At 35.9% G+C, this 144179-nt stretch overlaps 1 protein-coding gene across 1 annotated transcript; it reads left to right on the plus strand.

The window, feature by feature from the left end:
• The first annotated feature begins 20088 nt into the window (after window positions 1-20088).
• On the plus strand, window positions 20089-105051 carry LOC129246170 (putative uncharacterized protein DDB_G0282129). The gene is made up of 7 exons (XM_054884747.1): window positions 20089-20607; window positions 40207-40523; window positions 43567-43639; window positions 51478-52730; window positions 71730-72348; window positions 98420-98825; window positions 104253-105051. The coding sequence occupies exons 1-6, from the start codon at window positions 20520-20522 to the stop codon at window positions 98584-98586; spliced, it is 2517 nt and encodes an 838-aa protein (XP_054740722.1). The 5' UTR covers window positions 20089-20519; the 3' UTR covers window positions 98587-98825; window positions 104253-105051.
• The last annotated feature ends 39128 nt before the right edge of the window (window positions 105052-144179 follow it).

Genomic DNA, 144179 nt, shown 5'->3' on the forward strand with positions numbered 1-144179 from the left:
ACAACTCAACTAATAATCTTCTAACGTGTGACTTTCGCGGTAATCCTGTACAAACAAAGTGTCACAAAACTTGACTTTTCTTAGATTTCTCTACCTCTGAAAACGAAATTCTCGTCTCTAGAATAGAAGAAAGCATATAATACCGCTTTCCGCCGCACTTTTTGCTTCCCCTTTGTATTTAAAAATATCAATATACATATTTACACTACATAAGTACAAACAAAATATACAACAGTAAAAAATGAACTTAACGAAGTGGTTTCAACACACTTAATGTACAATAAAGAAAATTGTACTATAAATACATCAAACGCTACAATGGCAATACACTTACATATATTAGCAGAACCGCCGACATAGAGAGTCGGAAAGACAGCTCAATAAGGACCACTGTTACACATGCAAACAGGCAAGCAATGACTTGCTTTTTTGGTACAGCCGCTGATGCTGGCAAAGCGATGAATTGCGAAAAGCCACATCGACAATGTCAAAACCGTTGTCGTTGGCATGCAGCGATAAGGGAGAAAGTGTTGGAAAGTGAAATATTAATGGTGAAAATCATGATGGCTTTAATAGCCCCGGACGGTGGATAGGCCGAGTCTATGGTTCGTCGTCAGAAGTTGTGAGAATAGGGCGATAGTGTGGTCCAATGAGCAGTATTAAGTCAAAACTACATTAGGTTTTAGGTCAAGAGTGCCCCTTAGTCCAAACATCATCCTACAATAGTATTTGGTTTTCTTTGATTGCACATTTCACCAAGTAAATGTGGCAGCAGCAAAAACAAAGGCATACCCAAATTTCGCTGGCCTAAGTTCTTTGAGTTGTCAGCTCATAATGATGATTCAATACATTTTTTTCATAAATGAAACTAATTTTTATAATTCGACACAGTTTGACATGAAATGCCAACAAGTTATAAATATATCATTTTGCTGTATGCCAGACGCGGAATGCTGTAAATGATGCAACCGATATTAGCGACTCTCAGCGCGAAACTGTTTTATTAATCATATAATCGTGATGTGGCAATATGTAAAATTAAGGCTTCTTCAAATACAATGTAATATAGCCTTTTGAACCACCGTAATCACAGCAAGCCTTGACTAACATTATCGTTCTACTTTCAACACCCACCACCCAGTTTGTTATGGCATGACTTCCCTTGACATAGCTTAGTTTTGCCGCCGTTATTCCTTGCTGGCTGCTTTTGCGGCTTCATGTAAGTAAACACCCTAAAACCACGTCAAAGTGCTCCTATCTATGTATGTGTGCGAACATACTTATTAGGGCAGATTGTGGCAGACTGCTCTCAGTATGCGACAGTATAAGCTCGGGTGAGCCTGTCAAACTCAAATAAATATCATACAAATTTAAGAGCCTCATCGGTTAAAAAAATAAACCATAGCGGCTGTTATTTTACGCCTTCACTGTTCATTCTCTGTAACCGACTCCAACCCTCCATAAGTTAGCAGCGGGTAAAGAAAGACATTTACATCCATATGGGGCTAACTTTAAATGATAAAAAAAAATACTGAAGCAATTCGTCCTCGGCAGACAATAGGGAACCTTCAAGAGAATTTCTATTATGAAAAAAATAAAACCATACCATTCGGAGAAAAAGCTCAGGCCAAACACCTGTTACACCATATACGAGTAAGCCGCATTATATTGTATATATAGGTATATATAATTGGCGCGTATACCCTTTTTGGGTGGTTGGCCGGGCTCCTCCTCCTTATTGGGGGTGTGCGTGTTGATGTTGTTCCACAAAGTGGAGGGACCTACAGTTTTAAGCCGACTCCGAACGGTAGATATTTTTATGAGGCCCTTTTACATGGCAGAAATACACTCGGAGGTTTGTCATTGCCTGCCGAGGGGCGACCGCTATTAGAAAAATGTTTTTCTTTTGAAGTGAAAACTTCTTTAGAATCGTTGGGAGTGATTTGAGACTCGATGAAACGAAAAAGCGACACTCTTGGCTACGAAGCATTATATGTTGATATACGTATGTATGTGTGGCTGCGTACTGCTGAGCGACGCTAGTATAGTGAGTATTGTAGTATGTATACTACACTGCCTATTACTTGCTTTGGTGTTTAGTTCAAACGTCACACGTATGTATGTTTGTATGTATGCTGGTACGTATGGGCATGCGAAACCAGATTGAGCAATGGAAACACAGTCTTAATTGTGGCAATTTATATTTCACCGAATCAATTAATAAATAGCATCACGGAATTCATTCATGAAAATTTAATAAAGTATACACCAGAAGTATCGCGGATACTTAGAAAAGATTACGATAAAGTTCCAATGATTTTAAGTGGCGTTTTTAACCTAAATTTTGCATTGGACACAGCGGTTCCTTTAATTGACTTTCTCAATACAACATTCAATTTAAAAATGTGTAACAATCGCACTGAATCGACAACACGATCAAAAACAACAATTGACGCCGTATTTCAAAGATATGTTGACAACATCGAAACCAAAGCATTTGTATCATATTTTATCTATCATAAGCCACTCGTATCATTTGTTGAAATTGAAAACATTGAGGATGAACAATAATAAAATGAAGAAAATAAAATATGAACTTTATAGCAATATTATAATGAACCTATAATTATCCCGCTCCTTATGCTGCTTTCGTCTCATTCTCTCTCAGTTTGTTTTACGGAAGGTTTCACTTCTATCGCGTCTAACCGTTAGACTGGTATTTTTTTTTTTTTAATTTTGGTGTTTTCACCGAGATTTGAACCTACTTTCTCTCAGTGAATTTCGAATTTAACAGGGTTGCCCATATTCGACGGACCCATGTGTTTTTTTTAAGTCAAATAAAAACAAAATTTTTTTGATGTTGACGATAATATTCATTTTATCTGGTTCAAGTAGATTTATTGACATTACTTTTTGAATATGATATCTCTCAAATGGCCGCCTTGAGCCTGTACGGCGTACTGTGTCCGTTTTGCAGCAATTTCCATAGTTTTATCTAACATTTCGGCTGAAATAGCGGCTATTTCCTCACGGATGTTGTTCTTGAGCTCTTCTATGATCTTTGGCTTATTAATATAAACCTTTGATTTTAAATATCCCCATAAGAAGTAGTCAGGTGGCGTTGAATCGGGCAATAAGAAATGAGCCTCATCGGACATGATGATTTTGTTCCAAAATTGCTCGTCATCTTCAGCCATTTCGATGACTCTGTGGGCCCATTCCAATCGACGAGGTTTGTCCGCAGGCAACAATCTTTGCGTCAATTGAATCTTATATGGGGAATAAATGCAAATCAATGCGGATAATTCGTTGTAAAGTGGTCCGAGCAATGCCCAACTGCTGAGAACGGCGATTTTGGGATGTCCTTGGCGACGTGTCAACACTGGCCCGTACAAGAGCAATATTCTCATCCGATCGCCTTGGTCGGTTTTGATTTGGCCTCTTTGGATTAGAAAGAGCATCACCGGTGGAAAACCTTTCATTCAAACGTTTAATGGTGTTCTTAGAAGGCGCACTTTTCACATTATTTAATTTTTTATACGCACGTTGAGTTTTCACAATTGACTTCTTTTGTTGAATGTAAATTTCAACAATTTGGGAGCGCTTGCGTGGCGTGTACTGTTCCATGGTAAAAATCTGCTTGGACTGCTGCTTCCCACATCCTTCATTCGCACCAAAATTTTATCTCGTGCGCTTGTTTTTGAAAGGTTTAAGCTTTTCCAAGTTGATCAAGAAAACATTGAAGATGGTAAACTCCTGAGTAAAACTACCACGTCAAAAGCGCATGGAAATGACGGACATGACATGAAGAACGCATGGCATTAAGAACAAATATTATTTTAACTGTGATACTTTCTTGAGTTGAGTTTGTCTGCTAAGGCAATAGTGCGCCGTGCGACTTCTATTTGCTTTAAGAGGAACAAAAAGGTCGGGGAAACGGCTTCCAAGTTGCCAACATATGTACCAGTGAAAGTAAATACACGTTTTCACATAATGAGATTCTGTTACTTTATAGACCCATGCGTTTCTATGACTGTCTTACAGCAAATATTAAATTAAAGGGTTAAGGGTAGTTAGAAACATCCACAATAACTTATTTTATGAAGCTAATAAAAAATTGTCTTTACATAGCATTTAAATCGACTTCACTAAAATTAAAAAATAAATACATAAATTTTGTATGACATTATGGCCGTCTTTGCTAAGCCCCTTCTCACAAGTAGTATTTAGCGATTGTTGTCATTTCCACTGGTTAGAAGTTAATCGAAGAAAAATTATTTAGTTTTATATGAAAAGTAGTATCCAATCGAATATTAGTAATAATAAATAAATTAAATAAATAATAATAAAATAAAAACCTCGATCATTGCTTTAAAAAAATTGACGCCTTCAACAAATGCAAAATTTCTTCGATCAAGGATAAGTTTTCACGCATTCAATCTGATTAAATGGTTTTTGAATACAATAGTTAAAAACTTCGAAAACCTCAGCATTGCAGAAAAAAAGTGTTCGTCGTGGCCATCGAAAGTCCCATAAGCCTTCACTAAATTTTGAATATCTTGGGTACATTGTATGACAAGAAAATGCAAAAAAACTGCATTGAATTTTTAAATTATTCTCAAAAACCCCGCTTTACTATAAATAAAATTGTACATTATCAGTATCGTTATTCGGATTTGGGTTCTTAATTTCTTCTTAGTCATAGGAAGGTCTAGAGACCTTTTTCTTGAATGATTATTATTAATCTTCTTCTTCTTCTTAATTAGCGCGATAACCGCTTACGCGATTGTGGCCGAGCTTAACAAAGCGTGACAGTCGTTTCTTTCTCGTGCTAACCGGCGCCAATTGGACACACCAAGTGAAGCCAAGTCCTTCTCCACCTGATCTTTCCAACGCAGAGGAGGCCGCCCTCTTCCTCCGCATCGAACACTTTCAAAGCCGGAGCGTTTGTATCCATTCGGACGACATGACCCAGCCAACGTAGCCGCTGGATCTTTATTCGCTGCGCTATGGCTATGTCGTCGGCTATGGCTCATCGTTTCATCGTCTGCCATATTCGCCGTTGCCAACGTGCAAAGGTCCAAAAATCTTACGCAGAATCTTTCTCTCAAACACTCCAAGCGTCGCTTCATCGGATGTTGTCATTGTCCTATTACTATTAATACACGACTTAAATTTCAGCTCTGAAAAATGTTATTCATGACTAACTCGTAGATTTCACTGAGATTTCGAGATGGTTGCACATGATTATGGTGCAAAATCGACAATTTAATAAAATTGTTAACTCAAAAATAATTACTTTTCGTTTATAGTGCTTTTTGAAGTTGATACTTTCAAGATGAAATATTGGTAGAATTATAGTTATAGTTGAAACTTTAGTAGAATCCAAACTTTTTTCATTAGACGTGGTCTACTACTGTGGGCAAAAAGTAAGATGAATTTATTTGTCAAACTTCGCGGGATTAAACTTTCGCTCTAGTTATTTTTTCATGAGTTGGCAGCACTGTTAATAACATCTGGGCCAACTTTCATGTGAATGTCATTATCAGTAATATATTTACGCTTGTGTTTACCAAACGACCAAGAGTGCATTTTTCGATTTTTACAATGTCTGATTTGATTGAGCAGAGAAGTGCCATCAAATTTTGTTTGCGGAATGAAATTTCGGCCGCGGAAACGTTTGGCGTGTTGCAGAAGGCATTTGGTAACTCGACCATGTCGCAGAAAAATGCTTATAAGTGGTACAAAGACTTCAAAGGGGGTCGAGAACGTGTTGATGACTTGGAGAGGTCCGGACGACCATCGACGTCAACAGATGACCAACACGTCAATAAAGTGAAGGAGTTAGTGCTCAAAAATCGTCGGTTGACTGTTAAAGACCTTACTGATATGATCGGAATATCAGAAGGATCTGTGAAAACCATTTTGAAAGACCATTTGGGCCTATGAAAAGTAAAATCTCGTTTGGTACCGAAAACTCTCAATTTCTTGGAAAAAAGTCGTCGCGTTGACGTGTGTGAAACAATGCTTTCAGACTATCAGGACAAGCTCAAATGCATCATAATGGGAGATGAGACTTGGATTTATGCTTACGACCCTAAAACAACCGACCAATCAAGCGAATATCGTGCTAAAGGCGAGGCCAGACCGAAAAGCGCACGTCAAAGTCGTTCAAAAATAAAGGTCATGATGACAGTTTTTTTCGATTTTTGTGGTGTGGTGCACTATGAATTCCTTCCACCTGCCAAACTGTTAATAAGGAATATTATTTGAGCATTATGCGTCGTTTACGTGAAGCAATTCGTCTGAAAAGACCAGAATTATGGGCCAACAACTCTTGGTTTTTGCATCACGATAATGCACCGTCTCACACTGCACTCGTTCTTCGTGATCACTTCGCCAAAAATTCCACGCATATTGTTCCGCAACCACCGTATTCGCCTGATTTGGCTCCGTGTGACGTCTGGCTATTCCCAAAGCTCAAGAGACCACTCCGGGGAACGCGTTTCGAGTCGATTGAGGAGATAAAAGCTGAATCGAAGAAGGTGCTGATGGCTATACCGGAAATGGACTATTTGGCATGTTTCGGGGATTGGAAAAATAGTCGGCATAAGTGTATTTCATCGAGAGGGGATTATTTTGAAGGGGATGAAATTGATTTACAAGAACAAATAAAGATTTTTCATTTTACAACCAAATTCACCTTACTTTTTGCCCACAGTAGTATTTTACACTTAATGATATACGAACATATGTTGTACCAATCGAGCTTAGGTGGCTAAAAATTACCTTAAAATCACTTTTCCGTCAAGGTTCATTCATCGTGAAACTGTTGGTATTAATGATTTAAACACGGAACTAGGGTAACTCAATTTACTATGTCACTCCAATATTTCAGGTTAAAAAACACACCCGACCCATCTTAATGAGCCTTTAAGCATTTGTTGCTATAGTTCGTAAGTGTGTTGGTTTGCCTGTGGTGACTAGCGATTGCACAATGCCAAAGGAATATATCAAACAAAACAAAAAGCAGAAGCCAAAAGTAGCTCTACTACACACGTTTGTGACAGGCTGGTTAATTGTTAGCACAGACTCATATACATTTGTACGAGTATATATATATATATGTAACTTGCATTATCCTTTTAAGATTAATAAGTGCAGATGTGTACTTTTGGGCGTCCTCTTTGCGCATATCTGAAAGCAAAGTAATGTGTAAGCTCTCGAAAGACTTAAGTATGCAGTTAGATAAGTGAGCAGTTGTCCATTACACAATCATTAATGTCAGCTTGTTCCAGCCGTGCCTACCTTTATAGTATCTTTGTTATCGCTACTTGCAATCAAAAATCATCACTATACGAGTTTCCATTTTAATTTTTGTTCCTCCCTCTACAGAGCAAACAAGTCGCATACGTCTATTATGTCTGAGTATAGCTATGTACGGCTAAGTCATTACTGTTTACTATTTTCATTCTGCTCCTTAGGAATTTCTCATTGCATCAACAATTCAATTTCTTCTTTTCTCTTATTTTTCTACTCGTACATTCCTGTCATTCATCCCCTCTCTAAGCGTTTGTTCTTGTTTCAAGAAAATAATTTCAGCGGCAAAGCAGTGCAATTTAACTCTTCAGTTGCGATGCACTTTCAATGCGTTTTTGTTACTGTTATGCTCTTTTTTTGTACGAGCATCATCATCGCCTAGGTATAGCCTTCTATACTTTAAATCTCCTATATTTTATCGTTTCGACGGATACCTTTTTCGCTGCGACCACTTAATGACAAAAGTCGCATTGCCTTTGAAAGAAATGAGGAAGTAACACAAGGACACGAAACAAGTACCGCCACGCAGCAGTCAAGCTACTAGTACTGATCTATCTTACTCTATTTACTGCAGTCAATGAACTAGTTCATAATAGATGAGAAAATTGCTGTCCAATATATGTTAAATCGAAAAAGGTTGGCGCTGGTGGACCTTATGCGGCTCGTTATAATCGTAATAATAATCTGCTACTACATCTACGGATGTAGCCAACTTGTTTCCCGATTTCTTCAAACCTAATTTCACTCGTGTCCTTTACCTTCTGGAATTTTTTTCGATGAACTGAAAATCACAACTAACATAAAGGGTGATTTTTTAAAAGCTATAGAAAAGTTATTCAAAAAAACACACGTAAAATTCAGAAAAATGCATGAAATTTTTATTTAAATCGATAGTAGAGTCCATATAATTTAATGTTTGATGATTATTTCATGCAAATGTTGGCCGCGACTGCGCTTCAAATGGTCCATCCGCTTAATCCAATTTTGGCATACTCTTTCCAATGTTTCGGCCGGTATCTCACATATAAATGCTTTAATGTTGTATTCCAATGCGTTAATTGAAGCAGGCTTGTCTGAATAGACATGAGCTTTAACATAGCCCCACAAAAAATAATCTAAAGGCGTTATATCGCACGATCTGGGTGGCCAATTGATAGGTCCCGAACGTGTAACCTGTATTGAGATCAAGGAACATGTATTGTTACGACAAACTGTGAGCTCAAACTCATAAAGCCAATTAAATTTTAATTCCCACGAATATGGTTTAGAGCGCCGTTGGAAGCTTCAACTAAGGCAGTGAGCTCGAAAAATTCTTAGATATACGAGTATATATACGAATATCAACGTAAATGCGGTAAAGGTTGGTCTATTAGGTGCTTAACAACACTCTATGTTTTTCCAATAGATATCTTTGGTGAACCATATCTGACGATGTAAGTATGTATATGCTCGATGCCTCTCGAGGCTCAACAGCTTCTATTAGTAGTATACAAAGTCTGTGTAGCATTATAAAACGTGCAAACACAGAGGTAGCAATACAGCTGAAAATCGCAGCAGGACTTACTCGGACAAACAGTCGTCGAAAAAAAGTAGACATCGCAATGCTTTCGGAGCCCTTTCAAATGATGAACTCTCACAGCTGGATAGCAGACACCGAAGAACAAGCAGTAATCTGGGCGGTAAACGACAAAGTTCCTCAGAGCAGGATGTCCACACCTTGTAAGGGATTCACGTGGAAGAAGTTGGACGACATTCTCTTTGGGAGCTGTTATGCACCTCCACGATGGTCAATTGAAAACTTTACTTCGATGATGGCGGCACTAGGGCTAGAACTTAGGGGTAAGCGACCTATTCTAATTGCAAGTGACTTCAACGCATGGTCCAGAGGTTAGGGCAGCACGTATACAAACGCAAGAGGGGACATTGTAGAAGAAAGCAGCAATGGACCTTGTATTGCTCAACACTCCGGGGCTATATACGTTTGATTGCACTAGAGGGCGCTCTATAATTGACCTAGCATTTGCTGATCGTACCACAGCGAATCGCATAAAATGGAAATTGGACAAGTCAATTTATACTCATACCGACCACCTGGCCAGTGCAATGGACGTGCGCACTATAATGCCGAGGACTGCATCTAAGACAGTCAAGAAAAGATAGAAACAAAAAGATTTTAACGCAGTGGCTTTTGGACAAGTATGGGCAGACACTTACATCTTCCGCAAACCAGCAGAGGAGATGACAGAAGAAATAGCCGTGCGATTGGAAAGAACTTGCGACGCAACGATGCCAAGATCCAGATACCGGGGAAACCGAAAGCCAGCATATTGGTGGACAGATGAAATAGCTGAACTACGTAAGGATAGTAATTCTGCTCGAAAAAAAGCTCAAAGAGCGCCAGGTCGTACAAACTACGATGAACTTCAGGATGATTAGAAGCCGGCAATGATCCTAGGGGATTAGCTTAAACGATAGTTATGAGCAAAATTAAAGGACCAAGAGCGCCACAGCCGACCTGTCCGGTGCCAATGGAAAAAATGGTTTCAGTACCCTTTCACCTACAGGAAGCAAGGGACTCACAAAACGAGGATAAAGGATAGCAAAGCCCCCGGGCCTGACGGGATTCCCAATATAGCGTTAAAAGAAGCACTACGGTCAGCTCCGGAAATTTTTTCAGACCTATACACGGCATGCCTTACCGAAGGAAAGTTCCCAGCGAGATGGAAAATACAACTTCTGGTTCTCCTGCTTAAACCGGGTAAACAATCCGATCTACCTCTGTCATACAGACCCCTATGTCTGCTGGACACAGTGGGAAAGGTATTGGAACGCATTATCTGCGAACGACTTCAGGAGCATCTGGAATGCTCGACAGGTCTCTCAGACAACCGATTCGGCTTCCGGAAAGCTAGATTTAATGTGGAAGCAATAAGAACGGTGGTGGAAATAGCACACAGGGCTATAAGTGTGGGAAGTAAGAAAGTTCTGCGTTGGGATCACCCTAGACGTTATAAATGTTTTTAACTTGGCAAACTGGCCTAGCATCAGCACGGCCCTCAAAGGTTTAAATGTACCAGCCTACCTTATCCGCATTATCAGCAGTTGTCTAAGTGACCGCATTTTGAAACTGAAAATGGCCAAAATCCGGTGGTGTACCACAAGGATCAGTGGAGGGACCAACTTTGTGGAACATCATGTACAATGCAGTCCTGAAGGTGAAGCTCCCGCCAAACGCCGAAATTGTGGGATACGCCGACGATATTGCCCTGATGGTAGTTGATAGGAAACTTGACCACTTAAAGGAAAAGTGCAACGATGCTGCAGCGAGAGTGCAACGATGGCTTAACGAGGCTAAGTTAGATTTAGCCGGTAACAAAACCGAGGCAGTTCTAATAAGTGCTGAAGGGCGAAAGTCCTTTGAGCTGAACATAGGTACACACCGTATAGTCGCGAAAAAGGCGATCAAATATCTTGGGGTCTGGACCGACACAAGACTTTGTTTCAGGCAGCATTTAATAAATGTAAGTTCCAAGGCGGCTTCTATCAATGGTGCCCTAACGCGACTTCTCCCCAATATAGGAAGGCCCCAGGGAAATTGCAGACGGCTAACAGTAGCCATTGGTTGCTGACTCTATAATTCTGTATGCAGCACCTATCTGGGCGGGGACCAAAAAGTCTAATCTACGGGAAGTCACCCAGACATACAAACAAGGCGCCCTGCGTGTAGCTTGCGCGTATAGAACGGTGTCTGATGATGCAATCTGCGTAATAGCGAGAAAGATACCCCTACCCACACCTGGGGAAAAAGCAATGGAGCGACTGCTGAAAATAGGCCGGTAGCAGCAGCGGTGGGTTGAGTCACAAAGGGGACGTTGGACCTCCAAACTCATACCACGTGTTGATGAGTGGTTAATGAGAAAACATGGAGACACCGACTATCACCTTTCACAGTTGCTCAGCGGACATGGCTGATTTCAGGAATACCTGCATCGTTTTAAGCTGGCAGACAGCCCTTTCTGTCCAAACTGCCCGTAAATTCAGACGAAATTCGAAGATCCGCTCGGAAATTCTGATAGTTTTACACATTTCTTAAATATTCAATAAATTGATTCTAAATCATTCACACTTCGGCTCGATGGTCCAGATGTTTTCTTTCCTTAAACCGTTTAACATAAAAGTCACCTTGTGTATATTCAGTTATGGTTCTTTATATTATTAATAAACTTTTGGCTCCTTCGGCTCTTCAACCGCTATTGATTCACCTGCCTCCAATTGTAGTAAGAATTTACCCTTTATTTAGATTAATACTCGTATATGCTCGTCAGCATATGTAGTTGACCTTTGCCTTAGTTTATTTAAATACTGTTGACCTAAACTTTGGAAAATGTATGCTCGTCATTTGTAGAGAGTTGAGTCGTGTTATGCTTTAATGGAGCAACACATTAAAACTTCTGCACTTGCATAGTGCACTTAAGAACACCTCATCGACTATGCACCGCTATTCAAAGAACGCGAAAAATAATTAAAGTGTAAAATGTGCTTAAAAGGGTCATAAAAAAACTAAGAAAAGGTAAAAGGACAAGGGTAAATTAAAAATGAAAAGAAAATTAAATGTGCTAGTCAAGTATTTGAAAGGATTTTTTCACTTTTCTTCCAGTAAATTAGATATGCAAACTTTGCACAAATGTCCGTAGGGAACAAGCATGGACCGACCGAGTAAGGAAGTGAATTAGTGAATGAATGAAATTAAAAAAAAAAAGAAAAAAAAATCAAAAACTAAACTTTGGACTCGAAAGTAAGCCGCATAACCACACAACCACATAAACCAGCAGCTGGGCGCCTGTATGTGTATGTCTTTTGTGCAATAGAACTTGCTGCTATGGCACCCTTTATTCCTTTTCTGCGTCCCAGCTGTGGGCTATGAATATTGAATGAATGAAGCTGCAATTGTACTGTCACTACGCCTGGCAGTACATCAAATTCAAATGCAGCGTCATGGCAACGAATACGGCGCATACATAGAAATATTCGCAAAGTGGCAGCAAAGTTGCAAAAATCACTGCCGCTATACTCTGCATGTACATCAATCAACAATACAACAGAATCGCAAGTAAAGGCGCAATTTCAATCGAGCAATTTTTCCTGCCTTGCAAGCGTATATGTATATGTGTATGCTTATAAGTATTTGCATATGCGAGTGTGCGTGCATATTCGCGCTTATCTCTTGGCAGTTTGGGCAGTTTAAACTTTACTCATAACTCATCGAGAACATTTTGTAACAGTGAGCGCGCGTGGGTATACGAAAGAGTGCATCATGAGTGCATAGCTGAGCATTTGCAAAGGTATGCGTGCGCAATTTTACATAGTATCTGGCGAACTCATTCTATTGCTTGAAATTGCTTCGAACTCGAAAAGTTTCTTTTTCATTTAACTATCTCCGTTGGTTACAAAAAATTTGCTCTGCCACCTCACTTGCTGACAATTACCGACATAATACCCTAAGAAGTTTGAAACTTTCTCTATGCATTAGTACGTTTGAACAAAGTTTTAGTAATACTCGTACATACATAAATACGTGAAAAGAAGTGCGCAGAATAGTAGGGAAAGTAGGGGCATTGACAAAAGATCGCTATGGGTACTATGTGCATACAGACATCCATATGTAGCTTTATAATACATCAAACTGCTGGCTATAAATAGAACAGGAAACAGTAATACGAAAATACTCAAAATTACACGCATATAAAACTTGATAACAACAGTAATACTATTTGTTGGGGCTCATAGAATTTGAGAGACTTAGACCGAGCTTACTTTTTTTATTGATACATCTTGACTTTATTTCTACAAATGCAGTGCTTCTATGTTTTCCTGTGCAACCTACCGAGAAAGAGCGAATTAGCTAACCCTCTGTTTTAATACCTTCTGCTCAAATATGAACGAGACTTTATCAATAAAACATGGCAAATTTCAGCGTGATATGTCACATAGTTTGTTTTCTGTGCTACTGTAAACAAGTCAAGCTCGAGTGTGTTTTTCGAATTTAACAATGGAAATTCAAGTTGAACAAAGAATTTGTTTGAAATTTTGTTATTCCAACAAAATTTCGGCTCAGACGCGCAGGGAAGCATAAAACGATTGAATGCACAAAGCTTGAACAACAACAACCAAAATGCTGCAATTGTGGTGAGTCCCATCTTGCGAACTACAGGGGATGTGTTGTTGCCAAAGAACTACAAAAGATACGCGATCAACGAACTGGCTCAAAAATAAAAAATAATATAAATAGTACTCAAGGCAAAAATTTAAATAAAAATATTATAGGTAGCTACCCAAATAACCTTACCAGCAAACCAATTTTGCAAAACAATACTACACCACTTAAAAGACCCACATTCTCACAGGAAGTAAAAGGAAACAATCACTCGGAAAACGCTAACATACTACAACAAATATTGGAAAAAATAACGACACAAAACGAGTATATGACTGCACTAGAAAAGAGATTGCAGAAGATCGAAAAAACACTACACCTAGTTGAATAAAAATGACTAAATTTTTAAAAATAATGCTATGGAATGCAAACGGCTTGTTTAAACATCAAAGCGAGCTGGAAATGATTTTAGAAACCGAAAAAATTGACATCTGCCTAATATCTGAGACGCACTTTACCAAGCAGTCATATATCAAATTCAAAAACTACAATACATACCATTCAATTCACCCAAACAACGCCGCACGAGGAGGCGCTGCTATTATTATAAGAAATAATATAAAGCATTACGAAGAAGGCAGCATCTCTATACCTGAATTTCAAGCAATAACCGTAACAGTGGAGAGTGATAGGAATTTATCAGTCACTGCAGTCTATAGTCCCCCAAAACATCAGATCAAATGCGACCAATACATAGAGCTAATTAATAGTCACGACAACCGATTTTTAATGGGCGGTGACTTCAATGCGAAGCACACACACTGGGGCTCGAGATTAACCACCACAAAAGGTAGAGAATTATGCAAAGCTCTTCAACAGACTGGATGTATAACATTTTCTACTGGGACTCCAACATACTGGCCAACGGATTCACAAAAAATACCCGACCTAATCGATTTTTTCATTGCCAAAAAAATATCAGCTAATTATATCAGCATAGAAAGCGGGTTGGATATGAACTCGGATCATTCTCCAATTTTATTAACATTATATGAAAATGCGCTTATCAAGAAATTTCCATTTACGCTAACAAATAAATATACGGATTGGGAATATTTTAGGAACGTTTTAACCGCGGATAATCCCAATGCAGAAATTACCAACACTTCCGATTTAGATGATGAAATATTAAGATTATCTAACCTTATACAACTGGCAGCCTGGAGTAGCACTTCGGAAAAAAAGTTTGTCACATCAGGTCATAAATATACCAAAGATATTAAAGATATGGTCGCAGAAAAACGCAAAATACGAAGACGATGGCAGCAAACAAGATCTCCCTCCGACAAAAAACGACTAAATAAAATTACGAAAGAAATTTCCAGGAAAATAAAAGATTTTAAAAACAGATCTCTGAGTACGTATCTAAAGAGCTTATCGAACGAACGCAGCACTGATTACTCGCTCTGGAAATGTACAAAAAACTTTTCACAGCCAGTAACACAGTACCCACCAATCAAAAAAGAAGACAGTTCTTGGGCCAAAAGCAGTAAAGAAAAAGCTAATGTTTTTGCTGAGTACCTCGAGGGCATCTTTAAGCCATATGACACGTCGAGGATAGCCGGAATGCAGCCACTTACCTATGAAACTGATGCCGAAATTCCCCTTGTTACGGATTCCGAATTGCTTGGTGAAATAAATAAACTAAAATCAAAAAAAGCGCCTGGGTATGATCTTATAACTGCTGAAATTTTAAAACAACTTCCTCAATGCACGGTATCTAGGTTTACTGAAATAATGAACGCCACATTCAAATTGCACCATATCTCAATATATTGGAAAACTGCTGAAATAATTATGTTTAATAAACCAGGGAAGCCAGCGCATGATGTCACATCTTATCGGCCTATCTCGCTCCTACCAATTATATCAAAACTGATGGAAAAGCTTTTAGCCAAACGTCTCAACATAATTATTAAGCAAAGAAATATAATACCAGTGCATCAATTTGGTTTTCGCACAAAACATTCTACCATCGATCAAGTGCACAGAATTACTCGCATCATTGAAAACGCCTTTGAGGAAAAAAAGGTGTGCTCTGCTGTCTTTCTCGACGTGTCTAAAGCCTTTGACAAAGTTTGCCACATTGGGCTCCTCAACAAAATAAATGCGCTTCTACCAATACAATATTTTAATGTTCTAAAATCGTACTTATCCGATCGTTTTTTCCGAATAAAATACGAAGACACATATTCCGAACTTAAGGAAATTAAAGCTGGCGTCCCACAGGGCAGCGTGCTGGGGCCCATTCTTTATATTCTTTTTACGTGTGATCTACCTATTGACATAAACTGCTCCACAGCAACTTTTGCTGACGACACAGCCATCTTATCGGTAGGAGAAACTCAGATTGACTCAATCAAAAACCTTCAAATTTATTTAAATAAAATCTCCGAGTGGACCATTAAATGGCGCATAAAACTAAACGAAACAAAATCGGTTCATTTAGACTTCACACAGAAGAAAATCAAATATCTGCCACTACATATAAACGGCGTACAAATCCCGCATCACAACACCGCCAAATACTTAGGTATGACACTAGATACCAAGCTTAGATGGAATGCTCACGTTAAAAAGAAAAGAGAAGAGTTAGATATCAGATTTAGAAATATGTACTGGCTTATGGGCAACCAATCAGCCTTATCCATATACAATAAAATTCTTTTATATAAGCAGGTGCTTAAACCAATTTGGACATATGGGATCCAGTTATGGGGCTGCTCAAGCTCAACCAACATAAAATCCATACAAAGATTCCAAAATAAGGTACTACGATGCGTTGTTAATGCACCTTGGTACGTCCGTAACACCGATATCGAACGCGACCTTGGCATCGAATCAGTTGCCACTTCGATCAACATCAACGCTAAGTCTCATATGGAAAGACTACGCCACCATGTAAATAGCGAAGCCTCAGCCCTAATTGACCCCGTTAAATGGAAAGAAAGGCTGAAACGAAAAAAACCGCACCAACTCACGCAGTAGCCCATTTCCCTGCAAGCCTGATGCAGAGTATCTTTAAATTTAGTTGTATTGTACAAAATTAAATCCAAATTGTTCGTTAGTTTATAATTTATTAACTAGTTACAATGTAAATAATAATAAAAAAAAAAAAAAAAAAAAGACGCCTTAAAAATGTTGCAGACAACCTATGGGAACTCTGTTCTATCGCGTGCATGTGTTTTCCAGTGGTACAAATCGTTCAAAGAGGGCCGTACATCAACCCAAAAAACCACGCCAAAGTCGCTCAAAAATTAAGGTTATGCTGACTGTTTTTTTTCGAATTCGAAGGTGTGGTGCACTCGGAGTTCCTTCCCCAAGGCCGATCGGTTAACGCTGAATATTGTTTAGACGTTTTAAAGCGTTTGCGCCAGAACATTCGTCTTAAAAGGAAGGAATTGTGGGACAACAAGTCATGGTTCTTGCATCACGATAATGCACCAGCTCACACAAGGTTTTCACTCCTCCGCTGCGTGGAGATACATTTCAAGCTATTGTTTCTGCACAGATTTGCACATGGTATGGAGATTTATAAGATTTGCAATATTTCAACACAGAAAAGATCAAACCAAAACAAACTATGAAGTACAATATGTTCTGGTCTAAAAAATGTGTATATTAATTAACGAAAAACACTTATGAAAACATCCTGTGCAGCTTTGGTATGAGCCATTTGAAAGGAAATATAACACTAAAATAAACTAAAACGACAGATATATTTAAAGGTGTGTATCTTTCTGTGTATGAATATATAACTAACCCAAAGTTCAAACGGATTCCTAGATTTTCGATTGTACTTATGAATGCCCTTTTTGTAGCAAAAATGGGTCATCCGTATTTTGTAAAGTGGCCACAATTTGCCGTAGCAAATTTCCAAAGCAAATTTCATTTTATTCGTATTCATTGCATTGTATTCAAGAAAACATTGCTTTTTTTAACTCAAATATAGGGTGGGCCATGTAAAATTTGATTTTTGAATCGGCTATATAGAAAAAACTAATCAATATTTTTTCAAACTTTTTTTTTATTTTGAAGATTGAACATTGTCATTTATGAATGAAAAATAATATCGTTCAAATGACTGCCACAACTGACTTTACAGTAGACCATTCCAACAACCAAAATTTTAAGCACATTTTCGTTTGTTTGGGCTCCAATTTCATGAATGGCAACTTCGATTTCGTGTTTTACAGCATCAATCGTCTCTGGATGGTTTGCACAGCATTTGCCCTTAACGGCTCCCCACAAAAAATAGTCCAACGGGCTTAAATCACAGCTCCGAGGCGGCCAATTGATATCGGAATTTCGGCTGATTATTCGGTTTTCAAAAACGGTAGCCAAAAGTTCGATTGCAACTTTGGCAGTGTGACAAGTTGCACCGTCCTGTTGAAACCAAATGTCGTCCATGTCATCCTCTTCAATTTTTGGAAACAAAAACTCGTTGAGTATGTCACGATAATGCTCGCCACTTACACTGTACCCGCGGCTCCTCGCTCATTTTCGAAAAAAAATGGCCCGATGATGCCGCCAGACCAAAAACCGCACCAAACATTGACTCGTTGTGGATGCATTTGTTTCTCTACAGTAACGTGTGGATTTTCTGAGAACCAAATCCGACAATTTTTCTTATTGAAGTAACCACCGATGTGAAAATCATAAAAGAAGAAGAAGACTCACCACTTTGGAAATAGGTTTTCAATATTTCCCAATTTTGTTCAAGCGTATTGCGACCCATTTCGTAAATGTCAAACCTTTAAGTAAATTATGAACACATATGACATGTCATTTGTGTTACTTTTCTCAAAAAAATAGGTGGTTCAAAAAGCAAACGCTATATGGCTCACCCTGTAAAATAGAACAAAAGAACAGCTTTTTGCAATTTTATAAAAGGTCGCTGACGAAATATAAACTGTAAGACTAAAGACTAAAAAATTAGATTTTACCGCTGAAAGTCTCTATTTAGGACCAGAGACTATATTTATATTTATATTTATATTTATATTTATATTTATATTTATATTTATATTTATATTTATATTTATATTTATATTTATATTTATATTTATATTTATATTTATATTTATATTTATATTTATATTTATATTTATATTTATATTTATATTTATATTTATATTTATATTTATATTTATATTTATATTTATATTTATATTTATATTTATATTTTTATTTTTATTATTAATATCGGCTCTAATCACATGTTCGAAGTGAACAGCACAGTAATAATAATAATAATAATAATAAGCGATGCGATAGCATAAGTACTTGTCTATTACGTCCATTTGCAAATGGATCGAAGCGACGTTGTGCGACGAATACGTTCGCCCACGGTATTTTTCACTGATTTGCTGTACTCGTACGTATTTGAGTATAACTCATAAAATTATATATAATATACATATTAAAATTTGAATATACATATTAAAATTACCTTCAATTAGGTATTAAAAATATTATACTAATCTACGCTTTTATTAAAAAAATTATAAAAAATACGGAAAATATAAGAGAAGGCTGTTTTTAGGGAATGCGCAAAAATATTTTTTTCTAACACTGTTCCTCATAAAATATATATTATTTTTCCTCAATTTTTTCTTTATAAAAAAAGGAAAATTGTTAGCCGTGTATTTCTCAGCATGAAAATATAATATAACTAATTTTCAAATATCAAACGCAATGTAATACTCTTCTGTGATATACAAAGCGCTACGTAGTCGCTTCTTACACTGCAGTTCACCGTTTCAAGCCTTCGCGACTACGCTATACGCTTAGTTATACGTTTTCTGGATATCTGTCAGGCACAGGTAAAGACTGCGAACCCAGACGCTTGAATCTTAATTCACAGAAGCATAGCCACTGTGAAATAAATGTCAAGGTGATTCCAGCTCTGTCGTTGCTTGCTTTCAGCAAATACGTAAGCTAATAAAAAATATATAATAATGTTGTCATCTTATGTGTAATGGATAAGAAAAAACGAAACTAATGTGTAAAAAAAGTTTCACCACTCCCCTGAATGAAGTTTGTTTTGCAGGCTGTGGTTTGGCAGTGAAATTTCGCGTAAAAAACATACACCTGATGAGCAAAGAAATGTCAGCGAACTTCAAAAAACCCCATTCACACATGCTTATTTTATTTAGTAAAATATGTATATGTACGAGCCTTTGAATAAGCAAACAGGCGATATAAGAAATGTTTGCTTATGTGGATTTGTATTATTTTCCGCATGTCTAGGTGAAGTACAAAGCACAGCATGAAAATAAGTCACTAAAGTATAAAACAGAAAACAGCGAGAGCCTAAGCCAAAAAAAAATATACAACTTTAACAAAACGTGCCGGCAAAAAAGTGAATACGAAAAGCAAAAGTAAAGAAAATAAACAGTGGCCAAAACGACAGCACCGGCAGTGCAAGCGGAAAAAGATACTAACAAGAAAATAACAAAAGGTCTTTGTTAGCATAAAAAAAAACTAAATGTATGGAATTGAAAAAAGTATGAAGTGGAAGCAGACATTGCAAATGCGAAAAAGTGTGAAAATTTATTTTAAATACATGTAAAACCGTCAGGCACCACCTACTTTGACGTCTTACCAAAGTGGCAACAGAAACAAGCAACAATAACAACAAAACAATAACTATACAAATACTAAGCAACGCACATTTACACACTCACAGGAAAATTCAAATGGGCTTTCATTATAAAACCAAAATATATGTGTAACTACAATAAAAAATGGCAGCTAAGTAAACAACACCGTCAAGAAGAGCAGACACATCGCAACATCGCGAAACACATAGACAGCAACTGAAGCTGGGCGTCAAAAGAAGGTGGCTCGCAGAAATCAAAACCAGGAAATACAACAGTGCAACGCATACCAAAAAACTTAAAAAGGCTCAGCTTTTTTTGTTGTGTTTTTGTAACTAGTCTAGTCTTCCAGTGCAGTGAAGTGAGCCCCGAACATTAGCAACATGTTGAAATTCCTGCGAATTATTTGCATTTGGATTTGCTGCGCCTTCTGCTTGTTGGAGCGCATACAGTTGCCAGCCGCCACAGCTGGTGAGTAGAAATTTTTGCTTATATAAAGTTTTAAATGTAGAATAATAAGAACTGCACTCCATAGATAAATATATACGCACACATCTAAACCCTATAGTACAAATGCATATTCCGCAGCATAAGTGCGGTTCAAATCTGAGCAAAATATTTCAAAACGTTGTAGTTTGAGTGCTTTTGGCAAATCATGTGAGTTTCGTTGAAGATTCCATTCTATTTTATAAAAAGTAAATTTTTTGTGGTTCGAATTTAAAATCCTTTGAATATTTTTTTATTATCGTTAAGATGCAATGAAACTAAATGAAATTATTTGATAGAAAATATAAAAAAATAATAATTAAACTCTGGCTAATGGATTTCATACACAACAAATTACGCAATTAAATAATATATAATATTATGTGAAGTATGTGCCATTGGAAGCTACAACTTTACTCCGTTTTTCAGGAAGCTTACGGATTCCTTTAATGAAAAATTCCAGTTCTTCTGACTTAATCCATTTATTGAGCCAATTTGTGATGCTCTCGTAAGAAGTGAACCGCTCTCCAATAAGGGTGCAATGTCTGGGAAATACGACGGGTGGAGAAAGGTTTCCCAATTCAGTCACTCTAAATATTTCTGGACCAATTTAGCAACGTGTGGCCTAGCGTTGTCATGCAGCAAAATCAGTTTGTCATGCCCACCGTCCAATTGCGGCCGCTTTTCTTTGAGAGCTCGATTCAAACGCATTAGCTGAAACTGTAACTATCATCAGTGATGGCTTCAGATGGTTTAGGAGTTCATAATAGATGACACCCTACTGATCCCACTAGATACACAACATAATCTTCGAAGCATGAATATTTTTTTCGCTGTCAATGGAAGCCCAGGTGAACCCAGGCTCCAACATTTTCTACGCTTAGGGTTATCATAATAGATCGATTTTTCATCGCCAGTGATGATGCGATGCAGAAAACGTTTTCTTTTCTGCTGTTCACGAAGCATCTCACACGTCACACAACGTCTCTCGATCAATTGATGTGACGCCGAGTTACCGACGCCCAATATATAATTGATCAAATTTGTTTGTTTACAAGCAACCCCTGCAACCTGCAATTTCAGTGCTATTTCAGATTTTTAGAATTTTCCCCTTAAAACTCAATAAATTTGTTGGAAAGATATTTTAACAAATAATTGCTATTCTCTAACAGTGAATTGTCCTTCTATAAAAACAGGAGAAGCAGCTCGGCCGAAAACCCAAGAAAGGGTTTTGACCCGGAAGGGCATCTCTCTCAAGGAGGTGACGGGTACTACGACCTCGCGGTCAAGATGTCCCTTCTTTCAGCGACATTGTAAGAGTTAGCTAGAAAGTTAGGTGACAAAATCCAGCACATGTCTGTTTCCATATTGGGCGGTGTATTGGTCAGTGTCTGTTCACCATGTTAGGTGCGACTGTTTATGTAACGTGGCGCTCTGGGAGACCCTGGATAAGCCACTATAGCCTTCCACCTGCGACCTCCAACGGGTGATGTGAGTTCGCTCTGCCGATGTGTTAGCTCCGGTGTATGTCAGTAACCAGCCGCCTTTGACCCTGGTCAGGAAGGGTTCATTGGGCGAAAGAGTAGTAACTTTCGTTGCTCCGAGCAAGCGCCGTAAGAGTAACGTCAAAAGAGGCTAAAAATACTGAAAATGCGCCCAATGCGCCGTCACAAGCCCTGTAACTGCAATGGACACAATGACAGAAAGGGAAAAAACTGCATCTGCGCGACAAGAGCTTATTCTCAAAATGTGAGCTGAAGAAGAGGAAGCCGTAGTTTGAGAATGCTTAGGAAGATGAAAGCAGTTATATTGAAGAGTAGGAATACATCCACGGAAATAAATACCGGAGTCTCAGACCTCGATGAACTATTCGACGTCATGAAAAACTGCAGAAGAGGTTGGATTGGTAAAGGTCGTCTCTTGCCGGACACACCAACGAAAGAAATCAGAGGTAACACCCCCGCAACAGCTCGAAGAACAGGTGTTGTTCAGGAGGTGTTGCTCTTTTAACCGCAAAACGAAATGCACCAAGTCCTGCCGCACCCGACTCTTCGAAGAAACTAAGAGTTCGAGAGCCTGAGAAATGCCAAGTGGTAAGCCGGCAAAAATCTAGGCCCAATACCGTGCCAATAGGTTTCTTAAAACAGGCGAGCCTGGACGCAGGGTGAATGTGTAAGTGTCCTTCTTAGAACGCCGTCTTGGCCCTCTGCCTCGAATCAATGCGGAAGCAGCTCCGGGGTGGAGGGGAAAATCTAAGAGAAGAGAAGGGATATTTTTAGTGGAATCACCACACTCGTAGTAGCGACGGTTACTACATATATGGTGGGAAGGCATTTTTAACCCAACCTCATCGCCAAAAAAAAATAATAATAATAAAATTGAATTAGATATATATAATCTATAAGTATACATAATTCGAGTGAAATTCCCTTTAAACAAATAGTTTCGTCACATAGTAAAAATCTGAAACACTTACGGTAATATCTTATCAGACCAACTTATATTTACATCCCTAAGTACACTGTTGCTGTTTCGGAAGAGACAGGCAGGTTTCGATTTGATTTGTTGAAAAGTGATTGTAATTGTGATGTTAAATAATTAATTAATTCCATTAAATCACCCGCTGAAAAGTTAAATCCCTAAATATCTGTTCATCCAAATATTTCATTAACCTTGTCCTTATCACGTTTTTTTACTGGCGGCTTAAATAAATATTTTGCAAGATAATCATAAATTATGCAGGTGAACCTAATAGCAACAACAAAAATAACAACAACTAAAATGCCTCCCGTTTTGACGAGCCAAATGCGACTCATGATTTATGATGATATCCTTTTCCTTCTTCCTTCCAGTTCTCTATCGTTGGCTTTTTATTATTTCCACTCCTTGCGCCACAGTTCTGATCTGTGCGGTTGCATAAAAATTTATTTGCGTTGAACAAATTATAACAATGATAAATTATTGTAACAGTAGCCTTGTGAAACTATAACAATGAACTTCATATTTTACTTGGATGATAACACAGAAAAGCGAACTGGTAATTTTTCATAACACGTGACTTATTTAATGATTTTGTGACTTCTAAGCAAATTTCGAAATACTGTATGAGTAACTACACAATATTTAAAATATTTTATGTTTAAACAAAAATAAAATGAAAAAAGTATGAGGAGTGAGGAGTGCAAAAACGCTACGGTCAATGGAGAGTGCTGCAGAGCGCACATTGGAAATTTAGATGTGAGCGAGTCTTGATTTGTGTAAGACATGGTGTTAAGTGCCACACAGTGGCAATTGATTTTTTCCACATTAAGTTTGATAATAGTGTTTTTACCGGTTTTGTCGATATTCTCAAAAGCGCTCTAATTTAACCTCGTTAAACATTTTGTAGGTACGGTTAACCTTCCCATACACAACGGTTGGCACGAGAGGCCAAAGAAATCGTACGATGTTGTTTCTTTGAGAATGCCTCTGATAAATGACAATTAGGTAGACTAAAACTAAATATTTTCTCTAAAACTTTGATAAACGTTATAAAACTTTGATAAAACTTGATATCATTAGTTCCAACGAACAAATATTAGGTGCACAAGTAAGTTCTCGCTGATTTTTTGACGAAAATACAACTTTATTCTGAAAAAATGGTTACAAGTGAATCACTGAAAGTATTGCCCATCGCTGGTTACTACTTTTTCCCATCTTTCTGGTAGATCTCGTAAACTGTTCATCTTTTGAGGCTATCCACGGATCAAACCATTTTTTGATGTCATTCATATGAATGGAACTGTTGGTCAGCTAGATCATGTGCCATCGATCGGAACAAGCGATAATCGGACGGCGCAATATCTGGAGAGTATGACGGGTGGGGTGGGATTTCCCATTTTGGTGTTTCCAGGTAGGTTTTAACGGGTTTGGCAACGTGAGGCCGAGCGTTGTCATGCTGTAGAATCACTTTTTCATGCCTCTCCGCGTATTGCGGCCGCTGCTCGCGCAGTGCTCGACTCAATCCCATCAATTGAAGTCGATATCGATCACCAGAGATGGTTTCGCTTGACCATAACGTTCTTCTCTTTGGATTGCTGCAATGAATCCATTTTTCATCACCCGTCACGATGCGATGAAGAAACCCTTTCCTTCTTTGCCGCTGGAGCAGTTGTTCACAGGCGAAAAAGCAACGTTCACATCCCTTGGTTTTAACTCATAAGGAACTCAAGTCCCCTGTTTCTGAATCATTCCCAAAGCATGCAATCGCTTGGAAATGGATTGACGGGTAACTCCTAATACTGAAGCAAGCTCTTCTTGTGTTTGACACGGATCCGCATTGAGCACTGCCTCCAATTTAGCGTCTTCGAAGGTTTTTTGCCTTTTTTCACGCGGACGGTCGTCCACATTGAAATCACCGCCATTGAAGCGGCGGAACCAATCTCGGCAAGTTGTTTCGCTTAAAGCAGCATCTCCATAAACTTTTTGTAGCTCTCGATGCGCTTCAGCCGCCGTTTTTTTTTTCGAATGAAAGAGGAAAATCAACACTTCCCGCAAATGACGATTATTCGGCACAAAATCAGACATTTTCACAGAACCACAAGTATATGATACGAAAACAAAATCACTAATGTGTCGAAGCAGTTTGTTTACCATACGTGTAAGCTTGGTTTATGACGCTTAGGTTATGTTACAATTGACTAGCACTCACTGCTGGCGGCATCTATTGACAAACAGCGGGAACTTAGTTGCGCACCTAATATGATTTTAATGATATGTTTTTAAAAATATTGTTTAGTGAGGCCTTACAATCTACAGGTAGCCACATACTGCGGAGTTTACGTACTCATACTGTGCTTGGCGTAGGTAAATGTAATATAGTATATCGATGGTTTTCGAGAAAAGTGACATAATTCAAAAATATGTACAAAATACTGAGTTGGATCAGTTTTCTAGATAAGTTACGCGCCAATTCGATCACCTGACAAAACGACACTAACGCCATCTCTCAGAATTGCTTCAAGATTCGCTTATGACGCTTTTCCTGATAAAAATATTTAAACTCTGTAGTTGATTTTTGCCTTTAACGGCAAAACTCCGAATTTGAGTTAATTTTGAGTTGTGTCGCTTTTCTCGAAAACCATCGATATATACATTTATATAATTGGCGCCTATACCCTTTATTTGGTATTTCGCTAAGCTATTTGTATTCCTGATATTTTTCCACAAATAGAGAAACCTATAATTTAGTCTCACATGAACCTATTCGGCTACAGCGAAATAGGAAATTTAAAAATAGATGTTAGCGGACCTTTTAAAACCGATTCATGCACTTAAACACAATATTGATCGGTTTATAATTGAAATCGTGGTCGATGCGCATTGCATTATTGCGCATCTTATCCCTCTCCACGGCATTTTTTTATCGTCATAGAAAGAATTATAAAAAATTTGAGACACATCAAACTTGCACTTTATTAGACTAAAGTTTATTGGGCTATAAAATTACTTAACTAATTTGGTTCTCAAATTCTGATAAAAAAGTGTAAATTGTCAATGAAAATTTTTCGAATTTATTAAATCTTGTACAAAGTTTGAAATTACTCCAGTCTGATATTTATGATATTTCCAGTAATAATACTTATTAAAGAAAGAATTAAGGTTTTATCAAAAAAAAGTATAAACTAAAAATAGTAAATAAGTAGTACAAGGTGGTGCAAAAGTAACCTTGCGATGTTTTTTGGCTGTAATTTAACAAAAAATTAAAAACTTTGATTCTTCTTGTGGATTTTAATTTTTTTTACATCAAGTCGAGAATATGATGGCATGTAAATGGCCGCCGCCACAGTTGATTGCCATTTGAGCCCTTTTTATGGCATTTTCCATCACTTTGGCCAAAACTTCCGGCGATAGGTCCTCAAATTCTTTACGGATATTGTCTTTAAGAGCTGCAAGAGTCTGAGGCTTGCTGACATAAGCCCGCGACTTCAAAAAGCCCCACAAAAAGAAGTCTGGATCGCTCAAATCAGGCGATCTTGCTGGCCAGCGCAAATCGCCAAAACGGGAGATTAGGCGCCCGGGAAATGCATCCTTCAGCATATCGGTTGTGGCACGTGCAGTGTGTGCCGTTGCACCGTCCTGTTAGAACCACATGTTTTTCAATCCCAATTCATCAAGTTGCGGCAAAAAGAACTCGTTGGTCATTGCTCTGTAGCGCTCACCATTCACAGTAACCGTTTGGCCCGCGACGTCTTCGAAGAAAAAAGGCCCGATGACTCCTCCAGCGAAAACAGCACACCATACAGTGACTTTGAGCGGGTGTAATGGCTCTTCGTGAAAAATCATCTTCCTCTTGGTGGTGATTAAGGATGGCTTGAGCGTATGTTAGACGCGATTGGCGGTCAGCAGCTAACAGCTTGTACCAAAATTCGCTGTAAAGACCGTCGACTGATACCCATTTGCGTTGCACGTCGTCTGGTCGATGTCGACGACGCTTCCATGACATCCTCGGCTACAGCAGCAATCCTGGCAGCATCTCGTGTTGTGCCAGTCTCTTCGAGGCGAGCGGCTAAACGTCGCAGTGTTTCACCAGTAGGCGTTGGACGGCGGGGAAATCTGCGACGAAATTCACGTTGTGCCAAAGTCACCGACCGATTATTGGTCAAATAAATAGTCAGTAATATTCCGCATTCTGGAGCAGTGTAGCGTAACATTGTTTATTAACGTGTATTTCGCATGTGTTTACTACACAAATGTCAAAACAGGACTGACATTAGGGGCCAATCGCAAAATTTATAGCATTTTCTGATAGAAGGATTACTTTAGCGTCACCTGTTATAAGCCTGTCAGTATGTGGTGCTTTCATAAGTTTATGTTTATCTTTATTTCAAAACTGATGGTGCTTATACTCTTTTATAAAAACTGTATAGTGTTTATTAATACCTGTTAGAAATAATGTGAATGCTGAAGCATACACAAGTTTTATAGAAGTAGTCGTTTTTTTAACAGTAAATTTTTTAAAATACCGCAAAACAGGAGGTGAACACTATTTAACTTTAATAATGTCTAGTAACGTCACCTTTGGTAATTATCAATGCCTTCCTTCAGTTTCTCATTTACCATCAGATTCGCATGCATTTTTATTTCTTTTTGATTTTTATAGTATTTTTGATTATATCTTTGGAACTACAAGCCGATTCGTCAAAATACGTAAAATTTAATAATTGAAAAATTAAATTCGCGTGAAACGATCCCAAAATTTATTCTGGATGCACACCCAAATAAGAACGTAAATATGTATATTTATTTTTGACTTTAATGGCATAAATATAAACGGTTGAATAAAATATACAACTTCAATTTACCGCTCATTCCCTTCGCAGCAGAAAGCTATGCAGCTCTTCAAAACAACTCATACTTTAGCCCATAAACGAGCAATACTCGTATTGTATATGCTCGTAAGTATATACATACAAACATGCATGGGTATGTGCTCCACTCCACTTTACAATGGGAAATTTCTTGTAAGAAAAATGTAACATTTGAAGCATTCCTTTATGTGAATAAATCATTTCTCTAATACATACTCGTAGTAAGTTGAGCATCATATGCAAAGATGAATATGTACAGACATACACACACATTTTTCACTTCATATTTACGAGCACTATTTTACAGTATGGAAAGAAGAGAATTTATTTTAAGGGTCTGCGCTTAGTAGAGCAAGATGAAAAAAAAAACTTTAACAGCATTTTCATTTCGCTTTAGCTATTGTTGAATTTTACAACCCGATACAGCGAATTTCAAACGGTGTTATTCATACGCAATACATACATTAGAATCAAATACAATTCAAGGCATATTTCAATGAAAAATGCTCAGTATAATAACAATAACAATGCACTTACAATGCGAATAACATAGCAACTGAGTTTCAATTGAGTAAAACACATGGTGTGTTTTCAAATAGATATATGTATGTGGGCGGGAATATGTGTGTTTGTAAATAGGAGTCATGGCCACATAACATTGCCCCAACATCTTGTTTTCTTTCCTTTTATTATTATTATGTAGTATTTTTTTCATTTAATTTTTGTTTGCGCGTGTAAAAGCTTTATGATTTATATGTCTCCACACTTTGGAGGCATAACAAAAAGGATAACATTTGCATATGAACACTTCTACATACGAGTATAAATAGTACATATACTTGATATGTTTATATGTAACTCCACTCTGTTGACTTTATAAGTAGTTTTGAATATTGATCTTCAAATCATAAGTGGAAAATTCAAAAAAGTAATCCAACCATAACCATATTCAAAATAATTTCTAAAAGTTGCTGAAGTTTTGTTAAGGGGGCAGCCTGCTTTAGAGGCTTCAAAAAATCAATTTTTTTTTTTTTTGCATAAATCTCTTCCCAAACTATCCAAAAATGTGTCCTCAAAATTTCAGAAGCAAATTCAAAATATTTTCGCAGTTACAGAAGAAATTGTGAGCAAGCGTCGAGCAGGTATACGAGCGGATTTTTTATATACAAAAGCTTTGACGCGCGATTTCTCGGTTTTTTATTTTTACGATTTTTCCTAATTGGCAGGAAAGATAGGCAAAAAGTTAAACGTCCTATCGAAACGGTATAACATTGATTGTATTCGGAATTAAATGCTCTTCTAGTTGAACCTAAAAAACCTTAAGAAATTATGATTAACTCACTTTTTAAACAATCTAAAGTGAATTAGTTTTTCCAAAAAAATGATTTTTTTTATTAGCGAAAAATTGTTGAATTTCTAACTTTTTGTTTAATTTTCTTAGTTTAACTAGAAGCTATACTATACTAAAATAAAAAATTTGTTGGGTTTTTGGTTTCTGATGAAAATTGCGACCTGCATCTTTCCCGCTGCACGACACATGCACACTCGAGGCGCCTCGGCAAAATGCTTGTACCAGGCATAATATGACATATATATTAATGAAAAAATTTGAGAAGACTGCTAAAATATATAACAATAACACCTGAAAGTTTCGTTTTAATCAAGTATTTCTTTCCTTCCCAAAAAAATCCACGAAAAAATCGATTTTTTGAAGCCTCTAAAGCAAAGATATTAAGTATTTTGTAGATCTTATACCATAATAGTTTAGTTTTGCTAACATTAAGTTTTAAGTCTTCATTTTTAAATACTTATCTATGTTTCTTAAGCAATAAAAAAGTTATTAAGATTTAAGTTTAATGTAAATTCTTTTATTATTTATATTTATTATATGAGTATTGTATATCTTCCTTCTGGTAGTCATAACTACAACAAATTTGTTTATGAGGCCCTCTCACGTCATTTGATTTCTGTGTGGTTGGTAGAACATTGCGGTAGTTTGTTATATAAAATGCTTTTCGATGAACAAATTTCTAGCTTTTTGCAAGTCGATCGATAGGAAAGTCCAAGGGAAGGGTATTCTGATTCCAAGAATAAGACTAATTCCAACCGACCTTGTCAGAATTTGCATAAGTAATAAATATCCTTGCAAAAATATTTGCCCATGAAAAAATAGCATATTAATGAAGTAACTTATTTGTGTATGATTGTTTAAAAGCTTTAATTTTGTTTAAATAGCTTTCATTCTGAAGAAGTAGTTAAATCCCTATGAAAGAAGAAATACAAAGTGTTGCATATCTTAAGGCGCAATGGATACTAATTGCTATTTTTATTTCTGTAGAATATTATGCTCTTTTACTGAGATTTAGTCTAAAAAAGCCTTAGCGAAAATTTCCGAGGAAGAAATGTCACGAATATTTTAACTATCTTGAGATCTTATAAATGCACTGATATTTAAACTTGTAGCTTATTAGCTAATTTTTTGGAAATCATAGGTAAAAATATTCCTCGTAAAATGATATTACATAAGTAGGCCCATAGTAGATATTTCGTTCAGATAAGTTATTTTCTACTTTTCCTTTGCTCTGATAAATAATTTAAAAATTAAGTAATTCGATTAGCGTATGAGCGGGGAGGCGAGCGGGTTAGCTTCGTTATTCGTATGAGTTAATTGGCGGCCGCCGTAGCCGAATGGGTTGCTGCGTGACTACATTCGGAAGACTAATTTTTGAATTTCTGTGAAACACCAAAATGATGATAAAGTTTTTTCTAATAGCGGTCGCTACGCGGCAGGCAATGGCGAACCTCCGAGTGTATTTCTGCCGTGAAAAATCTCCTCATAAGAAAAATCCACCTTTCGGAGACGGCTTAAAATTGTATAATATAATAAATATATTGTACAAAATTATAATATTCAACGCTTACGTGATCCGGAAGTGAAGACTTCATTCGTTCAATCATGCGAAGGTTCCGGGAAATGAATTCGGTGGCAAAGAGACCACGGCCGAGGTCCTGCCGGTCATCGAGAACAAATAAAAATATTAAACTCGTTGCTACAAGTTTACACGATAATCCGTTCGCAAGGGAGCAACTGACCTGGGACTTCTAAAAACTATTGTGGATAAAATATTGAGGAAGGATCTTGGAATCACCCCTTCAAAATTCAAATCGTGCAAGCGCTTAAACCTAACGATTACAATTTGCGTACAATTTTCTGTTGCAGATAATGTTGCAGCGATTTCTACGCTAAACACTACGTTTCGGAGTGATGAAGTCCATTTTCATTTAAATAAATAAAGATAACAAAAAATAAGCAAAAGTAACGAACATCTTTCTTTCAGTAAACAAAAGTTTTGAGCAATGAATTTTTTTATGTGGTGAAATATCAAAACTAAAGTATCAGGTGGGGCTAAAGTAATCCTCCTATCAGAAAATGCTATAGATTTTGCGATTGCCCCCTAATGTCAGTTCTGTTTTGACATTTGTGTAGTAAACACATGCGAAATACACGTTAATAAACAATGTTACGCTACACTGCTCCAGAACGCGGAATATTGCTGACTATTTATTTGACCAATAATCGGTCGGTGACTTTGGCACAACGTAAATTTCATCGCAGATTTCCTCGCCGTCCAACGCCTACTGGTGAAACACTGCGACGTTTAGCCGCTCGCCTCGAAGAGACTGGCCCCGGAGTAGCCGTTCTGCAGAGAATATTGCTGCTGTAGCCGAGGATGTCATGGAAGCGTCGTCGACATCGACCAGGCGACGTGCCACGCAAATGGGTATCAGTCGACGGTCTTTACAGCGAATTTTGGTACAAGGTGTTAGCTGCTGACCGCCAATCGCGTCTAACATACGCTCAAGCCATCCTTAATCACCACCAAGAGGAAGATGCTTTTTCATCAAAACTAATCATGAGTGATGAGGCCCATTTCTATTTTAGCGGGTACGTAAATAAGCAAAATTTACGCTTCTGGGGCACTGAAAATCCGCGTGTAACCCACGAAGAGCCATTACTCCCGCTCAAAGTCACTGTATGGTGTGCTGTTTTCGCTGGAGGAGTCATCGGACCTTTTTTCTTCGAAGACGTCGCGGGCCAAACGGTTACTGTGAATGGCGAGCGCTACAGAGCAATGATCAACGAGTTCTTTTTGCTGCAACTTGATGAATTGGGATTGAAAAACATGTGGTTCCAACGGGACGGTGCAACGGCACACACTGCACGTGCCACAACCGATATGCTGAAGGATGCATTTCCCGGGCGCCTAATCTCCCGTTTTGGCGATTTGTACTGGCCAGCAAGATCGCCTGATTTGACCGCTCCAGACTTCTTTTTGTGGGGCTTTTTGAAGTCGCGGGTTTATGTCAACAAGCCTCAGACTCTTACAGCGCTTAAAGACAATATCCGTCAAGAATGTGAGGACCTATCGCCGGAAGTTTTGGCCAAAGTGATGGAAAATGCCATAAAAAGGGCTCAAATGGCAATCAACTGTGGCGGCGACCATTTACATGACATCATATTCTCGACTTGATGTAAAAAAATTAAAGGACCAAATAAAAATAATCCACAAGAAGAATCAAAGTTTTTCATTTATTTTTTAAATTACAGCCAAAAAACATCGCAAGGTTACTTTTGCGCCACCTTGTATATGAAACAAATCCAGCAATCATCTCAGCACTAAAAGACAATATCGTTCGAGAGGCACTCCGACATGACTTCTCTACCGAGTGGCACGGACTATGGAGTTCAGAAACCAAGAGTGACTTTTACGTATAGGTCAACATTTAGAGCAAATCATTAATCGTACTGGTCTTATTTGTAATAGTTATGTAAATAAACTTTTCTCATTTTTAATTTAGCTTTTAATTCTTAATTCTGCCACCGGGGGTCCGAAGTAACTTACAATGCTTCTAGTTCTGTGCATAAATCCTTAAGCGTTAAATTCCATAAAACAGTTGGATTTAGAATATTTTACTCTTGGAATACCTATACACAGCGGCTTGTTGCAGCGCCCTCTGTTGTCCGAAAATATTGGCCAATAAGCTACTTCGTCTTTTCGCACGTTTTTTACTTGAAGTATTGCATTCGGTTTCCTTTTTATCTTCTAATTGCCTATTTATCTAAGTTGAAACAGGATATCATACGTATGAACAGAACGTTTGCATCACCCAATCGAAAAAGGTTCGGCACTTCTAATGGAAAGAGACTCCATTACTTGAGAGAGTGTGTTTGGCGGCTGCGAATGGCAAACTGTGTTAACATTTCTGTTCTGTAAGGTTCGCAAGTCATCATGAATTGTTTAACACCAGAACGATGCTGGTGAAATGTGGAGATTTATAGTATTTTGAAACAAAGTTCATAGGGGTCATCGGTCGTTATTTCTTTTGAGAAGAGGAAGGAGTTGCTGTTATGGTAAATGGCGAGCGCTATCGAGCCTTGGTGACTAAATTTTTGTTTCCAAAAATTAATTAGCTAAACATCGAAGACATTTGGTTCCAACAAGATGGCACAACTTGCCAAACAGCGTGCTTAGCAAACGATTTATTGCAATATTCAAGCCACCACTGACACCATACGACCATATTTATTGAGAAAGGTAGTTAAAAATTGCACTGAATGAATGGACCATCCAACTCGTAGCCACAGCAGACATATACTGGATATCATATTCAAGAAATAAATTTCATATATATATATAATTGGCGCGTACCCCCTTTTGGGTGTTTGGCCGAGCTCCTCCTCCTATTTGTGGTGTGCGTCTTGATGTTGTTCCAAAATTTCAAGCCGAATCCGAACGGCAGATATTTTTATGAGGAGCTTTTTCATGGCAGAAATACCCTCGGAAGTTTGCCATTTCCTGCCGAGGGGCGACCACTATTAGAAAAATGTTTTTATTAATTTGGTTTCACCGATATTGGAACCAACGTTCTATCTGTGAATTCCGAATGGTAATCACGCACCAACCCATTCGGCTACAGCGGCCGCCAAATCAAATGACCTACCAGATTATAATAAAAAAAATCATTCCAACAATATTTCTGTTTTGTATTATGATTTTAAGTTCCCAACCTCTTAAAAAACACTCGATATATGGCTAGCACGTACCTCCTAAGTTAGTTATTTCGCAGAGCTCTAATTTGTGGCTTTCGTCTTGATGTTGTTCCGTTAAAGCTTTATGTCGCGTTCGAACGACAGATGGTTTTTATGAGGAGCTTTTTCAAAGCAGAAACACAGTCGGACGCTTATCATTTTCTATATCTTTAAGTAAAATTCAGCACCTTGAGAATTGGGATATTTCCAATTCCAGTTAACGGCATGAAGTCGCCTAATTTTTCTCAGTTTAAAATGACGCACACACAACTGAAATATTTCCGGTACTTCGATCGAAGCGCCATCTAACCTAACTGACTTATGTAAAAATAATTGCTAGCGAGTATGTACTCGAATTTGTTCACTATATCACTCAAAGTATTCCTAAAGAGCCGATTATTTCGACAAAAAATTGTAGTAAAAGCGCTTAAAGTTTCTGATCCCTGAATTAAAATTGTGACACAAATTTTTATTTATTTAAATTAAATTTCATCTTAACAAAAATGCAAAAGCCTGAGTGGTATTTTGCCAATACCAAATCATATAAGCAAAACACAAAATATATTAATAATGTTTTCATATACAAAATTATTATATCACTACTGAAAACCCGCATTACAACACAATCACGTTTCCCCATTTAGTCATCCCACTTCGAGTATGCCCATTAGAATGATTTACTTCGAAATCATCGCCATTACCCTTACTTCCACCATTGCTTTGACTATTTTATTTTTTTAACCCTTTATGCTTTGTGTGCGTTTTGCATTTCTCACATTTTCTAGCAACCTACAATGATGACAATTCCTAAAGTGCCGTTCCTTCGAGTGACATTTGTTGCCTACGAAATAAATGAGAAGCTAAACAAAATAAAACAACTTAAAAGCAAATAAAAACAAAAGCAATAATGGGAAGGGATTCGATAGGGAATGTTGGAAAAGAAAAAAACGACGCATGGAAAAAATTCGCTCGATATGCCCACGTGCTGAAAGTCTGCCAGCCAACGAAGCAGTTAAGCCATTCAAAAAGTTAAAAGACAAAAAACCAACTCAAAAATTTTGAACAAAAACGTTGACGAAAAGTTGGCAAAGCACTAAAATAGATGGGAAGAATATGCAAAAAACAAAAAAAAAAACTGAGTTGGGTTCAGCAGAATGCCAGTAAATTGTATAAAAATAAAATAAAATGAAATATTATGGACAATAGCATTTAAAAAAAATATTTACGCAAATATTTTTCAGATGCTTTGCTACGTGACTTTCATGCGTTTTATGTTCTTTGAATGTATAAGTATATATATATATGTTATATGTACATATATTCCTATGTATATTTAGATGACACCAAATGGCGTATTGATGTGGTTAGCTGACGACGCGCGTTTGCATGGAAATCAGGCAAAAAATTTCATGGCTTTTTTTCATTTTACTTTTATTATTTTATTATGTTGGCAAATCGGTTTAAATGCATTTAAGGGGATCTTTTATTTTATTTCTTTATCAGGAGCCAAACGTCGCACGTAATTCAATTGCAGCTACATTTTTCAGATTTGCTGGGAGCACGGAGACTAATTTATGGGTAAACTTAAGTAGTATAAATGGTCCCTCAGGCAAAAGAAATTACTTGGTAGAACGATTGGAAGAAGATTATTTTCTTAACAAATAAAAGATAGCACGCCTCGTAAATAATTTAATTCCACATACTCCCCGACGTTTAAGGTACATAATTTATATCGTATTAATTTTTCTTAACCACTTTTTGCCTATGTTATTTTCCTAGGGAAAATTCTATTGGGCGTAAAAACAGTCTTAAGTAGTAAAAATTTCTTCGGATAAGATAAAGTTGGGTTGTGATGCGCGCCACTCAACGCGATATGTAGTTGTATTGGGGAATATTTGCTTAACAACTTAGCTGTCCCATTCAAAGTATTTTGTGAAGGCCCACATCTTAGAAGAAAATCGACAACCATAACAACTTCTATTATTATTTTACAAAAATAAAAAGGACGAATGCACACGAAATAATAACTTGCATCAAAAAAGGAATAAAATATTATATAAAAAAGTACCGGTATGACGTGATAACGGGAAAAGCATTAGCGGAGTTATCAACCAAGGCTTAACTATTTTGCGAAATGTTTTCAATGCAATGTTTCACTTACAATATTTACCGAAACTCTGGAAAATTGATAAGATTATTGCATTGCCAAAACTGGGTCAAGATCCAACTACCGTATCATCATATAGACCAATAAGCTTACCACCAACAATATCAAAAATAACCACTAAGCCAAATGATGGACAAAAAAAGAGGTTGTCTGTAAAGTCGGTTTACTGACGATAGTTTAACGTGACAACGTCATAAGAAAATATTGATGGAATGGTTGCAATTTTCAAAACAAAATTTTAATTTTATTTGTTTGATAGATATTTTGTATGGATATAGAGGAGGAGGTAAATGGAATTGCAATGGAATAGGTCAAGTTACATTTACACAAACGTGAAAAATGACGAAACATTTATCAAATTCATGAAAGATATCTTCAATTTCGATTGTGCATCAGACGTTAATAAGTCAACAACACTAAGAGGCACCATCATCGATTTGCCTTTTTCAAGACTCTTTACACTCGAAACACTCCCTTTCATTTCCTACTTTTTCTATCATCGTCCTATTCTCAACAGAGAAATGGTTCATTACCATGCACACAGGAAGAAGGCATATGCAAATACAAGTATGTGAATTTATATACAAATGCGCATATACATACATATACATACATATATATGCTCACTCAAGTAGGACAGAGCCAGATGTCGAACGTTGCCGAACGCGGGGGCCGATTGTGCTCTTTGTCGTTCGTTCCGCGCTCTCGCTTGCAGTTCAAGCACATTAGCTTACATTTGCTTGCATACGGAATAGATTCGTATATTTGATATATCCATATGACTTGTATGCATCTTTACATATAGATTTGTTCTTTTTGAAAATTGCGCGAAATTGTATATGTATATGCATGTTTATATACATATATTAGTATACAACATATCTTATAAGTATATGGTAAATATTACCATACATTTTTTCCTTCATATATAATAAAAAAATTAATAATAATAACATTAAAACAACAGGTATTATTAACAAACTTGGTTTTATTTTAAATCCTTCAAGTAAATCAAATTAATAAAAATCAATAAGAAGGGATATGCAAATACAAATACGCGAATTTATGTATGTACATATGCGCATATACATACATATATACGCTCACTTAAGTAGGAGAGAGCAAGATGTCGAACGTTGCCGTTCGTTTGCTTTGTTCGTTCCGCGCTTTCGCTTGCAGTTCATTCAAGGTAACGACAAATGAGCAAGGTAACACTAATGAGCAAGGTAACGACACATTTTTTCGTGCGTGCAGCCGGCTAAATCGAATTATAAGACGTTATCACGTCAAAAACGTATAATACCGAAAAATCAATTTGGATTTAGGTAAAATATTCGACGATCCAACAGATCCATAGTTACACATAAAATCCAACCAGACCTTGCAAGCAATTGTTACGATGTAGAAGTATTTTTGGAAGTTGTTAAAGCGTTTGACAAAGTGTAACACAAAGCTGGTTTACTTCACAAAATGACAACAATACTACCTTCTGACGATAAATATAAAAGAGAAAGATAGAGCTAAAAACCAACCTAACCGACCGAAATTTCTATATTAAATACCTCAATAATTGTTCAAGCGCTCCAGAAACCCTACCGGGGGTTCACCGTAGATATACCACCTCCTGACGAAACCAATTCATCAATTGCCACGTGCGCAGACGATACCAAACTACTGTCATCAGATAAAATCTTAACCACCGCTACTAAGCAGCTAAAATAGCAGCGATACACAAACGCAGTTAAGGAATGGTTTAATAACTGGTGCCTAAAAATAAATGAGAACAAACCCGTACAGTTCATATTTACTACCAAAACAAAATCTACCGCAGTTCCAATTAAATAAATGGCAAAGCACTTACAATAGAAACCAACCTAAATGCCTGGGAATTCACTTGGACTCGAAAATAATATAAATTAGAATCACCACACAAAGCAAAAGGTCAAAGAAATAAAAGAAAAACTCCGACAACTTCATTGATTAGTCTGCCCAAAATCTAAACTTAATATACAGAGCAAGCTGTTGCTTAATAATGGTTAAGACAATCTGGTTACAGGGGCTACAGGTGTGGGGGACGGCTAAAAATACTCATATACAAAAATCCAACGGCAACCATCGAAGATTCTTTGAGTTTTTACCAAGTCTGACAAACATACGATAAATGATGACAACCATGGAACTTTTAATATGGCAACAGTAGATGAAGAAATTAAAAAGATTACAACACTTTGACAAAGTACACACACACAAAAAGTCAAAACTTAACAAACTGATAGTGAAAGAAAAACTTAAAGACGCCTAAAGAGAGCTCGACCAAGTGACCTATTAAATGCTATAAAAGAATAAATATACACTATGAATAGTTGAACTGTTATTAAATTGTTGTTAAAATGTAGTTATGCAAGTAGATTATTGTTTTGTACAGTATATTATTTAAATAATTTTTGTTTATTTTACTTTATCAATTTTAGCACTGCCCATTAAGCGATCTATATAAATTCCTTGACAAATTCTTAAATAGCATACTTAATGTCAAAAAAAATAAAAAGATTTAGCTTTGAATTCCTTATTCTGCCAGTAGACAAACCTTGGAAAAAGCAAAGTTCTATTCAATGTTGAAATTTTTTTTTAAATTTTTAGGATACAATTTTAGGAAAAAAATTTTTCTTGATAATTATATGAAGCCCCTGCTTAAGATTTTTTTCAGTAATAACTTAGACTATGCTCAGTAATACGTTCATATTACTTACGAGGGCTGTTAGAAAAGTATCCGACTTTGTTTTTTATTTCTAGCACCTGACTAATTTAAATTACGCGCGCTTGCATAATCAGACCTGTAACCTTCCTGCACATGTGTGAATTTTTTCCCCGCCTGTCGCTAGCGTCACTTGCTGTCAAGCAGTGTGAACGTAATATGGTATTTAGTGCTCTCGTCGGTTTTTGAATACAAGCAAAATGACGGAACGATTGGAGCAGCGTTACTGCATCAAATTTTGCCAGAAACTGGGCCATAGCCAGTTCGAATCGAAAGATTCGGACGGCTTTCGGTGACGATGCTATGGGCATCACACATATTAAGGAGTGGTTCAATCGGTTTAAAAACGGTCGCACATCGGCGGAGCCACGCTCTGGTCAGTAACCAACAAACCAAAATGAGCATGTCATTGCCAAAGTGAACGCTGTGGTAATGCGGGACCGTCGTGTGACTATACGAGAAACTGCAGAAGAGGTAGATATCAGCACTTTTTCGGTTCACTCCACTGTGACGTGGCGGCTAAATTTGTGCCGAAGCTGCTGGCGGCGGAGCAAAAGGAACTTCGTGTTAAAGTCTCACAGGACATGCTGAACTCCATAAACAGTGATCCTGACTTCATGAACACGATTATCACTGGTGATGAGTCCTGGGTGTACGGGTATGACCCGGAAACCAAAATGAAGTCGTCACAGCGGAAGCATTCCACGTCACCAAGACGTATTCAAAAACCGATGAGTGCACTAAATACCATGTTACGTTCACATTGCTTGACAGAAACTGATGCTAGCGACAGGCGGGAAAAAATTCACACATGTGGAGGAAGGTTACAGGTCTGCTTATGCAAGCGCGCGTAATTCAAATTTGTCAGGTGTTAGAAATAAAAAGCAAAGTCGAATACTTTTCTACTTTTCTTTCTACCTCGTACATTAAGTAACTACTAATTACACCTGTTTGCATATCGATCGAATATTCGGTACGTATAATAGTAAGTAGATACATAATACTCAAAAGTGGCATTGCCTGATATACTCGCATACCTAATATGATGGCTAATCACCCCTTCTGATTGCGCATCCCTCCTCCTCACAACTTTCATACTCGTAATCGTAAGAATGCGACCTTTGTTACACTTTACTTGTTCCTTAACTCACAAACATTTATTTTCCCCCTTTATTATTTTTTCTAATACTTCTCACACTACCCATTTTCTTTTATCTTCCAGCTATTGCAGCACCTTTTGAGTATTTCGAGGATCATGACCAACTCTCCTACGACTTGGATACTGAGCAGTCGAAAGCTAAATATGATACACGTCTGCTGTCGGAACAAATGTTGAAGACGGAAAAATCCACTGAACGTTATGAAAGTGCTGACAATCATGCGGGAGTTAGTAGTGGTATTGGAGGGAGCAGCGCAACCAATTCAGAACTGGACGACGACATCGAATCGGAAGCAGATGCGGACGTGGATGATTTGCAACCGCATGAACGTGCGGCATCATGTCACAACAATGGCCACAAATACACACACGGTCAAAAGGTAAGCTACACCAAAGCTCACAAATCTAAACTAAAACACACAATCACGTCAATTACGCTAAAAGCTTAGGGCACCCAGCAGGGAAAAACTGAAGTGAGATAAATTTTAGATAAAAAAGTGGTTAATTTTGTTTGTGTTGCACAATTTTATAGATTTTTAGTTTTTTAACAGCCCCGCATAAACACCTATAAGTTTTTGTTTGACATTTAAAAAATTATACTATCTAACCACATCGCTAATAAGATGTTAATTGGTTTCCTTAGATTTTCATACGCTAAATTCAAAGTGTGTCTCCGAAATTTTCTACCATATTATAAATTTCAAAAATAATAAAATTGGCCGCAGTTCGATTTATTTCGATCTCGTCATAAAAATTGCCATACAGTTGTTCTCAAATGGTTTATGACCCCAATACATGCAATGTTTTTGAAAAATAAGGTGAGGAAAAATCTAAATTCAATATAAAACAAAACATGACAAACTTTACTCGTTTCGAAATCTTTCTTTGTGTTCGTTTAAGTTAGGGCACTTTAGCGGCGAAAAGAATCAACATTTATTGAGCGGAAAAATCAAATAATTTGAAATTCTGAAAAAGGCATTTATTACGGGTGTCGTAAGGTGTACAAATTATTTTTTAAAAAGCAATGTTGGAAAAAAATATGGTAGAACAGGTTCTCTTTGACGAAGCTTTGTCAAAAAAAAACTGTATAAAAATTTTTGAAAACAAAAATTCACAATTATCATACAAAATTATTAATATATAATATAAAAAAATAATGACGGAAACATTTGTCCATGTAGAATATATTATAACTGTATAAATGCAAGTAAACGCTTAAAACTTGAGTCTGGCCCACTGAAGAAATGTTGGCATCTTTTTAGTATAAAAACAATTGATTTTCTGAAATTTCAACAGTCGCCTAAACTTTGAAATATTGAAGCAAATTTAAACAATTATCATTATTCAGCTCCTGCAGCTCCGACAGACTTAAATTCTATCTACAAGGATGTGTAAGTCTGCAGCTACGGTATCAATTTTTTTATCGAAAACCAAACCGGCGCCGTGAGCCGTTCTTCCAGTTCTCAGTTGTTATCAATACAACAATTAATGCCGCTGTATCCCATCTGTATTTATTTTTATAATGGCTGAAGAAAACCTGGCACTTAATTTTCTATGGACATATCGCCATTTTCACTCCTCCTACAACCTCATACCCGAGGGTCATATGTATTTTGTGTTTGCTCATATTTTATAATTTGCTCTTTAAGTAATCAAAATTTTAATGTCTAGATATACCTGGACTGACAGTGAGAAACCATTGAAAACAGAAAACAGCGACAACTTATAAATTTTCCAAATGAAGCTCATCAAAAGCTTCTTTATACAAAAGAAGTCAAACAAACTTGTCTTACTCGTAGTTCCATGCTCATGAAAATTTCAGCAGTTGTGAATCACTAATTTTTCCTGCAGGGTACAAGTATAACGCGAGCATGTGTTGACGCCAGCGTATACCTACACCCATAAAACGAAATAAAAAGTCAGAGCACACGTGCAGTGCACCTCTTCACTTTTGACATGCTTTTGTGGCATACGTTAGCTTGCGAATAGTGGCCCCATAATTCATCATCTCGACTTCTCTTGTCCCACACTCTCAGTTGCGTACAGAGGCACTCAGCTTTGTTGGTGTGTGAGTTACTCTGATGCATAGTTATGGTCAGGACTTTTTAAGGGTATTTCGAAAGTGATGCATAGATGCCAGAAGTGAATAAGTGAAGTAGAAGAATAGATATTTCACGCGATAGAATAAAGTCGTTAAAATGATTGAAACTAATTATGAAAATGGTCGATCTCCAAGAACCAGATATGGTAAAATTCGTGATTTTTTTGGTGGAAATAATCGTCGGAATGTGTCGAGAATTCATAGATTGAGAACACAAACTGGACTTTCACACAGCACACAGTGTTGCTGAACAACCTTCAACAACGATATCTCGACATTCTCAACAATTAGGCATTCATGAATCGACTGTTTGGCCGATTTTACCTCTAGTTAGTCGTGGTCATGGTGTAATTTTTTCATAGAACTGTTAAGAGCCATATAATTGAATAAAAATAGTTAAAATTTCAAAGAATCTAAATTTTTACATGTTTTATTTTAACAACATCTAAGCGCGTCTTTTGACTAACCCTTTACTGTCACTACCAACGCTTTCGGTGCTTAACTTATGGCGGCATTTGCTTTCCTGGTTCTGTGATTCACTGGCAGGTTTAGTGCCTGTGTTCTATATGTGGAATTCTAATATTAGTTATACCGTTTCGAATGAGAAAGTGGTCAAGTGTCTTTGGAAGTTGGCACGTTTCAGTGTCATATACACATTTCTTGCAGAAATATTTGCGGTCGGCATTTTATCGTTCGTTGAATTAATTAAGCTCAGACTAAGCTAATATATTTCTTGCTATTTTCGATTCCTGAAATACTTAGCTGATGACTTATATGTATAGGTAGTTGTATAATAATAACTTTTGACAGTAATTCACGTAGTTTTCATATATTGCTAGAGTTTTCATATATTGTACACATAAAGGAGACGTAATATAGTTAATACGTAGTGTAGTGCATAGCAATACTTAATTTCCATTACATGCGGAACTGTTTCAGTTACTCGCATTTATGATACTATTTAGCAATCTCTCCAAAGATGCACAAATTTTGCATGCCGAAGTAGCTTATAAGCATTTTTTTTCTTATTATTTTGGTAGTGGATAGATAAATTTCAGTCGGCTGTCGTTCAGTCGCCTTATTATCGCAAAGTAGTGTGCTTTAGTGTAAAAGTCTTACGACGCAAAGTGGTCGATTTGCCTCATCAAAGGGAGGTCTAGACAGAGGTTTGCATAAGAATCAACGGAAATACAGTCAGAGAGCCCAACAAACTATTATTGCAGACCTTTGTTATCAGACTTAGAAAACAATAAAATATCATTAAAACTATTCTAACCTTTTAAAATAATTAGCTACTAAATTGTTCTAAACTCTTTTTACAGGTACCGAGATTAGACCCATGTGAAGTATGTCTGTGTATGGATGGTGAAATATTTTGCTGGTGGGAGCTATGTGGTAAGTGTACACAAAGTATTATACATACGTATGCAAGTAAATTTACTACACAAATAACATAAAGACAGTAGATAGTGCCAGGAACTTCAAGGTAGCGAAACTAGCTTTTGAAATAAGCTTTTAGGTACGTTTCATTCCAGAAGAGAATGATAGAGATATACATTTTTTTTAGTTTTTTTCTTTTTCAAATTAAAAATTAAAAATATATTACTATATAGCTTCTACTCAAATATGAACGAGACGTTATCAATAAAACGGTCCGCGGATGACATATGGCAAAAATAATTTTTTTTGTTTTTTGGTAGGACTGTTATAAGCTTACATGGCAAATTTCAGCTTGATATGTCACATAGTTTGTTTTCTGTGCTACTGTAAACCAGTCAAGCTCGAGTGTGTTCTTCAAATTTAACGATGGAAATTCAAGTTGAACAAAGAATTTGTTTGAAATTTTGTTATTCCAACAAAATTTCGGCTTCAGACGCCTTAAAAATGTTGCAGACAACCTATGCGGACTCCGTTCTATCGCGTGCACGTGTTTTCCAGTGGTATAAATCGTTCAAAGAGGGCCCTCCCCGGAGGAGCCGAAACCCAAAAAACCACGCCAAAGTCGCTCAAAAATTAAGGTTATGCTGACTGTTTTTTTTTCGATTACGAAGATGTGGTGCACTCAGAGTTCCTTCCGCAAGACCGATCGGTTAACGCTGAATATTATTTAGACGTTTTAAAGCGTTTGCGCGAGAACATTCGTCTTAAAAGGAAGGAATTGTGGGACAACAAGTCATGGTTCTTGCATCACGATAATGCACTAGCTCATACATCACGTCTTGTTCGCGATTATTTGAACAAAAATAATGTTAATATCGTTCCGCAAGCACCGTATTCGCCTGATATGGCTCCATGTGACTTTTTCCTGTTCCCCAAGCTCAAGTTGCCGCTCCGTGGAAAACATTTTGAGACAATTGAAGTCATAAAAGAGAATTCGAAGAACACACTCGAGCTTGACTTGTTTACAGTAGCACAGAAAACAAACTATGTGACATATCACGCTGAAATTTGCCATGGAAGCTTATAACAGTCTTACCAAAAAAAAAAAAAATTTATTTCTGCCATATGTCATCCGCGGACCGTTTTATTGATAACGTCTCGTTCATATTTGAGCAGAAGTTATGTGCATGCTGTGGGGTGTGTAATGATAACAGAAAATTATGATTTAAGGCTAAAAATTAAAAAAATTAGGAAATAAGGAAATAAGGAAACTATCGTCCTCTATTCCGAAGGGGTAGGAATTAGGATTATGTTATGATAGTCAAGCAATCACCGTACGTCATAGTCCGAGTACGAAATCGACTGAAGGCAAGTGGTAAAAATGTTAGAAAAAGTATTTTCTCACAATTTGAGAACAGCCTCTACAAAATTATAATGAAGGTCTATTAATAACCAAATTCAAGCTACACAGCAAATAATTGCAATAAGGAATTATACTGAGAATCTCAGCTAGTTATCATTTCTCCTCAAGAGAGCGGACGGATTGGCCAGAAATCTACCTGGATAAAACCGTAGCAGTGACACTGGAAAGAGCTTTCAATTTAATTAGAAGGACATTTCAGACCTATAATTTCTTGAACTGACAAGAAGAATAAAAATAAAATAGATAAATATTTATCTATACGTATTTAGGGTTGTCACATTTATTACACTGATTTTATAAGAGCTATAGGAAAGTTTTTCAAAAAACACACGTAAAATTCAGAAAAATGTATGAAATTTTTATTTAGATCGATAGTACAGTCCATATAATTTAATGTTTGAAGATTATTTCATGCAAATGTTGACCGCGACTGCACTTCAAATGGTCCATCCGCTTAGTCCAATTTTGGCATACTCTTTCCAATGTTTCGGCCGGTATCTCACATATAAATGCTTTACTGTTGTCTTCCAATGCCTTTATTGAAGCAGGCTTGTCTGAATAGACATGAGCTTTCACATAGCCCATCAAAAAATAATCTAAAGGCGTTATATCGCACGATCTGGGTGGTCAATTCACATGTCCCGAACATGAAATAAAATGTTTACCGAACTCGCCTGACAACAAGTCCATTGTTACCCGTACTGTGTGGCATGTGGCAACATCTTGCTGAAACCACATGTCATGCAAGTCAAGCTCTTGCATTTTGGGCAAAACAACGCTGAATATCATTTCACGGTAGCGCTCACCATTCACAGTTACGTTACGATTAGCAGCATCTTTGAAGAAGTACGGTCCAATGATATCTCCAGCCCATAAACCGCACCAAACTGTGACCTTTTCTGGATACATTGGTAGCTCTTGCAATTCTTCTGGCTGATCTTCACTCCAAAATCGGTAATTCTGCTTATTTACGTGCCCATTGATCCAAAAATGAGCTTCGTCGCTCAACACAATTTTTCGATAAAAAACTGGATCTTCGGCAAACTTTCCAAGAGTCCATTCACCAAAAATTCTGCGTTGCGGTAAGTCATTTGGCTTCAATTCTTGCACCAGCCGTATTTTGAAAGGCTTCACACCTAAATCCTTTCGCAAAATTTTCCACGTTGTTGAGTAACAGAGGCCCAATTGCTGCGAACGGCGAGGAATCGATAATTGATGGTCATCATTAACACTGGCCGATACAGCTGCGATATTTTCTTCAGTTCGCACTCTACGCAAGCGTGTTGGTGGTTTGATGTCCAATAATGTAAATTTTATTCTAAATTTAGTCACAAAAGCTCGAATAGCCGCTTCAGTGGGTCGATTAAACTGACCATAAAATGGAAGCGCGCGATAAACTTTCTTAACACAACACCCATTTTTATAATAAAATTCAATGATTTTTAAGTGTTGTTCGTTTGTAAGACGATTCACGGTTAAATTATAGACTAAACTGAAGATGTTTGACGGTGAAACAAAGCACGAAATGTGCGTCAGCTGTTTAAACCAACTGTTTAAAAGGATAATAGCTAAAAAATCACACGTTGGTTCCTTGGAAGAGCGAACCTGTTGCAGGAATATTGCTCCCTCATACTTGTAATAGAACTATAGAAGTCGTAAGGTCGATAGCGAGAAAAACGGCGTTATTTGCATATGAGTTTACCCGGGTGGTATGAAGGAGGATAAAACAATCAAAAGACTTATAGAGCTTCGCAATAGGTGATCTGAGTAAATTTAATAGGAAGCCAAAATAATTTGACCAAGGGGCGGCGGTATAGTTGGAATATTATCGTAGAGAAATGCACCAAAATGCCACTTTCACGCTTTAAGTGACACCGCTTAGCTGTTTAGGAAGCACTGCAACCATCTTCAACCTTTTAAAACTATTTTTTCTAAAAAACTACCTTAGATGCTTAGAAGGTATCCATTAATATGTTTAAAAATTTCAAAACGGAATAAAATAATCAGATTTTTTTAGAAATATTTTGGCGTAAGTCTGAAAATAAAATATACCATATTCCACACTTCCGAAGAAAAGGCAACAACGCGTTTTTTGTATAAAGCGTAATGCGTCCCACTGAACTCAATATAAAACAAAAATAATCAACTGCGAAAAAGAAATTTAATTATTCATGGAAAGGCATAATTAAAAAATAATATACACACATAGCTTCCCATACATAAGAAAATAAAATATTCCAATAAAGCAGAAAAGTTCTTCGAGCGCTTTTTAGTCGTCAAGTCAGCGGCAGAGTCAACTACAGACAAACTCAACAAGTAAGCATGAATGTTGTGACATGTGTGCGTGCAGCATAAAACTTTATATGTTTTTTTCATTTTCTATATTTATAAAAGCATATTTTCCCATTGTTAATTTTACGTGTGATAATCAATGGTGGAATCAAAACGAGTGCAAGTTTTACTTCACGCCGCACTTAAGTGATTGACTGAACCAGTGCACTACGAGTTGAAAACTCGAATGGTTGATTGGAATTATAGGAATATAATAAAAAGCTAGTCCTACAATCATAACGCAAACATTTCGTAAGTGATGTCTCCAATTCAGTGAGTTTTACTTCTTCGATATTTCCTTTTAAAAATTTTACTTACATTTAAGTTTCCATGCGTAAGCGATGAAGCGATTAAATAGATTATATACGCTTCATTGAATAAAGCCACATTTGAAAGCAGCCTCTTTTTGAAAATCTGCAGATTCGGCAACATGTGTTGCTGAATTTTCCAAAAAGCATTTTTAATGCACTGGAAAAAGTGTGAGTGTCGATAAGTCGAAACAGAAAAGGGTGACTGACTTGATGAGAAAATTAGGGTTGAAAATTTCTCTGGACAGCTTTAAGTCTAAAGTTGTGTGCGTAAAAATTTAATGGCCTATATGAAATGCTTACCAAACCTTCTCTAAAAATATGTACAGTTATGTATGTACAGAAAAATGTATGTTATTTATTGTGTATTGGGTTAATTAAGTTTGGTTTGGTTAAAAAAATACATAAAAATGTAAAAAAAGAACTTACTACTGTGGGCAAAAAGTAAGGAGAATTTATTTGTCAAACTTCGCGGGATTAAAATTTCGCTCTAGTTATTTTTCTCATCAGTTGGGAGCACTGTTAATAACATCTGGGCCAACTTTCAAGTGAATGTCATTATCAGTAATATATTTACGCTTGTGTTTACCAAACGACCAAAGGTGCATTTTTCGATTTTTACAATGTCTGATTTGGAAACGTTTAGCATGTTGCAGAAGGCATTTGGTGATTCGACCATGTCGCAGAAAAATGTTTATAAGTGGTACAAAGACTTCAAAGAGGGTCGAGAACGTGTTGATGACTTGGAGCGCTCCGGACGACCATCGACGTCAACAGATGACCAACACGTCAATAAAGTGAAGGAGTTAGTGCTCAGAAATCGTTGGTTGACCTTAAAGACCTTACTGATATGATCGGAATATCAGAAGAATCTGTGAAAACCATCGAAAAGTCAAATTTCGTTTGGTACCGAAAACTCTCAATTTCTTGGAGAGAAAAAAGTCGTCGCGTTGATGTGTGTGAAACAATGCTTTCAGACTATCAGGACAAGCTCAAATGCATCATTACGGGAGATGAGACTTGAATTTATGCTTACGACCCTGAAACAACCGACCAATCAAGCGAATATCGTGCTAAAGGCGAGGCCAGACCGAAAAGAGCACGTCAAAGTCGTTCAAAAATAAAGGTCATGATGACAGTTTTTTTCGATTTTCGTGGTGTGGTGCACTATGAATTCCTTCCACCTGGCCAAACTGTTAACAAGGAATATTATTTGAGCGTTATGCGTCGTTTACGTGAAGCAATTCGTCTAAAAAGACTAGAATTATGGGCCAACAACTCATGGTTTTTGCATCACGATAATGCACCGTCTCACACTGCACTCGTTCTTCGTGACCATTTCGCCAAAAATTCCACGCATATCGTTCCGTATTCACCGTATTCGCCTGATTTGGCTCCGTGTGACTTCTGGCTATTCCCAAAACTCAAGAGACCACTCCGGGGAACGAGATAAAAGCTGAATCGAAGAAGATGCTGATGGCTATACCGGAAATGGACTATTTGGCATGTTTCGGGGATTGGAAAAATCGTTGGCAAAAGTGTATTTCATCGAGAGAGGATTATTTTAAAGGGGATGGAATTGATTTAGAAGAATAAATAAAGATTTTTCATTTTACAACACCTTACTTTTACAAATTCACCTTATTTCTTGCCCACAGTAGTATATAAGCAGTGCACTGAGTAAACGTAAGCATTTGCTAATTTACTCACAGCTTTTTTTCGATCTGCACTTAGCTTCGTTGGCTGAAGTTATTTATCTATAATATAATGCAACCACTCGTTCTTTGATTCGTTCTGTATTAATTTTTTAATTAAGATAATTTTACTACACTTCGCACTGTTAATAAATAACTTTCTATATTCTATAGTTAATTTATTTAAAGTTAGTGGGCACTAAATATATGCACGTGGCAACATGCAATGCGCCTTTCTATACTAAAACGGTGTATGATAATATTTTATTTATTAATTTTACGGCTTAAAGGTTTTATAAATACTTACTTCATATGAACTTATACATACATACCTATGTATATAGATGTGCTCCTTGCCTTTATGAAAATTTTGTGATTACAATCAGTAATTTTAAAAACACACTTATTTATTAATTTGAGTATAATTTGAAAAATCCTATTCTTGTTTATATGTATAGGGTCCGCCATATAACTTTACGGAATTAAAAATGCTATAAAAAAGAAACTACTCAATATTTTTCCAAACTGTTTTTTTTTTATTTTGAAGCACAATCCTTCCGGTTAATGATGGAACACAACGTCATTCATATGGCTGCCTCGGCTAGCCATGCACCATCCCATACGATCGGTCCAATTTTTCAACACATTTTCGATTGTATGCGGCTGTATTTCAGCTATGACATCGCGTATGTTGGTCTTCAGTGCATCAATTGTTGCTAGTTTGTTGGCATAACACTGGTCTTTGACGGCACCCCGGAAATCGCAGCTCCGAGGCAAAGTAACGCACATAGGCTTCATTCAGTGCTTTTCTTTTTCCCATTGCCGTACTTAATTTTCGTACACATTCTGCAACATTACCATGATTTTCAAAGAAATGTCGCAATATTTCCCAGCGTTCTTTGAGCGTATACACAACCATTTTCGATCAGCGGAAGAATTCAACTAATTTTCTGTCAAATCAGATGACAGCCAAGTGTTACCATTCTTCAAATAAGTTCAAATCCGTAACGATAGATGGCAGGCCCTGTATAAGTAAATGTGTAAATAGATGTACACTGTACACACTTATGACCATGAAATTAAAATATTTCGGAATCAGAATTTCCAACAAATAATACGTTTCGAGAGAAGAAATTTTGCAAATAATTTATCTAATTTATCAATCTATCAGTTGTCCTTTTAGTTCAAAACTCAATATAAATACGAGGAAGCGCCTATTTGTTAGAAGAAAATTTCTAGGCCGAATAAAAAAATGAATGCTAGCATCTTCATATTGAAAAGAAATCAAGTATTAGTTCCCAAAAATGAAAAAATAGTAAAGTTGGAACTAACATCATTGGAAGCTTCAACTATATAAGTATACTTGTATGATGGAAGATGCTTTTAAATTCATAAAAATGATAGTTTCTGATACAACAAGCGTTGACACTAGAAAACGAAATGGCGGTGTTAGTCCACTTCAAAATTATTTTAACAATACTTCGTTATCCCAGCCACAGTATGTTGGATATCAGGCCACATTCGTTGCCTAATTTAAGATATGCTATGGACAATTTACTGCATGTTTCAAATGATTTAGAATGGTATTTTCATTTTAGTTTTTATTCTTTTGCTCAAGTTTAAAGCTCAATTCCTTTCAGTTTGCCAATTTATATGTGATCCAAAGCATTCATGAAGACCATTTTGCGTCCTTGAAATAATATGTTCTTGAGTTTAAAAGCTGCACAACTTGTTAAAGCACTGGATAAAAATGGAATACCCTGTTGTTACCTAGCGAAGAATACTCGTAGTATACGCACACATGTCCAGAACGAGCGGCAGAGTGCGGCGGTTGTGGTGGCATTTTATATGTATGTACGTATAAAACACCACGTACTTTGATTTAAGAGTTTAGAAAGTTTTCATTGCAACTTAATGAAAGTGTTCCTGGGCCGATCGCACAAAGTTGAGTAGTACGGCCACATTTGCTGCAAACAAGACAATACCTCTTTTAGTAAGAAAAAAAGGGTCTAGCAATATTTTTTAAGGCTCACATAAATCCTTTCATCATTAATAAATTATATTTACAATTTTTTCATCTTCTCTCCCTGCCTAAAGCCAAAACATCTACGAACCAAATCAAAAGCGGCTATCATTCAATCTTACAGTTAGACACTTCAACAGCCAGATTTAATGAAATGAGCAGCACTTCGGGCACGACAGTATACCCCACCGTTGGCACAGTGAAACTGCAACAACAATACCAAGAATCACGACCCTATGGCATCAGCTTAGATTTGAGTTCATCGAAACATGAACACCTCAGTGACAATAACAAAAATTATCAACAAAAGGTTCAGGAAACCTCCACTGGTGGCGCAAAATTGCTGCTGCATACGCGTACAACCAAGTCGTGGCAGAAGAAGAAAACTTACCTACAACAACAAAGGCAAAAACATGATCAGGTGAATCAACATCAACATAAGCACACACACGACCACACACTTGCTGAAGTGGCAACTGGCAATGTGCCATACTACGCCTACCACCCTCCATCGCCAATGTCAGCTAGCAAAATTCTCAGCTTCCCAGAGAATTTGCCGTCGGTGTTGTATCACGACTATCGCACCGAGGAGCATCAACATCACCAGCATCAACATCGTCAGCAGCATTTGAAGCATCAGCAAAAGAAGCTACAATTGCAAAAGCAACGTCAGCAGCAACAGCAACTACAACGCAAACAACAAATGCAACAACATACACACAGTGTATGGAAAAGCGGCGAGCACCAACCAACTCAACATCAACACGACACTTCGGTGGCAAAATCGGTACCAAAGAGGGGATATGATTCAGCCTCGCCATTGTATACCGGCAGGGACAGCAGCAATATGGGCTTGAACACCAACTGGGGGCTGGTTGACGGTAATGAAAATGTCTACGATGATACCGACTCTGACAGCGACATTCTGCCAGAGCCACCAACAAAGAAACCGAAAATGACAGCGACTACAAGCACAGCCATGGCTACAATGACAGCTACAACAACAACACCAGATAACATAGCTATAGGAAATACAGATTTAGGTGCTGGGTCACTAGCAGCAGCAGCAGTAGACGCTAGTGCAGATGTTGATGCAACTGGAGGCGTTGGTGTTGGCACACAAGCGTCTGGACACGTGCAACTACAGGAACGACAGCAAAGTGACAACATCGTTGCCGACAACGAGAAGTCATTAAAAATGAATGCAGCTGATGAGTCGTCGCTCTCCTCTTCTTCTTCCACTTTATTCTCATCAACACTACCACCATCATCATCTGCTGTGGTTAATGTGGCTGCACCAGTGAATCCAACGTCCACCGAAATAACGGTAAGTGTTTCTGTTGTACTTCGCTGATAGCTTAAATGTACTGAGGGAAAAGCTGGCTGAAATGTTCAGTACTCATGTGGAGAAATGCATTTCACGTTCATGCACATCAAATAGGGCTATGCTGGAGCTAGTGGCGAGTGCTTATAAATTTTTAGCATTAACAGAGAAGTGGCTAAAGTTTGTGGCAATTGTGCTCGCCGAAGTCGTTAGCCAAGTTGGGCCAAGTTAATGGATAATGTCATTTGCCTTACTGTTAAGTGACTTGGTAATACTTACTCTGGGTATCGCAAAAGCTTAGAGCTGGTTACTTTTTAATGCATTCACCGAAACATTGAAGAATGAAATCAAAAAGCGTTAAGTAGGGGAAGAGAAAAATCGGTGTTTGTGATGGTTATCTGTAAAAGTTGTTAAAACTGTAAATGGTGCTATTTAGTACAAGAATAATTATAAATTAAATTAGGTAGACAAATGTACATTTCGGGGTAAAATATCGATACTTTACTTTCGTTGCCAATACAAATATAATATTAGTATCAACATTCACCTTCTGATACATCTTCGACACCATGTCGATACTTCTCTGGTATCGAAACATCCCTTGTTCTTTTTTTAAATTACATATATAATATTTATACATATACATATAAATTATACACAACATATTTTTGTGCTTCTGAAAAGTAGTGGGTAAATTTTTCTGAATTCTACCCATAATATTTAAACCATTGTCCATGTATAAACCATTAGCAACAACCATTAATAAGAGGCAGATCCAAACGCTTTCTAAATATGCCAATTAAATCTTGTTTCGAGTAATCTGTCATAGTTATATTATATTATATTATGTATGCATCTGAGTTGGAACTCTTTTCTTTCTTCCTTCTTGCGTGCTTCTTCGAGAATGCGAAATATTTGTTGAATACTCGTATTCTTAAGGTGGCTTTCTTCAATGTCACCGGAAACTCTTATGTCGTCAGTGTAGAAATATTTATTATAGAGGACAACTCTTTAAGGTTATTGTTAGGGAGGATCTATTAAAAGAAAGCATTTTAGTGTTGAATTATTTTTCCCGATAAGTTTTATCAAGTGAAAGATGTCTAAATTCTACTAATGGTTTTACAGCTACTGGGCAATCAAGCATAAAGGCATTTTGAAACGCTTGAGAAAAGTGTGGTCGACCTGCAAATTGAGTGAAGACTGGCTTGTTGAGCTCTTTGTTGGTACAAGGACATATTCCTGGGTGCTAGTTATGGAGCAGTTTGTTTTGAATAATGAGCTTTTGAAGATTTGAAGAAAGTTCGCGTATTCGATGACACGTTTCTGTATGCGTTTTGCTTTTAGGGAAATGATGTTGCTAGCTTCTACTGTGGAACGAGATTCGCTTAATTCTCAAGGATCTCACACAGATGAAGTGAAAGAGGAAGATTTCTTGGTTCCTTCACACCCAATAGTCTTAAAAAATCACTGCTTAGCCCGTTAATAAAAACTTCTCTAGCCTTTTCTCTAGCCTTCTCTCTATGCTCTCCTGCGTGCAAGATATTTTATTAAGGATAAGGGAAAGGGGATAGTAACCTTATTGGTAGAAATCACAAGTCGGTAAGTGACCCTGGACTAAACTGCACAACTGGCATTCGAGATTTTTCAGATATTTCGTGTCCACATAGTGCGAGGCTAGTAAATATGGTATGGCAGACCACTTCAAAAGAATGTTATAGGAATATATCAGAGAACCTAATCTGCATGTCGTACAATTGTGTTACATATATATGTGGTGGTTCCCACATTAAACAATTTGTATAATATATTGATTTATATAATAATAATTTATACAATAATTTTATATTATATATCAAACAGTTCACATAAAGGTTAATATTAAGTTCACTTGTATGTATTCAACTAAGGGTTAAGTTATCCTTCATTCTACTTTACATTATTATTCTAACATTACTATACGATACTATGCTATCTCTCTCACTCCTACTATTTTAACAATGTACTTTACATATTGCGGAGATCCTGACGATCTCCTCAAACCTATGATATAAAAGTATGTTCTGCGATGTAATAGAATCAGGACCGTGGAGAGAGTATTCGGGCCCCGGGGGAAACTTGAGATGCGGGCCCCTTCAAATGTTTTTTTATTTATCAAAATGCGTATTATGTTATAGTGATATAACATTTAAACATTGAAAAACTCATTCATAAAATTTTTGATAGAATTTATTATGAAATATTGATTAAAATGAATTTTAGAAAGCTCTTCAGCAGATGAAAAAAGTTAAAATTTTTTATTCATTTTGTGAGCCTTACAAATATTTGAAAATGACTGCCACGATGCTTAGAATTTTGCTTTTCTTGCTTTAGCTGAGGCAAAAGCTCTTATAATATCATCGAAGTCGAGTTTCCTTGCTAACTCAGATTCCAAATACAAAGTTGCCAATCCTGTTACTCGACTCTGAGTTGAACAAGAACGATGGTAGTCTTTGATCCTTGATAAAGCGCTGAACGATCTTTCGGCGCCGGCAACCGATACTGGCAGGGTGCAGAATATTCGCAAAGCAATGCAGATGTTCGGGAACAGAGTATCCAAGTTTTTAGCTGTGATGGCATTCAACAAGTCGAACGGAGGCATAGGTACAGCATTCCGAATTTCCAGTAAAATTCGCCTTGTACACACTCTTTAAGTGACACATCTCAATTGAGATTTCTTCCGACACATCAGAAGGGTATTTTTTAGCAAAATTAAGAGCTGCTGTCTGAAGTTCGGCTTTTTCAATTTTAGGAAATAGCCACAGGAATGAGAAAATGTTGTTTATGTTTTTAATTGCTGTAAACCGATTTTCAATACTAGTGATAACTGAGTCCATGATAACGAGAAGTGTGTTCCCCTTGAAATCAATTTCTTCGGCGGTCATATTTTCCGCTGAATTCTCAGGTTCTTCATCATTACGTTTCCTTTTTCGGCTTGCTGGCAATTTTTGACGAAGTGTTTGGCAAACCTTTTGCAACAGTTTGACACTGGATTGTCATAAATATTCAAAATAACTTGTTTTATGTAGTATCTAAAATGCGAAAAGTGTTCACTTGTTCAGAACGTATATGTTTTAAACTCAAAATAATTGAGAAGATTACCAGAATGTAACGTTATTTCACACAGCAAACTTTTCTTGAAAGGGGCCACGCAGTAGTTGCCGAAACATAAAAAAATAAAATAAAAGTGTGAAATTGACTGGGGAAACGAATTTAAAAAATTATTTATATAATAACATACCCAGTGAAAAATCAAAAAATTCTAGTCTATAAAAAGTATTATTGCGATCTCTACATTTACTTCTTTATCAACGTAAGGACAAATTGCTTTAAAGAATAACTACGTTTCAAAATTGGTCTTTATTTAAAATACAACTTTCTAAATTTAATCTAATCATCTCTATAATTATTAATTACCTTATAAATCAGTAGCATAAAATGTTCCATTTTAATAAGAGCTCAATAATATACACTTTTGTATCACCATATTATATTTATTCTTCGTAATCGTGATCATAACATTCGAAATGGTGACACCAAAAAAAGTCTGTGACGGAACTCTGGTAGAAGTATTATTTACTATATTTTTTCAAGCAGGAAATTTCTTGGAATTACCCTCGAGTCCGGGCCCCTCTGAAAACTCCGGGCCCAGGGGAAAAAGTACCCGATCCCCCCCCCCCTCTCGTCGGGCCTGAATAGAATTAAGGGGGGGGGGGGGGGGGGGGGGGGGGGGGGTAACGTTAATTCATGGAAAAAAGGCACATTTTTATGATTTTTTTTGATGACACGGTTAAAATTTATTCGTCAAATCTTTTACTACATAAAACTATAGCGTTTGAAGTATATTTTGTGAAATTTTCATCCAAAAATATTTAAAAATACGGCAATGGCAGAAATTATTCGGACGCATCTAAAAAAAAAGTAGTTTTGCGGTGCCCCTCATAACTCGGTGTTAAATCATCTGAAATCAAAAAACCAAAGTTATTTCGTTAGATAATCGTTTTCTCCGGGTAACGCCGAGAGGGTTTTTTGAAATTAAAAATTTTTCGATTTTTGGGAACACGTTAAAGTCAAAAACACGATTTTCGCGTAAAAAATCGGTGAATTAGTTACCGTAAAAACAAAAGTATCAACAAATTCGAAAAAAACTCTTCGGCGTTACCTTGTAAAACATCTACAGAAAAAGTGTTCAAAATTTCAAAAGGATCGGTGCAGTAGTCTCAAAGTTATGAGGGGCACCGACTTTGAAAACGTAAGTTGTGGGAAAAACGCTTTAAAGTACAAATGGCGCGCGGTTGAGCCAGTTAGGTAGCAACACTTACATGGCTGTATCTTTGTAAGTTTTGCTCCGATTCATCTAAAATTTTCACAGAATATTCTTGAAAGGTTCTTCATTTAAAAAACCAAATAAAAAAAAATGCAAAAAAAAAATTTAAAAACGTTACCCCCCCCCTTAATTGGATTTTTGTTGTAGTCACGTCGTGCAGACGTATTAAGTAAAGCACCGCAAGTTCCACATATATATATATATATATGTATAGTTGGCTCTCATACTTTTTATTGGATGTTTGGCTGTGCTCCTCCTTCCATTTGTATTGTGCCACTTGATGTTGTTCTAGAAAGGGATAGCATATATATACGATTTTGTAGCGCATTCGAACAGCAGATCTTGTTTATCAGGAGCTTTTTCATGGCAATTACACTCGTAAATTTGTTGTTGCCTACCAAGGAGCGACCGCTATTAGATAAAACCTTTTCTGTCATTTGGTTTTTTATGCCAGGAGTCTCGAACACGGGTACTACCGAACGGTGGTAATGCACCAACCCTAAAAATTAAGACACTAATAGTAATGTACGCTTCATTTGGCCGCCGCATTTTTAAAGGTTTGTAATATCAAAAACTTACATTGGAAGTGAATTCTACGTTTAGTGCGAATCTTAGAAAAGAATTTCCTTTGAGATGAAATACCAACTGCGCTTTAGAAATCTGCATTAAGCCTAAGATTCTCTTATGAGGTTCATTTAACTAAGAAATTTAAGATAAATCACCAACCGCTTCGATATCGTTCCTCTGTACTAACATTTAAGCAAATGGAAAAGTTTAGCAATTTTGAGGCATCTAAGTTAAGTAAACAAAAGTTCAATATTTCCAAAAATGCACGCATAGTAATACAGGAGCCATAAAGAACATCTTACTTTTTGGTGCACCGAAATTATTGGTGCATTTTGGCTTGGCTTCCTATTCCTATTATGGCTCCTATAGAAGAAAATTGGTTATATAGTTCTGAGGCGTCTTTAACACGTATGTGTTACTCCCGTTATGAATATAGCATCTTCCATAAAAAATGTACCACTTAAAGAATTTCAACATGTTTTTATGTCAACAATGAACGCAAACATCAATTTTTGAGTGTGCCATATAACATTATCAAGTAATTTAGCATGAAAATTTCATTTCATTGACAATAACGATTAAAATTTGAAGGGATTTTTTTCTGATTGAAGCTATAAAAGCTACACACAAATATCTGCCCTCCAAATGATCAAGCTGCCAACCTTCATCAATTTCATTTACGCTAGATTGACAATAATGATAACGGCAAGCCATAATACGGTACACGTCTGGTGAAAAGAAGCTGGAATAACATCAGCTTGCCGATTTTTGGCTCATTCCGCCTTTGCACACTCAACTCGTACTCATTTGGCTTAACTTCATAGATGTACACACATACACATAGTAAATAGCTACACATGTACATTATCATATAAAAATCAGCAGCGCAGAGAACACGACCGGCAACAGTGCCAGTATTTCGGCGGTAAATGGCGGAAAGGTAAAGAGCAAATGAGGCTTGAACTTTGCCAGCACATCGACGTGATGGCACGGAGATCACAATCTGTGATGGTACTTAAAATAAGCATTACACTTGGTTTCTGATTAATTGAATGAATACGACTAGGAAGCAGCACCAGAAAGGAACTTATGAGGCGAAAATATTAGTAGTTAGGTAGTGGGTGTGTTGTTGTAGAAGAAACCTAATTTGAAATGGTAGAATGGTGTTAATACTACTTTATATATCCAGACGTAGTTCTTAGAAATAAATATACAAAATTTCGTTTAGCAAATATTATTGACTAGTGACTATTTTTCAGTAAACATAGGAAGACGATGTACGTCTTCTACGTATATCTATATTACATTTCTTCTTATTCTCGATGGCCTCTTTCAGTGTTCACCAGGGTAGCATTTTGGGCCCTTTATTCTTCATAAGTTTTATTAATTATAGGTATATCTGAATGATTTCGCTGTTCTGAAAGTATTTGATAATAATTGGCAATTTTCAACATCAATATGCTCCAGTCAGACCCCAAAAATTTTTTGGGGTGGTGTCAGAAAAATCAGCCTCATTTATGTACTAATAATTTCTTTGCGATTTCATATTTTATTAATCCTAACACTGAACGAAATGGTGTAATTTTTGCCTCGAAATTCCTATTTCTCAATCGCTCATATTATATACAGCGTTGCCTAGCCTTATTCTACATATGTACACTTTAAAGCTAGTATTTGTTGAACATCGCTCGTAAGGTATAAGTTAGAATAAGTCGCCCTCATATGAAGACCCCTTGAAATCTATGTACCATTAATGGACTTGAACGCATTCCAAAGAACTTTCTGCAATTTATTAAATTTCGCTGACCCTATTACTTCGTACAATTTAAAATAATCATGGTCTCAGAAAGGGCAATTTTGTTTAATTGATATCTCAGCGTGCAGTGGCCTGTAAAGTAACAAGTACGCTGTACAACTATGTCTACTCTGATGAGTGGAGGTAGCTTATCAGAAATGTCTTTGTGTGGGGTTAGGAATTGTTTCGCTTGTTGCTGACCGTTGGTAGATGTGTTAAGAAAATTCAGTCAGTCATTTATCATTTTTGAGGTGATTATAGTTGATAGAAAGGCTTCAAGGCCTCGTAACTATCTGGAAGTATGAAAATTTGGGTTCTTCTCATTTTCCTACGTATATATTCCCTCACACATATCTCAAAAGCGTGTATTTCTGATTGGAAGATTATTGGATAAAAACCCATAGAAATCGATTTTTTTTAACTTAGGCCAATTAATTTCCGCCCCTGATCTACAATCTTGTAATTTCGACCCATAAATGAACCTTATCTGGGAACCAGCCTGAAGGGGAAAGAATTATTTCTCCAGGCCGTACTTTCGTTTATATTAACTTGAAAGTTCCTGAAGAGAATGGGTTTGGGTGATAATGTGTCGTCCCTAAAAGAAAATAATCTAATTAGAGGTTTATTAGAGAGCCCTTCTGAGAAAGGGCATTGTTGATAGCATTATAAAACGTTATGTCAATAAAAGCTCAAAGTGCGATTTTTTTTTTGGCTCAATAGTTTTTTCAATAATGGTAACAAAACTGTGTATTGCAGTCTTAGTAGATTTGTCTTTTTTGTAGGCAAATTGAAGTTGATGCAGTGGAAAACTAACTAAGTTGTTTCAATTGTGCTGATGTGCAGTTGACATTTTGTTCTAAATTGAGTGAAAGACATTCCAATTCGGATTTCTTGGATTTCTGTAAACTGTTATATGAGGTATGGTAAAACCTATATCAACCCAAATAAGACTATGGTCCGAAATTGATGCTTCCCCCGACACGTGCCAATTTGAGACTTCGGATAATACATTTGTACTTTCTTATTGCATTTCTAAATGCCGGTTCGCTGCCTCGGTTAACTATTCATAGTTGGTAAACCAATTAATAAAAATTGTTCATATGAAGCAATCGAGAAATCTGAATCACTCTGTTCAAAATATGGCTAAAAAGATGTACAACAAATTTTAGTTCAAAACCGCCGAAATCTATTTGAGTAGTTACGCAAACTGTTTGAAAGGTAGTTACGAAAAAAGAGAAAACAAGACAACAACAACACAGATTTTCAGTAATCATAAATTCGTTAATTATTTAAGGGGTTAGGGGTAGTCAGAGGCCCGAAAAATGATGATTTTCACGAATTTTTTTTTGCTACTTAATTAATTTATTTAACAAAAATAAAAACATAGCATAAAAACATCATGTTTTAACTTGACTTCACCAAAATTTCAAAAAAAAAAAAAAATTAATAATTGCAAAAGTTATCGCTGTTTGTGTGAAGCCCGTTTCTCCAGAAGTCCCTTGCGGTGAACATCACAAGTCCTTGCAGATTCATCTAAAACCAATCGGACAAGAAAAATTAGTTTTATTAATAGATAATCTTGTGCCTGATCGAAGCTTTTTTTTTTTCAAAATGAACAAAATGGCGGCCTCAGAAAATTTTTTCCAGATTTTAGAAAAAAAAAACCAACAGTTAATTGTTAAAAAAAAATCGAAATTTTTGAAAAAAAAAAATCCTTCGATCAGGCACAAGTTTTTTATGTTTTTCAAAAGCTGTATAAATTTTATTGAAATCTACGTAGCGGTTTTTAAGTTACAGTGTTCACCAGTTTGAAAAACATAGTTTTGAGAAAAACGCATTTAAAGTTTTGCTATCGGCTCCGGAGCGGCCGAGCGCCCTTTGTTAATTGTTGAATAACTTGAAAAGTATTTGTCGGATTCACTTCAAATTTTTACACAATATTTTTAAAACATTATACTTTAAGAAAATGCAAAAAAAATCGATTTTTTGAAAATTCTGACTACCCCTAACCCCTTAAATACTTTTGCCTATGCGAGGCAGTTCCAGGGTGTGTTAAAGAAGTGTTGAATAAAATATCTACAATTCCCTAAACTGAGCATGAATTCGCTCAAAAATAGTATAATTGTGTAAAAATTAAAATTCACTACGAACATGGTGGATCTATTGAAATTTTATTTTGCAAAATTGGGCATAATTTCAGTAGTTATAAGCATCCAAAAATAATGATAGTGAAAAAAAATACAATAGTTTGGACTCAACTTCATCACTCGAAAATCACTATAACCAGCATTCTTGCCCTTAAAGAATCCAAGAGCATCCAAAAATTAGTTTAATAAAAAAAAATGTTATTTCTTTCTTACAAACAAAAAAGCAGGCAAACCAGAATTCAGAAAACAAAAACTTCAAATCACAAAACACTGATTTATACAATTTTGTAGACTTTTATACCTCTCTGTACTCAGAAGGCTTTGCTCTAGATATTGTTTTAATCCTTTTTTTTAATATTTTATTAGAACTAATTCTTTGCCGTATTATACTGATAATTTTTTGTTGGATTATAAATTTTGCAATTATCAGTTGATGCTATTTTCGCGTACTTTGAATTACTCACTACTTTTACATGAAACCTATTTCAGTAATTTGTTTTTACTAAATTCTTCTCTGAACATATTTTTCAGAATCAAATATTCGTTAAAAGTAAATAAAAAATAAATAAAATGCAGCAGATGGAAAATTTAGCTCAGTAAAATGGGAACACTACAACTCTTCACTTAAAGGCTCGGTCAAAATGTTGTACACAATTAGTATGCCATCAACACATATATATATTACTACATACCATATATTACTAACTGCTTCATAACTTCTTCAAATGTTAGCCAATGCATGCAAACAAAGGAGACGCTTCATTAAATTTAAATATTTACTTAACTGCTTATATTATTGCTTCATTAACGCGTATACACCACACACGCTCTACCTACTCATTACCACTTACTACTGTTAATGTATTATAATACCACCCTAACACATACATACGTAATTATATATGCGTAAGTAGGATACTCCATTGCCTTGTGTTGCTTTGGTCGGCACTCGTTGCTCCTTAGCAAAATATTTTCAATAACAATTTGACCTTAATAAAGGAGAAATGGGTATCGGCCGCAAATATGTGCGAATAGCCCAAGCTTTTGGTCTACTTGTTTACAGTTAAGACGCTCAAATCTAGCAATTACTCGCTATGGTTGAGTTCAGCTCCCTGATAGCCTGTTTGCTTCTTGAGCGTAAATTATTTTAATTTTATTTGCTGTTTTTGCAGTTGTAAGAAAATTATTAACGGTTATTGTGACACTTTCACAGGACATTGAGTAGATTAATGGGTGTGATGTGTATTTTAAATTAACTGGGTTGTTTGATTCGTTGATGACTTGGAAACTGAGTGATTATTTTAATGAGGCGATGCGGATACATAAGTTATTTAAATGGAAAAATAGAAATGTGGAATAGGCTTACAACAAATATTGTGCGCCAAAACTATTTGGATATGAAACTGAATAAAATAAGTAGAATTTTACTTTACAACCTAAAAGATTTTCGGATTTTGACTGAATATAGTAAAAAAAAGCAAAAAGGCTCAGACTATCCGTTAGCTGAAAAATGCAAAGTATCAGGTCAGTCCATAAGTTCGTGCGTTTTTAAATTAATTAATTAAATTTAAAATTAATAAAAAATATGTTTAAAGTATTTATTAATCAATAATATTACTTCCTTCATTATTCACAATGTCTTCCCAACTTTTAGGCAAATTTTAAATTTCCTGCTCAAAAAATTGTTTGTCCTTGGAGCCAAAATACGCTTCGACATCCCTTTTTATACAATAGCTTCTTTTGAGGAGTAGTTTTTATTACTCACATGGGATTGAAGTCCACGGAAAAGGTGATAATCACAAGGTGCAATATCCGGAGAGTGTGGTGGATGCGGCATTAGCTCCCATCCGAGCTCGTTTAGCATGCCTAATGTTTGCCTTGCGGTATGAGGTCTTGCGTTGTCGTGGTGAAACAAAACTTTGCGTCTATTCACTAAAGACGGTCGATTTTTCTTAAGTACCTCACTCAGGTTTGATAGCTGATGGGAATAATAATCAGCAGTTATCGTCTGGTTTGATTCCAGAAGTTCATAATAAACAATACCGGCCATATCCCACCAAATAGACAAGAGAATCTTCTTGGGGTGAAGGCCATCTCTAGGGGTCGCTTCTGGTGTTTCATCTTTATCTAACCATTGGCGTTTGCGTATAGGATTATTGTAAAGGACCCATTTTTCATCACCAGTAACGATGCGGTTTAAAAAAACTTTCATTTTCAAGTCGTTGCAGCAGCTGAGAACACACATTCACTCTCTGCTGAAGGTTAGCGGCGGAAAGTCTATGCGGAACCCATTTTCCCAGCTTTGAAACCTTTCCCAACTGAACCAGGGGCCTGTGAACTGTTCCACAAGTTCGAGCAAGGCGTCGGAGTTAAAGACTTCAAGACGAACAGCGCGCGGGGCATCCTCCATGTCGCAGTTACCATTTCGGAATTTTGAAAACCACTTTTGCGCCGTCCTTACACTCACGGTATCCTCTCTGTGAACAATGTTTATTTTTTCAGCAGCAGTTGTTGCATTTTTACCACTTTTATAAAAGAAATACAAAATATTCCTCTTATACGTGTTGGAAGATTCCATTTTATTTTTTAACAACACGTGCTTCTATCCGCGATTAAAATCACTTGTTGAATGCACAATATATTGAAGAAAATATAAATAGTTCCGCTAATGCAAACTAAATGTGACTGTAGAAATTTTAGCTCTTTGCTTTGCAGGTTTACAACAAAAAATATAGTATGTTTTTTAACAAAACTGGATTACAACTAACTTCTACAAAGTATTAAGGCTCGATATTAATAAATTAATTAAGAAGCAAAATGATAACCCTTAGCATACATTTTACTGAAAGGAAGGCAAACAAACAAATATTCTTTAAATTTTAATTTTAGTAAAAAAATGCCGTCTTAGATGGAAAGCTCATTTCAAACAGGATGAATTATCTCAAAACATTATCTTTCGTTGCCCAACATAATATAATTATATTTTAGTTGGTGGTTCATTTAGCGAAAGGAACTTAATTCGGTTATCAATAAAAGACGTTTGCATATTTTTCAGTGCATTTTATTTTTATTGAAATATAGAATATAATTTCATTCAAATCATTTCCACAGCTGACTTTAGAATAGTTCAATTTTTCAGCAGATTGTCACAAGTTTCGAGACTTGTCCCATCAATTCCCCGTGGTCCAGTTTCAAGGGAAGCCGTTCATAGAGGTTTTGTGAGCGATGAGTCCACAGCTGTGTATCCCATTGGGTTGGAAAAAATTTCCTTTGATTAAATAATGCGTAAAAACATTAGTTAACATTTTTTTTATTTATGTAAAACCAAACTACTGCTAGATAATATAAACTGTGGATACAGAAGTAACATAGACGCATGCCCAAAAAGGGGTTAGCGCCAATTATATTTATATATACAAGGTGGCGCAAAAGTAACCTTGCGATGTTTTTTTGGCTGTAATTTAAAAAAAAATGAAAAACGTTGATTCTTCTTGTGGATTATTTTTATTTGGTCTTTTAATTTTTTTACATCAAGTCGAGAATATGATGTAATGTAAATGGCCGCCGCCACAGTTGATTGCCATTTGAGCCCTTTTTATGGCATTTTCCATCACTTTGGCCAAAACTTCCGGCGATAGGTCGTCACATTCTTGACGGATATTGTCTTTAAGAGCTGCAAGAGTCTCAGGCTTGTTGACATAAACCCGCGACTTCAAAAATCCCCACAAAAAGAAGTCTGGAGCGGTCAAATCAGGCGATCTTGCTGGCCAGTGCAAATCGCCAAAACGGGAGATTAGGCGCCCGGGAAATGCATCCTTCAGCATATCGGTTGTGGCACGTGCAGAGTGTGCCGTTGCACCGTCCTGTTGGAACCACATGTTTTCCAATCCCAATTCATCAGCGCTCACCATTCACAGTAACCGTTTGGCCCGCGACGTCTTCGAAGAAAAAAGGTCCGATGACTCCTCCAGCGAAAACGGCACACCATACAGTGACTTTGAGCGGGTGTAATGGCTCTCCGTAGGTTACACGCGGATTTTCAGTGCCCCAGAAGCGTAAATTTTGCTTATTTACGTACCCGCTAAGATGGAAATGAGCCTCATCACTCATGATTATTTTTGAAAAATCATCTTCCTCTTGGTGGTGATTAAAGGTGGCTTGAGCGTATGTTAGACGCGATTGGCGGTCAGCAGCTAACAGCTGATGCACCGTCTGGACTTTGTGCGGAAACATCTTCAAATCTTGTACAAAAATTCGCTGTAAAGACCGTCGACTGATACCCATTTGCGTGGCACGTCGTCTGGTCGGTCGATGTCGCTGGCGCTTCCATGACATCCTCGGCTACAGCAGCAATATTCTCTGCAGAACGGCTACTCCGGGGTCTACCACGCCTGGCAGCATCTCGTGTTGTGCCAGTCTCTTCGAGGCGAGCGGCTAAACGTCGCAGTGTTTCACCAGTAGGCGTTGGATGGCGAGGAAATCTGCGACGAAATTCACGTTGTGCCAAAGTCCTCGACCGATTATTGGTCAAATAAATAGTCAGCAATATTCCGCGTTCTGGAGCAGTGTAGCGTAACATTGTGTATTAACGTGTATTTGGCATGTGTTTACTACACAAATGTCAAAACAGAACTGACATTAGGGGCCAATCGCAAAATTTATAGCATTTTCTGATAGGAGGATTACTTTAGCGCCACCTGTTATATAGGTGAGCTTGTAGCTCGTTCCATAAAAATTAAAAGAAAAACCATAAACGTGAGGACCCGCTTTGAAATTGGCATGTGTCATAAAAACTTTCTGCGATACCCAGACGCAATTAAACACAGTAAGATTGCGTTGGGCTTGGAACTAGAGATATCTGCAAATATAATAACTTGGTACGAAATTATTTAATTAATTAATAGCTTTTTGTTAAATACGAAAAAGTTATTTTGATTTTAGACCTTGTGCCCTTTAGTTCAAATTTATTTTTAACTACTTTTATGACACTTTGAAAAGAAAAAAATCAAACGCTTTAAATATCGTACATACATTTTCAGCTCCAACCACTTTTTTGGAGTTTTTGCTTAAAGCCCTCTCCGCGTTTCGTTTAAATTAATGTGCACTTCTAGGAATAATATGACCTTATAGAAAGTGTTAGTTTCGAGGGATGAAACGAAAGTTTCCAATACAAATTAAATTATTTGTATAGTTAGAATGTGTACTTATTAGTAGAGATCGGATTTTTATGCAAATTGAATATTTTATTATGATGAGTTTCAACCTAGGTGCGAACTTCATGTGATGTTAAACAAAATATGCACTTGCATAAGAATCCGATCTCTACTTATTAGTAATGAGACGAGATATGGTGTACAATTGAGTCATTAATTTGCTCGAATCGGTGTTCGCCGTCGTGGGAAAACTTAGCTCAAACGAAGCCAAAAATATGAATATCAGTATGTATTCATATTTTTTCTTAATTACACTAGTCTACAAGGAAAAGTATCCGAAATAATTTAAACTAATATCTGCTTCTCTGTCCATGCAAAATTCGGATTGATAACTAAAATTAATTTATTAGTTTGAGTTTTTACGATAATCGTATCTTTCGTGTTTAATGGAACTAGGCCGACAAAATTTAACCAACATTCAGACCCAGAAACCAGACTATATATTTCCAAAGGTTTATGATGCGCTGAATCCAAATCTGGCCTCAGAATTGCTCTATCAGCTGGTTTTCGAGATATCCTAACCTAAAAGTGCAAAAAACACCATTTTTGCCCATATTTGAGGTTATGCGATATCTCTGCGAAAAAAAATGATATTTGAGCAAACAAAACGCCATTTGAAAAAAGAAGGATTGTATTTAAAGATGCCATCCTTTAATTTTGGTGAAAGAAAACATCTGCAAGGCTACATAACCTCAAATATGGGCAAAAATGGGGTTTTTTGCACTTTTAGGTTAGGATATCTCGAAAACCAGCTGATAGAGCAATTCTGAGGCCAGATTTGGATTCAGCGCATCATAAACCTTTGGAAATATATAGTCTGGTTTCTGGGTCTGAATGTTGGTTAAATTTTGTCGGCCTGTGTTATTTAATGAATAATGAAAATCCAGATAACCTAAAAATATTTTATATGCAATTCTTGAAATGGCTGGTGCTGCTTTCCGCGGTGTTCTAATAGCTACCTAAAAGGTTCAAAGTTATTAAGTATAGCTGATTAATTGACAATTTTGATAAGATTCAAAATTGCAGCTAGGAGAAAGCTGAGAGACTATTCTAATCGCTTGGAGCTACCTGGACCTGAGTAAGCTTTGACCAATTCATTGTGCGGTACAAGTTGAATATTTTCAGTTTTCTGCAATATTATAAGATAAGCAAAGAAGTTTTTAAATGTTCTTTAGAAGTTTTAACCAATTCATTACCACAGTCAAGACAAAAATTTGATTCCACCTATCTTTAAACTCAGCTATTCTTTGGACACCAAAAGGAGGTTGGTAAAACCTTTTTCATACGGAACATGGCTACTTGAAATATATATTTACATAATAACTAGTGAATACCCATGTTCTTCCATTCGGACTCACTGGCTATTTCTCCTAAAAAGTTAGTTTAATTACAAAGTTTTGACAAATTCTCCTTATTACGCCTCTGGCAATGTTCGACTGCATACCCAGTCATAACAGTAAATGGAATAAAATGTGTTTTTTATTAAGAAATTTTAATATACAAAATATACATAATATACATATACTGAAAACAAATATGAATATAATGAAATATGAGTCAATAAATGTGGTAGGATTCTTCGAAATATCTCACCTGCAACTACATCTATATAAATATGTATGTATATAGTTTACGCTTACATCCTTTTTTCGGTGTTTGGCCGAGCTCCTTCTCCTCCTCTTTGTACGCGTGTTGATGTTGTTCCACAAATGAAGGGATCTAACGTTTTAAGCCCAATCCGAACGGCAGATATTTTTTGTAAGAATCTCATTCATGAAGAAATACAATCGGAAGTGTGTCATTACATTGAAATTTGAAATTTGAAAAGGTCGAGCCAAGGAGCACCAGGAGATTTGGTGGCTCCTAAACCACTCAGGCTATGTTTTCAACTACAAAACTTTATTAAAAAGTAGATAGCGATATAGAGCTTTCCATTAAAAAAAAAACTATAAAATATTTTCTATTCAGTTCCATTTGCGGTGATCAGTACAGTAAAACAGCTCTACAATTCAATCAACTCGCAATCCAATAAATTCGCTTGGTCACACCACTTCTAATAAAAATTGCTTGCAACGAACACAATCTAAAATGCTTTGTAAATGTATGTACATATTTACTCATGTGTGGCTTATGCATGCATGCATACAAGTGCATATACGCATGTGTATATACATTTACAAAGCAAAAGGTACGTATGATTGTTCGCTCACCTCAAATCGATTTGTTGCCGCTTTATTCAGTTCACGAACCATTTTATTGGCCAATTCGCATATCTTCTTGAATTTAACTAGTTCGCTTTTATTGTTGTTGCCGCTTCGGTAGCATGTTATTTCTATTTATCTATTCATCACTTTACCTGCAACTATTCAAACAATTTTCTGCTGATAACACAATTTGTGTGAAAGGATATTGCATTCACTTATTTTGCTTCTGAAATGACTTTTTGTTGCATTCGAGGTAATGAAAATTTATTTGCTTGGTGTTTGACATTAAAAATATAAATGTGTAAATATTTAAACTTAGTAGACTTATTTAAGAATGCATTGGACGGTGCTATCAGGAAACGTTTGTCGCCTAACTTATTTCATTTCTCTTATAAATTATTTATTATTTCTTACTAAATATTAAGTGTAGCCTAAAATATAATATTTCAATCCACTTCCATTTTTCCTGATTTGTTATTTAAAAGATAACTTGGCTTATCAGGTACCACACTCATGAGCGCCGTACTAATCATACGATTTAATGATTTAAAATATAATAATTAGCTACCATATAAAAAATATTGTAAAAAATCGCTTGGAGGCTTTACATTGTCTGACATAATACGACTGCTATTAGAGAACCCTTTTTTACCAGTTGATGTATCAGCTCTGCAGGGGTCTAGGAATCAGAGGCCAAACACACAAATCTACTCAGTTATGGCTTTCGCAGGGTGATACTCGTAAGACTTGGAAGACCGAAACTTTAACTCGCCGCTAGGAGTATCAATCCATGTACTCAAAAGTCCACCGTATTCCATCAATAACACATTAGAATCATCTCAGTTAATTTAACTACATTTCATTAAGAAAAAATTAGGTATAAGAAATAAAGCAATAATTCCAAATAATTGCGGAAACTAGTGTACAAACTAAGAAAATTTCTTGGATGTACATTGATGCTTTTCCCAAAAAACAAAACAAAAACAAAAACGGTTTTTTATATATTTATAATATTGGCTCCAAGCAACATGTTTGTTTTTTTATAGAAGGAATAATTTAAATATAGTGGCTGGCCTTCGGAAAAACTATGGGCACTACTAAAATTTGTAGCCAGTTTGACTACGTTTTGTTTTAAATTTCCTAATTTTTTTTTTAAGTATATTCATTTGGCGGCCGCCGTTGCCGAATGGGTTGGTGCGTGATTACCATTCGGAATTCACAGAGGGAACGTTGGTTCGAATCTCGGTGAAACACCAAAATTGAGAAAATCATTTTTCTAATAGCGATCGCCCCTCGGCAGGCAATGGCAAACCTCCGAGTGTATTTCTGCCATGAAAAAGCTCCTCATAAAATATCTGTCGTTCAGAGTCGGCTTGAAACTGTAGGTCCCTCTATTTGTGGAACAACATCAAGACGCACACCACAAATAGGAGGAGGAGGTCGACCCAAAAAAGGGTGTACGCGCCAATTATATATATACATATATATATTTCATTTTATAATAAACTTCATATAAATCACGGTTTCACACTTCGCACAATATTTATAACAATTCGACATGGCGTGCAATTCGTTGTATGGAAAAAACGCGCAACCCCGTCGGCAAAAAACCTATCAAAAATCAACGAAAATTTTAAACCAGTTCAAACTTGCACTTTATTAAAACAAAATTCAATGGGTTATAAAGCTGTGTACCCAATTTTTTTAAGCCGATTAAACAGTTTAAAATCTTGATACATTTATTTTTTTTTAACCCTTTGCCTTACGATTTAATTTCGAAGGAACATGCATGCTCAGACTATTTAATTTTAATGCAACTCTGAGCGGATGTTATCAGAAAATAAAACTAAAATATTATAACGGTTGTTTTTAAGTTTACTAAATTTACTACTACTGCTTTTGAAACATTTAAATATGCGGCGGGCATAGCTCGTCAATGTCGATTGGCACAGAAAATGTTTGCGGGCGACACTCGTCATTTCCACTTAAGGGGTTAATAATATTATTGTACTTAGAGTTTCTGCGTATATTACTTTTAGTTCAAATGGCGCACTGGCAAAGAAAAATCGAAAAATGCAAATCCAAAAGAAAAAGTCCTGAAAATTTCAAATAACGAATAAACTGTGAGATGTGTATTTTAAAAAACTGGACAAACTGCATTAGTAGATGTATTTTAAAAGATACATATATTAGTTAGAACTTCAAAATAAACGCGATTAAAGGCAGACCTTTTCCCGAAAAGAAGAGCATAAAGCAATAATTCCAAACAATTGCAGAAACTAGTGAACAAACTAAGAAAAATTCCTTTCCTTTTACATTTAACCTTTGGTCATTATCTAAAACTTTTTTTTTTACTCAACACTCACCTCGAAACAATTACTTTGAATACCATGAATTTCGCAAAGCCTTTAGTACAAGCAAAGCATTCAGTTCAAATTTATTTCCATATAAATCCATTATAAATTAATTCCAATAAGTTACAATTAAATTCAACAACCTATACAACTTACAATCCCCATAAAAAGCAATCTCACTGACAATTATGTTTAATTCTTCTTTCATTTGGCTTGAGGGTCAAAAAGCACTTACAACCTACATGCGACGCTCGACTTCCCGCTGCTCAAAAGTTTCAATAAAACTTTCCTTCTGATTTAGCAGAAATACAAAAATCTGTTACATCAACTGAACACATTCTATGCATTTTCCATTGCAGGGCAAAACTGCGGAACACCAGGAAGAGGCAGAGTTTAATCGTGAGAGCAGCGAAGAAGATCAGGATGATGCTTTCCATCGTTGGCTCACATCCACCGAAATGAACAGCAGCAACAAGAATAACAACAGCAATTCCTTGGAAGGCAGTGTTACACCAGCACGTCCCACAAATTTGTCTGGTCTCACTGGGGCGAAAAATATTAATGAAACATCAGCAACAAAATCATTAAATGGCACTAAGTCACATAAGGGAGGCAACAATAGAAATAGCAACAGAAACAGATACAACAACAATAACAACAGCAAAATTGGCAATGTTTATTTTCGCAGTTCCTACAATGACTACAGCAGCGAATACAATGGCAGTGTGGTGAATATCGATATATTGCTCACCACGGCGGATGAGCAACAGCAAACGCAGCAACAACAGAAGCAGCAGGCGGATTTAATTACGCAACCAAGCAGTAATTCACAACAGACGACAGGGGTAACAGCAACAGTAACAGCAGAAGCAGACGCAGCTATCAACATCTCCAGCTCAGCGGTGGCCACAAATACAACAACGCTGCCAATTGTTAGCGTACAAACGAACAGTCCGGAACGACAATGCAATGTTATGGGTGAGTCCAGTTATACATGCCTGCGTACGCTTGAATGTGTATGTGTGCAATCTTGTACCATGGCGTTTATCAAGGGCTCCTGTCAAAGGGTTAATTTATGTTGCCTCTGTTGCTGGACTAATCGCCAATTGGTTTCCAGCTAAGAAAATCATGTTTGAATTTTAATTATAGTTATAGACAGTGGAAGACTAGACAACTGATTTCAACTGAGCATTGAAATTCAGTACAGAGAATCATAAAAAGCTTTAATCAACAATTTCATGAAATCGTAGAAAACGTTATTTATATTACCCTGCTTCACCAAAATACTGTTCATATACTGATTTTGCAATGACCAAGAACTCTTTTTATCAATTCCCCATTTATTGCGTCTGAAAACGCTCCAGCGAAGTCATGACTTGATTTGTGTGAAAAGAAAAAAGTCTTGGAGGATCGTAGCGGATGCATACTACCATTGAAATGGTACTAACATGGGTTTTGATCAAATAACCGCGTATAATATTACCCATGAAAAAAACGGCCATGTTTACATACTTATTTTAGATATCTGATTTACAAACGCGAGAGTGCGTATTGCAGTTGGAAGCGACTTAAATGCTTAGACAACTATAATATCTTGCAAACAATATGCCAACAAAGCAATCCAATTCAGACATCTGCATTATTATGAGCAACAGTTCAGTATGTCAGTTGGTTTGAAGCAGACGTGGAAAAGAGTTTTTGAAATCTGTCTCTGATTCATTTAGTGTAAATGTGTCAAATGAGCAATTTGGACTCTTGTCTGATTCTGTGTTAATAAATTATATGACAGTTACAGTTGTATATAAATGTTGAGATATCCAGTTTTGGTTTCAAATGTGTCTATGATTGTGAAGCTCAATCCATACTTAGTGCCAATTCGAATGCAATTGGTTTTGATGGTATTTATCCCAGTTTTCTCAAATTTTTGTTACCAAAACTCTTGCCAGATTTTACTTACGCTCTAAATACAATCCTACCTACATCCATACTTCCTAAATCTTGGAAGAGAGTCAAAATTATTACCATAATGGCGTCTATCGACCGATTGATCCAATACGAGCTGTAATATGGGGTTCTTAAGAGTTTCGGATGATACTATACTCAACATAAACTGCGCTTAATCATTTCTCTGCGGACCACAAACTTTTAATGTTAAATTTAAAACTTGTGGTTTAGTTTTACAACAAAGGCATCAACTCTTGCCAAAGCACACCTTGTTTGAAACTGGTGTCTATTTGGAGCCAAAAGATAAATCGTCCTACAAAAGTGGCATTAAAATTTTAGAGCAGCGCTGGAATCATAGAGTTGTTTTTGATGGAAATTACCTTCATGAATAAACCCAATTTTGAACAAAAAAAACGGGTTTCTTCGGTAGACCCGGAAATTTTTAACTCATGTGTTTCGGTGTCCAAAGGCACCGTACACACCTTTCCGAAAGGCACTGTTTTGCTAAAAAACTCTTACGAGCTTACATCGAACAATAAAATATAGGGAATCACATAGCACTCGTGTAATAATTTTTAGAAGGGAGTTTCACTTCAAAATTTTTTACAAAATCCAAGTCTCTAGGCAAACACGCCGTGCCGCCATTATTACAATATTGAACATGGGGATTTTTTCTTCTTATTTTATGTAACTGGCCATGTAAATTTTCAAATGTCTTATCCCTTCGTTTTTAATATATATTTAATAAATATTTAGTACTGCTACTCATATCAGTAAAAATTGTACAGATGGAAATGCAGAGCGCAATGTTTCTTGTTTTGTGAAATTTGTTCATGAATATACAAATCCACATTATTTCTGTAAAGCCAAGAGATAGCACAAAGACACAAACAATTAAACCAAAAAGTTTAAATAATTTAAAAATTAATTATACTTATCACACTTTTCTTGTTACACCACCTAAAAACCGTTGGTCTGGCATGTAGTCTTAAAATCCGATCTTGACTTTTGGAAATACCAAAGTACCTGTGAAATAGGTACCTCTAAGCAGGCGCTGTGGAACTGATAGAACAGTACTTTCTTCGAATTGAGGTTCAGAGGGTGGTCTGTTCATAATCTTTACCTAGGGGCAGGAATTTAAATTTTTTTTATAGCTGTATCTTTACAACCATTGGTGTGTTGTCATCATCCAACAAAGCAGCAGCTCATTTGACCTTTGATTTTTTTAAGATGAAAATTACAAAAACTTTTAAAAAAAATTGTACTATAAGTGATATATTTCACTTTGCTTGGTTCAATATACGCAAAGAGCTTAAATGATAGAAGTATCTATATACTAAATGCGTCGGTGTCGTCCTGCGTTAAAACTCCAAGCGCTAGCGTTGTTACTTAAGTTGTTTCTCAGTAGCTTACACCTTAAGATTAAATAAAATTTAATGCGAAAACTTTCGAACACACTAAACTTGTGTAATTTCTTTCAACTTCGCTAATAACATTTAATTTTCCCCTATTGAATTGAAGGCTGCGATGAAGCGATGTCTTTGTGTGGGAGAAGATATGTATAGATGCCTATGAAGTTTGGCTGCATACGCGAACTCATTTTAACATAGCTCACCTTGAACAAAATAAATAGGCTTTTCATACAAACTTTTATCATTAACTTCTGCATTTAATTATTAAAATTAAGCTGACAAAAATAGAACAGCCGAGAGTAGGTATGTATAGAAAAGAAGACATTTTCATACATTTGCTTCCAAGTTGGTGTGGAGAGGGTGCTTAGCTGTGAATCACATCTTTAAATCGAATTTTGTTACCTTTTAGTTATTTGCTTTAAAAATGTTCAGCAGTTGAAGTGTTTCAAATAACACTGGTGGAACAAGTGTCATCTACACTAGTAAAAACAACAACAACAACAAGCATATTAAACAGCACAAAACATCTCTGTTTTAAGCTAACGTACGCCCTCCGTTCATTTTAGCATTCAAACACATACATACATACGTACTCATACAAATGCATATTTCATGTTTCCAAGTTTTTGCCTTAATTTGTCTCCAACAATCCCAAAAAAAGTTTCTGCTCCATCTCGCAGCTATGCAAAGTTAGTTTGGGCGAAAAATGGTAGTATTTCAGTTCTTATATATCTTCATAAACTTTAGTGATATGTAAGTATGTGCTTCACATATCTCCAACAAAATTATGTATGTATGTGTTAATGTCCAAGTATTCTACACTTGGCAGTTGGCATTTGTTTACGAAAATTTACAACTTTGCTAAACTCTCAAACACGTACCGAGTTGGTGAAATTTGTTTTCGAACTGTGAATGAAATAAAGCTAAATGTTTGAAAATTTTATGTTTTCTTCGTGTTATCGTTTTTTACTTTTATTCCCCGTTTACCAGTCCACAACCATATACTTACACAGTAAAGTTGTAGCGTATTTGAAATTTTAATTACGAAAGCTTACAAAAACTTTAGGGATGTCCCAATAAAATAAATTTCTCTACATTGCTGTTTTTGTAGAACTTAATTTGTTGAAGAGAATCGCGCTTTGTCCTAGTATTTATAAGTATTATGGATAGCTCAGGAGTTGCCGATCTGTGTTTTCTACGACACTTTTTACGGAATTAGTTTTCTTGCGGCGACACCTTCGCGTTCCTAAAGTAAACATTAAAATTACTTTTTTTACCACAGCTCTACAAACTATAGAATTTTTATTGTTGTACTTTCTAACAGCATTATTGAGACAGAAAATTTACCCTGTATACCTGAAAGTAAATCGTGAAGCAAAGTTATAGCCCATTAGGAATTTTATATATTGAAAGAGATTCGCAGTAGTGCTGCAAATTGTAATTGTATTGTCATTGGTTTAGCATCAAAAATCCAGTGCTGAAATAAATATGCTTATACATATATTTAAAGGCAGGCGAGTGTTTCTGTAATAATAAATTTATACTTAAATGGTTGTTTTTTTCTACAATATCTTCCATAACTCGCACTGCAATTTTGTGACAAATATTTTATTTGAGCATTTTTTTCCTCATACCTGAAAGGACTTTTATGAATATAATAAAAAAGGCAAGGTGTCACAATCTCAGTCGGGGCTTACCTTGCTACTGCTCAGTATTCACAGCGGAAGCAGCTGCATTGCTTGAAGCGGTAATTTATACCTCCAACAAAGACGGAAAATTCATTATTTGCAGCGATAGTAAATCCGTAATGGACGCTATATTGAACCATTCTAACGAAACTCCAATAATCACTGAAATCCGAAATAATATCGCATCAAATAAAAATTCCATAAGGATCATGTGGGTTCTGGGTCATGCCGGAATACAAAGCAACGAATGCGCTGATACTAGAGCCAAAGAAGCTGCCCAAGAACCCCTTCACTTCAGTGCACATTTTACTACCAAAGATATTCGAAAAATTACACTAAAATCACTTCAGGATGCATACAATAGCCAATGGTTTAATTATAAACACCACTACAAAAAGTACAACCCTACTGGCATTAAGCCGATATATCCTACACACATGCCTTCCAAGAACCTCAAGATATTTACACGCCTTCGAATCGGTCACACTATAGCCACCCATGTTCACATACTAAACAGCACAGTCAAACCAGCCTGCCCTTTTTGCAACTCAGACGACTACACAACTTCACACCTCCTCGATACCTGCCCAGGATTGAAATGCACTAGAAATGCAATCCATCCTAACCTTGAACTTTCGAAGCTACTCCACAACACAGATGACAATAGCATTAATTTAATTTGTAAATTTATTAAACTAACTAAATTAAAACTTTAACTCTTTGCGAAAACTAGATATACATATATAAAATTATACTCCGGTCAAACTCACACTACCCACTAATCTTTTAAAACTCCCTCAACTCCTCTCTCCCATCCTCTTGTATAGTTACTTACCTATATTATTACTCTAATTAAGATACCATAAGCCGAAGGCCCTGGCAGCCAGTGCTTATTTCGTAAGTGGAATAGTTATTAATAACTGTTACTCTTTTAAATAAATAAATAAAATAAATAAATAAATAAGGCATCAAATTCACCCATGAAAATAATTCCCATGAAATTGCATTACTAATGAAGTTTCTATCAGACACCGAAATTGATCGGCTGTAAAAAAATTAGATATCCAGCACATAACACTACTTTGCAAAGATAGCCTATTCATGACCTACTTTCATGACTATATGGCCTATTTTCATGACTAAATTTGTTGTGCTGTCTTATTACATATTGTGTGTTGAGGCTTTGCTTCAGACCAAGGCACATAGCTCTAAAGTTGAAAAATCTGTATTTTTCGAATTGCAGTTTTAGGTTAGTATGACTTTACCGGCTGTTAAAAGGTGAGCATGAGGTTGGTTGGAATATCCCTCCAATATAGTGATACATATTAATCAAGTTCCTATGAAAAAAAAAATGTATCGAAGGGGTTGGAAATTTACCCCAGATAATAGATTCTTCTTGCAAGCAGACTTTCTGAACTGGAAAACAGTGAAGATTCCTCACTCCTTTTATATGTATAAGTAATTAATTTCTCAAAACAGTAAAATATTTTCTTTTGCATGCTAATAATTTTATACAGCACTGCGTTTCTTTCCCTCAGAGCAGATTAAAAATAATATTTCTTTTGTGCGGCTGCAATTGCAATTATAATCATTCACATAGTATTAAGCTATTACGGGTATTTGAAAAATATTAAGCGCTGCCTGAACAAAAATTTTCTTAATTTTACACTACGTTGTCGCGACGCACGGTACGGAAGCCCATGCAATTATCAAATGCAATTACTTTTATTCAAATGTTGTGTGCTTGTAACCTATAAAAGCACTTTAACTAAGAGCTTTGCGAATATTTGGAGCCTCAGAGCTCAATAATCTCAAAATCACAAGGGCGCGTAAAAGCATCAACTATAGCTCAATACGATTGGTGCGAGCATACGTACCGGAAGCAGTCTAATCGCACTTCACGCGGTGCTATAAATAAATTTGCGCAGGACTAGGATATTAATGCCGCTGCCATAGGAAATCATGCTCTTGTTTGAGGAATATAAGTTGTAAAAGGAACTAGCCATGGTATAACTAGGCAATTCACGATTCACTCATACCTTATGCACTCCGCATTACGATTTCATGAGACAACAAAACTGTAAAAAGTTAAATGTCTAATTGCCTAAAAATGTCAGTTGCTCAAAAACGAGACTTAATAACATACAGTGTGAAATAACTTCCGATCTTCGATCTCAATTTTACTAAGGGCTACAAACAAAGTACGTCACATTATAACTTATGAGTTCAAATATAAGGAACAGTGAGCCGGTTAAATACACTTTACATGCTCTGATTAATTTCATAATTTTTCGCATTCGCAATCATAAACTGTGAAAATTACCATGTTATTTGCCTGCATTTTATATAATTTATAACTGATTTCAATTTCTTTGAGTGGTAAAATTTGTTCCGACTACCGCAACAAGCCAATTCTTTTGAATCGTAAAATAATTAATTAAAATCTAAATGATGCAGCTCCCTCCAGTTATTTCTGAATTGGTTTTAAAATACTTTTTTGTTTCTAATTAACTGGCTGCCAAATAAATAAATAGGTCATATTCGTAATACTTGCATCAAGAAAATAAAATAAGTTACACCCACAAATGCAAAGTTCTTATGGTTTAAAGCACTAACACGGAATATGTACGGATATATGTAAGAAAACTTTGATGAATGCAATATTTACTTCCCTAAAAACACATACATACAGTGGATGGAAAAAATTAGTTGTCAGCGAAGATACCTGTGTGTATTTTGTTGGATATGAGCATTTATAAATAATATAAATTTTCTATCGTCATTATCGTTATGTGAATAAAATAATTGGACAATAAGACTATTTATCGTACATACTTCCATAATCAAACCATATAACACATAATACAATATATAATACTTCTGCTCAAATATGAACGACACTTTATCAATAAAACGGTCCGCGGATGACATATGGCAAAAATAAATTTTTGTTGGATGGTAGGACTGTTATAAGCTGTTATAAGCAAATTTCAGCGTGATATGTCACATAGTTTGTTTTCTGTGCTACTGTAAACAAGTCAAGCTCGAGTGTGTTTTTCGAATTTAACGATGGAAATTCAAGTTGAACAAAGAATTTGTTTGAAATTTTGTTATTCCAACAAAATTTCGGCTTCAGACGCCTTAAAAATGTTGCAGACAACCTATGGAGACTCTGCTCTATCGCGTGCACGTGTTTTCCAGTGGTATAAATCGTTCAAAGAGGGCCCTCCCCGGAGGAGCCGAAACCCAAAAAACCACGCCAAAGTCGCTCAAAAATTAAGGTTATGCTGACTGTTTTTTTTTCGATTACGAAGGTGTGGTGCACTCGGAGTTCCTTCCGCAAGGCCGATCGGTTAACGCTGAATATTATTTAGATGTTTTATAGCGTTTGCGCGAGAACATTCGTCTTAAATGGAAGGAATTGTGGGACAACAAGTCATGGTTCTTGCATCACGATAATGCACCAGCTCACACATCACGTCTTGTTCGCGATTATTTGAACAAAAATAATGTTAATATCGTTCCGCAAGTACCGTATTCGCCTGATATGGCTCCATATGACTTTTTCCTGTTTCCCAAGCTCAAGTTGCCGCTCCGTGGAAAACATTCTGAGACAATTGAAGTCATAAAAGAGAATTCGAAGAAGGAACTGAAATCCATACCGAAATCGGCCTTCCAGAAATGATTGGAAAAAACGTTGGCATATGTGTATCGCCTCCAATGGTGATTACTTTGAAGGAGATAAAATAAAAATTGAACAATAATTAACCGTTTGTGTTTTATTAAATCAGTCTCGTTTATATTTGAGCAGAAGTATAACATATATTTGCCAAGTGGATGTAACACTCCGCCAATAGTAACAGTTGGCATCGTATTAATATTGGAATATCGTCATGAACAATTATCGAATCATTATCACATTTCTGGGAAAGAAATATTTCCCTTAAAAGCGGATTATCGTTACCGAATGTTTTGCGAAATGCAGACTTTAATCTGGAAAGCTTTGTCAATTTACAACAAAAAAGCAAGTTTATCAGAAAACGAGTGGCAACTTACTTTTACAACTAAAATTCTTGAGTAGGAGGAAAGTGAGAAAATTCAAAGTCATATCAATTGCCGTGCCTTAAACGCGATTTCTCGACTGCCCGTTAAATTCGATATCACTTTCTGAATAGCCGGCTGGTACACTCATTTCGTTTCCTTATATAAAATCAACCTAGCAACTAACAACAAACTTAACTGGAGTAATAAATAATTTTCTACCATCCAATTTGTTAGCCTCGTCCGATCCAACCTTGATTTTTCCTATATTTAAATTGTTTTGGAATTACTCTTTTTTATATCCCTTTTTGCTAACTTATACTATACTTTTACTTATATTATACTTTTTTTTCAATTTATTTTCCTCGACGCAAGAAAGCGTACTTTCACCTCAAAAGCAGTGGGATCCTGCTCCTCACTCAATTTTTGGAGTCGGCCCTTTAATGCTCTAACTGGATTGTGAACTTCCATGGGTGTCATCTTGGCATACCCACGTAGCACCTGGTAGTTTCACCTACCGTTGGCCTTCATACTTCGCGCTTTTTCATTTTTTCCCGAACTTTCCCTGCTTTTTGTTGGCTGCCGACACTCCCACTGGAGACTTTTCTCTAGTCAGTCAGCACTTTCCGGTCGTTCGCTCTGGTAGTTACTACTACTCGTATATGTGCCAATCGGTAAGAAAGTGGATTCCGACAGCTGAAATGTCTTAATGAACTGCTTTTCCATATATTCTTCGAAGTAGTCCACTTGGCTGAAGTTTCTTCAAACATTCCGTCAAGTGCATGAGGGATGCATATTACATAGTCAGACATATTTAGTACTGTAAAGTTTTTCGATTCATTAAAATTAAAATGTACTACAATAAAATCTCATTCATTTATTTTATATGTACCTATGTTCTTTCATTTCTACTCTTTAAGTGACAACTTATTTTTTCCATCTCTGTACATATGAAGGCATCTGTGCGAAAATTAGCCCAACGAGTGCCTGCTCCAGTTAAGGTAAAACGCACAAATAAGTTGTCGAAGCGGATTACACGCTTTGCCGCACACATAAATTGCGAAAGCGCTTAAAAATTTCTACATATGTATATACATACTCGAGTAAAATATGTAGACACATATTAAAGGGTACAAAACATATTTGTGGGTGCAAAAATCAAGAAGGATAATAAACCTACATTCATCTTTCTACTTCGTATGTTCTGAAATACAAGTGGAAGCTGAAGAGTGGGAGTACATGCGGCGGCTCTCGTCAAACCTGTGACACATATGTATGTATATAATGTCATATTTACATATGAACATAATATAGATTAAAGCACATAAAATATGTATGTATTTATGTTCATATGAAAAAATTTACCATAATTATGCTTTTGTGTAGCCCTAAGCTCTTTTCATGCCGACATCACTATAGTAGTCGCAAAACTTTATGTTTTTCGCTCTACTCTGCACGAATACAATTTAAACGGGGTCAGCTTAGTGAATACAGATATATGAGTGCGTGTGTAAGTCAAGTACGCTTTGGTTTGATTGTTGTCATCTTGATAATTACACATTTTCCACACGTGCACTAAGCGGATACGAATGCCGCAGGAACTAAATCGATGCTCATGTATGCGTGCATGTATGTACAGTGGTGATCGAATAAATAATACACTAGCACAATTTAAACATTTTTCATAGATTTTTCCCTGATTCACAACTACGAAACTGAATGGTTTGCACCAGTAAGAGATACAAATATTATGCAGCTTTGCTTCACTTCAGTTCGAAGAGTTCATTAAAATCTCACAGTCTCGACGCATTGTTGCGCTACTTTTCAGCTTAATTTGAGGAGTAAAGAGTATGGAAGCCACTAAATGTGAATCGAATACTTTATTTGCACAATCGAATGCGGTAACCATTGTGTATTGGAAACTTGGCAAATAATAGAACAAGTAAAGAAGGATGGTAAGTCGGTCACAGAAATTTCGTGAACGATGATATCGTCTATAAAAATGACATATATGATTATGTGATCCACTGCAGAATATAAGTCGTTGAAAAAAATCTGATTCGAAAGATAGGTCACAGGAGGCATTTAAAAAGACGAATAAACTTATTGATGCGATGCGCTGCAGAGATTCTTTTCTCACATCTCGTGGAATAATGAATCGGTTGAAGGATGAATACGAAATAGAAATTCAGGATGTAACGGTAGGTAGAAGCCTAGAAACTTGCATTTGTGTGGTCACACAGACACTTGTATTTTTACAAATCAGTGCTACGGAATGATGAAACTAGTTTAACCGAATCGGATTTGTGGGGAAGTGTATGTAAGGGCGCACGGGTAGATCTAATTTTCAACATGTGTGGTGTAACATGTACGGTAGCCGGCGTAGCCGAATGACTTGGTGCGTAACTACCATTCGAAAGAGAATGTAGATTCGAATCTCGGTGATACATCAAAATGAAGAAAATGGGTTTTCTAATAGCGGTCGCCTCTCGGCAGGCAATGGCAAACCTCCGAGTGTATTTCTGCCATGAAAAAGCTCCTCATAAAAAAATATCTACCGTTCGGAATCGGCTTGAAACTGTAGGTCCCTCCATTTGTGGAACAACATCAAGACACACACCACAAATAGGAGGAGGAGCTTGGCCAATACCCAAAAAGGGAGTACGCGCCAATTATATATATATATAAATATATGTTGAAATGGATCAAGTATTATAAAAGATATTATGTAGAATACCATGAAATCATATGCAGATTAAGCTTACCTGGAAGTTTATGCAAGATAATGCGCTCAAGCTCTCTCTACGATTAGATAAAAGTTGCGTCTTGAAAAAAGAGTGCAATTTTCTTGACTAGCCTGCATAAAGCGCATATCTGTGTGCATTTGAGAACATTTGCTATGATGTCGACTTACTCGTTAAAAACAAAAGTGCTAAAAATCATAATATATAATGGATTTTGGTGAAGGAAGCATGGTATGACATCCCATGGAGTGTTATAAGCACCTTAAGTGGTTATAAAAATATTAAGGCTCTAAAACAAAATACTTGCATCTGAATGGAAAAACTATCGACCAAAGCCGTCTGGAAGGTTTTATTTTCTTCATTCTGTGATATTTATTTATTTATTTTATTTATTTTAATGAACAGTTAGATGTCTAACAGACTAATAAAATTTGTAAAATTTTAATTTAAATTTCTTAGTATAGGGTGGGCATGTAAAATTTGCGTTTTGAATCGGCTATAAAAAAAAAACTAATCAATATTTGTTAAAACTTTTTTTTTTATTTTTAACATTGAACATTGTCATTTATGAATGAAAAATAATATCGTTCAAATGACTGCCACGACTGGCTTTACAGTAGGCCATTCGATCAACCCAATTTTTAAACACATTTTCGATTGTTTGGGCTCCAATTTCATGAATGGCAACTTCGATTTCGTGTTTTAAAGCATCAATCGTCTCTGGATGGTTCACATAGCATTTGCCCTTAATGGCTCCTCAAAAAAAAATAGTCCAACGGGCTTAAATCACAGCTCCGGGGCGGCCAATTTATATCGGACTTCAAAAACGGTAGCCAAAAGTTCGAGTGTAACTTTGGCAGTGTGACAAGTTGCACCGTCCTGTTGAAACCAAATGTCGTCCATGTCATCCTCTTCAATTTTTGGAAACAAAAACTCGTTGAGCATGTCACGGTAACGCTCGCCATTTACTGTAACCGCGGCTTCTTCTTCCGCGGTTACAGTAAATGGCGAGACTCACCACTTTGGAAATAGGTTTTCAATATTTCCCAAATTTGTTCAAGCGTATAGCCTCCCATTTCGTAAATGTCAAACCTTTAAGTAAATTATGAACACATTTGACATGTTATTTGTGTTACCATTCTCAAAAAATAGGTGGTTCAAAAGGCAAACACTATATGGCCCACCCTGTATTAACATTAAAAACTTATTTAAATTTTTACACGAGCACATCGCATAGCAGGTTCATTCATTGCATAATTGTTTTTGTTAGTTGAAGGAACTAACAATGATCACTTCTAGGCCCAGCAATCTGCCGATGGATTGAGAAGAACCATTTGGCCACCGACGTTTATTCGAAGAGAATTCGGTAAACATTTTTGTCCTCTCTCGATTTTTTTGGAATAGGCTTCGTTGTATGAATACCATATTATAGTCGAAACGACTTCTCACGGAGGCAATTTAAAACGACTTCAATGTCTGACGATCTTTGAAGTTACTAGCTTTTTTCTATATTGAGATATAAGTGGTTCGTTGTGCACCATTGCTGTTATTGCTGTCAGGTGGTAAGATCCCATCCAGTTTTGAGTTTCAGTACTTTATTTATAAAAAACTCAATATTATGTGTTTCAAGGGTATGCCAATTTTAGGTTTACTTTATTTTATTAGCGAAAAAAGGACTCTTCTTTTCGCCAAGCGTTAGCATATGGCGAGTAGATGAAACAGCTGGTATTGAATAAATGAATAAATCTTGGAAACGCTGGAATAGAGCTACCTTAAATTACATGTGTTCGTAAGATAGTGATACCAATTTAATGAGGTATAACCTCCCCGCCAGCGGCGATAAATTTGTTATTGCTTTCACATCCAAATTTTTTCTCAAGTTAATCGGCATAGAGATAGCGAGCAGAGAATTGGGGAATAGAAGCCGCCTAAGGATATACATTTTTTCCTATCAACTACTTAAAAAAAATATACTCGTTTTTCCTAGCGCACTTTCGGTGTGCTGTTTATATGATTATCACTGTATGTGTGTGTACATATTTTTGCGGTTTTGCAGAGCATTGCATTTAGTAAATGCATGGGATAGAGTGAGAATCTAAATGAGACTGTGTAATAGGCACCATTCCTTACATACAAACACAAACTTACATAAGTACATCCCTACATCCACGCGTACATATATACATGCAGTTGTTGAACATGTTAGCTTCGACACTATTTGATTGTTAGTTAGGCTTACTGTGCGCGAAATTCCCAATTCTCCATTGCCCTTCTATGCCAGTCAGCATAAGCATACACAGACATAGGTACATACATGTAGGCTCAATGCACGCTGTGAATGAGACTGCAATAGTCGTCAAGGTGCTTTGGTGCTCAAGGGAGGGCTGTCAGGGATGCCGTTGTTCGCGTATCTGGCGCTTAATTGAAATTATGCCAAGCGACTATATCCATTACTTAAATATCCTTCATATTCTTCTTCTCCGTTTCATTTGATGTTGTCATGGTATTTAGATGTGACATGTATAATTCCTATTATTGTTATTACATACAAATTTGAGTGCTGGTAGCTCTTAAATATATGCAGACACAGCCAAAGAAATAAGAAACGCACGCACTTACTACGAGTATTTTCGATGTTTAAAAAGTTATTATACAATAATATCCTTGGTCAACCAAAATATATTTATACCTGATGCAGCAGAAGAGATGATTCGCTTTAAGGAGAGCTCGATGCGTCGGTTAAAAAAATTACGTATATTGGTAGAGGAAAAAATGCACTCAAATATTGAGTTGCAGCCTAGATTGCAGGATTCATTTTAAGGAAATGATTTTAACTTCATAAGCCCTTCAAAGCAATTTTCGGTTAAAAAATTAAAAATGGTTAAGTTGCCTAAAACTTAACGGAAATTGAATAAATTCCATGTTTTCAACTGTCTTATTTTCTGATATAATATATAAAAAGTTATTTTAGTAATTAGAAAAGCATTCGTAAATACAAAATGCAGTATTTTAGTAGCAAAAGTCACTTAGAATACAAACACAAATTTTAAGATGTCATACTAAACAATGTGTTTCTCAGTTACCAAAAATCAGTCAAGATCAAGATGATTCCCAAAGTAATCATTGGGTACGTTCTGAATTAAAACTAGACGTTAAACATTCATATTTTCATTTAACAAAATTTGTATGTGTTATTGTACAAATAAAATTTTTTCAGACTATTAAATACGTTTTTGGAAATTTGCAAAATTTTCTCTTAAAAAAAGTTAAAAAAGAATTGTATTTATTTTTAGGTATTTCTCACTGATTTTTGAGTTATCTCTATACCATGACGACATTCCTTAAGATTTATGGACGCTTTAATGGTTCTTTCGATACTTCATTTTTCATTAAAGAGTGCAAAGCTATAGCGTTCGAGCTGATTCTGAAATAATTGCAAAGCAACAAATTACGAAGGATGTGGATTACAAAATGTAAAAAAAATGTCCATGTCTTCCCTGGACTGGTTTTATGCCCCCTAAAATACTCAAAAGTACTACCACAAAATTATTTCAGGAGTAGTTATATGTATAAGGCAAATATTAATAGTGTCATTTAATCTATAGTTGGCACTATAAAGGAAATTGACGAAACTCCTTCAAAGGACTCAATGAAAAAAACTGCAGAAAAACAAAGTATATATATTGTATTATAGTATATAAAGTATGGGAGATGTTTGACCGATCTTTTCCTCCTTGTTGTGGAGTGCGCCTTTATGTTGTCCCCCAAATGGAGAAGCTTACATTTCTATGCCAACTTCCTCAGACAGAAGGTTTTATATTAGGAGTTTTGAAGAGTATGAAGAGTTTCCTACCTCTTTCACATATGGACCTGTTTTTGGTTCTTTCAGAGAAAATATAAAAGCCACATAAAATAAGTGCATACTCGCACAGTCCGGTCTAATGCTATAAATATGTGTGACATAAGGTCTCCTCTCATGTCTCTGTATAGATATGTCAATAGTAAATTTAGTGGTCAATTAAAAATATAAAATTCATATGAATCACAAAATTACAAAAGTATATCGAGGAATACGATATACCGTTACTTGAAACTCAAATGATAGAAAAAGCTTTTTCTATCAGCGATCGACCCCCGGCAGGCAGTGGCAAACCTCCGAATGTATTTCTGCACCATAAACACCATTCATAATTTCAGCGGCCTGGCTTAAATTTTCACCTCATCAAAGAAAAACTGAATAATGTACCAAATTTTCTCTTTCTTAACTTCCATTGTTAACACCCTGTAACTCACAATTGAAAGGCACAGAAAAAAGCACGGCTGATATCCGCCTACGAGTCTCACGAATAGAGAGCGAAAAAGTGAAAGTGGGAAGCCGCTATAATGTTAAGCGACTAGAAAACCCAATTATAAAAAAGAATTTGTAAATGAGTTCGAAGCATTTATTTTTTTTTATATATTAATACCACATGAGGGCACGGTGGAGCAGCAATGGCATGAAATTAAGAACCCTTTTATTGAAGCAAGCAGCAAAGTTCTCGAATTCTCCAAAGGCAAAAGAAAAGATTGTATATCAGAAAATACATGGATGTTAATTGAACAGCGCAGATAGGCTAAAGATGGGAAAGAAACGAGAAAACGGGGGGTGCGAAATACCAAGTCCACCTGGAATACTCCAACTTGATAAAAGAGGTAAAAAAGCATATAGACCTGAGAAGAGGGCTTGAATAGATGAGCTTGCTAGTGAAGGAGATAAAGCTGCTGCATCCGGGGACATGCGAACATTGATAACGTCTCGCGTCGGCTAAGCGGCAAAGGCCCGGAGCCAAAGCTGCCTGTTAAAACGGAAACTGAACAGATCCCAACAGACAGACAAAACCAACTCACGCCATGAGTTGAACACTATGAACAACTCCTAAAATCTTCTCCTTCTCCCAACCAACCCATCCGGAAATCCAAGCAGCGATCGTAGCAATGAAATCTAACAAGGTTCCTGGGATGAACCAGATAACATCAGAAATGCTTAAAGCGAACTTGGAACAGCAGCAGTGCTACATAATTTATTCGGGAAAGTATGGAATACTGCATCATTCCCAAAATATTATATGCAAGATATCAAAGTTAAAGTTCCAAGGAAAGGAGATTTGACTTTGTGTAATAACTGGCCACGCTTAAATTGCTGTGTAAAGTCATGTTAGACAAAATTAAAGATAAAATCAAAGCAACTTTAAGACGCCAGCAAACACGCTTTCGCAGTCAGAAATCATGCTTCGATCATATAGGTACTCTGCGCATTATCATCGAACAAATAAATGAGATGCCCAAACCGTTACACCTAGTCTTCGTTGATTATGCAAAAGTTTTTGATCGAATTAAACACGAGTACATATGGTGCCTTACAACGAAAAGGAGTTCCTGCCAATATTTTCGTCTTAATAAAGGCGCAATACGAATCCTTCGAGTGCCGAATCACTCATAATGTAATCTTATCGGATGCCATCCAAGCTGACGCTGGCGTAAGACACGACTTCATTCTGTAGCCGCTTCTTTTACTTGTTGACATTGATGAGATACTCACTACATCAATCGACAATGCAGGCAAACGATTAATGCTAAGGCAACCGATTTCAGTAGAATCTTGAAGTCCTAGATTTTGCAGATGGCATCGTTCTATTCTCTCAACACAAATCGGATATGCAAAGCAAGTTGAATGATCTCCTAAAGCGCTCTAGTGCCGCTGGCCTTAAAATCAATGCAAAGAAAACCAAACATTTGGCAGTACACACGAACATTCTTTCTACAATTTTGGAGAGAAAAATATTGAAATGTAAACGTATTTACATACCTTGCAAGCCAATTCGCTGGGGAAAGCGGAGGCAAAAATGATGTTTCTACAAGATTGCAAAAAGCATGAGGTGCATTTGCAAATCTTCGTCCGGCTTGGCAGTCCAAGCAAATGCATATTACAACAAAAATACGGATTTTCAACTCCAATGTTAAATCAGTTCTGCTCTAGGCCTGTGAATAATGATTCCTGTTTGCGGAAATTGTACGTAAAATTCAAGTGTTCGTGAACCGCTGCTTTAGACACATTCTACGTATCTGGTGATCAGACAACTGGATATCTAAAACCTAATTGCATCGACGATGCCATCAAAAACCAATCGCAACTAAAGTAAGAAAACGTAAGTGGAGATGGCTTGGCCTACCCTACGGAAAGGTAGTACTGAAATCAGCAGACAAGCGCTGGACTGGAACCCCCAAGAACAGATCAGAAAAGGCAGACCTAGGAGCTCTTGGCGACGGTGCATCGAAGAGGAATACAAAGCCGTGAACAAGCCAATGACCTGACATCAAGTGAAAAATATATCCGGGAATCGCATAAACTGGAAAAATTTTATTTTGGCCCCATGCTCCGCAACGGAGACTAAGCAATGATGATGATGATCCTTGTTACTCCCTCCACCGTCAGATATATTCTTTTCGCTTCGCCTCCTTGTCCAGCCTAGAAAAAGCAAAAATAATTTAACCATCCCATCTTTTAATTTCGCTATATATTTTTCAATATATTTCTATATAATATTTACAATGAAACATGTAAAAATTAAGATCCTTTCAGGCTTCACTATTTGTGTTCAAAATACGACTCTTAACAATTATACATGAAAAACTTCATCAAATTAAATGTCCACCATGAGCACGCCTACAAACAAAATCCACTTAACAGTCGAATAATGAATTCACACATGAAATATCGATGTTGAAGGTTGTTCAGGAACACTTTTTGCTACAGCACCAATATTCTCAATAGAAAATGCAGTTTTGTCAGCCAGTACTTTTTATATCATTGACTGAAATTTTTTCACCAAAAATTGAATTCTCGACTAATTAGGATGGTTACCTCCACGAAAAAAATCTCGAATTTTGCAAAATGTTGTTCTGAAGGATCGACCATTTTCGTAATAACTTTTGTGATGAAAGTCCTGTTTTAGATTTAACACCTTTGTACATGGATTCATTTTAATACAACCCTAAAACTAGTAATGATCATTTTGTAAAACCCATCAAAAGAATTGCACAACACAGGAGATCATCATTTGCTGATCGAAAGGCTTTTAGGTGAGAAGTATCTGTTTAGAGTGGCATTTTTTACTTTATTTCGTAATTGTCTGCTCAATAGAAATTTATTACAAACTACATAGAATGCCTTTCAAACAGATTAAACGTTAAAACTGGGCTGAACTGTATTGTGTCAGTGCTATGCAGTATCTTTGGACATAGTGTTTCCTGGTAAAACTTTTCACTGCATTAGTAAGCGAACCTACTGAAGTTTCAATAATTTCAACGAGTTGTTCTGTCGTGTAAAAGTGTCCATCTGTCTATTTGACGAATGTGAAAGATGGCTTAAAAAAAAGTACCGTTGAAGAATTATTCACTACTGATATCCAAGCATCACTTTTGGGATGCCCATTACAATACCGCCAGTTAAAATTCCTTTAACATTTACATTTAATTAAGGTTTCATAATTTAAATACCACTTTGTCAAATATGAATAATCGGGAACACCAAAGAAAAATAAAATAAATTCTCATGCTCCGGCCTACAACTCTGAAAAGTAGAAAAACGAGAATACCCCTGAGCCAGAGCGCTGTAAAAGGTGTGAACTTGTTGACGCAGCTGTGCACGCTCGGTATATGTACATATGGAATCCCCGGGCGTATGAGTAACTAATGCAGAGCTGCTGCTGCACATAGAGCAACGCATAAAAATAAGCAAACAATTATATATACATATTTGTGTATGTATGTATGTACGTATGCATGTACTTGTAATGTGTTTATACATATGCGAAGCGCTAAAAAAAATAAAAATCGGACAAAACAGCATACGCTGTGGGTGCCCTAAACCGAAATGGCAAACAGCAAAACGACAAATAAATAGCTAGGTAAACAAAAAGTAATGTCTCGGTGAATAAAAAGTGTTATGGGCTGTGTTTTTACATACTTTTTTTATCATGTGTGCGTGTTTTTAGGTGCATGCATATAGGGATGTAAAAAGGTAAAACGCAGTTTGTGCTAAACATTTCAATGAATCCTTGTTTTGTGCCAATGTGTTCACAAGCTTTTACATGTATGTTTGTGGCTTTTGCGTATTTAACACTCTGTATTATTTGAGCGGATTTGCGCAGAGCGAACGAGGAAGCCTATAAATAAATATACAAAGTGTATGTATAAGCATATCACAGGCACGTCACAGTGTCATATAAGCATATTTTATTTAATCTGAGGCTGAACCCATTTTATCGGATTTGTATTTTACATCATTCAATTAAATGTGTGCATATGTATGTTTGTAAAGATGCCCAAAAATGGTCAGTTTAAGCTAAAGGTTCCAAAAAGGAGAAAAAATTTAAAAAATTTAATTATATACGGTTACAACCGTTTACTGCATGGTAATAATAATAATAAATTTCGCTTACACTATTTGACTGAGCTCCTTCTTCTATTTGTAAAGTGAGTATTCACCCTTTTCATTAATGGAGGGAGCTACTGTTTTATGTCACCTTTGATTGGCAGATGGTTTTTTATGAGAAGCTTTTTCATGGTAGAAATACACTCGGAGGTTTGCCATTGCCTCCCGAAATTGGCAGAAAGAAAAACTTTTTCTACTATTTAGTGTTTTATGCCGGGGTTGCATGATAGATGTATGTATGTATATGTCGAGCCTTCCATCCCCGATATGTAACAATTCGCCGGTGGCTATTATGCACTTTACTTCGTTACCAAGACACATTTTTCTTTGTATCACAAAAACTCCAATGATCCAAAGCGTAGTTTCGAATAACAACTAGCAGATGCCTTTTACTCTTCATAGCCTACTTCATATATATTCACAAAAGCTTTTCTGCAATTTTTTTTATTAAAAAAAGTACTTAGATTAGATTAGATTAGATTTGTTGGGGGTTGGACAAGTCCAAGCACTCAGTCAGTAGACCATTGTACTACACCCGGACAGAAATCAGTAGACAGAATAGAGATAGGAAAGATAAAAGGTGGATGGTAAAAACGGATAAATTAGTTTGAGGTCACTCTTCTACAAATCTCTTGGATTTATTGATGAATTTTAAGAGATCCGGAAGAGCAAGAGTATGAACCATACCCAGTGTATCGCAACCCAATATCCTAAGTCTGATTCTGGAAAATGCAGGATAGCTACAGAAAAAATGCTCTGCAGTGTCGTCATGGTAGCCATATGCTGACCACAGATGTTGTGCCCTGTGATTACACCCACTTGTATTCTCAGGCCCTTCCTGCTGAGTTTTAGGTGGAAGGTCGCTGTTTTCCTGTTTGGTTCTTTCACAAAGCACTTGGCTACTCTGCACGTGTTCAACTCACACCATCGACATCTGTGAGTAGACCTCATGAAGTCGTCAATCCATAGTCGAATCGATGCGGAATTGATACCTAGAAAGGGTTTGGCCTTTACATGAGAAAAGAAACTAAAAAGTTCGACCCAAATTGGGGGACATCAGAACTCGTTTTAGAGGTATGGTTCCTTCGGCAAAGTTTCTTATTTTGATCCCTAGAACATGATTTTCACAGAGCAATGGGCAATTTTTTTACCTCCCCACAAATCGACCCCACCTAATATAATATACAGGGTTGGCCATATTAAACTGACCCATGTGATTATTAAAAAAATATGGAAAAAGAAACATTTTTTTGTGTTTCATTGTGAAAAACATTTAATTTAGTTCAAGGAGATTCGTTTACATCACTTTTTGAATATGATATCGCGCAAGTGGTCGCCCTTAGCACGTATTTGGATATGTACAGGGTTGGCCATCTTAAACTGACCCATGTGATTATTAAAAAATATGGAAAAAGAAACATTTTTTTGTGTTTCATTGTGAAAAACATTTAATTTAGTTCAAGGAGATTCGTTTACATCACTTTTTGAATATGATATCGCGCAAGTGGTCGCCCTTAGCTCGTATAGCGTAATGTGCCCGTTTTTCGGCGTTTTCCATAGTTTTGGCCAGCGTCTCGGCCGATATGGCGGCTATTTCCCGTCGGATATTGGCCTTAAGTGCGCCTAGTGTCTTTGGCTTGTTGACGTAAACCTTAGATTTCAAATTACAGTAAAAAGTTATAGGGTTACTCAATGGGTCAGTTTAATACGGCCAACCCTGTATATATTATATATATATATATGTATATATATAATTATAATTGGCATTAAAACCTGTTTTGGGTATTTGACCGAGCTTCTTCTCCTATTTCTAGTGTGCGTCTTGATATTCTTCCACAAATGGAGGAACTACAGTTTTAAGTCGACTCCGAATGGCAAATGGTTTTTACGAGAAGCGTTTCCATAGTAGAAGTACACTCGGATGTTTGCCATTGCCGAGGGGCGACAGATATTAAAAAAACTGTCTCTATCGCCTCTATCACGAGGTTTCGAACCCGTGAACTTCCGATTGGTAGTCACGCACCAACCCAGTCGGCTACGGATATCGCCAGTGATGCATGATGCAATCATTAAATGCACTGGCTTTTGCATTTTCATACATATACACTATATACGAGTATACATATAATATTGAGAACTTAGAGATAAATCATACCCATTGACAAGGCATGTGAATGACTTAAATTCACCCATACACATACCTATGAATATGTTGATGTGAGATCCCCCTGAAGAACAAACTTCCATTGATGGTACCACTGTTACATTGTCACAGTTGGCATTTGACCGGAAATTTGAGCTTTCGCACACAGCAGCTATTTTATGGCACTTGATTAAAACAGACAAAAACATGTGTTGCTGTAATATACAAACATATATTACATATCGTCCCCTTAGTATTAAAATAGCCTATAAATTTTTTGATGTTTTGAGAAAATGAATTTCAAACTTTTTGTCGAAAGTTGCTCTCACTCAAATCTCGTTATGTCTGTAAATATTTATTATTTTTTGACTGACGTTTTGACCCACTTTGTGGAACTAGAATTTGACAAAATTTTGACCACATATAAAATCGACGATGGAGAATCCAAATATTCAATAAAAAAATAATAGCCTATGAGCACATAGGCTATTGTTATACTAAGGGGTCGATATATGTTAAAGGCAAATATATATTCAGTATATCAGTATATATACCACGATGTTACGAAAAAACGTGAAACATTACAGCTGAATTATTAAAGATACCAAAGACAAACTTTAAATTTAAAACTAGAAATGCAAAATAGCAACTTGAAAACATGTAAAATTTAAACTTCTTAAGCCGAATTCAAAAAACTTCAAAATTAGAAGTTCAAAGTCCAAAATTCCAAACTCAAAATTCACCATTCAAATTTGAGAAATAAAAAATAGAAACTAAAAACTAGGAACGAAATAATGAAAACCAAGAACTAAAAATTAAGAACACAAAATTCAACCAATAATTTAATATTCGGAATAAAAATGTTAAACTTAATACTCCCACTTTGAATACTTCTAACCTCTCTGCAATTATTTGAGAATTTCGAATTATTTGCTTCACACAAATTGCTCCAAAACCAGCAACAACTTCAAAATTCCAAATTAGAAATTAATTTTAAAATTCAAAGTTCAATGTTCTAGGTTTTTATTTATAATTAATTTGTACTTAACAAAAGCTACTTCAAAACAGACACCGCAATTACTATCAAAATAATGAATGCACAACTGAAGCTTTTAATTTGTGGCCAATAAAGCGAACAAGGCCATTGTTCAGCTCACAATATCTAGCCGTGACGCTGCTACATAAATTGATTGATTATTTGTATGTTCGAGTATACGCATATGTCACTGAAGCCTAAGGTGCTTTCACCATACAAAGAATTTATGTGCCCGCACATATATACTATGTATTTATAAGCAATACCAATATTGTGTTTATAAGCGCATAGGGTGTTCCACTCAATCACCAACCACCGCGCTGAAGCGCACATTTGAATTATTCGAATTAAATGGAAAGTTGTTGGGACAGGAGCCGAGGTATGCGAGTACCATACCGCTGATAGTAATGGTAGTCAGCGAGTTCTAGGCATCTGCCTTATATGAATATGTATGTATATACAAATACATATGCATGCAAATTACCACGGCCTATCAGCTTTGCTAGCAAGTGTGTCAAACGCACCTTCAGGCTGGCAGTTGTGCGCAGTTCCTGATGCGAGGTGCGAGGAACTTCCGGAGGCGCAAAGCATTTTCTCTTTTCTTAATTTTTCTTTTGTTTGCTCTTCAGTAATTTCATTCCCAGCTTTTCCGCTTTTTTCTGCTTTTCATGGTTTTGCGTTGGGTGTTTGACGCGCAACGCAATCTATGGATCATTGGCAATTTGTCGAGAATGTGATTGATTTTTCTCCACTTTTTTCAACGATTATGATTTCTCTTCTATATTTTTGTGTGCTACAAGGCTAAGGATTTAAGTAGATGAGTATGAATACATCCGCAGAAATGAAGTGAAGTTTGTAGAAATGAAGAAAATCTCATTTACAGAAGTGATTTAGAAATTATTTTGTGTAATCTATCAGATGGTCGCTATCTCCACGTAGTAGTCGGGGGCTTAAATAAGATGGATAAAGAACTTTTTTAAAATAGCGATTGCTTCTTAGCAGACAGGGGAAATGTGTAACTCCGGCATTCTAAGTCGGCTTGAAATTAATGGCCTACATTTGCAGCAGCATTTGTAGAAGAGCCCTACATTTTGAAAGCTAATCTAAGGACCTGTGTAAAATGTGCATACAACAAGCTATTATCTTTTAGGAACTTTAATTGACCTGTCACCAAAAAACTCAAAAATAAATATATTAGATAATGAGAAAATAAAAATAAAAATAAAACCATCAATGGTATGTAGTTACGAAAAAGTTGAAAGTAAGTTTTAACGCATAAAACTATATTTTAAAATAAACACCACTTTAGCTCTATTATGGTTAGTTGAAATTCGTGGAAGGAAATTGTAGTCGATAGAGGTGATCAAAGAGAATGCGACGAAGGAGCTGAAGGACATCCCTTCGTCGGGGGGTGCAAGAAGGACTGGGTTAAACTTTGTCACAAACGTTGGTGTGTTGCTTCAGACGGGTCATATTTTGAAGGAGATTAAATAAATTTGCCTTTAAATCTGTTTTGTTTTATTTAAACATTCCCGGTACTTTGTGGTCATAGGTATAGAATAGTTAGGAATGTTTAAATAATTTCAAGCTATGAAATATGTTTCACATGGTGCGTCTATGTTATTGTTTTTCAGAAATGTATTTAGTTCCAGTGCATGTTGGCTTAGACCATTAGCGTTCCACAGGACAAATCTTAATTTATCTTGTTTGCTGATTAAATTTTGCGAAAAGTGACGTGATCATGTTTATCATTGCAGACATTTGAGAGATTAGTTGTTTCATCATATTTTTCAACTCTAAAACTTCTTTGTTTTCCGTTGTAGTTGGTCCAATAGATTTTGCCGGAAGTAAACGCTAAAAAAGAAAATTAGTAATGGATTTCAAACATAATAGTGGGATTGCATTATATTTGGCTGAGAAATTACAACCAGCGATTCTTCGTGAGCTCGAGCACCTTAAGCTGCTTATCGCACCATTACTCGTTACAATGATACTGGTAGCATCGCGAAAGGTCATAGAGGTGGTCATCAAAATACTGCAACGTCACGTGAAATGGTTCAAAAAGATAAGAAACGACTTGACCGACGAAGTGACAATCAAATGACGATGGAACTGAAAATATATGACCATAGCATCCGCCACATACTGGAAAATTATCTCAAAGTCAAGCTTTTAATTTGAATTAAATAAAAGTAATTTCCTAAATTTGTGGACTTTTTAATTGGTTACACCCGGACCCTGTATTTACAGTCCGATATCGCTTATATTCAGAATTAAGACCCAAACTCGATAGGTCGCGAAGGAGGTATTACCGAAAATTATGTTTACTCACATATACTCAGAATATGCATATATTTATTATGCGAAGAGATATTTCTAAACATATTTTATTTCATATCATTGATCACCCAAAACTTAAATTATACTCCACTTGCAGAAAAAATATTTAATAGTCCAATCGAAGTGGCTATTATTAGACGAATATTAAAGGAGCAGCAGTATTCCTTCCTTGAATTCGAATTCAAGTATAAAAATTAAATTTAGAAAATTCGTTGTTTTTGGCATGAACAACAGCTATATCTTCCAAATTTCACTGATTCATTCGATGACACTATCAATAAACAACGAGGGGCTTTGCAATAGATTTCAACTATTGAGAAATCAAATTATTTGTTTGAACATGCAATCGGCTATTACATCTTTCGCAAGAATTTGTTGTTTGCATCAAGGCGAGCTGCGTTAAATCTACTAGAAATAGTAGCGATTGAAGAAACAGTTTCAAAGAACCAACAACACCCGAAAGTGTTTATTCTGTTTTTATTCATGGACTACCCTCCTGCTTAACTACATACCTCATATATACTGCTTATTACAAAGGATTGAGTTCCTAACGGTGAGAATTTTTTAAATTAGAATTTTTTGTGCGCATATCTCACAACAAATATAGTGTGTTTATAAAAAGTATCGGGTTTCTTCAAATGGACTTATTCACCAAAACTGAAATTCTATTTCAAAGAATACCACCATTAGATCTTAAGTGCCGCCAAAGGACCGTTCCAAAGGGACCTTCCAGAACCAACTACTAAGGAACTCTCGAGTCCTGAAATAACCAATTACAAAAGTATATCGACACTCTAGGGGTGATATTCCTGTTGAGGTTTTGTAGCAATATCTGAAATTACTACCTTATGTCCAACTGCTTTCGGATAATTCATATGCAAACTTAACAATTATTTTCTTTACGAAGGTATGCATTTGTGGTAATATAAAATTCGGTCCGCTGATAGATGCATTAATTTGAATGCAAGTGTGTTTTTGAATTTTCTGGTCTACTTAATACACATTGCTTCCTATTTACGCTACCAGTAAGCAAACGCATACGCATTTATATAAAAATATAGTACATAAAATAACACCAACTGGTATTGAGCCACTATCAATCCCTCTTACGCACTTACAAACCTCTTTGAATGTGACATTCTGTTTCCATCTCGTTCTCGCTCTCGAGTTTTCTGGCTTCAATGTATATGCATTACTCATTTATTTTTTCTGCTTTCATATTTTGCAGGCACACTGTATAAAATCGGCGATGTACTGCCACAGGATACCGGAAATTGCCTGCAATGTGTGTGCATAGATGGCTCGACGAGGGATGACATACCGCGCGTCACCTGCAGTCCGCACAATTGTCCGCCACTAGTGCTGCCCGATCTTTTCGATGCCACAGGATATTAAACAGCGAAACTGATGGTAACCTACCAAACAACAACTCGCATAGGCCAACGCGTTTGGTGATTTACCATTAAATCACATACATGCATACACAGTGGACTGCAGCGAAATTACTAAAAATAAAAAACAGCGAGAAACTATCTAAAATTATCACTCCCCTGTTGGTGCTGGCAGTATCGATAACGACGCGCTTCGCTGGTAGTTCATCAACTGAAGCAATTCATGTCGCCGAACGTTGAAAGGTAAATTGCTTATAACATCAGGCATCGTGATTTATTGACATTTTATCGATGCCGCGTGGGAAGGAATGCAAGGGCGGATTAGGTTTAGCGTTTAACAAATAATCAACTGTCTGCAGTAAACAGGGAAGAGCCAACAGCCAACAGCTAGAACAGCTCGCTGTACCAACTGTTCGCAGTTGCATTTTCCGCCTACAGTAGTTTAAATGCCTTACCATATTCCGTTATATATTATACTATATGTATACTGTCACAAACCTCGCAGGTCACCCAGCACCTTGGGGCGTAAACGTTTACTGCAGTTACAGCGCACAACCAAAACTTCAGTGCATGCTGGTGATTTTTTTCTATATGCAGACGCATACACGGATGGATTCATATTTATTTATACCAGAGTTAGTTAGTTTAAGTTTTGTTCTTATTTAATTTTTTTTTTTTTTGTTTTTGTTCTACGTTTTTGTAGGTCCCACAGATGGGTCTTCGGATATATGCGTATGCATGTCATGTTGTGCGATTTTATACTCTCACGCTTTGCTGATTTTGAAAATTATAGACACAACGTTAACTAACTGAGCTGCGTGGGGGCGCACATACAATCCGACAAAGCCACACGTGATGAATATAAGCGCGGGAGTGAGTGTACTAAATAATAACTATGAACTGGAATTACATTTTATAACCATAAATTGTGTGCACAACATAAGTATGGACAGAGGTTAGGTCACTAAATGGATGAATATAAATATGCGAACACTGAGCTAGGAGAAATACCTATAGTTGAATAAACCAAGTTAAAGTTAAAAAAAAATTAAATAGACAGCAGAAATCTTTCGGCTTAAATAAAAATTTTAAATTCGGTAAATGTATACCTATATACATGTGCATGCAAACATACACATACGAGGGGTGCCTTTAATGTGTCGGGATTAGAGAACAAAAACAAATTTTAATCATCGAAAATCACTTTATTGTTTTTCAAAATATTCTCCATGAAGATCTATACACTTTTGCATGCGTTTGAACCAATTGTCGAAGCACTTTTGCCACTCTGAATGAGGTACCTCCAAAACATGCATTCTGAATGCCGCAACCGCTTCTTCAGGTGTCGAAAAACGTTGACCTCTCAGTTTGTTTTTTACGTACGGGAATAAAAAGAGGTCATTCGGTGCCCAGTCAGGATTTTGTGTGGGATCCAACGCGAACAAATTTTTTTGACAGTCAAATGTTTATGCAATATTGAATGTATGCTGGTCCCACTAATACCTAAGATTGTCTCAATCACACGATAGGTCACATGACGATCTTGCAATATCAGTTCGCGCACAGCATCAATGGTTTTCGGAACCACAACTGATTTTGGACGACCTTCACGAAATTCGTCTTGGAGTGAACTACAACCACGATTGAATTCCCCATACCATCGATAAACACTAGTCCTTGATAGAGCTTCATCGCCAAAAAATGAATTAAGTTCATCCATGCAATGCTACTGAGTAAAAAATAATCGCACGAAAATGTGCACGATTTAGTTCCATTTTTGGACCGAGATGAATCTTTTAAGTTACTGTAAACAACACAAATAGCGCTGGTATTTCAAAACGTTCTGAGTACGTAAAAGCCAAATAATGTCAAACTTTGCAATACACCTATCAGTTGCCAGATTGCAAAACCAGGGTTGCCAAATCCCGAAATATAAAAGGCACCCCTCGTATACATACTTACTTTCTGTAGCAATAAAACAGCGTAAGCTGTAGTTTCAGTATTCTTAAACATTAAATTGCTTAAACTCCTTTGCTAAATTTTTTTATAGATTTTTCCAGTACCTTTGATCAAACATATTTCCCATTGTAACGAAAAACGAATGCTTTTGTTTACATCAGATCTCAGTACCAATCTTAGAGTCCTACAGAGTAGCTGTGCATTTCCATAATAAGGCAGAAGAAAATATTTAGATAGTAAGAGAAGGATACCGAAGCAAAGGATGGGCTTGGAAAAGAATGGAAATAGCCAACTATTTTATGTGCTTACGAGAGTATGCCTATAAACTCCCGAAATCAAGAACTACAAGAAACATCTTTATAACCATATATTATAATATATGAAATAGGCTGAGCGCCTTTTGCGATTTGCAGTGTGCGTCTTGTTACTTTCCACAACAGGAGAGATTTACAGTTTTATGTTGCCTTCGAATACCACATGCTTTTTTCATGAGAAGCTTTTCATGGGAGGAATACACTCGGAGATAGTCAGGCGCAAATTCGGCTATAGCGGCTATCATTGGATAACCAACTTAAATCCACGCCCCCCAACGTTTTTGTGAAAATTAAAAATCGAAAATTTCGCGTATTCATTAAACTCTATTTTTGGATTAAAAAAAAAAATTCAAGATAACTAATCAAACCTCAGCAACTGGCAACTCTTCCCCAACGATTCAAACTATCCACAACTGGTCTACTTCTGTTTACTGTTTAAAAAACCTGAAGAAATTAATCGGCGGCAAGAGATTTGGATGAATGAAAAGCGAGTATATTGGCGGACGAGAACAAAACGAAGTACACCTTCTGTCGTCAAACAAACAGTCGGCGCACTGGCGTATCGGCACCCACGTCACTGACAGTTAAATTTTCGAGGTTGTAACAGACTTCGTTTATCTAGGAACCAGCATTTACACCGAGAATAATGTTAACCTTGAAATCCGACGTAGAATCTCTCTTGCCAATAAATGCTACTTCGGACTAAGTAGGCAACTGAATGTAAAGTCCTCTCTCGATGAACAAAACCAACATTTTATAAAGGTATCATCATGCCTGTCTTAACGTATGGCGAAGAAGCTTTGTCGATGGCAATTTTTGACCTCTTCACGTTGGTAACGGCGACTATCGCGGACAATGGAACGATGAGCTGTAAAGAATAAAGTTCCAGCGGCTACGTTGGCTAAGAGATATCGTCCGAATGGAAACAAACGCGCCGGCTCTGAACGTATTCGATGCAGTACCAGCTGGTGGTAACAGAGGATGAGGAAGGCCTTCTCTACGTTGAAAAGATGAGGTGGGGAAGGACTTGGTTTCACTTGGTGTTTCCAACTGGCGACGGTTAGCACGAGAAAGAAACGACGGGGGTGTTTTTTTAAATTCGCCAAAATCGCGTTAGCGGTTATCGCGCCAATCAAGAAGAAGAAGAAGAAGTGTTTTCAGATAAAACAAGGTTATATTTTTTCCGAACAGAATTCCCTTTGTCCACCCTCAAAATTATGCAATCATTGTATATTAAAATATTTGCATATAAAGGGTTTTTCAAATTTGAGCCTGGATGTCAGTAGTGAATAATTCCTAGACGGAACTTTTTTCTTATGTCATCTTTGACTTTTATCAAGTGGACAGGTTTTCAATTTTACACGATACAACAAGGCATTAAAAATATTTAACTTATTATGAAAATGGTCTATCTTTAAGGACAATATACCGCGAAATTCGTAATTTGTTTGGTGGAAATAATCGTCCAAATGAGTCGACAATTCAAATGTTGGTGAAAAAATTTTAAGGCAGGGGTCCGTTGAGGATAGAAAAAGAACGGCAGACCAAAAACTGTGCGTTCTGTTGAGAATATTGCTGCATCCAAGAATATACTGTTTGGCAGATTTGGCATAAGGATTTGCATTTGTATCCTTAAAAAAATCAATTAACAAACGAATTGAAGCCATAACATCATTATCAACCCTGCAATTTCGTGATTTGGCTCTTTGAACAATGCAATGTTAGATATGCCCTACATATTTTTTAGCTAAACCGGACGCTATTTAAGCCTCAAAGTTATCAGTTGAAGTGGGATTTGGGAATATACTTATATATGTACTTATGTATGTAGTGCTAGTACTGGTGTACTAGGACTGGTACGAAACTTTAGTCGGCCTCGTTCGTAAAATTTCAGCTTAAGAATTTGAGTTTAAATTCGATTTTATATTCATACAGAAAATTCTCTAAGAGATTTAGGGTTCGGTTGTTTTAAGGGGTTACATGGGTTTCGTTGGTTCAAAAAATCGATTAATTTTTTTTTTGCTTATTAATTTCTACAACATCTCAGGAATATTATCCAAAATTTTCAAGTCGATCCGAATAATAAATTCGGAGATACAGCCCTTGGAATGTGCGCTCCAAGCCACTTTTATTGTTACTCAAAACTTTAAACGCGTCTTTCTCGGAACTGTGTTTTCAAAGTCGGTTGTCAAATGTTCTCGAAAACTACTTCATGAAATTTTACACAGGTGTTCAAGATAAGATTTACTCGTGCTTGAACGAAGGATTTTTTTTCCAATTACAACCATTAAAAAAAAAAAAAATGTCACGCAAATTTGACCGAAATTTTCATTTTTTTGGAAAAATGTCTGCCAAAATTTCAATTTTTACTTTTTTTTCTTTCCTTCGTTCAAGCACGAGTTTATGGTCTTAACTAAAAAACTTATTTTTGTTTTTTTCATTTTTGATGAGCCTGCCAGGAGTTATGCTGACAACGCGGACGCACCTTTTTTTCGAGGTGTCACCGGATATGACGTCACAGTAGAGGAGTTTTAATTCTTTTTTTTTTTTGAAAATTTCAGAAATTATTCTTTAAATACATATGTTTCTATAAGACAGAAAAAAGTTTGAATTAAATAAATAATATTTTACATTGAAAAAAAAATATTGAAAATAGGTCTTTTTTACCCGACGAAAACCATGTAGCGCCTTAAATTAAAAAATTGCTCATTACTTAATTATACCAAAACTATTATTATATTGAGTTTACACAGATGGCTCAAAGCTCGAGATATCTCGGCCTGAAATATCTGTTCCAATCTCCTATGTTCCAGAATACTTGGCAAGTGATAAACCTTTGGTACCGGGAATAACCCTATAAAATTGTCCCCTGTATGTATTTAAATGCCTCTTTAGAGGACCCCACCACATGAAGCATCCAAGGAATAAAGGCAACATTGTAAAATGTAAGACGGCCATGGTACAGACAATGATTGATGGCTTTAATTTGGTGCAGGTGGCTTTTATCATAAACATAACCGGTTATCATTCTATTAACTACTTTAGTTTCTTTGGGCGCAAGATGCCATCCCTATTTTTTTTATCTGTATAAATTTAGGTAGCATTTCTGGCTAAAGAAGTTTTGAAAGTCTTTGTGCCACTTGCCTCTGATCTGGTTTCTGATGGTACGCAAAGCTTCGTCACTATTGAATTTACGACGTCACTATTGTTAAAATAAAATTTGATTTGATTGGTTAATTTAATTTAACTTTACCTCTTTTCAAAACAGACGCTATTATCTTTTTATGAGCTCTCCTCTTTCAGCTCAATGTTGACATTCATTTCAATGCATGAACACTACGACTATTAAAACGTTTCTGTCAGTAAACTGATATTCTTTTACTTTATTTACTTTCAGCTAATAAATCAATAATCAATCTTCGGTCAAATCAAAAATATACCGTCAAGGCATATCCACCAACAAATCAGACTTTCAAAGAAACATCAACGTTAAACGTAAACATATACACACACACACTTAGAACAAACCAAATTCCTTCCAATGTATACTTGCACACAACTACAGTCCGCAGAGAAGCTCAAGTAAGTGTTTAGCATATAGAAAAAAAAATAAATAATAGTTTAATGCTAAATAGATGCGCGAAAACTCAAACAAAATTGAAATACCAAAAACAATGTAATATAAGTTATGTTAGCAAAAGAGAATATAGATTTTTTTAAGTATACACATACAATATACATACATGCATACTTACACATCATTGAGCTCTAAAAACAAATTGAAAAACACATAAACAGAAAAAACAAAGCGTTATGAGACTACTGGTATAGACTTTATTTTAAGTGTTAGTATATTAAACGACACACATGCATACATACATATATAAGCTGTGTGCATATTTCACTATAATAAAATAAAAATAGAATGTGTGTAATATAAGAACCAGAGCAAAGTAATTTAATAAATATGATTAAAAAAAATTATTTCTAGTGAGATTTAAGTTGATGAAGGTATAAAGGAAGCTCTAAAAAATTAAATTCGCACATAATATAGTAAATAACTAAGTTGAAATAAATAGGTATAAGAAAACTGAACTAGTAAAACTGAACAAAGACAAATAATTCAATTCCTTAACAAAACTTCCGTTAAGTTAAATAAGAAATACTCGTACTTGCAACACAAGATACTCGTGTAACCAACAAATAAATGAATTAAAATAAAATATGTGTATAGCTGATTCAAAAGCCTTGTTTACATTTTCAATTTGTTGAATGGAACAGTTACTAGTTTGTTATGTAATATATAATATAAAATTTAGAAACTCCATATATTCGCATGCCGTAGATAAGTACAGGTGTATTTAGTACAGTTTTATTTGATCAACTAAAATTTACACACGCCTACTTTTACACAAGCCTTCAAACTATTAGACCATTCAGCTGTTGCAGCACGCACGGTTTCCATGGATATTGACGTAGCTGCTCGAGCCAAAGATTGTTTAAGACTCTCCAAATTTGTGTGAGGTCTTTGATAGGCCATGTTCTCTAATTCTAACCATAAACTGTAGTCCAATGGATTCAGATCTGGACTTCCAGACGGCCAATCTTCCAATCTTCTGCGTCTATGAACCCAGTAATATTGGTTTTTAGCCACGTTATCGACTGGAGAGCAATCTTGAAGAGAGTACTGCTCAACTGCTTCACCACGCCTTCTAAGACAACCTCCTGGTACACTTTTGCCGCGGTCCTAAACTCTTTTTGCAGAAATAAAGAGATGGAACGCCTTTACAAAACACTCCCCACCAAACCATTACAGAGGCTGAATGGTGGCCACACTGAACCCTTGGAATAACACTTTTTATTATGCGCTTTTAAAAGTTTTAGCATAGATTTTGTCGTTTTGCTTATTAAAAACTTCCACAGTGAAAATTTTCTCATATGTGAAAAGAATATTTTCATTGCCGTTGACCGCGTGCCATCGAAGAAGCTCCTTGCATCTGTAGAGTCTAATTTTTTTCAAGCGCGTTGTCAAACGATAACCACTCGGGCGACGGAAGGCTTTCATGTGAAGATCATCACCAATCAGTCTTGACATAGATCTGGTCGATACATTCATTTCTCTGGACATGGTTTTCTGCTTTCTAGAGGGATTTCTGTAAATTCTTTCTTAAACAGATTTATGGCCGCACTGGTTCGAACCACGCGAGGACGACCATTTCTTTCCTGTCTGTCACTTCAGACATTTGGGAAAAATGATTGATTGTGCGTTAAACAAACATTTTCGAATTATTAAGTTTTTTCAGCACTTCGTAAATCTCACTTGCACCTTTACCTCACTTGTGTAATGCAATCACTGCAATGCGACTTTCCTTAGCTCCCCATTCCAGTGTTAACCAACGAAATTTGGCACGAAACTGAGTATAATTTATGGCTAGATAAATTACGGAACTTTTTTCTACGAATTGTTCTGGCTGTAAGAATTGTAAAATTTGTCACCGAATTTATGGCAAGACTAAGTATATTTGATTCAACAAAAATATTGAAGTATAAGAGACTTATAACACTGTGCGACAGTTTTGGGGTCATCAAAATCAAACCACACCGGACCTTTTTTTTCTGAAAATATACCTATTCAATAGCAAAACCCTCGCTGTGTTTTTAAAAGTTAGCTCGATTTTTTTTTTATAACGTTTTGAAGTTTTCTATTTTCATGAGATTTTGGAATTTTACCTGTACGCTAAATTTGACTTATAAATAAAGCTTGATGCAGAAATTTCGTACATGTACAAATAAACTTATTTTGAGAAGAACCTACATATATCTCAATAAACAATTTTGAATACCAAAATTTCGAAAAATTGTATGTTTTTACCATTTTTTACTGTAATTATGAATATAATTAAAATTTCTCACTATTTCTTCTAGCAAAAATGTTGCAAAATGTACTAAAAAAGTCATTTATAAGATAAAAACATAAAACTGAACTTTAAGTTTGTTATTTTCTAAAAAAATAAATTTTTAACAAATTCATAACAAGCTCGATTAGCGTACAGGTAAAACTCCAAAATCTCATGAAAATAGAAAACTTCAAAACGCAATAAAAAAAAAATCGAGCTAACTTTTAAAAACCCAGCGAGGGTTTTGCTATTGAATAGGTATATTTTCAGAAAAAAAAGGTCCGGTGCGGTTTGATTTTTGATGTCGCACTGTGTAATTTATGTGAAATTACCGTCTAACCTACCATACTTACCTTCTGAACTACAGACCTGACTACAAAATTTGCTTTGGAGCCAAAGAAATTCATCTGCCATCTTCTTTCAATATGGGCAAGATATTCTCGTTGAATTTATTTTACAATATTTCAAGATATTATCATGAATTGAAATATTACAAATTACATAGTGTTTCTTATTTTATAGTTTTTTGTTCAGCTTAAATGAAAAGTTTAAATGGGTAACTGAAATTTACATATTTTTGTTTAATAATATTTTGTATCTTACTTAAATACTATTATATGTTGTCGTATAGTTTTACCATTAAGCTTTTCAAGCAATGATAAGTTAGATATACAGGATCCCCTACGCGTCCAATTGACTCGTGCGTCCGAATGTTGATAGTGCATAGCAGCCATCTTGGCAAACCTGTCAAAATTGGTTGGAATACTTATTTATTTCATTTTGTTTCATTTATTATGTTTATTGCCGTCAGGCAATGGCAAACCTCCGAGTGTATTTCTGCCATGAAAAAGCTCCTCATAAAAATATCTGCCGTTCGGAGTCGGCTTGAAACTGTAGGTCCCTCCATTTGTGGAACAACATCAAAACGCACACCACAAATAGAAGGAGGAGCTCGGCCAAACACCTAACAAAAGTGTACGCGCCAATTATTTATTTATTTTTTTTTTTTATGGTTTCAAAACTTACAAGACTTGTGGTACAACATGACTAAAAGTAATATTTAAAGATTTAAGTAAAGACTTAAAAGTAATTTGATTCCAACTTAGATGAAAAGAGAGATCCATTGAGGTCGAAATCTAGATCGAGACTATGGAAAAATCTACTAATTTTATTAAGAGACCTAAAATTGAGTGCATAATTTAAATTAATGGATTTAAAAATTCTAAGATGCAACGGAAAGTGGAAGCGCGGGACCCATCCGGGAATAATGAAGCTTATCTTCTGCAATAGATCTGGCCATCCAATGATCCCACAGACAATGCCTACTATTAGATAAACATCAACAATTTATTAACATACAGCGGGCTTCCTAAGTTGAAGAGATTTCCGAACAAAGCTGCGTTGAACTCTTTCCTTTGGGAATAAACAATATAAATTCCATACGAAATATACTCCAACTTTGACCTCACTAGAGAACTGTGAAGTGTTTGCGTAGTATAAGGATCCCGATGTTCGCGCGCATAATTTCGTTAGTTGGAATAGATCTTAGTAATAATGGAAATATAAATAATGTAATTAACCAAGAAAAATCCATTTACTGATATTATGCAGCAATTTGTTTACTTCGTTCGGAAATATTGTCTAAATCACTTTGAAATAACGAAATATTCGAAATGCAGGTAATTCTGAGGAAAATATTCGAATCATCTGCACAGAAAAGAAAATTAGCACAGTTAAAACAGACACGAATGTCATTAACCCATTCCATCCCATTGTACTCGCTTGAGTACAAAAAAAGCATCTTTTTCGAAACGACGTCAAAAGCCAACGCTTACAAATTTTTAAATGTACTCGCCACTTTATAATACAGAGCAATGTCGAAAAGGAATACACATGTTTCTCCTTCTTTTTTTTTTTGAGTCCCGTTATCCGTTATTCACTTGTCTTTGTCAAATTTTACGGAAAGAGGTTTCATAACCTTTCTGCGGCCACCGACTATATTGAATCAAGCGACCGTAGTCACTTCGACTTCGCTATTATACCGCCAAATACCCACTGTGACACAGATGAGGAGGACATTGAAGAGGATAATATATTGCGTGATGATATTCCAACCTTGGAATCGTATTTTTCGATTCTTCTTTACGTCATATGACCTTCTTAGAATTTTGAAAGAACAAGGATTTAAGGCTACTGGGACTGTTCGTGAACGGCGGACCAAAAAATGTCCTCTGAAAACGAACAAAGAACTACAAAAGAAGCAACGATCTCCCTGTTTGATTTTATGTAATATAAGTTTATCATAATGATTTATTTGAATAGTTGTTTTGTATCAAATTTTGTAGGTTTTCTGACTCAGGAATACTTTTTGTGACGTGGAATGACAATAGCGTTGTGACAGTGGGAACAAACTTTGATAGAATTGAACCTTTACATACCGTCAAACGATGATCAAGACAAGAGAGGCGCAAGGTGAATGCCCATCAGCCGAAGTTGATAGCGGAATACAACTCAGGAATGGGAGGAGTTGACCTCCACGACCAAGCTTTGAATACTTACAATATAAAGTTTCGAGGAAAGAAATGGTGGTGGCCTCTTTTCACCACAATGATAAACTCGTGCGTAGTAAGCGCATGGAAGCTTTATAAAATGGCAAGTAAGAGTCAATGCGACTTGTTGCAATACCAACGTGAAATTGTGCGATTTTATTTACGCAATTATAATATCCGGGACATATTTTCAAAACGATCGACAACGGCATCAATAGCTGGTTCCTCATATAACCATTTTCCCAAAAGGATATCGAATCAGCTGAGGTGCAGGGAGTGCCACCAAAGAATTCGATGGATTTGCGAGTTATGCAATGTAGCCCTTTGCGTAGAGAGAATGTTTCAAAAACTTCCATACTGTTAACCGAACTAATAACCAAGGAAGTCTTTGAAAGTGTATTTTTATTTAACACTCCATATTTTCATATACAGGCAATGTATATACATATTATCCCATTGTACTCGATTGGGTACAGCCCAAAAAATGCATTTCTTTGAGCTTTTTTCGTGTTTTTTTTTTAAGGAGCTTAATTACACTATTTCAATAAACGTTTTATAAACGCATTTAAAAAAAAATTGTTTTATATATTATAAGGTTGGGATTTAATGGGTTAATAAAAAGCACGGACCAATAATGCTACCAACACTAGCTTAAGCGGTTATCGCATCAATCAATAACACAGTGCAACACATAAAATGTGCACTCCATTTTGACTTCAGTTTCTGAAAGTACTTATCGAAACTAGCAAAATCTCATTTGGGTTTTTCTAGATTAGCTCGGATTCTAATTTTATTGCGTCATGAATATTTCCTCTGAAACTTGATTTTGAGCAGTCTTTCTTTTAAAGAAAACGTAATTCTTCTCACATCTATATATCGTAAAATGATTGGAAGTTATTTTCTTGTCTTCAGCATAAATGTGCTTAAAAAATAAAAGAAATACTAGTGGATAATTATTTGAGAATCAAATTTTAAATGTCAAAAATAATAAAAAATTGTAGTTTACTCTATCAGTTCTTGGTAAAATATACACTTTATATAAGTCAATCGATTCGTTTCTATTCAAGGAATTTAATTTTTTGACTTACTAATTAAAATTTCTTTTAGAATAAATAAAGAATTTATAGAAAACTTATTTTTAAGACAAAAATTATTTTTGAGACAAAAATCTGCTCACAATTTGTTGATTTAGTATTTCTTAAAATTCCTGTTTTCGTTTCTAGATTTTTTTGAGGGCAATAACTCTGACAAAATTTCATTGAAATCGTTTTCTAAATATTTGGTTTAGTAAAAAGTGTCACACACAAACACACACACACACACAAATTTGCTTAAAACTTCGTACACATCATTTTTAGATAAGAAGGATTTGATTCAAACTATGAAGATAAAGGTACCGAAGACACTAGATTTGAAGGACGTGATGAAAGAAATATGCCCTTAAATGTTTTATCAACTTTAGATGAAGAAGCAGATTCAGACCATCAATGTGAACGACCAGTGAAAAAATCGAGAAGGTCCACTTCGCTTTCAATGGGCGCTGACTAACATTGTGTTTTTCACAAAGTAACATCTTAAATTTTAAATATAAAATAGTAGTAAAATAAATGGAAACTTTTTATTATAAGATGAAATAATAAACTTTAAAATTAAAGAGTAAATATTTGTTGATGATTAAAGAGCGTTGAGTAGTATATTAATAGTAATAGTAATAGTAAAACCGAATGAAAAATTTGATAACATCTATCGTCAAAAATGTTTAATTTGACTAAATTCCTTAAATATTGTTTTTAATTCGAAATTCTTTAAAAGTATTCACACTAAAATAGTAGTCTGGATACACATTAACACTGTTTAAATACACTAATTTTTGTTGATACAAATCATTTTTACAATATTTAAAAGAAAAAAGAAAATTTTGATTGCTTAGACTATTATATAGACATTAACTTCTCTCTACTTTTTCATTTTTAAGGCATTTGATGTAGTTTTTTTAACAGATTTTTTTGTAGTCTCTACCTACATTTATGTTGAAGAAAGGAAAATAAAATTGCAATCGGTTTAAGCGATATAGAAGTGAGAAAAATTACATTTTTTTTTACATTTTCAAAACACTATAAAATTGGAATCCGAGCTAATACAAAAAAACCCAAGTGCAATTTTGTTAGTTGTGACAAGTACTCTCAGAAACTGAAGTCAAAACGGAGTGCACATTCGATGACTTCAAAAATGTTGTACAGTGTAATTAGAAGTATGCTAGTCATTTTAAAAGTATTCCAAAAAACAAAAAGTGCGAAACAGGGTTTTTACTCAAAAATTCATTACTCAAAAATAACTCATTTTAGCTACTGGGCATTCAGCTCAATTGAAGTTTGAGGTGTCCTCTTGATTTGGAAAAAGTTATAAAAAAAAAATATTTTTTTGGAATATTGAATTTCGAAAATATCTCAATTTTTTTTCTTTTTTGCTAAATAAAAAATTTTCAACTACGTTTTTGCAATTGTTTCTACATTATGTCGCTCCTGTAAGTAATGACGATCATTTTGAACCCAGAATTATTAAAATCGGTTCATTTTTGACTAAGTTATGGGCATTTAAAAAAAAAATTCTTATATAATTAAAAAAAATCGATTTTGAGCCGAAAAACAAAAGTGCCGATAACTCTTGAAAAAAAATTTTTTCGGGCGAACAAAAAAATACGGGTCTCATTATTTTGACCAGAGAGCAACATATTTGAGTTACATCGAAATCGAAGAACATGACCCGAATAGCCCGGTTGAATTGAAATGGAAAGCATCAGTGGTTGTTTGCCTGAAATTATATTACTTATGTGCATTGAGTGCATTTGAAGCACAAACAAAAACAATTCGGAGATATTACTTAAATTGTTATCAAACACCCTCAATGAGCCAAATCAGGCGAATACGGTGGTTGCGGAACGATATGCGTGGAATTTTTGGCGAAATGGTCACGAAGAACGAGTGCAGTGTGAGACGGTGCATTATCGTGGTGCAAAATCCAAGAGTTGTTGGCCCATAATTCTGGTCTTTTTAGACGAATTGCTTCACGTAATATTCCTTATTAACAGTTTGGCCAGATGGAAGGAATTCATAGTGCACCACACCACGAAAATCGAAAAAAACTGTCATCATGACTTTTATTTTTGAACGACTTTGACGTGCTCTTTTCGATCTGGCCTCGCCTTTAGCACGATATTCGCTTGATTGGTCAGTTGTTTTAGGGTCGTAAGCATATATCCAAATCTCATCTCCCGTAATGATGCATTTGAGCTTGTCCTGATAGTCTGAAAGCATTGTTTCACACACATCAACGCGACGACTTTTTTCCAAGAAATTAAGAGTTTTCGGTACCAAACGAGATTTGACTTTTCGTAGGCCCAAATGGTCTTTCAAAATGGTTTTCACAGATCCTTCTGATATTCCGATCATATCAATAAGGTCTTTAACAGTCAACCGACGATTTTTGAGCACTAACTCCTTCACTTTATTGTCGTGTTGGTCATCTGTTGACGTCGATGGTCGTCCGGAGCGCTCCAAGTCATCAACACGTTCTCGACCCTCTTTGAAGCCTTTGTACCACTTATAAACATTTTTCTGCGACATGGTCGAATCACCAAATGCCTTCTGCAACATGCTAAACGTTTCCGCAGCCGAAATTTCATTCCGCAAACAAAATTTGATGGCACTTCTCTGCTCAATCAAATCAGACATTGTAAAAATCGAAAAATGCCCTCTTGGTCGTTTGGTAAACACAAGCGTTAATATACTCGTATTACTGATAATGACATTCACATGAAAGTTGGCTCAGATGTTATTAACAGTGCTGCCAACTCATGAAAAAAATAACTAGAGCGAGATTTTTATCCCCCGAAGTTTGACAAATAAATTCACCTTACTTTTTGCCCACAATATTTTTTTACTTTAATTTTCATGTTTATTTTTAATAAATTTGCAATCAAGCACACCACGTTTAAAGACTTCCTGAGTCGGTCAGTATGTATTCTATCGATATGCAAATAATATGCTAGTAATGCATACTGAATTATATTGCTTGCTCAAGTGTGAATGCTTGTACTAGCAGATGCTGCACAAAAAGTTATCTACATGCCACAAACCAAACCAAAATCTGTTGCTCAACGATAATCACTTCAACAACTTAATTAAAAGTAATCAAAAGCATATAAACTGCAATAGTGTGAAACAATTTTAAAAATTATTATCCTCCACATTACACGACACTGATTTATTGCATTTTAATTATAAATCGTATTCGCATTTCCTGTTGCTATAAATATTTGTTTATGTTCACTCTTATTTGCAAGTATTAATTGTCAGTAGCCATAAAAAATGCTTAATTCACAAAAAATACCATAAAAAGTGAAATAAGAAATTTAGAACCCATCCCGGCGGACATATTTTAATAATCTCAATTGCAAATAAATTATTTGTTTCAACCTGTCATTTTAATTACTTGCTCATTTTAAATAAATGCATTTTTTTTAACAACAGATTAACACGGGAAAGTGATTAATTAAATAATTCACTAATTACGAGGGAACATTATTTACTTATTTAATATATTTTTATTATAAATTTAGTAAGCTTCATTTAATTACTGATTAAATTTTTTTGCAAACCAAAAATATTAAAATTTGATATATTTTTTTAATTAGTTTTGCTACTCAATACGATTGTATCTACTATTTTGAATCGCCTTGTTATTATTTAAATACTTATTTCCTTTGCCCTAAACAGCTATGAGCAAAAGCAGGTAGCCATAAATCGGATGTTTTTATTTTTACATGAACAAATTTTAATGTATTCGTGTTATTTATTATTTTGTTATAGCCTTTCGTATTTTTATTTTGTGATCTCAAGTTTAATAATAAAACAACGAATTCAATTATTGATTTTACTTATTTGTTTTCTTTATTTTTCAATATTTTGACCTAATTTTGAAGTCATCGTAAAGTGTCTGGTCGACTGTAACTGAAGATGACTTATAATTCAGATCAAAATATCGGCAGACCAATAAAAGTGGCAATAAATGTACTAAGAATATGTTTTTAAATCCACTTCTCCATTCTACAAAAGCACGATAGCAATAGTCGCAAACCACTTCAGAAGCATTTCATAAATTCGGTATACTCGTATTTGTCCTTGCCATTATTGATTCGTATTCCTACGATTTATTCTTTTACTAATTATAATCCAAATAAGTTCATACTACAACAAAAACGATATAACTAGGTGCTAGGTTTTTCTTCCATATAAAAAATTCGAGTATACACTTTGTACGGAAGAAAAGCCGTAAAACCTCAGCGAAAAAAATGGTCAAAAATGATGATTTAGTTTTCGAAGAATGCTATTTGGCAAAACTTTTTAACTGAGTGAATATTTCTGCTATTCTACCGACTTACGTTAGTAAAGTTATAATGCCCCTTCTTCACGCGGTGAACATGCAGGATAAGGGCATTATGGACATATTAACTGATACTCGTATGTGAACTTTATGATAAAAAAGTAGGTATGTAAATATATATACGTAGAAAGGCATTAAAACTAGATATACGAGTATGTACAAAGTAATTCATATAATTCGTTTTGTATTCCACTTTTCTCCTTGCTGGGTAATAGTAGCTCCATCTGGAATCAGGATAGTTCTGAGAAAACCAAAAGCAATTTTTTTTTTCAATTACCTTTCAAATTACCTTATATAAAATTTTTTTTGTTAATATAATATATATGTATTTTTCCCCCCCAAAGTAACGTATTTGTCATTGATTTAACAATTATACTTTTTATAAGAGCATTTATGGGCTAGTTAATATTATTATACAACTATCAATAAAATTCGTTTTAAAAATACAATATACAGGGTGGGACATATAGCGTTTGCTTTTTTCACCACCTATTTTTTTGAGAATGGTAACACAAATTACATGTCAAATGTGTTCATAATTTACTTAAAAGTTTGACATTTACGAAATGGGACGCTATACGCTTGAACAAAATTGGTAAATATTGAAAACCTATTTCCAAAGTGGTGAGTCTTCTTCTTCTTCCGCGGTTACAGTAAATGGCGAGCGTTACCGTAAAATGCTCAACGAGTTTTTTCCAAAAATTGAAGAGGATGACATGGACGACATTTGGTTTCAACAGGACGGTGCAACTTGTCACACTGCCAAAGTTACACTCGAACTTTTGGCTACCGTTTTTGAAAACCGAATAATCAGCCGAAATTCCGATATCAAATGGCCGCCTCGGAGCGGTATTTAAACCCGTTGGACTATTTTTTGTGGGGAGCCGTTAAGGACAAATGCTATGCGAACAATCCAGAGACGATTGATGCTTTAAAACACGAAATCGACGTTGCCATTCATGAAATTGGAGCTCAAACAATCGAAAATGTGTTTAAAAATTGGGTTGATCGAATGGCCTACTGTAAAGCCAGTCGTGGCAGTCACTTGAACGATATTATTTTTTATTCATAGATGACAATGTTCAATCTTCAAAATAAAAAAAAAAGTTTGAAAAAATATTGATTAGTTTTTTTTTTATAGCCAATTCAAAAAGCAATTTTTACAAGGCCCACCCTTTAGTTTACATTATATTATATTACGTATCTATTCACTGCTAAAACTAAGCAAACTTTGGCAAAAGAAAGTTAAAGCAATGTTCTCTTTTCTCTCATATTACATCTTTATCGCTTATGCCATCGATCCCTTCGTGCGATATTATCGTATGTGCCATCCTTTAGAACATTTTGATGCACATTTGCTGTACATTCACTAGCGCATGACCCAGTAAAAGGGACAAAAATTTACTGTATATTTTATCTATGTAACAATGCATATTTCTTTGTGGACGAAATTATCGCACGTGACATGCAAAAATGTTTGTTCATAGTTCAAGTTTTCAAATTGGAATTATATGAAGTAACTATGTATCTACGGCACAAATTTTAAGATTATGCATAATGTAATTAGCTTTTAAAATTCAAAGAAAATAATGAACTTTAAAAAAACCTGATGTTAATTTGATTAATGAGTTATTATTCTTGTGTGTTTTAATCAAATTATTAAATATTTTTTTTTAATTAAATTAATGTAAAGCCTTGAAAGTATTTAAAACAAGAAAATGTTATTTCCGCACAAACTAGAACTAGAAGCTTATTTTCGACAACAGTTTGGAAATATTCAAAGTCTGTCTCTGTATAAATGTGGCGCTCAATACATGAATGATACAAACCTTAGCCATTGAACTGTGCCTAATTGGGTTTTCAGGCATTTTTTTAACTTTTTGAAAATACCTAGATTGCGAAAAAGATATGTGCACCAAGATTGAAAATATTAAAATTCTGGATGAAGGGGAAAAAAGAATTCAGATAAGTACAAGATGCATATGAGAAACAAGGATTAGGTCAAAGCAATTTTTTTAAGAGGTCAGGATGAAAGAAGCAATGCGACAGCTTCGATTTGCAAAAAGTTTTAGGTACTCCGTTCCGCTTATTATAATTGCAGCGCATATAAAACTGGTACTAGAAAAATTTATTTGTTTTTAAGGTCAGCGTGCTGGTTGGGCTGGAATGAATTTGGGCAGTCCTTTATGAATATCTAATAGTCGTAGACCGAATAAAATAAGTAATGAGATAAGTGTATATTGCGGCAGTTATGCTAGTCAACACCGCTACGTAGATTACATAATTTCAGAATTACTTTTAAGCTTATACAGAACTGCAGCTGGCTCTGACGGAAGAAGTAATGAGCTCAGCAGGTTCCTCTTGCAAGCAATCACATTGTTTTGAAAGCCACCTATCGATATATAGGGCTAGAGCTCTTTTAGCTGAATCAGATATGCGAGCATATCCTTTGATTGTTACTTGATTATTGTCAATAGAAGCAGCTCTTTTTATTTCCACCGAATACTATGTATACGTATTGTTGTTCTCTCGTATACGTAATATTCGGTGGAAATAAAAAGAGCTGCCTCTCGTTCACTCCTCATATGATATACTAGTCCTTCCACTACCTCCGCTGGTAATTCTAATCGCTATACAAAAAGTTAACTGCGCTTCCGACTTACAGAACTTAAATCGAGATCCAGACATTCAAAAATTTGTCATGTGAAGAGCACTACTTTTCTTCAAAACGCGATCTATGCTGGTTGCATTTTCTCCAAAATGTATTGAGTTTTACCACTAGTAATCTTAATTATTTTTGCTTTTTCTCTTCCAGTGGTTTCTCGAAACCGACTTCAGTAGACTTTTTTACCAACGAAGCCGGCTACTTTTATCATTATTGATGGTCTGTGTATATTTTGGGAGTTTATAATGTTCTTGTTACAAGCCATTTTTACTTAAAATTTTTGGTTTCTCTTGCCTGAAATATTTGGAGCAAAATCACATATTAACTAGTTTTTAAATTTTCATAGCACTCGGAAGCCAAACAATCCGATTTTCGCTAACAAAAATATCTACTTTGTTATTGTAAGGTTATTAATTATAAAATAATAAGAAGAGTCAGTGCGAGCGCAAGACAAAGCTATAAATTTGTTTAATGTGATATCAATGCATTCAGCATTTAGTGTGGTGAAATTTCAAAACGACTGGTCGAGAAGCTTTGAGTTATGGCATACTTTATCAATTTTGCTCCGACCGTCTTGAAAATTTTACACAATCGATACTATTTTGAAAGTATTATACTTTCATTTCAATTGCAATTATGCAATTATGCCTTCATTACATCCCGGCAAAGTTCACCCGGAAAGTAGATTCAAAATATTCTTAAATACATATATTGCAAAGTCAATAAACCAATATACTTATACTTACATATTTATATATTATATACGCATGTATATGAATTGCAAATAATAATACGAAAACAAATAATTAAATTGGTAGAATTAAATGTCCACATAACTGCAAAAACACATAACTGCCACACAGACTATGTGACTAAAATAACGCTGCTGGCAAATGAGCAAATTTGTTCAATCACTTAAACTTGTATTACCCTGTAGGAAAATTAACTAATGTCAAGCTGGGCATAAAATATTTTAAAAGCATTTTAGCAATTTGGTTGGATTTTTCATAGTAATGTATTGTACTAATAAGTGTAAGCTGTACCCCTCTGCATCAGTCGCTCGATAGCTTGGAACTAACACTAAATTAACCTTCATGTGCCCGGGATATAAAACTTACGTACCCGGTCGGCTTACTACATTTGTAGTAACTACGTAATTGCATGCAAAACCAATGTAATGTTAAGAAAAAAAGACCACCATACAACTTTTATTTACTTGTATGTGTTTAATAACCTTTTTATTTACAAATATTGAATTCAGGTGATAATTTTAATACAAAAAATGTTTTAATTTTCAGGAGTTGAACAGCATTTTCCCAAAATATATGTTTCGCCATGTGCATTACACACTGCTTTTTTACACCAACTACAGATTTTTCGTGTGTTGTTACGACTTCCTATTTCACAGTATTCACAAGGTACAGGATATTTTGGTTGTTTATCGTTGGAAATATCAGGTAAAATAGATGAATCAACATTAGATGTAGCAGAAAGGGATCGATCCAGTGCCATTTCGATAGCCTTACGTGTTTGATGGAATCCCAGCACCCGGGGAACTTGAGAGCGCTGTTCAATTGCTGGCATAAGAAGCTGCTTAGACAAGCTCTGCAAGAACTTTCGTCGCGCGTCTGTGCGACGGTTATATGGATTGTTTTCCGAGTAAATGATGAATGATGCAAGTATGTCCAGCATGTTATACAACATGGCCAAGGGCCAACGCAATGTTTTGCATTTCGTTGAATATGCAGAAAGCATTTTATCCATTACGTCGACGTCTCCTTTGTTTGCATTGTAATCAAGGATGTATTGCGGCTTGTTTTTCTTTTCAGCTACAATTGAATTTGTCAAAGGTGTGCTGGCAAGTATTATAACTGATCTGCCTCTTTTTGGAACATAAGGTACCAAAGAAAACTTTAAATCGAGAAACCCGAAAATGGAAGATTCTTCAGCACGATTGCGGTCAGCCTTCATTTCATATGGTACAAACGTTTTATTTTGACGAACAGTACCAAGAATAGCAAGACCTTTGGACATTAAATACTTGCCTAAGTTTAGCGATGTAAAAAAATTGTCACAAATAATAGTCCTTCCGGTGTTCTCCCAATGGCTTACTAACCTTTGCACAACACCTTCACCTACGTTATTTGCTCGACCAGCATTTGAGTTTTTTCCAGTATATATTTCACTTTTGCGTGGATAGAACGACTTAGCATCGCATGCAAACCAAACCTTTATCCCATACTTGGCAGGCTTAGTATGTACTGAGTAAATCTAGTTCGACCGCGATAAGCAAATAATTGTTCATCTACAGTAATTTCTCCAGATGCTTGGTAATATTTGCGCAGATTTGCGTTTATTTGTGTCCACAATTCAGATATTGGAGCAGTCTTATCGGCTTCTAGCCTAACTGCTCTTGTACGCTCGCTGTCAAATCTAATGAATCGAACAATTTCTTTGAAGCGTGACTTAGGCATTACTGCTCGATAAAAGCAAATGCATTCTTGGCTCCATAGCACATCCACATCTTCGTCATTTGATTTATTTACACCTGCTAGTAACACAAGACCTATAAATGCTCTTAGTTCAAGCTGAAGTCAACTATAAAATACTATTTTGCATACATTTTATATGGTTACTACAAATGTAGTAAGCCGGCCGCAAGATTATGTTTCTTTCAAGTAGGGTCTAGAGGTCAGGCAAATAATAGTTCGAGTTTTATTATACTCTTAATTGACTTTAATTTGATAATCAGGAAGCTACTAAAAAATTCAACAATGCCCGAAAATTCGGAAAATTTTTTTTTATCTCACTTTTTTTCACAATTTACTACAAATGTAGTAAGCCGGGCACATGAAGGTTAAGCAGATGAATAATATTTGCTTATTCTATGGCTTTTAATCAGCTTTAATATGTAGATATTTATTTATATTAAAACTAATTTTATTATTATATTGCATACATTTACCACGCAGAGGTCGATGGCACTCTAGTCAATAGGGTAGAGCACTATCTAAATACGCTTGTGTTTTGTTCTAGGGAAAAACAAAAAGTTGTTCAGCCTTTTCAACCTATTTTTTCTAACACGTGCCTGCTTTAACTTTATAATAGTTTTCGGAGGATTGTTGTATTTGTGTACACTTAATAATTTTGTTTAGTTTTCTAGTTTTTAGCATTTTTCTGTCTGCTTAACTGTGAATACTCGTACATCAACGAAGGCACATTAAAGCATTGAAAACAGAGCAAATTATTATTTTTAAACGGTTTTTGTACGATATACTTCTTTCTTTCGGCTTGGTAAACATTTTTTATATGAGAAAAAATAACAAAATCAATAGTAAAAGGTTCTGTATTCCATGATAACTTAAAATTTCAAACTCCTTAATCTATTGTTGCATTTTGGAAATAGGAAGAAAGGGGGAGAATGTGATCGCCCTCTACGAAAATGATAGTAGAAAGGTAATAGAAGAAAACAATACGTAAGTGCATAAAGCAGTAAAATGTTTTTTACTAATTCATGCAAATGTTGAGGAAAACATGTAAAAATGTGCATCGTTAATTTAACTTAAATGTTTATTATCAGTGGTAAAACTGAAAGATCTCTCAATGCTTAAATGAAACTAGAGGGACCCCTAATCCATTGTTTATTTTACAATACACAAGATGCAATATTGTTTCTTGTGTATAATAATTTAATTTTTTTTTGGCATTTGGGGCGAATAAAAATACTGAAGAAATAAATAAAACGATTTAGTTATAGAGAAAAGCCACTTTTATTACATTTTGTATTCAAAATTAAAGCAAGATGCGTTTGCGGGGTTATCTTAAAAGTTATGTAATATCAAATATCTCATTAGAAGTCAATGCCCAATGATATATCTATTCATTTTATACAAGTGTATATGTTTAACACTATTATAATTAATAACTATTTGAAAACAAAACGTAATAATTGCGAAAAATCTACTTTTGATCATATACCTATTTAACGCCGGTTCAATAAGAGCCAATCTTTCTTCAAATACTTGTTCAAATATATAATAGGAAAGTGCATCGGGCACTTAAAACAATCTTCACATAGTACACTATTTTCTGCGTGCGAAAATAGTTTTCCGTAATAGATGCACCGTCGTGTATTTCGTTTACACTCAATTTAGCAAACTTTACTTCCAAAAGCTTAATTTTTCTTAAAAACTCAGCGCTTGGTTTAACAAGACCCATGTAAACGATGGCTCATTGCGCACATATTCGCTTAATTTGAGCTATCGGATGATTTGGACACAGTGAACTCGCCCGGTAAGGGAAAGCCTTTGTTGTACAAATGGTTGTACCCCTTAGGCCTAGCCGAATATAATTAGTAAATATCGTTAATTTCAATTCAATTTGCTCCTTGTTGACTTCCATTATAAGCACCCTATAACTCACAATTAAATGTAACAAAACAAAAAACAGCAAAAGAATAATTATTGTGAAATGTCACCTTGACAACGAGCATAAACTTTAAATTGTTTGATCTAGATTACAAGATATCGCTCACTACTGCCATCTACCAAGAAAATAATGTATTTCATTTTCTCCAACCTCATATTAAAAGCTTCGACAAGCATTGGAAGAGAGTCACAAGAAAGTTTAGCTATTTTCCGATCATCACGGTCTCAGAGAAATGAAGCATGCATACATACTTTTTCAAGAAGTTGCCGCACGACTCACTCCATTTGTTTTTTTAATTTCTTCCCTTAGTACGTGGAAAAATTATATCCCTTCTTGGGTCCAAGTTTTGTGGCACAAGACACAACTTGCTTTTGGCATATAAGCCTACTTAAATATTTAAATAGAATATTAGCATTATAAGAAGGCATACATATTTTGCATAACATTTTTGCTTATACGTCATGAGGAAAAACATTTATTAAGTATATTAAATGTATTGCCTTTATTAAATCCTTCACCAATCTTAAGAAAAAAGCTGCTATTATATTACCATTACACAGTTTGTGTCAGAAAAAAGGAAGATATAATTTAAAATGATAAATATATATATATTGTAATATATATTTACAAAACTACGAGTCGCAATTACTCAATAAGCCGTGTTGTCCTCATCGTTGTCGAGTATAGCCTGGCATCTTCTTCATGCGTTGAACCAGTTTTTCTGCGTAGCTCGTCGACTAGATTATTCGAACTTGACGCACGAGTTGCTTTAAATCATGGACTGTCCTTCCGGTAAGATGCGTTTTCATAGTTCCTCACACATTTTCATAGTTCGCCACACATTTTCAATGGGGTTGGCGTCTGAGGACTGGACCAGTGCAATACTGTGACGCGATTTTCTTGTTTTGTTATTTCTCAATGTGTTTTTCTGAAAGCAGTGGTTTTAATGATGTGGGACGGTAGGATATGTTTGCCTCATTCAGTCGACTTTCGATGGTGGTAATACTCACATCTATTACCTTTTTAGCAAGAGCTGATCGTGCCTGGCATAGTCACAAAGAAGGGTCACGCTTAAAAAGTTGGACGATCACTTTATCCTGATTTTCTGTCGTCACTCGCCTCAAGCCGCGATCGGAAAAGTCATCACCTGTTGTACACCTTATACCGCTGATTCCACGTCGCAACAAACTTTTTTAATTTTTTAATCACTTTTGCAGGCTGAGCGAATGCATGCATAAAAATACCGCTTGAAAATTTTCGCGTACGAACGTTCGAACGACACTAAACGGTTCTTTTCTTCTGACAGAGACTGTATTACTGTTATTATTACTACTATAAGAACTGAAAACTGAAGGGTGAGCAACGTTGTTGATCAACTAAGAGGCCAATGTTTTCTGTGAATCGTAAAACTGCTTGAATACAGAACCTTTTATTATTGAATCATGACGAGAATCAATCCAGCGTTTTGGGAATTAATTAAATTGAGTTTAAATAAAAACACATACTTATTCTTCAATCAATTTAATTTTTTCTTTGGAATTAGTGAAATTTCGCTTTTAAACATGGCTGACTATTTCATTCAAACTAATTCGGGTAGTTTATTCTGTTAATCCATTTTTTGATTATGTTTCAGTAAATTTCAGCACTTACATGTCTAACAAATAGCAACTTCGATTTTATGTGTTAACTTTTTAAATGTTTCTAACTATTTGACGTCACATTTATCTCAAGAGCGTCCCACTTATATTAGTCTAATGGGCCCTAATTACTTAATTACACTAGTCTACAAGGAAAAGTATCCGAAATAATTTAAACTAATATCTGCTTCTCTGTCCACGCAAAATTCGGATTGATAACTAAAATTAATTTATTAGTTTGAGTTTTTACGATAATCGTATCTTTCGTGTTTAATGGAACTAGGCCGGCAAAATTTAACCAACATTCAGACCCAGAAACCAGACTATATATTTCCGAAGGTTTATGATGCGCTGAATCCAAATCTGGCCTCAGAATTGCTCTATCAGCTCTGGTTTTCGAGATATCCTAACCTAAAAGTGCAAAAAATACAAAAAAAAATGAAAATTTCAAAATGCGATATCTCTGCGAAAAAAATGATATTTGAGCAAACAAAACGCCATTTGAAAAAAAACGGATTGTATTTAAAGATGCCATCCTTTAATTTTGGTGAAAGAAAACATCTGCAAGGCTACATAACCTCAAATATGGGCAAAAATGGTGTTTTTTGCACTTTTAGGTTAGGACATCTCGAAAACCAGAGCTGATAGAGCAATTCTGAGGCCAGATTTGGATTCAGCGCATCATAAACCTTCGGAAATATATAGTCTGGTTTCTGGGTCTGAATGTTGGTTAAATTTTGTCGGCCTGTGTTATAAATATTTAGTACATCTAGGACTCTAATTGTGGTTAGTATCGGGGTTCAATTCCTCGGCGGGGAGCTATAAGGAAAGGTTAGTATTTTAAAGGCAGACAAGAACTCCGCCAAGCAACGCTTCACATTTGTGACGTGTGTCTTGATTTTGTTTCACTAAAATTTGCGATAAAGATCCTCAGTGAATGTGCAGTATCAAATTATTTTAAATAAAAGTGTGTTTTTTTTTTGGTTTTTTTTTTTTTTGTATTAAGTAACTTTGCGGAAAACAGCAGCAAAATTATTTGGGATGCCAGAACCAGAAATTTATTTCACTTCCACAACTTTTTCCTGCAAGGAAATCTCGCGTTCTCACAGATGAATATTTGCATAGGTATATACACATATTTGTATACTGAAAGTGCAAAAAACACTTAATGAAATTCATAATTGAAATTTATGGAAAAACAAGTGATAGCAGATATATATGGCCAACCCTGTACATACCTACATATGAATGTGTAAATGATTAATTCACATGAGCATATTTGCGTACCTTTAATTTGGAAGAACAAAAACTTTTATAATTCTTTAATATAATAATAAAAATTGGTTGACAGGCAAATGAGATTTCACACACAATGAATTTATTACTGAGTTTTCGTTTTGAACCATTTCTTAATTTAACAGCTGCAAATTCACAATTAACTGACGTATTTAATAATATTTTGAATGTTACTGTGGCACAGATGCTTTTAATGCACCTTAACCGGGCAGTCATGGAATTCAAGGCAATATGGTAGGAGTTGAGTTAAATTAGTATACTTATTACTTAAAAAGTTGCGCCATTAGTACATAATTGCACATAAATTGGGTCAGCAGCACTTTAAAGACTGCTCAATGATAACAAGAAAGATTAATGGGTACATCTACGTAGAGAACCTTTCCAGCTACCAAATACCAATTGAGTAGGCTTATTTTGGTCTGAATGAATATCAAAGTTGATATGTCAATGTAAAACTGAATTGCCTCAATTAAAGAGCATGCATTAGTGTAATGACACAGATATAAATTTGTATCTTGTCGGCATGCCTTATAGCCATATGTATTATTGTGTTCTTTAAATTGAGGGCACTGAAGTTTTTTCTCCGCACTTTCCTTCTGAGGATCGCCTGTATTATTAAATTTATACCTCTTCTGTTCCTCATGTGGAACAACATTTTTGGACTATCAGACGAGAACGTACTAGACTTAGGTTGCTTATACTTTCCCTAGTCAAATAAAAAAATTTCATCAAGATTTTCACTCATAACTCTTCACATCACTAAGGTGTTCTAAGTTTTGGATGAATTCCAGTACAAATCAAATTTGTTAATTTAGAAATATTAATTCTTCTTCTTTATTTGAGCGTAGGGCTTAGTTGCAGCAATTAGTCAGTATATTGACCATGTTATCTAATGTCTCTATGCTAGAAGGGTTGAAAGGGGGATCCAGGGCAAACGTTTTGCTAGTTCCTGAAAATATCTTAGCCAGTTTGTTTTCTTGTGGTTCCTGAACTTGAGTGCTTTAGGATGAATGACCTCTTCGTGGAGCGTGTATTCCATATATCTGTGATCAGAGAATGAATGTGCGTTGAATACCCTTCAGTTCACTACTCTATCTATAATTTAGCCTGAGAGTAACGTAATGTCAACAACTTCCTGTCGATTACGTACAATAAAGGAAGCCTCATTACCGCGATTGCAGAGCAATATCTTGTTCCCATAATAAAATTAAATAGTGACTCACCTCGCTCGAACTACCCCAAGTAGTGTGATGGACGTTTGCGTCGCTAATAATTTGCTGCCGTAGGCTTCGCTCTCCAGTATCAGTTCTTTTAGCAGCTTAGACGGTACTGGATCTTCATATGCCATGCAAAAGGACGATAGCCGGTACCTTTTACTATATGTCTCCCAGCTTAAATGTAGTTAGTTTTATTTTTGACATTATACAAGAGCTTGTTTTACCTTCACAACCCGACGTGTATAACTTATAGTTTGCGCCCTCCACTGATCCGTGGCTCCTGAATGAGGACAAAATCAAGATTGTCTAGTGCCATGCGATCGATTAGAGCTTGTGACGCTAATTTATTGTGGTGCAGATTTATTTGAAGAGTATGTTGTACTCGAACCAGCTATAAGCTCAGTTGTCGTACTCGTACTCATTTTCTTTAGTCTAGCTGTGAGCTCAGACTTTGACGAACAATATCCTTCTAAGTCAATGCTCTCGACGTCGCTTGAGGACTCCATAGGATCTTCCTCAACGTCATTAGCTCCAATCTCTGAGGTTAGTTGGTCGATAGCATCACTTTCTGTCTTGTAGGTTCTGACTTTCACTTTGCTAAAACCGTAATTTATTAAACCTTCGATTTGCCTCGATTTTTCGGTCTTTTCACTGACCTCTTCAGTAGACCTCTGCCTTTTGGTGGCAGCTGACGATGTGGTTGACCTTTCGAGGGTAAAGTTAGGTAGTACCTCCTTCGCTCACTCTACCGACTCTTTTACTTCTTTCGTCAGCTCCTCCGCTGCTGATGGTGCTTCGTGTAGCCTTTTAAATGTCTTGACGGCATTACGCCTCTCCAAGTACTCTGTTTTCATTGGAACAGTGATCCTTACTGTTGGCCATCTTCTGACGAGAGCACTGGCCTCCGTGCTTCCTGGGGCAGTATCTTCCCCAGTTATCCGCATAGCCAAAGGATGTTGACTAATTGGGTTGGTTCCGACTGTCGCAGGAGGCGCCGATTTACTGGAGCTAGGCATAACCTCAGCCCCAGTGCCAGCACTTGCAGCCGGTCCACTCCGACTAAGTTTGATTTCTGTCTTCGTGTTGGCGGATTGAACGTTGTTCGTTTTTCGGAGCTTGCTGCCTCTTCCGGAGTATTTGTTTGTTTTGTTTCTTTTTGTTTTTGTTGTTTTTTTATTTATAGTATTCATAGTTAAACTCCCGAGTGTCGGAAAAGAGATGTCCACCTGTGCATAGCTCCGAACTATACCGGCAAGGCTAGTTATTACGGAAGGCGCCAGGTATCCGTAAGCTCACGTTAACGACTGGGCTACATTTGAAAAAGGGCCCCTGGCCAGGCTGTACCTCGGCACGGGTCGCATGACACCTTGATCCGGCCCTTTACCTCACACCATAATAAAACTCCATTTACAAATGCTGTAATATAAAATAGTAACGAACACTTGTCCCTGAAGTCTTACCTTAGCTAGCTAACTCTCAACTGCGTGCAGAGTCAGAACTGTGGTACCTATTACCAGTCGGCACTCTCAGGGAGGGTTCAGTGGATGTGATTTAAGTTTTAAGTATAAAATCTAATTAAAAAATTTACTAATTTTTTATTACAAAAACCTGTGTATATAATTTGAGATTTCATCCCCCTTTTTCGATAAATTTTATGGTCACCGCAATTATGCTATCGTAATTCCTAATCCTAAAGTACAAAATTTAGTTCGTGTACAGCATTTGAATACATTTGGGTATATAATGGATTTTTCGGTAGATATTATTAATTATTAGTATTTAAATGCATGTTCTGGCAATACCAAGTCATCAATAAATCAATCTATATTGAAAAGTTCATTTTCTGTTAATACCATCAAATCCTCATAGCGCTATATACATTGGCCGACATAACTATGCATACCCTACCTAAGGGAAAATTCAAACAGAAATATATTTTTCTATTATATTATTCAAATTTCGATTAATAATTAATTTATTTATAATATAGTAACATTATAAAAACACAAATCAAAATATTTCAATTCCAAAAACAAAATGTTATTTTCATATTTTTTTTTATAAATGCCCAGAAACTTGTAGCGACAAAATTTGCGTACCCTTGTACCCTACTAGTAATAGTAAAAGTAATAACGTTATGCAAATGACTCAATACTTAGTGTTGCCGCATTTTACGTTGATTACAGCCAAAAGGCGGCGTGGCATACTGTGAACCAATCTCTTAAGAAGCTCTTCAGGTATTTTATTCCAGGTCTCTTGCAGTTTCTGAAAAAATTCTGCTTTCTTTGAGCGGCAACTTGATCGATGGATTTTTTCGTCTAAATATTGCCATAAGTGCTCGATAGGATTTAAGTCGTAGTTTTGAGCGGGCCATTCTAAAAGCTCTATTGTGTTTTGTCTAAAGTATTCCTTTGCCACGCGACTAGTATGTTTGGGGTCGTTGTCTTGTTGATAGATGAAATTGTGTCCAAGACCCATTCTTCGTGCAGAGGGCTCTAGGAATGGGCTTAGCATATTAACGTAGGACTCCCCAGTCATTTTTCCTTCAATATGTACCAGATTTGATATACCGCTATAGTAAAAACAGCCCCAGAGAAGCACATTTCCCCCGCCAAACTTAATTGTGCTTTGCACGCAATTTGATTGGAGCCTCTCATTACTTTTTCGCCACACTTTTTCTCTTCTTTTTGTATTTTAAAACTCAAACTTACTCTCATCGCTCCATATAACCCTCTCCCAGAAACTCAATGGCATATTGATGTACTTTTTGGCAAATGCTAGTCGCGCTTTCATGTTTTTATTGCTGATGAAAGGATTTCTGATCTTGTAATGACTAGAAACCCAATCTTCACGAATTCTCCGCTGAATTGTTCGCTCGCTTACATTAATTTGAAGACTTTCTTTAATAAACCTTGCCGAAGTTGTCGGGTCTTTCTTAATTTCCCTTACTATTTGCAATTTGGCATACCCCATTCCATATTTGTGGTCCTGAACAATTAGTTTTCTTAAATCAATGCTTATTCCCTTCGACTTAGGCATTAGAATATGCTAAAAGTATATTTGTTGTAAAATATAAGGTAAAATAAACACCAAAAGATTGTTTCCATTACCTTTCCACTACGAATTTGGGAAATATTTAAAACGAAGGACAACACACGCGGATATTTTAGTGGTATGCACACTTTTGTCGCATCCGAAAAGCAACTGAGACGTAATTAGTGAAAATTGTTCTGCCATGTGAAAAGATAACGGCACATTTTTAACCGCGCTGGTTTGCTAGCTCACACTTAGAAAAATAATGTGTACAATCTTAAATTCGAGGAGCAGCTTACGGACTTATTTCCATAACAAAATATTTCTTCAAGGGGTATTCATAGTTATGTCGGCCATTGTACATTGGACCGAAATCTTTTTATATCAGTCTACTCTAAAGACCTGAAATATTTCATATAGGGTTACATGACTGCGCACGTTAAAGTCCCCTTATTGAAAAACACTATATTAAAAATTAAGTAAAAGTACATAAACCAAATAAATAAACAATTTGTACTAACAATGAATGTGCAACGAGCAGCTATTTACACAATCAGTAATAAGCAAATGGCACAAAAAATACAATAGTAAAAAGCGCAATTGGTGAATGAATAAATCCCATCAAACCCATTAAAGTGGCTCGGAAAAAATATAAGTCTCTTTGTAGCATGAAAAAACTCATACATTTAATTACAAAGTTTACTTTCAATAAAAAAAACTGCACTATTTTTAATGAACTATCGAAACAAAAAATTTAAGTAAGTAAAAAATTGAAAAAATCAAAATAGAAAAGGTTTAAAGTTAATAGATTTAAATACCAAAAAATATAATATGAAAATTACAGACTCAAACATAAGTACATATACATATAAGGAAAAACTAAAAAAGCAAAAAAAAAATTAATAAAAAAATCTAATAGACTTGCATTTATTGGCATTGTATTACGACTTTATTAATAAATATATAACTGTATATGAATATAATATTAATGCATACAAATAAGTTGATGATATGTAAATGAAGTTTTACATACAAACAATAATTGTAATTATATAAGTATATTAGCAGATTGTAGCAATAAACAAAATGTAACAGCATGAAAATTTATGTAATAGCATAATATGTTAGTAGGTACTTATATACTTCCAAAAAGAAAACAAAAACAACTTCATACAAGAAAAATTTTTCCTCAAGTACATAATTGTATTGCATTACATGCACCTCACTCACATGTATGTGTGTATGTGTGCATGTTATAATATTACAATACTAAATCCATACATAGGATTCTTCAATCTGTATTTAAAGGAAAAAAGAGCTAAAAAGAAAAAAACTTAGTAAAACATTTTACGTTGAAAACGACTTAAATATACATACATATATATACATACATTATGTACTGCAAGAAACAATAAAAGTGAAATCATTATTGCATGTAATGAAATCGAATGAAATACAATTTGCGACTACACCTTATTGACTTCTGTTAAAAAATATTTGAGGAAGGTAAGTACATATTTCATTAAACAGAAACAGAAAAAATTTTACTTAAACAGAATCAATTATATAGAGCTTTTTCTAACAAATCTAACGCGCGTTTCAAGCCGTCGCTGGAACCAGGTCCATGGTGTAATTGAGGAGACAAGAGATTGGTATCTCTGATATCTTGTAACAAAATACTCATCTGCTGCCATACTAACTAAAACACTAAAGATCACTTTTTCATGCCGATAAACACAATTTCTCTCCCGAGATAGTGTTCCGCGTACGTTTGTAAGTATTTAACCTCCCAGGTGGTGCGTGCCTAAACCAGAGTTCGTAAATACTTATCATTGATGAGTAAAATATCCCTCAATCAGCTGATAAAAACTCAACTCAATGCATTTTATTTTGAGTTTTTCATTTCTGCTTAAAACCAAACAAGAGAGCATCAGTTATTTTTTGAAAGAGCGAAAAAATCATTTATTAACATTCCTCTTTCGACATTCTTTTAACATGCGCTCTTTGAAAGCATCAACCGAATTGAGTACTTATTCTAGCTTATTCTCTCCTCTCAGATTATTTAAAAATGATAAACTCTCTTCAACAGTAGCAATCATTTTGTATGCTCAGTGAGTTTTCTTTGAAAGCATCATTTTTTATCACTCTTTTATATTGACACATTTTCCTACTTGAATTTCTATCGCCTTTGTTTTTATTAAAGCATTATTATTGTGGCTAGTTTGCGATTGCAAGTGTCTATCTATCTGTCGCTCTATCTTTGATATTAACCAAACATCGTTCTAAGATGAGCTCTGAAAATCTTAATAATTTGCTTTTTATCAAATTGAATGAAAGTATATTCAAAAGTACAGATTTTGACGAACCGAACGACGATCAGTCTTAAATAATATATATTATTTAATCGACTTTCATTAAATTCAATGAACCTCAACTTTAATGAATTTTCTTTTTACTTTCTTTCTTTGAAATTCTTTGAAATTTTTATTTTCATATAAGTTTTATTTATTATTTATATTTAAAAAAAATAAATGAAATAAACTTCACTATTCTCGCAAAGTATTGCTTTCATTAAATAAAGCAGAAATTGGTTAGGGTATGCTCGAAATGCATATTTATAATTGAGCAATGCAAAAAGGGACAATATTTAATATCAAATTACTTATCATTGATAAATTCATATAAACTTGAGCTCAAAGAAAGAGCGCATCATTTACAAAACTCGTGGGATGAAAACAAAGCGAATGCTAACAGAACGACCAGCACTCTTTGTATACAAATAAATGAGTAATAAAAGTGTTTGGGGAGTTTACGCAAAATAGATCCTCTCAATGATTTACTCAGAGAATATTTTGTATGAGTTTTATTGCTTTTGGTGATAGCTTGAAAGAGTAGGAGCGAATTTTGAGCGCTCTACGCACTCTGGCCTAAACACAAAATGCGTTCTAGAGAGGCGTAAGAATATACGCATGCAAATATATACGTACGTCAAACACAAAATAATTGAAAACGTCATACGTACGTTATAGCCATTGAAATATAACATTTTCAAACAAGTTTTGAATAAATGTACATTATAACTGAAAATTCAAAAATTTAAAATTACTTCTATTTGTTTCTTTTTTGAGAGAAGAGAAAAAAATTGATTATGAATTATGAACACTGCTAAACGTTGTAGATACGTTGATATGTCTTACAGCCAAGGCGATTTCATTACAGAGGATGGCACTGGACCAGCAGCAACGTTTCTTTACTTATGTATTAAAAAATTACAACAAAATAAAAGAGAAAAAAAGGCGAACTACGTTGATCAGCCAGCATGCAGTTGGACCCACATAGAAGCATAGGACGATTGTACATATGGAACGGCTTTTATGCATTTCTTTTTGTGCAGGCGTCCTAACGTGCACTGCGAGAGATGAAAAAACAAATCAGCTGGCCTACTGATATCACATTTAATAATTTGCCTTCCTTACAGCAAAAACTACCTCAAACTTTCAATTTCGTATCAGATATAATTTTATTTTTGTTTATAATAACACACGTCACTGTGAACGCCTCACCCTTCGCCGCCTTGCAGTCACAACCTTGAAAGTAAAGGTAAGTCTAGTGTTTCAACCACAAAAGATATATATAAAGGGTGCTTTTTTAAGAGCTTTAGGAAAGTTTTTCAAAAAACATACGTAAAATTGAGAAATAACAATATTGAAAAGGCAGAGCACGAGCATCACAAGTAACGAGCTAAAGCTACTTATACCAATTAATCGAAGGCCCCTATCAATTTTATCATAGAATTTTGCATTTGGTATAGTCCAAGGACTTACTGAATAACCAAAACTTTTGAAAAAGACGAAATGGTCTTTTCATTGCCAAAATAAGTTGTTACGATATTTTGCACACTTTTTTTATATTGTTAAGCGTTTTTATTTGAAGCCTTGGCTTTATTTACTTATTGTTTATTGTTTCCTAGACCGAAATAAATAAATACCGGCCATGACCGCAACTTATTCAAACTATTATTCATATTCTTACTATTTTATTTTATTTTATTTTATGCACTACTGAGAGCTTTTTAAGCCAGATGTTGTGTAGCTGGTCTAGGCCAGGAGATTTCCAGTTAGCTGAAGTACATATAATATATTATTCTTTATTTCTTCTGCTGTTATGTCGTAGAAGTGCATTGGTGCTACATTATCCGCTTTTTCTTTTTCATTGGCTAACCAACTCGCATCAGCATTGAAGTGTTTTGCTTGTGCCCATATTTTCTCCCAAAACTGCGCTATGTCTTGCTGATGTGGGTGTGATGTCTGAGGTTCTGCATTGCTGTTTTGTTGCAGATTTCTATAAAAGCTCTTTTGATTTTTGTGAAAAAGCTGGTTTTCCCTCCGTCTCTGATTACTTTTGAGGTATCTTCTTAATCGTTTTGAGTAAGCGGCGCGTTGCTGCACTTTCCTATCAATTATCTCCGATAGTTGGTCAAGACTTACAGTCTGAGGTTTAAGCGGCGCGATGATCCTAGATACATGCCTGAATAACCTTTTAGATCTAGCCCCATTTTTAAATGAAGTAAGCCTCCCTATAGATTCTCTTAAACCGGCAATTCGTGTTTCGAGTCTTCTTTGCCACTTGGGAACTACTGGTGTTTTTGTTGTTGTTGTATTTTTAAATGTTACAGTACAGTTGTATTTTTAAATGTGTACAGTAGTGAGGGCAGAAACATAAATAAGGGTGTTAACATATTCCAAGTTGGTGCTATTGGCGGCATATGCTGGCAGAATTTTCGAGTTAAGTGTTTTTACCACTTCGTATAACTTTTCCGATTCGCCTAATCGGGGTATCCTTGGTCTTTGTAAAGGATCCATACCTTCATAATTCGCCAGATAATTATTGAAAGTGTCTTTTACCTTCCGTTCTTCATTAGTTTCTGGACTACCTCTTTCAGTACTTTCATAAATCAAGTTAATTTCAGGTCGCAAGTTGGTAAATTCCGCTAAATTTTCAGGCTGTGGGTTGCGGGCCTCGGTTATATCTGGTATTATTTCTTCTTCTCTTCTTTCCACTCCTCGTAGCACTTTTAATTTCCACTTGCTTTTCTTTTCTTACATATTCGTGTTGGAAGATTGCTTTTTTTCTTGCAGCAAGGCTATTTTCGGTAAGCTTCCCATTCAGATGTCTGTATCTTCTTAGAAACAGGTCTAGCATTCTCTCACGATAGGTCGTCATGTGCTCCGGTTCTTCACAATTTGTGGAAATGTAGTAGCAGCGCAGGACATATTCATTCATTTCCGTTGTCCATTGAATACGCTGTCTAACACGGCCTGCTCTTGTGGTCCCAAGATTAACTTGAGAAACACTTGTCGCAGTGTTGGGGTTTTCGTGTTGTTGTTGTTGTGCCACTGGCGACTCCGCTATCTGATGTCGATGAGCAGAGCCCTCGCCGGCAGCCGTGGCTTCTGCCGACACTTGAGCGAATATCCTCGCTCGGCTGCAATCATTAGATTCCTCTATTATGCGGCTTTCCGTTTTTCGAAACGGGTAATTGCATTTTAAACCTTCTGCCAGGTGGTTTACAGATTTCCTTCTGGGTTAACTGTGTCCTTCAGACATGCATTCACGCAGCCGGAATGTTAGGCATTTTAGCGGTATGTTTTCATCTTCGCTGAAACTTCGGAGCCGTGGAGTCGTTAATTCCAGCACCCCTCGGTGAGGGATGTCCGTGCGGGGTCGTGACTAGGGGCCGCGGGGTTGTCATGCCCGTCAACTCTTTTATTTTATTTTATTTTATTTTATTTGAGCTTAATCCATCTCGGCTATTGCCGGAGATTACACATCAAGGGATTGTGCTCTGGTGGAGCGTAGTCCAAGTTCTACGCCCATGCGATTACTATTGCTTAAATATTTAAAAATCTACGAACTATTGCACATGTGTCCAGTATGGGCGACTTCTGCATGTCTTCTAAGAGGTGTTGGCAGTCATACTTCTTCAAGTTTTTTATTAAATGCTTAGGCACTAATCCAGTGGACGATATAATTATTGGAATTATATTCACTTCCCTCGCTTTGTACATCTGTTTCAGTTCTATAGCCAAAGCTGCATACTTCGATACTTTGGTGGAGTATGTGCTTTGGATGTTGCGATTAAGGGGCACCGCTATATCGATTACTTCGATCGTTTTATTTATCTTGTCGAACAAGATAATGTCAGGTTTGTTGGCAGCTGCTGTTTGATCTGTGGATATAAATCTGTCCCAGTACAGTTTAAAATTTACATTTTCGATTATTGCCTTTGGTTCATATTTAAAATACAAGACTTCTGCTTGTAAGAGACCGTGTTTTATCGCAAGTTGTTGGTGGAGGATCTTTGCTATATTGTTATGTCTCATGACATATTCACGGGGGGCAAGTACGCTACATCCAGCAATTATATGGTCGATTGTTTCGCCGTAAATGCCGCACCGTCGGCACCTATCTTCTATTGCCTCGCCATGTATCGACCTTCGGAAATTCCTTGTTGGAATAACTCGGTCTTGGATAGCGATTGCGAAACCTTCTGTTTCAGAAAATAGTTTTCCTTTTTTCAACCATAAATTGGATGATTGTGCGTCGATCCATTCCATTTCGAGATCATGGGGATGGGCACCGTGTATTGTTTTTGCCTTCCATGCTGCGATCATTTCTGCTGGGGATTTAACCCCCTCAGGTACTGGGAAATCCTGCTCCATCAGACTTAGCGGGGTAAAGCCATTATCTGCCATAGCGATAGCTTTAAATAGATGGGACTCGCTGCTTAGAAAATATGTACGTAACTTCAAAGCTTGCGAAAAGTGTAGACGCGCTATATTAATGATTCCTCTCCCACCAATGTTTCGAGGAAGCGATATTCTTTCCACAGCGCTTTGAGGGTAATGGCTTTGGAACTTTGTGAAAGTGGTGCGTATCAGCGTTTCAATCCGAAGGATGTCTGTCTGAGACCATTTTATTACTCCAAACGAGTATGTCAAAAGGGGTATGGCCCAGGTATTGATTGCCTTGCATTTATTTCCACTGTTCAGACTAGTTTTTAATACAGCTTTCAGTCGTGCCTCAAATTTGTTAATGAGGTTTTGCTTTACTAGCGTGTGGTTGATTCCTTTAAGTTGTAGAAATCCTAAATATTTATAAGATTCGCTACTATGCAAGTTGTCTATAATAATATTTTGATCTACTACGTAGTTTTCTTCGGTTTCATCAAGCTGACCTCTAATTAGATGTATTATTTTGCACTTATCTGTCCCAAATTCCATTCCTACGTCATCACTGAAAGCTTTAGTGACATCTATTAGCTCATGAAGCTTATGCTTTTTGTTTGCGTAAAGTTTCAAGTCATCAACAAATAGGAGATGGTTGAACGTATGCTCTCGTATTTCTGTTTTAAGTGTAAAGCCGTTTTGTTTATGTGTAAGAAGCCTGCTAAGCGGGTTGAGGCCAATGCAGAACCATAGGGGGCTTAAGGCATCCCCTTGGAATATACCACGTTTGATTGAAATCTGTTTTGAAACAGTTCCATTTAGAACCAGTTTTGTATTCCACTTGCTCATTATGCGGCCCAAGAGGGCAACAGTGACAGCATCGATTTTGTATATTCTTAATATTTCTAATAGGTAATCATGCGGCAATCAAAAGCTTTTTTGTAGTCAATAAACGCGACGCTTAAATTCCGCCTTCTTCTCAGAGCTACTCCTGTTATTACAGTGTCTATAATAAGCTGATCTTTACAGCCCATTGTGCGCTTCCTACAACCTTTCTGTTCTTCACTTAAAATGCTGTTAATTTCACAGTGTTCATATATTCGGTTAGCGATAATTTTCGTCAAGAGTTTGTATGTCGTGCTCAAGCAAGTAATTGGGCGGTATTTTGCTGGATCAGCAGATGGTGCGTCCTTTGGAAGAAGATAGGTTACTCCGGCAGTGAGAAATTCTGGAATAGCAGCTATATTTTTCAGTAGGTCGTTGTAGCATCTTGCGAGTGCTTGGTGCATTACTGAGAGCTTTTTAAGCCAGAAGTTGTGTAGCTGGTCTAGGCCAGGGGATTTCCAGTTAGCTGAAGTACAAATATTATTCTTTATTTCTTCTGCTGTTATGTCGTAGACGTGCATTGGTGCTACGTTATCCGCTTTTTCTTTTTCTTTGGCTAACCAATTCGCATCAGCATTGAAGTGTTTTGCTTGTGCCCATATTTTCTCCCAAAACTGCTCTAATTCTTGTTGTTGTGGATATAATGTCTGAGGTTCTGCATTGCTATTTTGTTGCAGATTTCTATAAAAGCTCTTTTGATTTTTGTGGAAAAGCTGGTTTTCCTTCCGTCTCTGATTACTTTTGAGGTATCTTCTTAATCGGTTTGAGTAAGCGGCGAGTTGCTGTACTTTCCTATCAATTATCTCCGTTAATTGGTCAAGACCTACAGTCTGAGGTTTAAGCGGCGCGATGATTCTAGATACATGTCTGGACAACCTTTTAGATCTAACCCCATTTTTAAATGAAGTAAGCCTCCCTATACATTCTTTTAGACCGGCAATTCGTGTATCGAGTCTCCTTTGCCACTTGGGAACTACTGGCGTTTTTTGCGTTGTTGTATTTTTAAATGTCTGTACCTTTGGGTGCTTCCCCAATAATCGTACAGTAGTAAGAGCAGAAACATAAAAGAGAGTGTTAACATATTCCATGTTGGTGCTATTGGCGGCATATGCTGGCAGAATTCTCGAGTTAAGTGTTTTTACCACTTCGTTTAATTTTTCCGATTCGCCTAATCGGGGTATCCTTGGTCTTTGTAAAGGATCCATACCTTCATAATTCGCCAGATAATTATTGAAAGTGTCTTTTACCTCCCGTTCTTCATTAGATTCTGGACTATCGCTTTCAGTACTTTCATAAATCACGTTAATTTCAGGTTGCACGTTGTTAAATTCCGCTTATTTTATTTTATTTTATTTTATTTTATTTTATTTTATTTTATTTTATTTTATTTTATTTTATTTTAATAGGTCTATCGATAAGTTCGTGCGGTTTTACAACAGATGGCGTAACTTGATTATTATTCCATCGATCCACATTTCCAAACATTCATTGGAGAGCTACTGTCGTAAGGCACAAACGTCAGTATAAGTTTTTTATTTGAAGCGTAAACAACAATATTTTTACCACACTTGAAAATGTCGAATTTCGTGCCAAATAATGTGTTTTTGCGGGGAATTTTTTAATATGAAGAAAAAAGCAGCCGAAAGTCATCGTATCTTGGTGGAAGTTTATGGTGAGCATGCTCTAGCTGAGCGAACGTGCCAGAAGTGGTTTGCACGCTTTAAAAGTGGTGATTTTGGCTTGGAAGACGAAGAACGCGAGGGTGCGCCGCCAAAGTTCATGGATACCGAATTGGAGGAATTGCTCGATCAAGATCCGGCTCAAACGCAAGAAGAGGTTGCAAAAGCTTTGGGAGTTGATCAATCAACCATTTCCAAACGTTTAAAAGCCATGGGAATGATCCGAAAGGTAGGCCATTGGGTGCCGTATGAATTGAAGCCAAGAGACGTTCAACGCCGTTTTATGGCATGCGAACAACTGCTTCAACGGCACAAAAGAAAGGGTTTTTTGCATCGAATTGTGACTGGCGATGAAAAGTGGGTCCATTACGACAATCCAAAACGTCGGGCAACGTATGGATACCCTGGCCATGCTTCAACATCGACGTCGGCGCAGAATATTCATGGCCTGAAGGTTATGCTGTGTATCTGGTGGGACCAGCTGGGTGTTGTGTATTATGAGCTACTGAAACCGAATGAAACGATTACGGGGGATGTCTACCAACGACAATTGATGCGTTTGAGCCGAGCACTGCGAGAAAAACGGCCGCAATACGCCGATAGACACGACAAAGTTATTTTGCAACATGACAATGCTCGGCCACATGTTACACAAGTGGTCAAAACATACTTAGAAACGCTCAAATGGGATGTCCTACCCCACCCGCCGTATAGTCCAGACCTTGCGCCATCCGATTACTATCTCTTCCGATCGATGCAACATGGCCTGGCTGACCAGCACTTCCGTAATTACGATGAAGTCAAAAAATGGATCGATTCGTGGATTGCGGCAAAACCGACCGAATTTTTCACAAAGGGAATCCGTGAATTGCCAGAAAGATGGGAAAAAGTAGTAGCAAGCGATGGACAATACTTTGAATATTAAATTTGTAACCATTTTACGTCAATAAAGTTTCAAATTTCGAAAAAAAACCGCACGAACTTAAACATAGTCCTATTATTTTATTTTATTTTATTTTATTTTATTTTATTTTATTTTATTTTATTTTATTTTATTTTATTTTATTTTATTTTATTTTATTTTATTTTATTTTATTTTATTTTATTTTATTTTATTTTATTTTATTTTATTTTATTTTATTTTATTTTATTTTATTTTATTTTATTTTATTTTATTTTATTTTATTTTATTTTATTTTATTTTATTTTATTTTATTTTATTTTATTTTATTTTATTTTATTTTATTTTATTTTATTTTATTTTATTTTATTTTATTTTATTTTATTTTATTTTATTTTATTTTATTTTATTTTGTTTTATTTTATTTTATTTTATTTCATTTTATTTGAGCTTAATCCATCTCGGCTATTGCCGGAGATTACACATCCCGGATAAAATGTTCAAGGGATTGTGCTCTGGTGGAGCGTAGTCCAAGTTCTGCGCCCATGTCATTGCTATTGGCTATATATAATATTTAAAAATCTACGAACTATTGCACATGTGTCCAGTATGGTCGACTTCTGCTTGTCTTCTAAAAGATGTTGGCAGTCATACTTCTTCAAATTTTTGATTGAATGCTTAGACACTAATCCAGTGGAAGATATAATTATTGGTATTATATTAACTTGCCTCGCCTTGTACATCCGTTTAAGTTCTATGGCCAAAGCTGCATACTTCAATATTTTAGGGGAGTATGTGCTTTAGATGTTGCGATTAAGGGGCACCGCTATATCGATTACTTCGATTGTTTTATTTATCTTGCCGAACAAGATGATGTCAGGTTTGTTGGCAGCTGCAGTTTGATCTGTAGAAATAAATCTGTCCCAGTATATTTTAAAATTTACATTTTCCAATATTGCCTTTGGTTCATATTTAAAATACAAGACTTCTTCTTGTGAGAGACCGTGTTTTATCACAAGTTGTTGGTGGAAAGTCTTTGGTATATTGTTATGTCTCATGACATATTCATGGGGGGCAAGTACGCTGCATCCAGCAATTACATGGTCGATTGTTTCGCCGTAAATGCCGCACCGTCGGCACCTATCTTCTATTGCCTCGCCATGTATTGACCTTCGGAAATTTCTTGTTGGAATAACTCGGTCCTGAATAGCGATTGCGAAACCTTCTGTTTCAGAACATAGATCTTTTCAACCATAGATTGGACGATTGTGGGTCTATCCATTCCATTTCGAGATCATGGTGATGGGCACCGTGTATTGTTTTTGCCTTCCATGCTGCGATCATTTCTGCTGGGGATTTGACCCCCTCAGGTACTGGGAAATCCTGCTACATCAGACTTAGCGGGGTAAAGCCATTATCTACCATAGCGTCAACTTTAATTAACTTTATTTTATTTTATTTTTCAATTAGTTTTAGTGAAATTAGAGCAGCACATCTCCTCATTCCATTTCTTAGTAAACTTCAGTCGCTCGATCCCTCTGATGGCAAAATCAAGTTATTCACAAACATTGATTACCACTTTATGTTTTCATAATAATTTTCCTCGCATCACTTAATCACTTACTATAGCTCCGAAATGTGATAGCTGTGGCTTTGCCAATATGGCCACTATGCGCTGTGATTTTCTAACGCCTCTATCGAAAAATTATATTTGTTCCAACCAAAGCTTTAATCAGCAATGTGGCTGCAGGCAGCTGTTAGAAACCGCAATGCATTTTCTGTGTCTAGATTTTCATATAAGTACGAGTATTAGTATATGTACATATCCTATATATGTATGTACTTGCTTGCATGCACACACATACATATATGTGTGTATTTAGTTTTATACCGCTACCATCATTTTAACACTTATGCGTTTCGTTTTGATATCCAACTGCTCTAGCAACACTGCCGAAGCAATCGAATGCGCTCTAATATCAACTGGGCAAGTATGCAAATGAACCCATTTATGCTATGGCATCCAATGTGCTGTGTATAATATTGTATAATACCACAGGCACCTCGGTTTTTTGGTAGCATCGTTAGTATTAGCGGTTTTCATTGCCATATATTCTAGCGATTCAACGTTAGTTGGAAAACCATTTAAGATACATATATATTATTAAAAACTAAACAGCATTAATATCAAAACTCAATCAGAGTTTTAAAGCGCAGGATTGTATGTACAACCCAAATACTCAAATCAATTTTAAATAGTTTGCGAATTAAATTTTAACAGTGCATGCATATATTTTGCTTGTACACGTTTTGACAAAAACCAAAACAAAGTTTCCAATTTTACTCGGAATAGTCGGCCAAGTCAAAGATTGTCTCGGCTTAATTTATTGGTGACAATACGGAGTTATTTAATGCGATTAATATAGAACTTAAGAAGCTACACAAACGTGCTTTTAAGGACTGTTTTTAACTGTGGACTTACAGATTAAAAAAAACGTACTGAAATTAATGGGGTTTAGTGGAGAAGATAAAAAATAATAAAAGATTAAAAAAAAACTTATCTATTTTCAATTCAATTTACCAAACTTTAGTTAGTCCCCCCCCCCTATACACATCTATATACACTGAAATGCTCAAAAAGTTCGGAAGAGTCGATTTCACTATGCCTGTTCGCCCGTCTGTACGCACAATAGCTCGAGAATAATTCAATATTACTTCAAAGGAAAAGAAAGCCATTACCTTTTTTTATTTTTATTTTGCACAAATGGCTTAAAACTGTTTTATGGTCAACCTGAGCAACCTAATATATCTCACTGAAGCTTGGTACACATATTGTTTTTATCCAAGCTATTTTGGTATTGAAAATGGACGAAATTATCAAAGTTATTCATTGTGGTAAACCCTGAAAATAAGTACGACACAAATATTTAAAATTTTTAAAAATGGGCGGCGCCACGCTAATTTTTGAGTAAACGCGTGCAGCTAGCCGGAACTTGGTACTAGGTACATGTAATGCTCCCCACTTCATTTAGATCTGATGTTATTAATAGGACTATGAATAAGTTCGTGCGGTTTTACAACAGATGGCGTAACTTGATTATTATTCCATCGATCCACATTTCCAAACATTCATTGGAGAGCTACTGTCGTAAGGCACAAACGTCAGTATAAGTTTTTTATTTGAAGCGTAAACAACAATATTTTTACCACACTTGAAAATGTCGAATTTCGTGCCAAATAATGTGTTTTTGCGGGGAATTCTTCTTCATTATTTTAATATGAAGAAAAAAGCAGCCGAAAGTCATCGTATCTTGGTGGAAGTTTATGGTGAGCATGCTCTAGCTGAGCGAACGTGCCAGAAGTGGTTTGCACGCTTTAAAAGTGGTGATTTTGGCTTGGAAGACGAAGAACGCGAGGGTGCGCCGCCAAAGTTCATGGATACCGAATTGGAGGAATTGCTCGATCAAGATCCGGCTCAAACGCAAGAAGAGGTTGCAAAAACTTTGGGAGTTGATCAATCAACCATTTCCAAACGTTTAAAAGCCATGGGAATGATCCGAAAGGTAGGCCATTGGGTGCCGTATGAATTGAAGCCAAGAGACGTTCAACGCCGTTTTATGGCATGCGAACAACTGCTTCAACGGCACAAAAGAAAGGGTTTTTTGCATCGAATTGTGACTGGCGATGAAAAGTGGGTCCATTACGACAATCCAAAACGTCGGGCAACGTATGGATACCCTGGCCATGCTTCAACATCGACGTCGGCGCAGAATATTCATGGCCTGAAGGTTATGCTGTGTATCTGGTGGGACCAGCTGGGTGTTGTGTATTATGAGCTACTGAAACCGAATGAAACGATTACGGGAGATGTCTACCGACGACAATTGATGCGTTTGAGCCGAGCACTGCGAGAAAAACGGCCGCAATACGCCGATAGACACGACAAAGTTATTTTGCAACATGACAATGCTCGGCCACATGTTGCACAAGTGGTCAAAACATACTTAGAAACGCTCAAATGGGATGTCCTACCCCACCCGCCGTATAGTCCAGACCTTGCGCCATCCGATTACTATATCTTCCTGGCTGACCAGCACTTCCGTAATTACGATGAAGTCAAAAAATGGATCGATTCGTGGATTGCGGCAAAACCGACCGAATTTTTCACAAAGGGAATCCGTGAATTGCCAGAAAGATGGGAAAAAGTAGTAGTAAGCGATGGACAATACTTTGAATATTAAATTTGTAACCATTTTACGTCAATAAAGTTTCAAATTTCGAAAAAAAACCGCACGAACCGCACGAACTTATTGAGATGGGATAAAACGCGCTCACTTTTTTTATATGTTAAGACTAAGACGGGAAGTCCGTCCCTCTGATATTACACGCTGTAACTCTCCTTGCCTGTGAGTTTGTTGGAGACCAAAAATTAATAAGCAACCGTAATTAAATTTTACTAAAACGTTTGCGGGTATACACATTTCGGTCCAAACTGAATTTAGTATTTCTACTTTGTATGGTTAAGGATCTGTTTATACTCCCTTTGTTAGCTTAGTGGATGAGCTCCTCCATTCAATTGGTACGTGTTTTTATGTTATCCTAGAAATGGAAGGACTGCCACTAATAGGAAAAAATTGTCTCCATGTTTTGATATTGATAATGGGCGCTGAATGCCAACCGAGTATTTTTAATGCAATAACTGACTTGGACACGGACTTGGATGGCTTGTTTATTATTTTCGTTTTATGCTTATTTCATGGTACATGTGGAGGCCTGTGGTTTGTGATTGGCAGGAGTAACGAAATGCAAGGTTGCCGACTGCACCTTTTATACACAAGCCTGTTTACGAGGTCATAACACTACAGTTCTGGAGTTGCCACCAGTAAGTTCGTATTCTAATATTATTGAGAATTGATGGCGAATTTCTCTGATCACAGTGCTACTAAGAATTATGTTAATATGAACTT

This window comes from Anastrepha obliqua, chromosome 4, assembly GCF_027943255.1.
Source record: "Anastrepha obliqua isolate idAnaObli1 chromosome 4, idAnaObli1_1.0, whole genome shotgun sequence".
Taxonomy (NCBI): Eukaryota; Metazoa; Arthropoda; class Insecta; order Diptera; family Tephritidae; genus Anastrepha; species Anastrepha obliqua.

Coding starts and splice junctions, on each gene's coding strand:
- LOC129246170 (XM_054884747.1), top strand. CDS start 20,520: ATGTTGAAATTCCTGCGAATTATTTGCATTTGGATTTGCTGCGCCTTC. Junction 20,608..40,206: donor GTTGCCAGCCGCCACAGCTG/GTGAGTAGAAAT, acceptor TTTATCTTCCAG/CTATTGCAGCACCTTTTGAG. Junction 52,731..71,729: donor CAACGTCCACCGAAATAACG/GTAAGTGTTTCT, acceptor TTTCCATTGCAG/GGCAAAACTGCGGAACACCA.